At 41.4% G+C, this 144,179-nt stretch overlaps 3 protein-coding genes and 2 long non-coding RNA genes across 5 annotated transcripts; 4 read left to right on the top strand and 1 right to left on the bottom strand.

The window, feature by feature from the left end:
• Window positions 1-7,908: 7,908 nt before the first annotated feature.
• On the top strand, window positions 7,909-22,021 carry LOC125920125 (uncharacterized). The gene is made up of 3 exons (XR_007456952.1): window positions 7,909-8,145; window positions 20,753-20,859; window positions 21,640-22,021. It is a non-coding gene; the product is annotated as an uncharacterized LOC125920125 (long non-coding RNA).
• Window positions 22,022-26,461: 4,440 nt separating this feature from the next.
• Window positions 26,462-52,879, top strand: CREBL2 (cAMP responsive element binding protein like 2). The gene is made up of 4 exons (XM_049625078.1): window positions 26,462-26,795; window positions 46,261-46,458; window positions 47,872-48,016; window positions 50,368-52,879. The coding sequence occupies exons 1-4, from the start codon at window positions 26,781-26,783 to the stop codon at window positions 50,370-50,372; spliced, it is 363 nt and encodes a 120-aa protein (XP_049481035.1). The 5' UTR covers window positions 26,462-26,780; the 3' UTR covers window positions 50,373-52,879.
• Window positions 52,880-62,954: 10,075 nt separating this feature from the next.
• LOC125918840 (uncharacterized) lies at window positions 62,955-69,019 on the top strand. The gene is made up of 2 exons (XR_007456598.1): window positions 62,955-63,201; window positions 68,743-69,019. It is a non-coding gene; the product is annotated as an uncharacterized LOC125918840 (long non-coding RNA).
• Window positions 63,990-105,013, bottom strand: GPR19 (G protein-coupled receptor 19). Its single transcript, XM_049625079.1, has 4 exons — window positions 104,734-105,013; window positions 103,568-103,656; window positions 86,194-86,350; window positions 63,990-65,887 (listed from the first exon to the last, which is right to left on the bottom strand). The coding sequence occupies exon 4, from the start codon at window positions 65,863-65,865 to the stop codon at window positions 64,618-64,620; it is 1,248 nt and encodes a 415-aa protein (XP_049481036.1). The 5' UTR covers window positions 65,866-65,887; window positions 86,194-86,350; window positions 103,568-103,656; window positions 104,734-105,013; the 3' UTR covers window positions 63,990-64,617.
• A 16,933-nt stretch (window positions 105,014-121,946) lies between these two features.
• On the top strand, window positions 121,947-127,085 carry CDKN1B (cyclin dependent kinase inhibitor 1B). The gene is made up of 3 exons (XM_049625080.1): window positions 121,947-122,917; window positions 123,491-123,620; window positions 125,721-127,085. Exons 1-2 carry the CDS (start codon window positions 122,443-122,445, stop codon window positions 123,610-123,612), a joined length of 597 nt encoding a protein of 198 aa, XP_049481037.1. The 5' UTR covers window positions 121,947-122,442; the 3' UTR covers window positions 123,613-123,620; window positions 125,721-127,085.
• The last annotated feature ends 17,094 nt before the right edge of the window (window positions 127,086-144,179 follow it).

Genomic DNA, 144,179 nt, shown 5'->3' on the forward strand with positions numbered 1-144,179 from the left:
GAATTTACATTTTCAAAAACAAATCCATCAACACTCATTGTTGGGAATCTTGCTGTGCCGAATAGAGTTAAATTGTATCGAGAGGCTCCATAGGGGACACCAAAGACAGAGAGATGGTCTTCATTCTCAGGAAACTGAGCTGGGGGACACAACTCGTAAAGCAATGTTCAGAAGACAATGTGTAATGCAGGACTGAACTGTGTGGTCAAGACGGTAGGTAGTACAGGAGCCCAGAGATGGGAAGATCATCACAGGCTACAGGACAGAGAAGGCTCCGTGAGAACTAGGGCAAAGACCATGTTCTTTACCTTGCATCCTGCACTAGTCTTCCTTGGCCTTCTCTGTCATTGTGAAATGCTGGTATGAACCTTTCGCATAGTTCAAACATGCTCCGTTTTGGAGGCTGCAGTGATTCCCTTCATACCATGTCATCTGAATGTCGCCTCATCTTTATTGGCACATTTGGGAGGGGTAAAACCCCAATGGTATGCAAACACTGTCATGGATACTTGCTTCAAGCCATGGGAAGTTTCACGCAAAACCAGTTTCTCAATAGGGCAAGTGTTGTGTAAGGTGTAAGAAGCTTGAGAAACTAGTTAAAGGCAAAGCCTGTCACAGCAAGAACCAGATTTGAATGGGGACACTTTCCTTGTCTTAGTCACCTCTTAGTCTGCCTCTAGCCCCTTACCTGCTGAGATGCCATGCTTAGGTATTTCTTCAACACTTTGACCCCAGAGGCCATAGGACCTTGTCCCATGTAGTGGGAACTCCTTATCTCTATAACCATCTACCCCCAATCTGCCCACCCTCATGGGCACACTACTGATAAGTGACTCTAAGTCTGAAAAATTGGTTCAAAATTCTGGATCCTTCCTCACCCTTGGACAACAAAGTGTGTGTCCCTCTCTCCAAATTCTACCCTAAATATAATTAAAGAATGTGATCCCAAGAGGTGGGCTGAGTTGATACAGTAGTCTAGGAGATTAAATATTCACTATATTTACTGTGTCTTCTGAAACAATGCTGAAACAATACTGTGTATACTGAAACAATGCTAGAGGAATATTCTCCAAACTAGTTGAAGACACAAAATGAATATACAGGAAATAGTATCTAAGTGTACCAGATGCTAAATCAAGGGTAACTGGTTCAAAAGAGTGAGAAATTGGTTAAGTACAAAAATACTAAGAGGGATGCCTGGGTGGCTCAGTCAGTTAAGCGTCTGACTTTGGCTCAGGTCATGATCTCATGGTTTGTGAGTTCGAGCCTGGCATCGGGCTCTGTGCTGACAGCTCAGAGCCTGGAGCCTGCTTCAGATTCTGTGTCTCCCACTCTTCTGCCCCTCCTCCACTTGCACTCTGTCTCTTTCTGTCTCTTTCTCTCTCTGTCTCTCTGTCTCTGTCTCTCAAAAATAAACATTAAAAAAAATTTTTTTTAAAAGAAGTACTAAGAAAAAGATTTATGGAAGCAAGATTTAGAATAGACCTTAAAAAACAGGAAGAATTTAGATAGGCAGGGAAGAGAAATCATGACATTCTAGAAAAGAGAAATACTATAACCAAAGGCAAGAGAAGTGGAAGATGTATTCATGGAAAACCAAGATAGTCGGTCTGGAGGAAGGGTGACAAGAATGTGCATAGTAAGAATTAGTGGGAAATGAGATCATATAGATGTGATGAATTCATCAACAAAGTTAGCAAATATTTTTTAGGTGCCTGATTAGGTGTTCAGCACTGTACTAAATCTTTTGCACATAATCCTAATAGCTTACACCTATTAGAGTTTATAGTGTGCCAGGAACTGTGTTAAGCACTTTAATATATTGTCTCAATTTAATCATCACTATGGACTATGACATATACATTGTTAATATCTCCATTTTGCAAACAAAAAAGATGAAGCCCAGCGAGGTTAAGGAACTTTCTCCAGGTCACATAGTTATTGAGCGGAAACGCCTGAATTCAAACCTAGGGAGTCAACTTAAATGTGGGTTCTAAGCACAATGTTAATTTGCTTCCACACACATTATCTCATTAAATCCTCATAAAGTTCCCTATGACAGAACCATTATTATCCCCATTTTGCAAATGGGGATCCAAGGCTGCCAGAGTCAGTGAATTGCCCAAGGTGGTTCTGCTGAGTACAGAGCTGGGATTTGAAAGCAGGCCCACTAATTCCAAGTCCATTAAACTTTCCATTACAACATAGCTGCCTGGCAGAAAGATTGTCTAGAATGGGAGCAAATTAGAGGAAACCTGAATAGCTTGAAAAGGACAAGAAATCCGTATGATAGGACAAGTTAAGAACTTCAGGGTTTTGAACAGGCATGACTTGATTAATAAAGATAGGTCTAGGCCTGGCACGGGAAATTGAGTGGGGGAAAGAGTGGATGTGAGCACTAGATGATATGAGAGGTGGTAAGGACCTAAAAATGGGCATGGGGGGAGGCAGAGGAAGGACAGAAACAATGATCAATATTTGAAGGAAAATCTGAGTGTTCTTAAGGAATGAATGGCTGAGGGCAGTGAAGGGAGATTAAATCAGAGAGGATGTTGCTTCTGGTCTAAATGACTTAATGGACTATTGACAGAGAATGAGAGGTTATAAAAGCAGCTGGTTTGTGGCAAAAAAAAAAAAAAAAAAAAAATGAAGGTTGTGTTTAAACATGTTGCAATCTGGTTGGCAGAAGAATGACTGGCACATTCCAGAGGAAATGACCAGTGGGCAGTCAGAGGTGTGGGGCTGAAGCTCAGGTAGAGAGCAGAAGCTGTCAGTCACATCTGACAAATAAGCTATGCGAGACCACTGAAGGGGCAGACAAGTCAGATCCCAAGGAAAATAGGTTTTTCAGAGTCAGAATAAGCCAGGAGTCTGCAGAGAACAAAAATGCAGCATAACAAAAGAAAGCAGGCCCAAGGGCAAGCCACAGGTCTGGACAAGTTGTTAGGGCCAAGGCAGAGAGATAAAAAATTAAAGGGACACAGCAAGAAATGAGATCTCCCTCACATCAAGGAGAAATGACCCCTGAATGATTTCCTGTCACATTTCTGGTATTTTTGAGGATTTCCCTATTGCAGGAGCTAACTAACCCAGCTTAACTGAGGAGCCCCTGCGATCTGACCCTGAAGAAATTTGCTAGCAAAGGACTATACAGTCTACATCAGTATGGGGAGAGAACTGAAGTCATCAGAAAAGTCTTCTCCACTGGAATGTACCCTTAAAACCAATTACAATGGTAAAATTCAGGTTGTGTATCTTGTACCACAGTTTAAAAAAAAAAAAAAAAGGAAGGCCTTCCCCCGCCCCCGAAAACAATTGTCTGTGGATCCCACAAAAATTTCCAAAAGTCCATTTAATTTAGCATCTCTTGGACTTACCCTTTTTTGTCCAAGATCTCGATTTCCCAAGTTGGTGGCTGTGCAGCTGAGGGAATGAAGGTAACTGAAGAAGTCAGGGGTGCTATAGCAGTTCTTACCTCCCTTCCAATCTGGAAAGAGAATGGACTGTGGTCAATTTGCAGTGGAAACTCCTCTCCTGGACTTTCTGCTACCTCTGTCCTTTTTCCAGAACGTTGAGAACATGATCCATTGGCCATAGCCCCACCCTCTCTGACCTCTTCTGCCTGACAGAATTAAGAAAGTGAGACACAGAGCAACTCAGCCAATACCTGGGAGGGACTGATGTGAGACAAGAACCTGGGAGTCCTGTGATTTCAATTCTTGTGTATTGCTTTTCGGACACTTCTTTTTAAAGTTCTAGGGTGCTTTTTAATAGGCCTCACAGAGATCACCTCCAAGCCTACATACGTTTCCTTTCCTGCTCAGGATACAAGCTGGTCCTAGTTCGGGGGTCCTAGGCTCTTGGAAGTAGCTAGGTAAGGTTCCTCACCATTTACAAGTAAGGAAACAGGGCCCAAGGTTGTTGAGTGGCTTGCCCAAGGGCATGCACCTGCTTAATTGCAGGACTAGAAGGAGATTCAGGCTTTCTGATCCACTGTCTAAATCTCTCTTAGCTAGACAAAGAGCTCCCAGCTGAAATATTTGGAATTCTATTTTTATTAAAGCTTTGCTGTCCCCACAATTGGTCTTTTCTGCTGCCTTTTTCTCAAAAGATGTTTGAAATGCCTGAAAATGCCAGATGAGGGGTCCAGAAGAGAATGGTAGCAGCAGGGATGGAGTGGGGGAGCTCATTGGTAATCCATAGGTTACCTAGTATGTTGTGGCTAAAACTCAGATCCATACCCTCCCTCAGCCCTCATACAGCGGAGCCTAGTAAGGGGACCTTGGGTATGAGGGCTCTCTAGTCCTTTCTGCCGTTGCCCCATATTGACCTTGATCTCTGCCTCTGAAATCCTTGATTACCAAAGTCAGTAAGCAGCCGGTCGGCTTGGGAGGGGCCCTCTGAGGCTATGGCAAGATAGAAGGATGACAGTACAGCTCATCATAAACATATTTATCAGGCAAACTTCAGGAAAAACTGGTTGCTCAAGCTCGCCACCTCAAGAAAAATAGTTTTGTATAAAGCTTGACATGATGTGAACTAGATGTACACAAGTTTATTCCATTGCCACACTCATTTTGGGAGCTCTCTGTGGGTCTCTTCACACAAGAAGATTATTATTTTTTTTTCCTGGAGATAATTCAAACTGTAAAGTTAATCAGAGAAATGGATTATCTGTTTTCATCAAGCCTATAAATCTTTTCCATGTTCATTACCTGAAAATGTAGGAATTCAAGTTTAGAACTTGAAAGTCATAGTCATATACTAATAAAATAATAGAGCTGTATGGGACTTGGAAGCCATCTAATCCAGCCCTTAATTTTGCAGATGAGGAAACTGAAGATTTTCATTACTAAGGCATGCAGCCTAAGATTACACTCATTTCTTTATTTTATTTTATTATTTGTTTGTTTGTTTTTGAGAGAGAGAGAGAGCAAGTAAGGGAGAGGGGCAGAGAGAGAGAGAGAGAGAAAGAGAATCTTAAGTAGGTGCCATGCTCAGCACGGAGCCCAACATGGGGCTTGGTCACATGACCCTAGGATCGACCCAAGCCAAAATCAAGAGTCAGATGCTTAACCAACTGAGCCATCCAGATGCCCCTATACTCATTTCTTTTTAAGCCAAAATTGCACTGTTGGCTCCATGGAACTAGTGGTTAGTGTAAAGCCCATGGTATTTTTCATATAAACACTCCTCAGCTAGATTTTTCCCACCCCAGGTTTATACCATAAATTTTCTAAAATTTTGTTCAGGAGTTTACGTTTTCCTTTTCCATTCCTTTTTTTTTTTTTTTAATACTTTTAACTCCATATTTCAGTCTATGGTTTGAATTCTGGTTCTGTCTTGAGTTTCCTAAGGGTGTTTTGGAAAGGGGAGGATCATTTGCTAATACACACTTTGTAGTGTGCTTGGTGTCATATTTAATAGCTCAATTGTTATAAATAAAGCTCTATAAAAAGCACTCAGTTTGGAGGATCTTTTAGATCCTCAAGGAAGATGGATAATTTTTCTCCCTTGTTACACGAAAGAGCTTTAGAATGAGCCTTTCCTCCACAGGGCAAAAGAATATTCTCACAGCTAGTATTTTATGGGGAACTATGCCTGGGATAATGTAGAGAAGGGCCACCCTCTCAAGTCCAGAGTAAAGGAATCTTTTTTATGTCCATTTTGATGTATCATTTAGTGATTTATATTCCATTAGCCATGAAATCTGGAGGAGGCAAGAAATTTAGGAATATGGAGGAACAAGGTTTTCCTAATCTCTTTTGTACTCAAAAGGATTATCTGTTGTATGCAAAAGGAGAATTAACTTGAGAAAATACTATGATTAGTTAATATATTATAAATAGCCAGCAACCTAAGAATTACCCTGACTTCTTCCTCTCCTTCATCCCCCATCTCTGATAATAAGAATGGCTAATACTTAACAGGCACTTGCTATGTGCCAGATGTTGTGCTAAGTACTTTATAAGCCTGATTAATTTAGTTCTCACAGCAGTTATCATGATTTAATAGATGAGAAGACTGGTACTTTGATGAGATTGAATTATTCACTTGAACTCACGTATTTAGAAATGATACGACCAGGTTCATACCCAGGTTGTTGTGACTCTGGAGCCTCAAAGCTTATCCACCATAAGTTTGGTCCAGGTTCTCCGGTTGAGCATCAAACTATGATATAGGTTGGACCCTTATGAATCATGGAAGAAGCGAAGGAAGGAAGGAAGGAAGGAAGGAAGGAAGGAAGGAAGGAAAGAAGGAAAGAAGGAAGGAAGGGAGGGAGGGAGGAAGGGGACAGGGAGGGAGGAAGGGAGGAGGGAGAGAAGTATAGAAGATTGGTTGAGTGGAAAAATTGGTTAAGTGGAAGATTGGTTGAGTGGAAATTGGTTGAGTGGAAAAAACTGCAGTGCAGTTCTGTGAAAGTTCAGCAAAGCTGATGGAACATTTGGAGCTAAAACTGCTTATCAGACAAGCCCCACATCTCCCAGGAACGGGCCTGCCTTAGTATCCATCCATTACTCAGTAATAAAGCAGCCTGCTAGAAGCATGACCTAAGCAAGAAGCAGTGATGGGCTTCAGACCACAGAAGCTGGGCTTATCAATCAATTGTGATTCTTTCTGAGAGGTACAATTTCATTGCTGCCTTATTATGTTATTATGTTACACTAACTGTTCAAGCAAATCTGCTGATTTTGTCCTCAACAGATACCTCTACCTACTTTCCTAGTTCAAGCCTATGTCTTTGCTTACCTAGACAATTACAATAATGCTTTAAATTATTTCCCTACTTCCAATCTCAATTCCCTTAAAACGTTTTCCTGCAAGGCTACCAGGATGATCTTTCCAGTACGTAAATCCAACTATGTCAAAACCAGTTTAAGAAGCTAGGTAGAGACTTAATCTTAGAATAGGTGTGATGATCCTCTAACATATAAATGGCAAAAATCCCACCAGCTTTCATTAATAGGCTAATTTCAAAATTGTCTTGTATTTTTTTGGTAATGTCATCATTACGATATTTATATGGGGGCTATTCCAGTTACCATATATCATTCATCTGTTTAAAAACCTTCAGTCAGTCAAGCATCTGACTCTTGATTTCAGCTCAAGTCATGGTCTCATGGTCCGTGAGGTCGAGCCCCACATCAGACTCTGTGCTGACAGTGTGCAGCCTGCTTGGGATTCTCTCTCTCCCTCTCTCTCTGCCTCTCTTCCTGCTCACATGCTCTCTCTCAAAGTAAATAAATAAACATTAAAAACCCTTCAAACATCTGTAAGATAAAACCCAAGTTTTTGATCATGGCATACCAGGACCCTTAGGACCTAACTACCCCTTACTTCTCCAACATCATTCCAACCATATCTTACCAGGGATTCATTGCTCCAAAAATAAAGTACTGAAGTATTTGTAGTTCCTGCTATACTGTATCGCATGTCTATGCCTTTCTTTCTTTCTTTATTTTTTTTTTAATTTTTTTTTCAACGTTTTTTATTTATTTTTGGGACAGAGAGAGACAGAGCATGAACGGGCGAGGGGCAGAGAGAGAGGGAGACACAGAATCATCGGAAACAGGCTCCAGGCTCTGAGCCATCAGCCCAGAGCCTGACGCGGGGCTCGAACTCACGGACCGCGACATCGTGACCTGGCTGAAGTCGGACGCCTAACCGACTGCGCCACCCAGGCGCCCCATCTATGCCTTTCTTTATATTCTTCCCTCCATTTGGGATGCTAGTCTCTCTTCTTCCTCTCCCTTCCTTTTGTGCTTAGTTGAATCCCATTCTAGATTTGGCTCAGCTGCCATCTTCTTGGGGAAGCTTTCTATGAGCCATACACACCCCAACTCAAAGATCAGTTACTTCAGCTTCTGGCCCAATTCAGGAATTCTATCTAAGGAATCCAGGCGGAAGGCAATCAGAGGGAGAGCTCATGACTTCACAAGGCAACTGGCTTTGGCCTGCCCTCATGGTCGTGTGAAACAGTCAAAGCTACTTCTTACTCTGTTCCATGAGGGAATCTATCTGTTCCTGTTTCCCCAGCTCTTGTGTGGATAATGGTTACAATAGTACCCACCTGAAACTTCAAGATGAATGGGAGTTAGAAGTTGGAAGCCTAATGAAGAAATTCTCTTGGCCAATCCTGTAGAGGTAATATCTAGCTTTGAACTTCCAGATTTTGTTGAGGGGAGAGGGAAGAGGGGTGGTGGAAATGATGATGAGGAAAGACAAAGGTTGCCAAGAAGCTATTTGTCATTTCCTTCAGGTTGTAATTTCTGAACTTTTTGGTTTTGCATATCTGAACCTCCTAAGTGTAACTCAGAGCTGTTTCAAGAGACCTTCAGAATGTCTGTGGACTTCAAGAGGGAGGATGTAGCCTATAAACCACATAAGGGTTACAGTTTGGCCACAGTGACTGCAGTTTCTGAGATTTCAGATGGTGCTTTTGTGCTTTTTAGTAAAGCTGTCTTCTACCAAGGCTAAAAATCTGCATCTCTAACTAAATACACAGATGGGAGATACCTGGTATGGAGAAGATAGTGAACAAAAGCTGATTCTGGGACCCTACACTTACTGGGATTGTGGGGTAAGAAACATGAGGAACATGAGCTTTCTTTTTTTTTTTTTTTTTTTAATTTTTTATTTATTTTTGAGAGAGAGAGAGAGAGAGAGACTGAATGTGAGCAGGGGAGGGGCAGAGAGAGAGACACAGAATCTGAAGCAGGCTCCAGGCTCTGAGCTGTCAGCACAGAGGCCAACTGTCAGCACAGAGCCGAAGTCAGACACTTAACCCACTGAGCCACCCAGGCTCCCCAAGAACGTGAGCTTTTTTTATCCACATTCTAGCACAGATCTAGAGTTTCCAATTTTCAGTAGGCACTGTCTGCTTTCATGAATTTTAAAGGGTTCAGTATGGTGGTGGAATAAGCACTGGGATATCATCAAGGACTTTCAGCCAAAAGTTTATTTACACAAGAAGAAATTATAATACATACTGTCAAATCAGAAAAATAGATATGAATCAATGTTGTTTATACTGCAATATTGGAAATGAAAACAACATAAAAATCACATGGGCTATTAAGAATCATTAAATTACGGGGGCGCCTGGGTAGCTCAGTCAGTTAAGCATCCGACTTCAGCTCAGGTCATGATCTCACGGTTCGTGGATTTGAGCCCCACCTTGGGCTCTGTGCTGGCAGCTCAGAGCCTAGAGCCTGCTTTGGATTCTGCGTCTCCCTCTCTCTCTGCCCCTTCCCTGCTTGCTCTTTCTCTTTCTATCTCTGTCAAAAATAAATAAAAATTAAAAAAAAATTTTTTTAAAGAATCATTAAATTATCTCACCATCCATTGTTACTCAGTACAAACATATCATACAATTACATTTCTTTTTTTTTTTTTAATTTTTTTTTTTAACGTTTATTTATTTTTGAGACAGAGAGAGACAGAGCATGAACGGGGGAGGGTCAGAGAGAGAGGGAGACACAGAATCTGAAACAGGCTCCGGGTTCTGGGCTGTCAGCACAGAGCCCGACGCGGGGCTTGAACTCACGGACTGCGAGATCATGACCCGAGCCGAAGTCGGCCGCTTAACCGACTGAGCCACCCAGGCGCCCCCATACAATTTTGTTTCTTATTGGCATTTGAGTATAGATCATCTGGAAGTATAAACATGAAAATAAAGTGATGAAAGGGAATTAGTTCTGTTAGAATTTTTAAATTTTAATTTCATTTAGCTTTTTAAGACTTTATTTTTCCAGAGCAGTTTTAGGCTTACAACAAAACTGAGAGGAAGGTACAGAGAATTCCCATATACCCCTACCTCTCACACATGCATAGCCTCTCCCATTGTCATCGCGCACCAGAATAGTACATCTTTAAAGAAAATGTTTATTTATTTAAAAAAAAATCTGTACCCTACAGTATATTTAAAAAAATGTTTATTTATCTATTTTGAGAGAACAAGTGAGCAAGAGAGAAGCAGAGAGAGAGAAAGAGAGAGAGAATCCTAAGGAGGCTCTGCACTGTTAGTACAGAGCTCAAAGTAGGATTTGATCCCACGATCCTGGGATCACAACCTGAGCCGAAATCAAGTCAGATGCTTAACTGACGGAGCCACCCAGGCACCCCCAGGATAGTACTTTTTTTTTTTTTTTTTTTACCAAGGAAGAACCTACTTGACACATCATAATCACCCAATTGCCATACTTTACTTTAGGGTTCACTCTTGGTATTGTACAGTCTATGAGTTTTGACAAATGTATAATGACATATATCATTATAATATCATACAGGGTATTTGCATTGCCTTAGCCATTAGATTTTTTAAATGTACTATAAAGCTACACCAATTAAAATAGTTGATATCGTGCTGAAATAGATCAATGGAAAGAGGTAGACGGCCTGGAAATGGATCCAAGTGCAAACAAAATAAGTTTATGATAAGAGAAGCATTCCCAATAAATAGGAAAAATATTCAATAAATGGTGTTGGGATAAGTTGTTCATTTTTTAGGAAAAATAAAAGTAGATCTGTACTTTTCTCTGAACATCAAAAATAAATCCCAGGTGGACAAAAGACATATAAAAATGAAATCATAATAGTACTAGAATAAAACAGTGAATTTTTTAAATAATCTTGTCATGGAGAAGACTTTTTCTAAGTATGACATAAAATCCAGGAGTCATAAAGAAAAGATTAACAAATATGACTACTTAAAAATGGAATCTTCTGAATAAAAAAAAAAAAACAATCAACAAAGTCAACAATCTGGGCAAAAAAAAAAAAGGTTAATACATATAATATCAGTGTAATTCCTTTAGTATATAGACAGCTTTCAGAAATCTATAAGAAAAAGAGCAACCACCCATAGAAGAATGAGCAAAAACATGAACTGGTAGTCATTAGAAAAAGAAATATGAATGCCCCACCACACACACACAAAGAATATCTAACCTCACTGCTAATTCAATACATGCGAATTAAAATAGCACCAAGATACCATTTTTAATGTATCAAATTAGCAAAGCTTTAAAAGTTTGATAAAACGCATTGTCTGGCAAGTAGGGAGATATGTACGACTGGTAGAAGATTATATTTTGTTATCCTTTTGGAAGAAAACTTGGCAACATCTGCCAAAATTCAAGTGCACATATACTTGACCTAGAGACTCCTCTTCTAGAAATCTGTCCTACGGAAAAGTTCACACAAGAACAGAAAGATCTATATTTAAAGTTGCATATTTCTGCATTGTTTAGTAAAAATAGAAACTAGAACAAAAAGTAAATTCTGAAAGGAAAGAAAACAATGCTGAAGGAAGAAGATAGTGTCTCACAAACAGTGATAAGGAATAATATCCAATACATGTTGTTAATTGAAATATGCACAACAGTGTGTTTTATGTAACTCTATTTGTGGGGCACCATCTGTGGTTCAGTCGGTTAAGTGGCTGACTCTTGATTTTGGCTCAGGTCATGATCTCACAATGGTGAGATGGAACTCCACGTTGGGCTCTGTGCTGACATCATGGAATCTGCTTGGGATTCTCTCTCTCCCTCTCTCTCTGCCCCATCTCCCACTCACTCTCTTTCTCTCAAGATAAATAAATAAAACTGTTTTTAAATGTTAAAAAAAATTTAATGTTTTTTTTTTTAACGTTTATTTATTTTTGAGACAGAGAGAGACAAAGCATGAATGGGGGAGGGTCAGAGAGAGAGGGAGACACAGAATCTGAAACAGGCTCCAGGCTCTGAGCAGTCAGCCCAGAGCCCGACGCGGGGCTCGAACTCACTGACCATGAGATCGTGACCTGAGCCGAAGTCGGACGCTTAACCAACTGAGCCACCCAGGCGCCCCTTTAATGTTTATTTTTGAGAGAGAGAGAGACAGAGTGCAAATGGGGGAGGGGCAGAGAATGAGGGAAACACAGAATCCAAAGCAGGCTCCAGGCTCTGAGCTGTTAGCGCAGAGCCTCAGGCAGGGCTCGAACCCACAAACCGCAAGATCATGACCTGAGCCGAAGTCGGATGCTTAGCTGACTGAGCCACCCAGGTGCCCCAAAAGGTTTTAAATTAAAACCAAAAGGTTTTTTAAATTAAAAAAAAAAAAGTTTCTCTCCCTCTCCCTCTGCCCCTCTCCCACTCGTGTGCGCATGTGCACATATGCACACGTTTTCTCTCTCTCTCAAGTAAAAAAAAAAATTCCATTTGTATTAAAATGAAAGGGAGATACCTATACTTTTTGTAGTGTGTAGAAACTTTCTGGAAAGATATACAGTGGTTAACTCTGGCGAGTGAGTCAGAGAGATGGAGTAGAGGTGTTCACCATTGACCTTATAACTTTCTTGCTTGAATGTTTTATCAGGAGCACATGCTACTTTTGCAATAGAAAGCTAACTTTTTTTTTACTTTTACAAATGAAAAAGAGAAATTCCACCTGGTTAAGGAAAATTTGTGTAGAGAACATTGAGTTTTCTTTTATTTTGTCACCTTTCTTTAATATATTTTCAACTCTAATGAGTAAATGGAAGATTCTAAATTCAGTCTCTCTAATCTATCACTGCCTCCATCTGCTCATCCGTCACTTGTTGGTAGTACATGTTATAGGCATGGCGTGGGGAACTGAAGAGCATTGATAATGTTTAATCTGTCTTCTATATGGTCATTATAGGTATCATCCACCTTGCAAAATGGACATAGTTCAGTAAAGCTGGGAATAAAAGGCTTTTATGGAGTGAATTCCATGACTTACTAACATTTCCAAACTTTCTGTCCTTTCCCAGAGATATAACGTTAAGTTGAATTAAAATTCTGGGTGACAGGGGCTCCTGGGTGGCTCAGTCGGTTGGGCGTCCGACTTCGGCTCAGGTCATGATCTTGCAGTCCGTGAGTTCAAGCCCCGCGTCGGGCTCTGGGCTGACAGCTCAGAGCCTGGAGCCTGTTTCAGATTCTGTGTCTCCCTCTCTCTCTGACCCTCCCCCCTTCATGCTCTGTCTCTCTCTGTCTCAAAAATAAATAAACATTAAAAAAGAAAAAGTTTAAAAAAATAAAATAAAATTCTGGGTGACAGAGGGGTTAAAGTAATCTCTGGAACACACATTTGGCATGGTCGTGTAGCTGCGATGGAGACATCCCAACACTTCTGTGTCACCTGTTGCTTGTGCATGATAGAGCCTATCGAGTCAGGCGGTTTGGCTTACGGCTCTGCTAATACTACTCACATCTGACCAAGAGTGAGAGACTTATGTCAGACTCTTCATTCGGTCATCACATAGTAAGAGTATAGGCCAGGCCGTCATACTCGAATATTAAATTCCATATGCCATATACCATACCGTCATATAGCATATACTACGAGTATGGCATGACGTAGTATAAAAAATGTTTTAAAATAAATAAAAAGTACTAAGGAGGTGTCAATTGCATGTGGAAGAGCCACGTTCCCCCAGATTTAATTATTACTCTCCTGCTTAAACTCTTTTTTTAAGTTTATTTATATTTGAGAGAGAGAGAGAGAGAGAGAGCGCGCGAGCGCACGCGAGCGCGCCCAAGTGTGAGCGGGGGAGGGGCGGAGAGACAGATGGTGAGAGAATCCCCATCTGCGGTGTCAGCACAGAGCCCAAGGCAAGGCTCCATCTCACTAACCTCGAGATCATGACCTGAGCCGAAATGAAGAATCAGATGCTTCACTAAACTGACCCACCCAGGCGCCCCTCTCCTGCTTAAATTCTTGAGTGCTTCCCACACACCCTCAAATTAAGTACCCCCTCTTGACATTCTCTCCCGTCTACTTCTTTGGCCCTAGCTCTTTTTTTTTTTTTCAGCGTTTATTTATTTTTGAGGGACACAGAGAGAGACAGAGCACGTGCAGGGGAGGGGCAGAGAGAGAGGTGGACGCAGAATCTGAAGCAGGCTCCAGACTGTCAGCACAGAGCCTGAGTCCGTGCGGGAACCCACAAACTGCGAGATCATGACCTGAGCGGAAGTCAGATGCTTAATCGATTGAGCCACCCAGGCGCCCCTTTGGCCCTAGCTCTCGACACTACTCTTCCCGTTTCCTGAGATGCCTAAGTTACAAGGTAACCAAACTGTTTGCAGTCCCCCATTGTTATTTCACACCAGTATGCCTTTGCCAATGTTTCTTTGCTTGCCTGCTTGAAAAACGCGTACCCACCCTTTGAGACCTGGCTCAGAAATCAGCCCTTTCAGCAAAGACTTCCCCTAGATCCTCTTTATATTTTATATATACCTTTGTTACTACACTTAATGCGCTGTCATGCACTCATTCATTTACATACTTTAGAGAAGTATGCAAATGAACCCCCCTTTAGTGTGTAAGCTTCTAGAGGGCAGGTCTTTGTGTATCTAGCTTTTGGCACAATGCCTGGTGAGAAGGAGCTGCCCAGTACATTTCTAAATGAGTGGATGGATTAAAAAATGAATTAATCACACTCCAACTGAAGGATTTCTTGGTAGCATGACACTTCTTAATAGTATAGTGATAAATCTGATAAAGTCACATCTCTCTTGGATTCTGTCTTATCTCTACCTCAACCCCAGTGGAATAGGCACCACCGAAGTCATTATAGTGACGTTCTTGTAACAATTGCTTGAGTGTCAGCTGTTTGCGGGTGCAGTCTTGCATAGGGAAAGGTTAGCTTAAAAACACAAGTCACCAAGTATATATCATTTTAATCTTGACAGTGTACTTTTAAGCAGATGCCCAAGTTTTTCTTCCCTCACATAACTAGCATCTCTCCCAACAAGCTTAGATAGCAACCTGTTTTCTTTGGCAAATTGATTAATGGGGACATTACTCATATGCCTGGCTGTATGACATGTCCAATAACATTGTCATTTTGTTTATGGGGTGTTGGGTAAAAATATCCAGGAATTCACCTCCAGTGGAGTGACCACCTGTTTGCTGGAAACATTAAACAGGGAAATCTGGGGAGGCAGCTCCCTTGAAGAATGCCGAGGGGGCTCTAATTCCATCCCCAGCCAGCCTCCTCCCCCGCAACAAACTAACTGCCTCCTCCAAGCTTAGCAGTAGCACCTGTGGAAATAAGAGAAGCGCCGTGCTGGGTACCTTACTTAGCACTTTGGTTGGCTGGGAACTGAGCTGCCCTGCAGGCACCTGGGCAAACTGCTCAGGGACCTCTTCCCAAGCCTGAAGGATGGCAGAGCTGGGGGAGCGGCCAAGTGTGCTGCGTCCGTGGCAAGGAGAGAAGTGTTCTTGATTTAGGAGTGAAACAAGGGAGGAAAGCGTGAATGAGAGAAGACATTGGAAATGGGGAGGAAACACAGCTATAGGGCAGAACACTGGGCCAGCGATCCCTACTTCCTCCTTTCCTGAGGGATCCTACAGTGTAGGTGGGAGAGGGGGAGGGAGGAGAGGGGTTACCATGAAGAGGTGTGATCTTGTCCTCTGGAAGCCATGGCCAGGTTCAAGGGAGCAGGCATGTATTTGCACCTCACCTGAAGCCGCCAGAACTGACCAGGTCAACAGACAAATTCCATGCTGAGTGGGAAAGGAGGCTATCTAAGGGAAACAGAAAGCCTGAAGTTTTCTAGACAAAACATACTGGAGAAAATCTTACAGGATTAGGGAAAGGATAACCCTCTTCCAGAACCTGCTGTCTGAAAACACAAAAGGGCAAAAACAACACAGCACAAGAGCCATGTGGAAGAGGGGAGAGGGCCAAGCACAGAGGGGAGAGGGTAAGAGTCCAGGCTGACAATTGAGGTACAAACATGCAGCAAAAGATCAACGTTACTTGCACAATCCCTAGCTGCATGTGCGTCAGCCAGCACAAGGCCATCTTGAACTGGCACCGGGACAACTCAAAAAGCTTATTTGAGGGGCGCCTGGCTGGGTCAGTTGCAAGAGCTTGCGACTCTTGATCTTGGGGTCATGAGTTTGAGCCCCATGTTGGGTGCAGAGATTACTTAAAAAAATTTTTTTTAATAAAAAAAAAAAAAGGCAGCTTATTTGAGGAAGGCAGCATTACTTAAGACAAAATGACTTTCTATCCTAGTTTAGAAAGCTATCTAGAGGCCACAGCTTAGATGTAAAGCAAATCGTATAAAATTCACAATGACATGTATGTACTCCTGGTAAAAAGTGGGAGGAAGGTGTTGTTACTTTTGTGTTTTGAGTCTCATAAAGGCACCAGGAGGATCAGGAGAGGCTCTACCACCAAATTATTAAGACTTTTACATTCCTAAAATGAAGAACGAGATTTATGAAACGAGAATAGTTGTATGAACTCTCAGTTCTGATAATACTATCTGGTTGGAGACACAAGGTGGCTGTCTAAAGATCTAATTTAAGGGGAAAAAATGAAAGGGCGCATGAGTGGCTCAGTCAGTTAAGCATCTGACTTCAGCTCAGGTCATGATCTCCTGGTCTGTGAGTTCAAGCTCCGCGTCGGGCTCTGTGCTAACAGCTCAGAGCCTGGAGCCTGCTTGGGATTCTGTATCTCCTTCTCTCTCTGCTGTCTGCCCCCTCCCCCCAAAATAAATAAATAAACATTAAAAAAATTTAAAGGGGAAAAAGAGCTTAATATTTGCATTGAAAATATATAGATGCCTATGCAAAGTTCCTATAGATCACCCAGCTATGTGGTTATGTGCCCTAAAAGTTCCAGTAGAAGGCCCCAGAAAATGTAGGGCAGAATCAAGTCCAGAACAGAAATAAAAACAGAATAACTATTTCAATCAGATTAAAACACAAACAAACAAGAACAACTTTGGTTCCTCCACACATCCACACACAGGGGATATTATTGATGTCTTGATGTCCTGAAGAAGAGGTGATGGCATCAGAAACTGTTCTGAAAAGGCCACTGCAAAACTCTACAGGACTCGGGCATGGAGAAAGACTTTTGAAAACCATATGTTTCGGGGCGCCTGGGTGGCTCGGTCGGTTGGGCGGCTGACTTCGGCTCAGGTCATGATCTGGCGGTCCGTGAGTTCGAGCCCCGCGTCGGGCTCTGTGCTGACAGCTCGGAGCCTGGAGCCTGTTTCCGATTCTGTGTCTCCCTCTCTCTGACCCTCCCCCGTTCATGCTCTGTCTCTCTCTGTCTCAAAAATAAATAAACATTAAAAAAATTAAAAAAAAAAATAAAACCATATGTTTCATCTTGGATAGGTGAAGACCGAGAAATAGCATAGTGTGAATCTGTAAAAATCGTAAACAGTGAGGGTAGAATCAACATAGACTTATTTACAATACAAGGATCAAAGGGTGTCCTTTGAACCTTGATTGAGATAAATTTGGAATACTTATTTTAAAGTTTATTTATTTAAGTAATCTCTACACCCAATGTGGGACTCAAACTCACGACCCTGAGATCAAGAGTTGCATGCTCTTCGGACTGAGCCAGCCAGGCACCTCTGGAATACACATTTATTTTTTTAATTTTTAAGATACTTTTTAGGGGCGCCTGGGTGGCTCAGTCTATTGGGCGTCCGACTTCGGCTCAGGTCATGATCTCACAGTCCGTGAGTTCCAGCCCCGCGTCAGGCTCTGGGCTGACAGCTCAGAACCTGGAGCCAGCTTCAGATTCTGTGTCTCCCTCTCTCTCTGCCCCTCCCCTGCTCATGCTCTGTCTCTCTCTGTCTCAAAAATAAGTAAAAACATTAAAAACATTAAAAAAATATATAAAATGCTTTTTAAATGTTTATTTATTTATTTTGAGAGAGAGAGAGGCAGAGAGAGAAGGAGAGACAGAATCCCAAGCAGGCTCTGCACTGTCAGCGCGGAGCCCAACACAGCCTCAAACCCATGAACTGTGAGATTCTCACCTGAGCCCAAATCAAGAGTCAGACACTTAACTGACTGAGCCACCCAGGTGTCCCTGGAACGCACTTTTTAAAAGGACTATCTCACATAGCATGGAAAGAAATCTTTTACTGATTTGGACATGTTTTTGAATGACAGAGACCGAAAGGGCTACCCAGCAGAACCCTGCTGTCTAACTGTGAAGGATAACCTTAGCTAGAACAAATATGCCATTCTCCCAAAGGACTGCTGTTGGTGGGAGAAATACTGTTAGCACAACTGGTTGGATTCCATGTAGTAAGACTTTCATTCTTATCAGATAATATCCGCACAGACCTTTTTGGAAACTGTCAGGTGACACTACCACTACGAGTATTATATGTTATCACACAAAATGTTAGGTGCTATGCTGTTCAGGTAACATCGTCTTGACCCAAGAAATTGACATTAGCCACCTTCAGACTGAAATGTTTTTGGAAACAACTCTAGGTATAAGCAAGAAAAGTTTAAAGCTATATCCTGGAATGGAAGTCTTACACAGATGAGAGAACCCTTAAAGTCAAAGGAATTGAAAATATGCTTCACAAAAATTCTTAACCTAAATATGTAAATGATCAAAAAATAAATGAAGATCTATGATACCAAACAGAAAACTCAAAATATCCATAATATTAAAAGATAATACCAGAAAGAAAGAATCAAAAGTATTTACATCTAGAGGCACCTGGGTGGCTCAGTCGGTTGAGCGTCCGACTTTGGCTCGGGTCATGATCTCAAGGTTCGTGAGTTCAAGCCCCGCATTAGGCCCTGTGCTGACCGCTCAGAGCCTGGAGCCTGTTTCAGATTCTGTGTCTCCCTCTCTCTCTGCCCCTCCCCTGTTCATGCTCTATCTCTCTCTGTCTCAAAAATAAATAAACGTTAAAAAAAAAAAATTAAAAAAAAAAAAAAAGAAATGGAGAAGATTGGGGAGCCTGGGTGGCTCAGTCAATTAAGTGTCCAACTCTTGATTTCGGCTCAAGTCACGATCTCACGGTTCTTGAGTTCAAACCCCATGTCAGCCTCTGCGCTGACAGTGTGGAGGCTGTTTGGGACTCTCTCTTTCTCTCTCTCTCTTTCTCCCTCTCTCTCTCCCCTCCCCCTTCCTCTCAAAATAAATAAATAAACTTAAAAAAAAAAAGAAATGGAGAAGATTGAAGCAAAATTTGGTGCAGTTAAGGCTATTCATAAAACAAGAGGTAGTTCCCCGGCTGCTCTCCTGGAATCTCCAGGTATCAAAGCCATGCTTCCTCCTGGATAACCCAGGAGTCATTGTTCCTTAAGAATGCAAGATCCAGAAAAGGAGCCCTGTCAAATTTCCATTCAGCAAACAACTCTAGGTTTACCAAAATTTATGCCAGAAACAGTAACATCAAAAATGAACTTTGATGGAAGAAAGCCGTTTAAAAAAAAAAAAAAAAAAAAAGACATTGAGCTTTCAATGCAGGTTGAGTTTTTTTATTTACTCCATTACATGTGTCATGGTAAGTTTACACTTCTACGGGTCTGAGTCAATAGAGTAAAATGTGCCTGTCTTATGTGTGTCTGTTGGGTAAGCCCTCAGGAGAATTGTGAAAGAAGGTACCTTGGTCAGTTCTTCATTCTTTATCGCTCTCCTATCTCCACTGCCCTAACCCTCATTAGCCATTTGCTGCTTTTTAAATGCTCAAACCGGTGCCATGGCAATCAGATCTACCCAGATCTCTTCCCCTCTTACGACACCTATCCTTCAAAAGCACATATTCCTCTTTTCCCCCCACACCTCAATCCCATGTGAAACTAATCTTTAGGTAGCAAATAAGAGGGAAAATAAAGAGGTACATTCACACTAAAGTGTAAGGGACTAATAGTGATGCTTAGCAAGCCATCTCTTACAAAGAGTAGTTCAGCTTTAAACAGTTGCTTGCTGGCCAAATAATTATCATATTTCTTCAAATAAGGACACACTTGATTTGTTCCTGCTGGGTAAGGTATACTTTTGGCTTAGGAATAGCAACGGTATTTAAGTAGAAATGGAGGGTAGGACATATTAAGAAAAGCTGTTGTTTTGAGAGAAGTTCTCTATGTTGGTGAAGGGGAAGAGGTAAGGGAAAGTTTGAACATGGAAGGTTTTGGTTCCGTGAGCTCTGATTTCTCTTCCTTATTTTTATGCTGATTAGGCCTTTTTTTCCTTCCTTTTCAGCAGACTGTTTTAGTCCTTCTTGGCCTTATTTATTTATTTTGCTCCTGCTGACAAGCTGCAGGCTGAATTATGCTCTCACTCTTAAAATGTTCCTTTAGGTTCTTGCCTCTGAGCTTTCTAGCCAATGTGAAGAGTAAATAGGTACTGTCCTGTATGCAAATGTAGACATATTTGTCCGTGTAGGCCAAAGGAGGGGAGGCATTTTGCAAAATGCCTTAAGAACAGAAACCAACTTCTGAGTTGGAATACTTTATAGCCTCATGAAAATAAGCTCAACTTTTCAGAAGCAAAAAGTACAGAGGAATACTTATCTATAAAATAAATTGGAAAAAAAACCACACACAAAACAAAACATGACTAATACTTCGGCAGTGAGTTCACCTCAAGCATTTCATGAATTTCACATGACCCACCCACTTTTTCTCTGTACCTCTGAAGATTACCATATCAGCAGCAATAATACTCTGTTGTTCAAGTGCCAGATTTACATATCAACGTAGCCATGGCATTCCTGAATGTAGAATATTGTACTGTTCCCGTTGTTTGTGGTTTCTATAATAAGGTTAATTTTTGTTCCCTTGCCCTCCTCACTTAATCTCATGCCACCCCCTACCTCTCTTCAATCAGTGGTTTGTTTTTTCCTTTGAATGAATAGTGATCCTCCTGTCCTCTCTCAGCCCGTGTCATAATTGGAGCTACCCACAAATTCACTGTACAACCACGCTGCATTTTAAAATCTTTATCATTCGGCCACAGATGATCAACTCTTTGAAAAGACAAGCCAGGGACAGAGAAGTCACAATGGGTCACTTCTGGGCTGACTCTGGGATACCTTCTTCCCCACACGTATGGTGTGTGTTAAGGTGGGTCAGAAGTTACCATGGTAGATTTCATGGCCACCTTCGTTTCTTTCTTGATAGCCTTTGTTTTTAATTATTGCTATTTCTAGATTGGAGATGGGTCCAGCAAAAATCGCCATGCCAGAAGTGAATCAAACAATTTTCATTCCCAATGAAACTTTGGAAAGGGCTGGATAATTTTTAAATTCTTAGACTCGTGTGTCAAACTTAGTGGGAAGCCAGCTGGAGCCTAACAAGTTATTTTAATGAGCTTCCTTTCTCTCTGATGTTCCCCAGGGGATATGTGCCAAGCAGACCCATGTGGCTCAGGGAGTAACTTGATCATCTTGGCTCTGTTTAGACACCTGTGCTCTTTTAGCCTAGTGGTAAGGGGAACAGGGGAGAGAGAGATGAGGGCATGGAAGGCATGCACGCTTAGTGGCAGTGGGTGTGTGCCATGCTGCTTAGGAACTCACTGCAAGAAACTCCACAGTAGCAGAGGCTTGATGCATCATAGGCCAACAGTGCCTCTATGTGGGGTGTCTGGGAGTGTATGAAATGTGCTTGTGTGTGTGCTGGGGAGGGAGGAGTGTGGAGGGGAGGGAAGAGAAAATTATATGCATTTTTAGAAGGAACTGCATGCCTCAGAAGTTCCTTCTGAGAAGGCAAGATAGGAAGAAAAGATTGAAAACCACGAATACAAAGCAGGCCCAGCACCCTGAGAAAAGATTCTTCCTCTAAGCTTCGTTGTGCTCCTTCAAAAATAAAAAAATGCATTTGCTGTGTTCACTTTACTTTTTCCAGGGATCAGTCTGATGCTCGGGGCTCCCTACCCCCTCCGAACAATTGAGCACCTGGATATTAAACTTGGTCTGTATGATTTTCACTGGATGCCTTGTTTGGTGATTGTTCAAAGTCCCTTATACGTGTGAATTTCTCCTTCTTGGATTATAAAGTCCTTGAGGATTTATACTTAGAAAAACTAATACTCTCTTGTTCTTCCTCCCCTCTTCATTACCAATTCTGGGTACTTTCAGCAAATGTTTAACATATGACTACACAATACTTCTCCTTGAGAATTTCTTTCCTTTACAAAGTCTTATTTTATGATGTGATTAAGATTTATTTTTATAAATCAAATTAAAAAAAATTAAAGTAGTTCCACACCTTCTAAAGTGAGCCTATTTATAATTCTTAAACTTAAATTTCTACTTTAATTGTATAATATTTCAAATGTACAGAAATATAAAGACAAAAATACAACACACACTCCACTTCCAGAGTTAACACATTTGCTTCATCTCTTTAAAAGTTAAATATAGGGGCGCCTGGGTGGCTCAGTCGGTTGAGCATCTGACTTCGGCTCAGGTCATGATCTCACGGTCTGTGAGTTCAAGCCCCGCATCAGGCTCTGTGCTGACAGCTCGGAGCCTGGAGCCTGCCTCAGATTCTGTGTCTCCCTCTCTCTCTGCCCCTCCCCTGCTCATGCTCTGTCTCAAAAATAAATAAAAATATTTAGAAATAAATAAATAAATAAATAAATAAATAAAAGTTAAATATAGGGGCTCCTGGGTGGCTCAGTCAGTTGCGCGTCCAACTTCAGCTCAGAAGTCATGATCTTGCCGTGCGTGAGTTTGAGCCCCACAATCGGGCTCACTGCTATCAGCCTGTCAGCTCAGAACCCGCTTCAGATCCTCTGTCCCCCTCTCTCTGCCCCTACCCCGCTTGTTTCTCCCCAAAATAAACATTTTTTTAAAAAAGTTAAATATACAACTAACCACTCCCCATCCCAAACCCTTCTCTCCCCCTTCCTAGAGAAAATCACTCTCCCGAAGCTGGTGTACAGACTTCCCTGTATGTTTATAGATTTCCACTGCATGGTTCAAAAGGTCCTAGTCTTCCTTCCTGAGGGGCTGCCAATGGGATCTGCAAACCACTCATACACAGCCTCTCTGTAAGGACAGGGTGGATAAGTGCCATTACAGAGGACTGGACGCACTTTTGTCAGCCAGGATGCAGGAAGAGAGAGTGGTGGAGGATTAACCCAGGGAAAAGCAGTTTCACCTCAAAGAAGAGGACTTAGTGACAAGGGCAGAGCTAGGGAAGCAGAACTGAGGCCAGGCTGGGCACAGTAGAAGGAAGCTAGCAAGGGGTAGAAAGCAGCCCGTGGAGCAGAACAGAAGGGGTATTAGGTGAGGCAGAGGAAGAGAGCCTGTATGAGCACAGACTTTTGCTCCCATGATCATCAGAAAGCAAGTGGCTAGATGTCTCTGAGACCTCCAGGAATGCAGCTTGGGGGTTACAGGTGCAACCGGTGAAACCTGGGGGCCCTACTCGTGAAACCCCAGCATGACAGACCCATTACCAACGGCATGACCTGGCTCTGTGGTTTTTATTTGGAGGAACTGACCTGCTTTAGTTCCTCTGAAGCGTTATATAGATCAGTCAGAGATGACTCAACTTTCCTGTTACAGGCATACCTCAGAGATAGTGTGGGTTCAGTTCTCAGACCACTACAATAAAGCGAGTCAAATGAATTTGTTGGGCTCCCAGTGCTTGTGAAAGTTATGTTTACACTATATTGCAGTCTATGAAGTGTGCAATAACATGGGGTCTAAAAAAAAGTGTACATACCTTAATGAAAAGGTACTTTATTGCTAAAAAATGCTAACCATCATCTGAGCTTTCAAGCAAGTTGTAATCACTAATCACATTGCCATGACAAACACAATAATAAGGAAAAAGCTTGAAATATTATGAGAAGTACTAAAATGTGACACAGAGACACAAAGGGAGAAAGTGCTGTGGGGAAAATGGCATCAACAGAGTTGCTCAAGGAGCATTGCCATAAACATTCAATTTGTAAAAAGCGCACTAAAATGAAGTGCAGTAAAACAAGGGATGCCTATATTATTCTTCCTCAACTTGGAGTTAAAAAATAAAACAGGGGTGCCTTGGTGGCTCCATCGGTTGAGCGTCCCACTTCAGCTCAGGTCATGACCTTGCAGTATGAGTTTGAGCCCCATGTCAGACTCTGCATGGACAGGGTGGAGTCGGCTTGGGATTCTTGCTCCCTCTCTGCCCCTCCCCACCTCTGCACACGCTTTCTCTCTCTCAATAAACTTTAAAAAAGGAAGATAAAATAGAAGTCACTCAGTTAAATTTGATTTTCAGATAAACAATAAATACTTTTTTTTAAGTAAAAGTGTGTCTTAAATATTTTATGGGACATACTTATACTAAAAAGGTACTTGTTTATCCTAAAATCAAGTGTGAGTGTTCTGTATATTTATTGCTAAATCTAGGAACTCTACCTCAGTTGAATTTTGGGATTTAAAGGTCTTTGAAAAGGACTCGGTCAATGAGTTCTCCAGAATAACGTTAATGAACGTTAATGAATTTGTGAGGTTCTCAATGGTTTAAGCTAAAACAACAAAAAGCTCACTAACTTTATTAAATCAGAAGGATACAAAGACATTCTTATTTTTTGATGGTTTTATTGAGCTATACCTCACATACTTTAAAATTCACTCATTTAAGGGGCGCCTGGGTGGCTCAGTCGGTTAAGCAGCCAACTTCGGCTCAGGTCATGATCTCGCGGTCCGGGAGTTCGAGCCCCGCATCGGGCTCTGGGCTGACAGCTCAGAGCCTGGAGCCTGTTTCAGATTCTGTGTCTCTCTGACCCTCCCCTGTTCATGCTCTGTCTCTCCCTGTCTCAAAAATAAATAAAACGTTAAAAAAAATTTTTCACTCATTTAAAATGTACAATTCAGGGGCGCCTGGGTGGCTCAGTCGGTTAAGCCACCGACTTCGGCTCAGGTCATGATCTCGCGGCCGTGAGTTCAAGCCCCACGTTGGGCTCTGTGCTGACAGCTCAGAGCCTGGAGCCTGTTTCAGATTCTGTGTCTCCCTCTCTCTGACCCTCCCCCATTCATGCTCTGTCTCTCTCTGTCTCAAAAATAAATAAACGTTAAAAAAAATTAAAAAAAAATAAAATGTACAATTCAGTGGGTTTTTTTTTGTTTGTTCTGTTTTGTTTTGTTTTTTAAGTAAGCTCTATGCCCAACATGGGGCTTGAACTGAAGCCCCTGAGATCAGATGTAGCATGCTCCATGGACTGAGTCAGCCAAGGGCACCACAATTCATTGGTTTTTAGTATACTCACAGAGTTGTGCAGACATCACCAAATCAATTTTAGAACATTTTCTTTCCGGCGTGCCTGGGTGGCTCAGTCAGTTAAGCATCCAACTCAATTTCGGCTCAGGTCATTATCTCACAGTTCATTGTGTCAGGCTCTGCGCTGAGAGCACAGGGCCTTTGGATTCTTTCTCTCCTTCTGTCTCCACCCCTCCCCTGCTCTCTCTCTCTCACTCTGAAAATAAATAAATAAACTTAAAAAAAAAGAACATTTTCTTTTTTTAAAAAAGATTTTATTTAAAAAAATTTTTTTTTTTTTAACATTTATTTATTTTTGAGACAGAGAGAGACAGAGCATGAACTGGGAAGGGTCAGAGAGAGGGAGACACAGCATCCGAAACAGGCTCCAGGCTCTGAGCTGTCAGCACAGAGCCCGACGCAGGGCTTGAACTCACTGACCGCGAGATCATGACCTGAGCGGAAGTCGGACGCTTAACCGACTGAGCCACCCAGGCGTCCCAAAAAGATTTTATTTTTAAGCAATCTCTACAACCAACATGGGGCTCAAACTCAGAACCTGGTATCAAGAGTCCCATGCTCTACCAACTAAGCCAGCCAGGCACCCTTAATTTTAGAACATTGCCATCACCTCAAAAAAGAAAACCAGTGCCCATTAACAATCTCCCCCCATACATGCCCCCACCTCCCTGCTGTTCCTAACCCTGCCCGGTCAACTGCTTGCTTTGTTTCCTTTAACGTACCTACTCTAGACCTTCCATTAGAAATGGAATCTACAATATGTAGGCTTTCACTTAGCCTATTTTCAAGGCTCATGCACACTGCAGCATGTATCAGTCCTTCATTCCTTTTTATGGCCTTCTAACATTCCTTTGAACATGTATACCACAGTCAGTTGTCCTATCCATTCATACAATGATGGGACATTTGGGCTGTTTCCACTTGTTCGCTATTATGAATAATGCTTGTAGGATACAACATTGGTGTACACGTTTTCACGCAGAGGTATGTTTTCATTTGTCTGGAATTGTTGGCCATATGGTAACTCTATGTCTAATATTATGAGGAACTGCAAATTGTTTCCCAAAGCAGCAGCAGCACCGTGTCTTACTAGTTTTTCTGTTTTTGTTTTAATAAAGAACCTTGAGGGTTTCCTCGGTATCCCTAAAGAGGGCCCGCTCCCAATGCTCCTCCTTCAGGGGCGCCTCTGCAGGGCCTCAAACTCGCGCCACCAGCGCCCAGAGCTCTGGAAGTCCAAAAGAGCACACTGTTGGAAACGTAGTCTGATCTCCTGGCTAGCCCCTCCTCCGCCGCGTTCAGAAGCAAGAGGAAAACAGACGCCTTGCTGAGGCTATGTGGACATTGTAGTTTTCTTCCTAGTCAGCCTTGCAGACGGTGCGTTAGGGAAAACTACAATCCCCAGAATGCCGCCGACTACGGCAACTGACGAGGCCATTCCGCGTGCAGTACTCCCGCCCACCCTCCCGTCCGGGCGGCTCTCCAGGGAGTCTGTAAACACACCCAGAGACTGTCATGGAGGGGGAGGAGGAGGCGGCGGCGGCAAAGGGAGGCGTTTTGGGCCGCCTCCAGGGTCCGCTCTGTCATTCCTGAACTGGTCCCTCGTCCCCGTGACTGTGGCCTCAGGGAAGCGAACTGTTAGGCGAGAGGAGGAGACAGTCAGAACCATATCCCCTTCTTCCCCCGGGGCGGGGGCCGGGCCCGGCCAGGCCGGCTGAGCCGGGAGAGGGGAGGGGGAGGGAGCGCCTGGCCAGGCCGGCCTGTCCGCCGAGATGGATGACAGTAAGGTAAGTCCTGTGGTTTGCACGCGCAGCTGCTGCCGCCGCCGCCGCCGCCGCCTGCTTGTCGCTAAGTGCTAGACTCGCCGCTGAACCTCAGCTTGGTAGCCTCGCCAACACCCGGGAAACACCTGCCTTAGACATCCCTGCGCCTCCAGTTGTTACCCCCTGTACCCAGCCAGAAATTCAGGGAACAGGGGGCTGTGTTTTTCCAGAAAGGGCCTTCTCCTCTGGAAATTTTTCACTCCCCGGACAAGCCTGTTTGTCAGCTTTTCCAGGTAGCGCAAACCCTAGTCCTTGACTTGCCTAGCGAGATAAGTGAAGAAACTACCGTGTTTTCTCTTTTTGCCTTCCCCGGCCCTCTCCCACACTTTCTCCGGTGTGGAGACCTTAATTAGGGCACCCTGAACCAGCCCTATTCCCCTTGAAGGTTCCCCTTTCTTCTCTCAGGCTCCCTTACTCAATGCCCCATTCATATAATCAGTTCACTCCCCCTATGAGCTATTTTCCTGTGGTTGGTTGGAACACTCTGCGAAGCTCCTGTTGCTATTCGTCCAGAATCTAACCTCCTCTAGAAAGCCTTCTCTAGGAAAAGTAGTGAATTCCTTCTTGGTAATGTATCTTAATATCCCACTTCCATCCGTCTTTTGCCATTAAAAAAAAAAAAATCACTTATCCCTATGATTCTAGCAGGCATTATTCATAATTGGGTAATTCACATAGTTTATGTATACCCTGTCTTTCTGTCTATCCACATTAGTGTTGTCCAGTTTTATTTCATGAAGATATAGGGATGGTCAGCTCATTACTCATCAGCTTACTGATGTTCTGGCATGTTTAAGAAATTGGACTTTTTTTTTTTTTTTTTTAAGGACTCAGACTGCTAGACTTTGCCAGTCTTTGAAGTAGAAGTTACTCCTTCTCTTTGCCTTTCAGGGGTCCTACTTTCCACAGGCTCTGGCATACTGCTCGTGCTAGCTTTTTCCTTTGTTTGGGTGCTCTTGTCCCCCTCCACTTAACCAGTAACACTTTGCTGCGGTCACATTTTTGTTTCACCCATCCTTAGAATGAAAACACTTCTCCCTTCTCTGTGCTGTTTGTGGTAGTCTACATTATCGCCTCTTCCCGTTCTTGCAGAAGGCTCTGAGAAAAGTGATAAATGAAGGGAAAGCCCACTGCAGTACTCTGAAATTGAGACTCACCTAGAGAAACAGTTTGCTTGTGAAGTAGCAAACCCTAATAGGAAGTGATATTTCCAAGACAGAAAGAGGGAGTTCTGAAAGTTTTCCAGGAACATTAGAAAATGATTTTCCATAAAAGTCTTGCTAGCTTGACTGTTCAGTATTGATTTTGAAAGTAAATCTGAATACCGTATCCCTTCTCTTTTGTAGAAAATAATGTTACAGCTCTTTAAGGATGCTAAAATAACATCGTTCTTTAATTTCCTTAATTTGAGGCTCTCACAGTATATTCTACATAATTTTTAGTTTACTTTTCAGACCTTTGAAACATTTGATAACTTTCTCAAAGTCGTTGGTAATCTCAAATTAAGTCCCAAGAAAAATACATTGGATTTTGAGTTATTTGACTTGCCTATAGAATCACATAGGAGTTATTTCTAAAACTAGCAAACTGTGGTGGAGGGTATAAAATTGTATTGTTTTCCCTAAAAGAGTGAAGTTAAATTTGGGGGGTAGACTATCCATAATTTATTTCCTATAGGGTTCACAGGGAAGCAAAACGAACTCAGTTCTCATTCTTTTTAATTGATTGTTTTTATGAGAGTATTTAGAAACCAGCAGTTTCTTAAATCTTTAATGATCATGCAGAAGGAAATCCCTTCAGAGGTCTCTGGATGGATAGTGCCTCTGTAAATACACTACTTTCACTTTGAGTACATATCGTAGTTGTGGATGAGTAATATTTAAATGCCATGTACAGCAAGACTGGACCGCTCTTCCAGCAGTCAGGCAGTATGAAACAGCCCTTAAACAAGTCTTTGGCAGCTCCCAGGCCTGCCTTTCTCTGTGCTCTAGTTGTTACAGTCCTGCAAAATTGTATTTTCCTCCTAGCATATACGTGTACTTACACACAAAACACATTTCCCCTCACATTATGTTTAAGTGATGGAGTCTCAGGTTCCCTTTTTTCCTGTATAAGGGAAGGTGAGAGTTGGGGCCTGGAATTGTGGTGACAGGAGGGCAGAAAGGATGACAGACTGGCCAACAGCAAGGCCAGGGGAACGGGAAGAGGATGAAGTGGGCAGGAGCTGCAGTTCTAGAGAGACAGTACTTGAATGAGCAGGTCAGGAGAAGACGATGATGATGTGAGGACCTCCCTTTAAAAAGATTCTGTATTCTGAGTTGTTTTCATCAGTGGCAACGAGTGAGTGTGCCAGGAGCTCTCCACATTCTGCCGTCCAGCTTTCTGGAGTCAGAGTAGGACAGATTTGAATGGGAGTGCAGCTTTGCCTTTCAACCGACTAGCGGTGTGCCTGATACAGCATAGAGTACTTGTTAATAGTGACTGAAGGAAGTGGGGACAGAGTGTCATTAAGGAGATTGCCCTGACGTACCTGGGCTTTGTTAATCCATGTGCTCTATTGAGCCAACCACCCAGAGTATACAGACAATGGCAAATAGCAAAAAGAAAGCAAGAGATAGATTGGGCATCTAAAAGTGGGGGCTTGGGAAAGTGTTAAGTAGCAGAGATTGAACACTGACTGAGTAGATCTCTACTAAGCTAGTTGGGAAGGAAAAATCTTGGCTAATTAACCTTTCTGAGCTTCCATTTTATCTGTTAAATGGCCAATACCTTTTTCACAGGCTTTGCTGAGGATTAGAGGTACTACATTATCATAAAGCATTGAATAGAGAGTCTGACATATAGTAAGCACAAAAAATGTTATCATTACCAAGGAGTGACTTCCTTGGTAGTTGACACAGTGCAGTAGGTACCTGAGATGCTCATTTTAGCAATTCTTAATTGCACGCTGTTGCATAACATTTGGAGCCATGTTTATATTTATACCTACACTATCCTTTGCTCCTAACTATGCCCCCAATGGGACAGGGCAATGGGATGGGGCTTGAAATGAACTTAAACTCTGCATTTAACTGTCAGATTGTGTGAGAAAGATAGTCTCCTGAGCCCACCTGCATGTCTACTAGTAAAAAGTGCTTGTTTTTATGAAAGCTTCCTCCTGATCTGCTGCATTCAATTACAAAGAAAATTAACGTATGTTATTTTCAGAGGCTTTGATCATAGAAGGTTCTTACTTTTTATTTTACATTTGACTTCTATGTTTATTGAATGAATGACTAATATAAATTGAAATATCCTAGACTAGATATGTCCCTGCCTCAGACTAAGCTGGTAATAGATTACCATATTATATTGCCTGACAGTTTAGGGCACCAAGCTTCAGTTGAGTGACTGACAAGAGAGTGGGTCAGACACTGGCCACAATATGCTAATATGGATACTGTTCTCCTTCGTTCTTCCTCTACCTGTATTACACACGATTTTCTAAAAATGAGTTTTCTTACACCTTCCTTACCTCTTAGGTAAGAAGACAAGGTCTTCTGTTCCATTCAGTTCTGAGTAGTGTTGGTTCTCACAAAAATTTTAACTTGGCCAAAGAATCTCTTTGACATTCCTGGACCTGTCCTTTGGCCCCTGAAGTCCCTCCTGTTGATCCTTTATCCATCTTTTGCTACAGTTGGAACCACCTTCCTTGAGCAGTGCCACAAAACTCAGACATTCTCTGCTTTTTCTTCCCTCCTCTTCATCAGTGCTTTCCACGAGACTAAAACAGAAGAGCCAGCTCATCTACTAAACAAATCTCTGACAGATTTAATGTACCTTCCTTTCCTCTCTAGGCTGTCTGCATATATTTTTTTAAGATTAAAAAAAAATGTTTAAGTTTATTTATTTTGAGAGACAGAGGCAGAGAGAGAGTGCACGAGCAGGGGAGGGACAGAGAGGGAGAGAGAGAGAATCCCAAGCAGGCTCTGCACTGTCAGCACAGAGCCCCATGTGGGGCTCAAATTCAGGAACCATGAGATCACGACCTGAGCTGAAATCAAGAGTCGGATGCTTAAACAAATGAGCCACCCAGGCACCCCTATACTGCCTGCATATTTTAACTAAGGTACCTCAAAAGATGGTTTAACCCTAAGGAGTAATTTTAATACTACAGAAACCAGCTGAAATCTAAGTTTACATATCCTTATTTAGAACAATTCACTCTCCTAAGGTTTTCAGAAAAGTCTGTTTATTCATTAATTCATTAAATATTTGTTGGACGCATAATATGTAAAGGCATTGTGCTAGACAGAGACACAAAGGTGATAACATTTATAACTATTCTTGGAAACTTACATTTCAGTGGGCTAAGCAGACATAAAGAAAAATAATTACAATATAGTGAGGCAAAAAATAAGGGCAATAGAGGTAAAGTGCTTTTGGAGCGGTAAGAGTAGATGCCTGTACTAAATAAAGCATATTGCACTGAATAAGTACTATGGTAGAAGTTAGAGCAGGAATTAAAAAATTTTCAGTAAAAGGTCAGATAGTAATTATTTGCTGGCCATGTGGTCTCTGGTGCAATTATTCAGCTCTGCCATTTTAGCACAGAAGTAACCATAGGCAGATTTAATGACTGGGTGTGGCTGTGTTCTAATAAAACTTTATTTACCAAAACAGTCAATCGGCTGGGCTTTGCTTTCCATCAGGGCTGTCGTTTGCTGACTCCCAAGCTAGAGCATAAAGCATAAGTAAAGGTGTAGGCAGAGATAAGATTGGAAAAATAATCTGGGGCCAGATCATGATTATGCCTGGCAAATTAAGCTAACACATTTTGGTCAGTATTTTTTCAAAATGTGGAATAAAGAAACACCTGCTGACCCAGGATATTGGGAATAGGGCGTGGGAATCTGAATTTTAATTAGGCTCGCCAGTTGACTGGCTCATATGCTTGCCGCAGTTTGAAAACCAAGGCTATAGATGTTGGGGAGCCATCAAAGGATTTTAAAGCGGAGGCGACAATATCAGATTTGTGTTTTTAAAGGAAAAAATGCTAATGGCTATATGGAGAATGGATTAGGGTAAAGATGTAGGAACCAGCATAAGACTAGAGGCAGAGGGTCCGATTAGGGAAGAACATGGATTTTGGCATATAACCAAAGATCAGATCTCATTTCTACCACTTTCAAGCTGTTATGATTTTGAACAGATTATTTAATCTGTTCCAAACTGAATTTCTTCACTGGATGGATTAATAAAACTTTAATGAATTATTGTGAGAATTAAATGTAATAACAGTTGACCTTTGGGGCACCTGGCTAGCTCAGTTGGTAGAGTATGTGACTCTTGATCTTGGGGCTGTGAGTTGAAGCCCCACCATTGGGCATAAAGCTTACTTAAAAAATGAACAGTTGACCCTTAAGCAACATAGGTTTAAACTGCCCAGATCTACTTACACGTGGATTTTTAGAAAATAAATATAGTACTGTAAATATATTTTCTCTTCCTTATGATTTTCTTAACATTTTCTTTTCTCTAGCTTTATTGTAAGATTACAATATGTAATACATATAACATACAAAATGTGTGTTAATTGACTGTGTTATTGAGAAGGATTCCAGTCAACAGTAGTCTAGTAATAGTTAAGTTTTGCAGGGGAGTGAAAAGTTACAGATGGTTTTTTGACTGTTTGGAAGTTGGCACCCATCACCCTTGCATTGTTGAAGAGTCAGCTGTATATATGTGAGTCCATATCAGAAGAACTTAGTACATCACGGGTTCTCAGTAAATGCTAGTCCTTTCTGGCCCCTCATCAGTTTAGATTGCTCGTAAGAAAGGCCTGAGCTGAAGACCATATTGAGGCTATTGTAATTTGGGTTGTGGTTGATGTAGCATGCATAAAATCCTTCAAGGATGAAGAATGTGGACAGAAGAGAGAGTTAAAAAGACAGAACTCTGGACTAGAATGATCAGAAGAGGCTGAGGAACAGAACTCCACAAAATAAAGAGGGTTAGTGATCCAGGAGAACCAGAAAAAAAAGGGGGAAGGCAGTTCTGCCATGTATCTAAGGGAAGAGAAAATTTTAAAGAGGGAACTTTAATATGAGATGCCACAAAAAAAGTCAAGTAAACAGCAAAGGGGGCGTTGGGGAGGAGTATCCGTTCTATTTGGAAAATAGGGGATTATTTATGATCCTAGCAAGAGAATTTTCCCTGGAGTGATAGGGTAGAAGCGAAAATGTAGCGGTTGAGAAAGAGGTGGGCGGGGAAGCAAAGACAGTTAGGTATAGACCAGCTCCTAGTGAGTCAGTTTGTAACAGTTTCAGGCATTGCTGAAATCTATGTAGTATTATATTTAGCTTCAAACAGGCATAGGTGTTGGGAGAGGAGAGGCAGGAGTTAACTCTCAGTTCAGAGAGGCCTACTTTATCTTCTTTCTCCTTCCGTTGACTAGAAAAACTGGCAGAAAGGTTAGCAGCAGGAAGATGTGATTAGACTTTTGTTTCTGAAGATCTGGTAAATAAAAGGCCTAACCCACAGCTGTGAAGGAAGTTACGGGAGTCTTAACACCAAATGAAAATGCAGCTACCTGTTTTTTCTTTAAAGTGGTAAAGAGCAGTAGCTGGGTACATTCCTATCTTATTTTTCTTTAATCAGTTGGAGATAACTTTTCACTTTATGTTTTAAAAAGAGTGAAGTGAACCCCCTTGCTATTTTTTGTCTTTAGCTGGGGCTGTTGCTGCCACTTCATGTACATGCAATAATCCTCTTAGACTTACTTAACAGCTTGAACTTTTATGAGTTGCCTTAAGAATTAGAGCATTAGGAAGTAAATAAGTGCAAAAAGGGTGGTAAAATAGTTAAGAGTTCTTCATTGGTTTTTCAGATTTTATATCCCTTATGAGGGAGCTTTTTTTTCTTTTTCTTTTTCTTTTATAGCTTCTATAAGTTGGCAGTCCTGATAATGACATCAATTTAAGTCAGTTTTGAATAGTCCTAATTTTTCTTTGCATTTATTCATTCAATTATCAGTCTTTTAATAAATGCCTCTTAAATTTAGCCTGTCTCAGGGCTGGATACAGTGGAGATTGGGAAAGCAGAAAACACAGCTTTTGTGCCCGAGCAGCTCACGTTACCTGGAGGAGATAGAACTTAAATCTGTGAGGCCACTAAAAAACAAACAAACAAAAAGCAATATAACATATAAATTCAGTGTGTTCAGTATATGTTCCAGACATTTGGAGAAAAAAAATGACATATGGGAAGACGGTGATTGTCAGGGAGAGCTTCAGAGAAAGAAGGCTAGAGCTGATCCCCTAACCAAAGAAAGCATAACATTTGCCATTCTGGATGGTAGAGAGGTGGAGGGAACATTTAGAGAAATGGTGATATTGAATAGATGGGAATGGAGGGGATGAGGCAAGGTCCTAAGGAGGCATGACTAGATATGATTCCCCTTTGGGGAATAATGAAAGAGAAGATTGCCTTGGTTAGCAGGAGCCTGGATATAGTGGGCTGACTAGTGGCCCCTGAAAAGAAATATCTGTGTCCTAATCCCTGGAGCCTGTGAATATCACCTTATATGGTAAAAATGAATATTACCTTATGGGGTGGGGGGGGGGAGTGTGATTAAATTAATGGTTTTGAGAGGAAGAATTTATCCTGGATTATCTGTGTGGGGCCTAAATCCAATGACAGGTGTCCTCATAAGAGTAAGGCTGAGAGAGATTTGGCAGACAGATATGGAGGCGGTGTGACCACAGAGGCAGAGATTGGATTGACGTGGCCACAAATGAGGGCATGCTGATAGTTCCTAGAAGCTGGAAGAGGCAAGGATGGATTCTCCCCTGTGCTCTCCAGAAGTAGTGCCATCCTTCCAGACTCTGGCCTGCAGAACAAACAGAAAGAATACATTTCTATTGCTTTCATCACCACCAAGTTTGCGGTAATTGTTAGAGCAGCCACAGGAAAGTGATATACTGGATGTAGTGACCTAGTAAGCAGTGTTGAGTCAGAGGTCTTCTCTTGAGCTGGAGAGTGACATGGCCAAAGGGAGTTTGTTCTTTCTGTAATGATCAGATAACTGCGTTTTTACAATGAAGGAAAATACACCAACGTTATTTTAATAAACTGAAAAGAAAGGTTAATTTGGTAGCTCTTTGCAGGATGGATTAACTAGGAAGGTGGGAGTGGAAAAGGAGAGATGGTAGGGAGCCCTACTGAGAACTTATTGTGATAATCTGTGAGTAGAGCTCTGACTAATATAGGCAGTAGGAGGAGAGAAGAAGAGCTAACTCAGATTTTATAAAGGAATAGATTGGCATGACTTCAGTTGGTGGGTATGGAGAGCCACAATAGTAGAGGGAGATTTCAAGGAAGCATAAAATGAGAAAGTTAGTTAACCTCCTCACCACCACCCTCCATCAAGTGCCTAATGCCACAGTGAGCTGGAGTAAATGAGAGATATATGGCATTAATAGAGCAGTGCCTATAAAGCGCCTGTCAGTTTTCGAGCCTTTGCAGGGCATGATGTGATCAAGTTAATGAGTCCTACCATGAAATCTGGAGGGGAATAGTTATGCTTATGATAGTGAGTTACCTTGTGACAAGTTGCTATGATGCAAATCAGGGGTCTTAGGTCCTAGACCCTGCTCTGACACTGAAATTCTCTGAACTAAAATGTTGCCATCTATAAAACAAAAGAGATCACTGTGCATATCTGTGTGTGGGTATGTGTGTGTATACATGTATCCTTCTACCACCATCACTCCTGTATATCCTGATATCCTGTCTTTTATTATGTTATTGCTTTTTTCATGTCTTCTGTGTCTTATGAGTCTATATACATTACAGTTTAGGACCCTGTGTTCTTATATCAATATTCCTGGAGTTTCACAGAATTTGGGGACATGGCAGGTGTTCAGTAAATGGTTGTTGAATAGAGGAATTAATTTTCCCCTCTTTACCTGAAGAAGATGGCTTTTCCCTCCCTGAAATGGTGTGAAATAACATGAGGTAACAGGTAGAGTGCCTCACTCAAGGCCTTGTCCATGGTGAGTGCTCTCTTCCTGCATACTCCAGTTTGGCCTTGAGTTTAAGTGTTTGTTGTTAGCTCCTAAAAAGCTAGAAGTAAAATGATCCAAGAATCTTTGGAATAGGGTTTAATCTGGACACTGGAGCCTTCCTAATAAGAACCCCTGGAGAGCATGCAGCTCCTCTTTCTACAAAAGTTAAACCTGTTGACTGGGAAGCCTGTGCCATCCACACTCAGGCCTTTGCAGGCTAAGTTCTATTTTTTCTCTGTAATGGTTAAATTTAGAATTATCAGGAACTCCTTCTTGGCTAGATCCAGTCTTGTGTGTTAATTCTCAGCCTTTTTAAGCTCCAAAATTAGAACCCTTATGCTTGACCCCTCCCCTCTGTAATATTCTTTCTCCTCATAAGCTTGTGTCTCTATGCCACATTGATTCTTCCTTTTCTATTATTCTTTCCGCTTTTTAAGGTTCACGTATTTTTTTAATAACAGCTGTCTTTTTAAGATAATGCATTTATTGAAAAATAATTCACATACCGTAAAATTCATCCTTTTAAAGTGTACAATTCTGTGATTTTTATTAGTACAGTTGATGCTTGAACAACATGGGTTTGAACATGTGGGCTCACTTACATACAGATTTGTTTTTTATAAATACAGTGCCATGCTATAAATATATTTTCCTTATGATTTTCTTTTTTTTAATTAAAAAAAATGTTTAATGTTTATTTATTTTTTGAGAGAAAGAGAGACCGAGCATGAGTGGGGGAGGGGGAGAGAGAGAGGGAGACACAGAATCTGAAGCAGGCTCCAGGCATTGAGCTGTCAGCACAGAGCCTGATGCGGGGCTCGAACCTATGAACCTTGAGATCGTGACCTGAGCTGAAGTCAGATGCTTAACCGACTAAGCCATGCAGGCACCCCATCCTCGTGATTTTGTTAATAATATTTTCTTTTCTTTAGCTTACTTTATTGTAATAATACAGTATATGATACATATAATATACAAAATATGTATTAACTATGTTATTAGTAAGGCTTCCAGTTAACAGTAGGCTATTAAGAGTTAGGTTTTGTGTGGAATTGTGACTGCTTGGGGATCAGTGCTCCTAACCCTTGCATTGTTCAAGGGCCAACCGTACATTCACAGTTGTGCAATGGTTACTGCTATCTTCCCAGAACATTTTCATTACCTTAAAAAGAAACCCTTGTAAACAAACTGTGGTATATCCATGTAATGTAATATTGTTTTTTTTTAATTTTTTTTTTAATGTTTATTTTTGAGAAGAGAGAGACAGAGCATGAGCGGGGGAGGAGAGAGAAAGAGGGAGACACAGAATCAGAAACAGGCTCCAGCCTCTGAGCTGTCAGCACAGAGCCCAACGCGGGGCTCAAACTCACAGATTGTGAGATCATGACCTGAGCCGAAGTTGGACACCCCACCGACTGAGCCACCCAGGCACCCCAGTAATGTTATTAAGCAATAAAAAGAACTGAACTATTAAACCACAAAAAGGCATGGCGGAACTTCCTTGCATATTGCTAAGTGAAAGAGGCCAGTTTAAAAAGGCTGTCTACCATGTGATTCCAACTATATGACATTATGGAAAACGCAAAACTATAAAGGTAGTAAAAAGATAAATGGTTGCCAGCATTTTGGAGGAAGGAAGAAGGGGTGGGACATGGGATTTTTAGGGCAGTGAAAATATTCTGTATGATACTTTATTGCAGATACATGATATGTGCATTTGTCAAATCCAGAGAGCCATACAACACAGAGTGATGTAGACTATGGATTTATTAATAACATATCAACGTTAGTTCATGAGTTATAGTGAAGGTACTACACTAATGCAAGATTTTTTTTTAAATTTAATGTTTATTTTTGAGAGAGGGAGAGGGAGTGGGGGAAGGGTGGGGGAGTACTGAGGATCTGAAGCAGGCTCTGTGCTGACAGCAGAGATCCATCCCAATATGGGACTTGAACTCACAAACCACGAGATCATGAGCTGAGCCAAAGTTGGACACTCAACCAACTGAGCCACCCAGGCACCCCTACGAGATGTTAATAATAGGGGACGCTGGGGGATGCCTGGATGGCTGAGTCGGTTAAGCGTCTGGCTTTGGCTCAGGTCATGATTTCACAGTTCATGGTTCGAGCCCCACATAGGGATCTGTGCTGACAGCTCTGAGCCTGGAGCCTGCTTCAGATTCTGTGTCTCCTTCTCTCTCTGCCCTTCCCCTGCTCATGCCCTGTCTCTGTCTGTCTCTCTGTCTCTCTCAAAAAAATAACGATGGGGGGGGCGCCTGGGTGGCGCAGTCGGTTGAGCGTCCGACTTCAGCCAGGTCACGATCTCGCGGTCCGTGAGTTCGAGTCCCGCATCAGGCTCTGGGCTGATGGCTCGGAGCCTGGAGCCTGTTTCCGATTCTGTGTCTCCCTCTCTCTCTGACCCTCCCCCGATCATGCTCTGTCTCTCTCTGTCCCAAAAATAAATAAAAAAACGTTGAAAAAAAAAATTAAAAAAATAAAAATAAATAATGATAGGGGACACTGGGAGAGTGGAGAAAGAGGAGATATGTGAGAACTCTCTACTTTCTGCTTAATTTTTTGTAAACCTAAAACAGCTCTGAAAAGCAAACTATGTTAATTTTAAAAAAGAACAAAAGAAACACTTTAGCAGTCGTTGCTCATTCTCTCCTCCCCTGCCCTAAGCAATTACTAATCTACTTTTTATCTCTTACCGATTTGCCTTTTGTGGACATTTTAGCTCCATGGAATCACACAGTATGAGGCCATTTGTGTTTGGTTTCTTTCACTTGGCATAATGTTTCCAGTGTTCATCTGTGTTGAACCATGTACTTCATTCCTTTTTGTGTCTGAATAATGAATGTTCCATTGTATGGACACACCACATTTTGTTATACACCCATCAGTTGATGGACATTTGGGTTGTTCCCACTTTTTAAAAAGCTATCATGAAAAACGTTACTATGAACATGCATTGTACAAATTCTTATGTGGTCATATGTTTTCATCTTTTGGGGGGATATACCTAGGAGCAGAACTGCTGGGTCGTATGGTAATTCTAGGTTTAATATTTTGGGGAACATGCAAATGGTTTTCCAAGGTGGCCACTATTTTATATTCCCACCAGCAATGTATAAGGGTTCCATTTCTCCACATCTCCACATGTTATTGGCTGTTTTTTATCATATAACCATTCTTGTGGGTATAAAGAGGTATCTCTTGGCCTTGATTCACATTTCCCAAATGACTAATGATGTTGAATGTTTTTCATATGTTTATTAGTCATTTATATGTCTTCTTTGGAGAAATGTCTATTCAAATACTTTGCCTACACTTTAATTGGACAGTTTATCTTTTTGTTGAATTGTAGGTGTTCTTTGTATATTCTGGATACAAATTTATCATACGTATGACTTAACAATTATTTTCTCCCATTCTATGTGTTGACATTAATGGTGTTCTTTGAAGCATAAAAAAATTTTTTTTTAATGTTTATTTATTTTTGAGAGACAGAGAGCATAAGTGGGTGAGGGGCAGAGAGAGGGAGACACAGAATCTGAAGCAGGCTCCAGGCTCTGAGCTAACAGCACAGAGCCTGACGTGGGGCATGAACATGCCAACTGTGAAATCATGACCTGAACCAAAGTCGGATGCTTAACCCACTGAGCCACCCAGGCGCCCCTGAAGCACAAAATTTTTAATTTTGAAGTCCAATTTTTTTCTTTTGTTGAGTATGCTTGTGGTGTCATATCTAAGAAACTGTGGCCTAATCCAAGGTCACAAGATTTATCTCTATGTTTTCCTTTAAGAGTTATTGTGGCTCTTACATTTAGGCCTTTGTTCTATTTTGAGTTAATTTTTGTATATGGCATGTTGTAGGAGTCCAACTTAATTCTTTTTGCTTGCAGATATTCAGTTGTCCCAGCACCATTTATTGAAAAGACTGTTCTTTTCCCGTTTCTCTATTGTTGTGGCACCTTACTGAAAATCATTTGACCATAAATCTAAGGTTTATTTCCAGATTCTCAATTCTTTTTCATTTGATATGTGTCTACCCTTGTGCCAGTACCACATTATCTTGATTATTGTAGCTTTCTAATAAATTTTGAAATCAGCAAGTCAAGCCCTCCACCTTTTTGTTTTTTAAAATTGTTTGGCTATTTGGGGTCCCTCTATTACCATATAATTTTTTATTTTTATTTTTTTTTAAAAATTTTTTTAACGTTTATTTATTGTTGAGACAGAGACAGAGCATTTTTTTTAAATTTTTTTTAACATTTATTTATTTTTGAGACAGAGACAGAGCATTTTTTAAAAATTTTTTTTTAACGTTTATTTATTTTTGAGACCATATAATTTTTTAAATTATCTTGTCAGTTTATGCAAAAAGGCAGCTGGTATTTTTTTAAGTGATCTCTACACCCAGTATGGGGATCAAACTCATGACCCCAAGATCAAGAGTCAAATGTTCTACCAACTGAACCAGCCAGGCAACCCCAGCTGGGATTTTGTTGAATTTGCAGATCAATTTGGGGGAATATTGTCATCTTAACAATATTAAGTCTTTCAATCCATGAATATGGAATGTCTTTCTTTTTATTAGATATTTAGTTTCTTATAATGATGTTTTGTGGTTTTCAGTGCATAAGGTTTGCAGGGTTTTTTTTGTTAAATATTGCTAAGTCATTCTATGAGGCCAATATTGTAGCATGTATCAAAACCAGAGATACCGTAAGAAAACTATAGACCAATATGTTCTCTGAATATAGATGCAAATACCCTCAATAAAATGCTGTTCCTTTTTTAAATGTTTATTTAGAGAGCAAGCAGGGGAGGGGCAGAGAGAGAAGGAGAGATAATCTCAAGTAGACTCCTCACTGTTTGTACAGAGCCCGACTCAACCTGGGGCTTGATCTCATGAACCGTGAGATCATGACCTGAGCCGAAATCAAGAGTCAGATGCTTAACTGACTGAGCCACTCAGGTGCCCCTAAAATGTTGTTCTAAATGGTATGTTTTTATGCTATTCTCAATGAATGTCTTTATGATTTCATTTCAGATTGTTCATTGTTCAGAGCTAATTTTTGTTTATAGATCTTGTCTCTTGCAACCTTGCTCAACTCATTTATCAGCACTAATAGTTTTTTGTGGATTCCTTAGGATTTTCTACATACAAGATCATACCATCCTCAAGTAAAAGTAGTTTTATTTTTTCCCTTCCAGTATGAATGACTTTTCTTTCTTTTTCTTGCCTAATTGCTGTGGCTAGATCCTCTAATATAATACAGTGTTGAATAGAAGTAATGAGAGAAGGCAAGGTCCTTGTCTTTTTCCTGATCTTTGCGGGGAAAGCTTTCAATATTTTACCTTTAAGTGTGATATTAGCTGTGGGTGTTTCATAGATACCCTTTATCAGGTTGAAGAAGTTCCCTTTATTCAGTTTGTTGAGTGTTGTTTTTTTTTTTTTTTTTTTTTCATATGAAGGTGTTAGATTTTGTCAGGTGCTTTTTCTGAGTCTTTTGAAAAGAAAATGTAACTTTGGCCCTTTTTTTCTTTTGAGATGATCTGTTATTACAGTATTTGATTTTTGGGTTGTTACACCTATCATTATTCCTGTGATAAGTTGCACATAGCTATGGTGTAAATCCTCTTTATATGCTGTTAGATTCAATCTGCTAGCATTTTGTTGAGGATATTTGCATCTATATTCGGAAAACATATTGGTCTGTAGTTTTCTTATGGTATCTTTGGTTTTGATATCAAGCTAATAATGGCTTCGTAGAATGAATTGGGACATGTTGTTTTCTCTTCTGTTTTTTGGAAGAGTTTATGCAAACTTAGTGTTAATTCTTTAAATGTTTAGTAGAATTCACCAGTGAAGTGACTTGGACTTTTCTTTGTGGGAATTTGTTGTTGTTGTTGTTACTAATTCAATCTCTTTTTTTGTTATAGGTCTATTCAGATTTTCTATTTTATCTTGAGTCAGTTTTGCTACTTTGTGTCTTTCTAGAAATTTGTCCATTTCTTCTAGGTTATCTTGTTTTTGGCATATAATTTTTCATAGTATCTCATGTAACCATTACTATTTCTGTAAAGTTGATAGGGATGATGTCTCTTTCAGTCTTTTTTTTTTTTAACCCAGTCTTTTTAAGTTTATTTATTTTGAGAGAAAGAGTATAAGCACAAGCAGCGGAGGGGAGGAGAAAGGGGGAGAGAAAGAATCCCAAGCAAGCTCCACACTAACAGCACGGAGCCCAACACAGGGCTTGAATCCCACGACCCCAAGATCATGACCCGAGCCGAAATCGAGTCGGATGCCTGAGCCACCACCCAGGCGCCCCTCATCTTGACTTTAGTATTTTGAATGTTTTCTCTTGGCCAGTCTAGCCAAAGGTTTGTTGATTTTGTTGGTTTTTTTGAAACTTTTGGTTTCATTGATTTTCTCTATTGTTTTACCATCCTCTATTTTATTTATGTCTGCTTTGATACTTGTTATTTCCTTCCATCAGCTTGCTTGGAATTTAATTTGTCCTTCATTTTCGAGTTTCTTAAGGTGGAAAATTAGGTTATTGATTTCAAATCTTCTTTTTAGTTTAAGCATTTACAGCTCCCTCTGAGCACTGCTTTAGCTGCATCTCATAAAGTTTTGGTATGTTGTGTTTTCTTTTCATTTCCAAGCAGTTTTCTAATTTCCCTTGTGATCTCTTCTTTGACCCATTATTTACTTAGGAATGTCTTTTGTCTTTTTATCTGCCATATTTATTAGATAGTTATTGCTGTGTGCTAAGAATTATATGACAGTCCCTGGTGCTTACTTTCTAAAAATCAGAACATCCAGTTTTAGCTTGTCTCAATGGAGAAAGTGTTTATAAAAAAACAGGTAGTTAACATAAAAGTAGGACCTTCACTCTTACTTGCTTATAATAAACAGACTTGAACATTTTAAACGTAATAACGAAGACAGATGTGGTATTGCAAAAGCCCTAGTGAAATCTAGCATCTCTACTGTTTTACCTTCGTGTAATAAATTCTTTGGAGAGTAAGAAAAAAATCAATGGCTGGCAAGTTTCTTTATATGAGAGCTAGGGAGACAGACTTTCTGAGTGTTTCCCTTGGGGCTTCCTATTTCCAGCTCACAAATGTGTTTGGGGGAGGAAAAAGAAGTAAAATGGGTAATGGATAAAGAGGTTCCACTGTTTTAAAGACAGCTATTTATATTTTCATGTGGCTCTATGTCAATAGAAATAAGACTAGAATAGAAAAAGCTAAATCTTATATCATTTTCATAGTTTTCTTTGGAGTTTGTGTTGGTGCATAAAAATCAGTACTTTTACTTAGCAACATTAATGTGCTTCCTCACAGAAGAAATAGGAGAGCAAAGGGACAATATGGTTGTCACTGAGTTTGTGAAATTTTAATGAAAATTGGTAAGAATGATTTTTGGCCAGAGCTATTTAAGGAATTTGTGAGACTGATTTCAGTTTTAGTTTCTGGTTCCTTTCACTAACTTCTCCTAAGTTTCCCCTAATCATTATGGCTTATGAATATATGAAGTTCAGTTGTTAAGGCAAGTAGTCTACTAACCCACATTTGTATAATACCTTTTTCTTTACCTGGTGCTTTTATACTTAAGACTTACAGTAATCCTGCAATCTACCTCTCTTGAAAACCGGTATACTAATCAGATTTTAGCTGACACCAAAAGCTAAAAATTCAGTCTACCATTGAGGAAAAATTAAACATACGGTTTTAACGTAATTTTACAGGAGGTGACATAAAATACAGGAAACCTAGATTCATTTACTCTGCTTTCTAATTTAAAAAAAGGTAGTGAAATAATTTTACTATCATGAAAACTAAACAAAAGGATATAACTTTTGTTTGATTTTTATGACTGTGCTCAGTTTGTTTCAAAAATCATTGAAGTCTCTTAAGTACACTGTGTCCTCTTGCTGGCTTCTCAAAGGCAGCCTCTCCTGAATTAATTAAAAACAGCAATATTCGAGGTATTAGATTACAGTGTTGTATGATTGACGATTCACTTTACTACATAAAGAATAGATATGATTATCATTTATGTCTCTGTAGACTCGAGTTTATGCTGTAAATATATTGCTTTTTAAAAACTGTAGCAATAGCAAATATACTTTGGTTTAATGTAGGATGATTTCAAAATATTTTATTAAAATTGTGCAGTTTCCTGAGGTGTATATTATTATGTTGGAATAAAAACATGGTGTATAATATAAAAAGCTTAAAAGATCTGTTTTTGAAAAGTTGAAACTAATTTGGGAGTACTGAAGCAGCTAGCTTTACAAGAGTGGTGGAAAAGAAAGTTTTTTCCCCAGAGTCTTGGAGAATTCAGTCTCATTTCAGAGCTGCCTTATAAAATGCTTGATGCAGTGGTTGGCCATCATGTTACATGACACAGGGTCTGGTCAATGTGGTTCATTCATATTTACAGTTTGGTTTTCAACCTAACCATTATACTTAGTAATGATCTGATCTTTATAGGGTATTGGGCATTGTTCATGTGTGATATTAATAGTGATCGCAACAAACAAGCAAATGAGAGTTTTTATACCCACATGAATATTGCGTTTGAGTTTTGTTACTGGGAATGCTTCTACTTTTTTTTTTAAGAGCTTTTTTTTTCTTAAGTTTATTTATTTTGAGAGAGAGAGAGAGAGAGAGAGAGAGAGAGAGAGAGAGAAAACGAGCAGGGGAGGGGCAGAGAGAGGGAGACAGAATCCAAAGCAGGTTCTAGGCTCCATGCTGTCAGCACAGAGCCCAACGCGGGGCTTGAACTCATGAACTGTGAGATCATGACCCAAACCGAAGTCAGATGCTTAACCAACTGAGCCACCCAGGTGCCCCTACTTTATTCCAATGATTTTTCAGTATTTGAGTTTTGCATCTTCTCTTTTATAATTGCCTTTAAAGCCTCAGCAGTATTCCTCAGCAGTATTCCTTTCAGAATACTGAAGTTATGTCATTTTTATTTTCTGAGGGTAGTTTTCAGAAAGAACTGGACCATAATTCAGAATTTTGTCAGATAAAGTAGATAATCTGAGGCCAACTCGACTGTATTGTAGCTTGTAAGAAACTAGCTCTAAAAGCACTTTCCCAAAAAGCTTGTTCTTTGGAATAAATGTAACCCCTTTCAAGGTAATTGCTTTAAAGAAAATTTATTTGATGTACAAGTTCAGGTTCGTGTATTTAAAAAATCATCACATTTACCTCATAGTTACATCTTGTGTAAGAACTTGGGGAGGTTCCAAAGCTAAACAGTGAAGAAGATTAAATTATTTTGCTAGTCACCAAAAAATTGTGCCTGTGCAGGTAAATGAATAGCAGAGATATTGAAAAGATGTCTTATGACCAGTGGGAGCAAGTTGAAATCTCTTGAGACAGTCTAAGGTTATAATTATAGGCTTCTAAAATCAGGAGAGAATTATCCTGAAGATGTCAGGGACTTCTGTGTGTTCCTTTGGGCTCATCAATGTTGAAGAGGGAATTCATAGCCAAATTTCTTAGGATACATTTATATATATATGTGTGTGTGTGTGTGTATATATACACACATACACACAATTTTTGTACAAATTTTATGTTGTTTTCTAACTATAAACATTTAGAAATAATAAAAAATATAGATGAGAGAAAGCTGTCAAAGAAATCCTCATTGAATTTTTAATAAACATCCTTTCTTCTATGTGTTGTTTTATAAGGTTGAGATTACACTGAACTTAAAATTTTTAAATCTTTTTTTTTAATGTTTATTTATTTTTGAGAGAGAGAGAGACAGAGCATGAATGGGGGAGGAGCAGGAAGAGAGAGAGAGAGAGAGAGAGAGAGAGAGAGAGAACCTGAAGCAGGCTCCAGGCTCTGAGCTGTCAGCACAGAGCCCGACATGGGGCTCGAACTCTCAAACTGTGAGATCATGACCCAAGCCAAAGTCGGATGCTTAACCGACTGAGCCATCCAGGCACCCCTACAATTTTAAATATTGGTTTTTCTACCTATTATTTTCACAAGTCAGAAATTCTTTGTGAACACAATATTCAGCGGCCATCTTTTAGATTGTAGCATCTAGTCATACATGGTTCATAAAATTTACTGTTAAATGACTTAAAGTTTATCATTGAAGAAATAATGAAAACTTACAGAATTTCTTCTCTCACACTCATAGTATTAGAAGTATCAGAAAGAAAACAATAACATGAAGCAAAGACTCATGAGGCATGTCATGGGATTATGCTTTCTTAGTTTCATTGGCTTCATGTATTATTTGTAAATGTTTTCCTTGCTAATGTGCAGCCATAGTCACTTTCCTAGAAACAGAACTGAGAGAAAAAAACCATTTCTTCTCTCTCTTGCCGAAGGTGGTTGGAGGTAAAGTTAAGAAGCCCGGCAAACGTGGTCGGAAGCCAGCCAAAATCGACTTGAAGGCAAAACTTGAGAGGAGCCGGCAGAGTGCAAGAGAATGCCGGGCCAGGAAAAAACTAAGATACCAGTATTTGGAAGAGTTGGTATCCAGTCGGGAAAGAGCCATATGTGCCCTCAGAGAGGAACTGGAAATGGTAAGAAAGTCTGCCAGTAAACACCTGAAAAAATCAACCTAAGCTTAGTAGTCAAAGAAATATATATTAAAATATGAAGGTACCAATTTTCACGTATGTGTTTCACAAATACAGGAAAGAATATTAGTCTGTTAGCCAAGACGTAAGCAAGGAAGCAGTTTTGCATAGTAGCTGGTGGGAGCAGAATGTGCCTGACTATTTCACTGAGGGATTGTTTTTGAAGGAAAAAAATGGAAAATAACACAAATGTACAATAATAGGGGATTAGTTAAATTATACTGCATTCATAAATTGGACTACTTTGCAGGCAGTAAAAATCACAATGCACATGTATATTTACTAATGTAGAAAGGCATTTACAATATATTGCTAAGTGGAAAAAGCAATATAACAAATGTAACAATATGCATAGTATATATACCATTTGTGTTTCAACATATTGATTTATTTATTTGTCATGTTTTGGTCATTTATTCATCCAGACTTTGGGTGGTGGCTGTAGAAATGTAAAAGAGAATAGAAATCTCACTATAAGCTCAGGGGAGGAGGTGACAGGTTGGAGACGAGAGAGAATACTACTATGATCATCACAAAACTAGGACCTCAGCATTTTAAATGGTAAGAAAATAAGGTTGGGGTCTGAAGAGAGTCCAGATAAACACTATTGAATAGATTTAAAAATATATATATTGAATTTGACTCCTGCTGCAAGTTATTTCTTACCTTCTGCAGTGTAAGCTACTTGAGGGCATGATCTTTGAACTAACTGATCTTTGTATACGTCAAAGTCCATACTACACAGTCTGGCAGAAAGCAGATGTTTAGTGAATGTTTATGAAAGAGAAGGGAAATTATAAAATTATTTATTTTAGGAGTAGAAATGATAATGTGACAGCAAAAAGAGATGAATTCTAATTAGTGGCACACTGGGAAGAGAGAATCTTTTAACCAGAGGAGCCTTCTTTTTTTTTTTAAGTTTATTTACTTTGAGAGCAAGAGAGTGTAAGCAGCGGAGGGGCAGAGAGAGCAGAATTCCAAGGCTTCACACACAGCACAGAGCCCAATGCGGGGCTTAAACCCACAAAACAGCCAGATCATGACTTGAGCCGAAATCAAGAGTTGGATGCTCAACCGACTGAGCCACTCAAGCACCTCCCCAGAAGGGCCTTCTTAATCTGAGCACTACCCACAGTTTATCACTAGAAGATTCAACAGCAGTTTCCTACCCTCTTCTGAAAGATGGCAGGCCTCATACATGTCCTAGGTTACAAACAGAAAATACAGTGGAGGGATAGGATTCCCACCAGCCAGTGTGACCTCTAGTTATGGGAGTTCTTCTGTCTGGGATTTCTACCCCTGGTTCCTGAACTCTGGCTAGTAAAATTTTACTTAAATATATTTTACATATTTCAGTACAAGCAGTGGTGCCTGGCAATGGACCAAGGAAAAATCCCTTCTGAAATAAAGGCCCTACTCACTGGAGAAGAGCAGAGCAAATCTCAGCAGAACTCAAGCAGGCACATGAAAGCTGGGAAGACGGATGCTAACAGCAATTCCTGTGAGTACCATGAGTGGGAGAGTTTATATTTAGAGGAGCGTTTTAAGGTAGGGTTTCCATTGACCACTTTCCTTATGTCATTAAATAAAATGTTGATGTCATTTGTAATATACTAATAAGCAAGTGAAATGGTGCTAGATTCTAAATATTGAGATGAATTTTACATGGGCTCGATGAACAGCAACTGAAAAATGTATGGAAAATTCTTAAAGTAAACTTAGTCCATAAATGGGAGTACATTCTAGTTATTGTTAATAAGAATTTTATTTGTATTTTGATTTACAGCCTAAAGAATCCTTTCACTTATATTTATCTTATGTTTTTCCTCCAATAATTGTGTTAAGGAATTACACTTTTTATTTTGTAGATGAAGAAATAGCAGAAGGGTTGGTTAAGATGCCCAGGGTCACACAGCTATAATGGGAAAAACCTGTCTTCACCTAGTCCAGGCTGTATCTAGTACAGGAGCCCATCATTGCAGGGTTTTTTTTTTTCATTATGGTGAAATTCATATGAAATTCATAAAATTAACCATTTTAAAGTAATAATTCAGAGGCATTTAGTACAATCAATGTTGTACAACCACCACTTCTATCTAGTTATAAAACATTTTATCACCCCAGAAGAAAGCCCTGAACTCATTAGGTAGTTACTTGTTCTTCCTCCCTCCAGCCCTTGGCAACTTGTCTCTATGGATTTACCTATTCTGGATATTTCATACAAATGGAAACATACAATATGTGACTTTTTGTGTCTGGCTGTTTTCACCTAGTGTATTTTCAAGGTTCATCCACACTGTAGCCTATATTAGTACTTTATTCCATGTTATGGCTGTATAATGTTCTGCTAGGTATGTGTACCACAATTTATTTGTTCATTCATCTGTTGATGCTTGTTTCTCCCGAACAGTATGATATGAAACATGAGTGTACAAGTATGTGTTTGAGTACTTGTTTTCAGTTCTTTTGCTTATATACCTAGAAGTGGAATTGCTGAGTCTTCTGGTAATTTTATATTTAACTTTTAAGGGAACCACAAATTGTTCTCCACAGTGGCTGATATATTTTGCATTCCCACCAGCAGCATATGAAGCTTCCCGTTTCTGTACATCTTGCTAACTCTTTTTATTTTCCCTTATTTAAAAAAAATTTATTTTTAAGTAATCTCTACACCCAAATGGGGCTTGAACTCACAACCCCGAGATCAAAAGTCGCATGCTCCACTGACTGAGCCAGCTAGGTGCCCCTCTATTTTTAAAAACTATAGCCTTCCATCCTAGGATGTGAAGTAGTATCTGATTGTGTTTTTGATTGGCATTTCCCCAAAGACTAATGATGTTGAGCATCTCGTCATATGCTTATTGGCCATTTGTATATCTTCTTTGAAGGAATGTCTAAGTCCCTTGCCCAAGTTTTAATTGAGTTGTTTTTCATTTTGTTGTTGAGTTGTAGGAGTTTATATTTTTCCCAGATTCTAGACCTTATCCCATTCTGTAGGTTGTTTTTTTCACATTCTTTTTTTTTTTTTTTTTTAAAGTTTATTTATGTTGAGAGAGAGAATCCCAAGCAGGCTCTGCACTGTCAGCACAGAGCCTGATGCAGGGCTCACTCTCACGAACCATGAGATCATGACCTGAGCCAAAATTAAAAGTCAGACGCTTAACTGACTGAGCCACCAGGCGCCCCTTCTCACATTCTTGATAGTGTCCTTTGGTGCACAAAACATTTAAATTTTGATGAAGTCCAGTTTATCTATTTTTTTCTTTTGTTGTTCAGGCTTTGGGTGTCATATGTTAACAATCCATTGCCAAATTCAAGGTCATGAAGAACCTTACCCCTATGTTTTCTTCTAAGAGTTTTATGGTTTTAGCTCTTATATTTTAGGTCACTGATCCATTTTGAGTTAATTTTTCTATATGGTATGAGTTAGAGGTCCAACTTAATTCTTTTGCATGTGAATATCCAATTGTTCCAGGACCATTTGTTGAAGACACTGTAAAGATTTTATAATGAAGATGTCATGGATTGGTTTCTTTATCATTGTGATTGCTTTGGGAGCACTTGAAACAGTTATAAGAAAATGCTGTAAATTTTTTATCTTTTAAAATATTTTTGTAAAAGCGAACGGTTTGGTTTTTGATAGCTTTTATTACATGAGGTAACATTTGTTTTAATCTAAATTGAATTAATGAAAAAAAGCCAAATCAGCTCAATTTTCTTGCAATCTGTATTTTTAAAAAGCCTTTCTGTAGATCCTAAACAAACAAAAAATTCATACATTTTAAAACAGATTAAACAAACTTCATTGACTTACAAACATTCTTACATTGGTAACTATGATTTATTTTTTAGGGTGAAGATTATATAAAATGATGAGTAGCTGATTGAAGCCAATATTCTGATTCCTATGGAGGATGAATGGGCAAGATTGTACTTCTTGGCTCCATTTACTACCTACTGCTCAGTAGTCATCTCTGTAAATCTGCAGTTTCTACCAAAATGTGTGATCATAGATCCCAAAGGATTTTGCTTTAACTTTCAACACTTAGAAAATTTATAAACATTCAGACCTGTTCTGGTTGGTATTGCCACCGGTGGCAGTTAACATGTTGTAATGCTTGAAAACACAGGAGTAGAGAGAAGTGGGTGAAGATTGTATTTTTGCACCTTAACTCCACATTGCTTTATTGGTTAATTTATATTCTTTCCATGTATTTCATGTCATTGTATGTGTATGTATGTTTAGGTGTCACCTTCTTTTATGTTTTTGACTGCCCTACAAAGAGAAACCAAATGGGCTGATTATTAAGTTCTCAGCCTTAATGGACCTAATCTTATTTGTTTATATTTACTTGAGTAATGTTTATTTTCTGCATGAACCATGATTTCTCCTGTGAGCCATTCCAGCATAAGCTGTGAATATGTATTAACAAATATATACAGTTCTATTTTTATAATCCATAATGATATGCCTGTTTTGAATAATGTACGTGTTAACAAAATCCATCAGGAAAGCCCTCAAGACAGCCTCTATTTAAAACTTTCGTTGCTGTCTTCTCGAACTATATTTATAAAAGTTTGCTAGGGCCTAATCCATACTTGGAGAATAATTAGTCAAATTTTCTTTTTAAGCAAGAAGTAACCCTTTAGGCATTTCATCAGCATACACCATCTTGACAACTTAGAGAATGTATGTATGTGTTTCTATTGTATGTCTATATATGTATGTGGGGAGGGTAGGAGTGAATGTTCACACACATTTCCTTGTGTAGTCAACTAACTCGGACACTTTTTCTAAAGAAAATAGGATGAAATTAGCTGCTGAGATCGAGTTTCTGCCTCAAGAGATCTGGAACAAAATGAGGGAGAAATTGCTGGTAGATCTAATGGCTGTAGGCATAACCAGAACACTTAGTTTCTCCCCTGACATGAGCTTCGTGATGAATGTGTTCTGAGCCAGGAAGAAACACACTGTGGGTGTGCCTCTGGTTTGGCCCTGACCGTGTCTACACTCTGGAATGAAGCACTGAGCTAGAGTTGTCACAGCACCACGGCCAGATGGCCTGGTGGGAGCACAGAACGGCAGAGTAGTTCTTTTCAGCTCCGGTTACAGCTACATTGACCTTCTTCCTGACTACCCAACAGAGCAATGGCTGAGGAATCAAGCTCATAATATTTTACATGCAAATAGACTAGGTATCTTTCAGTTTCCCCAGTGAGACACCCTATCACTCTTTCTTCTCTGTCCCATAGTTAAATCAGGAATTGTGTTCTCTGTTGCTGCTAAATTATAATTGTTCTTTGCTCTACTGAGGCAAATATTTGGCTTCTACACAGTATGTTTTGTTACGAAATGGCAGTTTAAGAGGAGGCATCACACTCTAGACTGAGGTGGAACAAGAGATGGACCACATAGTTTTAGATTACAAGGTACTCTCCCCTCTTCTCTTAGGCCATGTTTCAATAAAGTGCTTCCCCTTAGCCTAAGTTCCTGAAGATCTCTTGTGTGTAGGTTGCAAACTCAGATCTAGTCTAGTCCTGTGTGACTACTGATATACCACTAGCCCAACCTGTTGGGTCTCTCTGTGTTTTGGAGGACTGGGGGTTTAAGAGTATTTAATGTCTTTTTAGGATCACAAATATAGATAGATTGAGGATTGTTAATATCCAGACCTTCAGAGTTTAAGTGTTTTAAATACAGTGTTCAGATTGTAATGGGTATGGTTTTGCCATCTGGTCTACTCAAATGTATATTTTTATTTTGCAAAACAACCCAAGATTTACTACGTGTTGCTTTTTGTTCAGTACCTTTTGAATTCCCCAGAAGAGTTGTTTTCAAAGCAAACATTCCAAAATGAATGTGGCTCTTCAATGGAATGTCTCCATTGTGCTTGAAGTATTTCTTCTCTGGTTGTAATTTTAAAGTACAGCTCATTTGAGCTACCCTCTGTCCCCACCCCCAGTATCTTTACAAGAGCAGTGACTTTGTCCTCAGGTAGAGGATGTGTAATTTTGGATGAAAGTAAATTACAACTTATATAAAGTTTATTCCTAAACCTATCTTTTTGGTATTTTAAAGTAGATCATACCAAGACAAAGTTTCTTGGTCTTAAAAAGGAATGTTTTGATTGCTTTGGGTGTTGTGCTGGCTGCACGCTTTGGCCACTTGAAGCATGTTAATAAATGTCACTGATTAAAACAGCTGGAGCATTTCTTTTCCCATTCCAGTTAAAAAGCAGCAATACTGAAATCCTAGCATCTCTCACTTTCTGTAATGACAACATACAGGCTGAGAGAGAACAGAAGAGGGGGAGAGAATCACTGAGCTCGGTCCCTCTGGATCAGCGCTGTTCTCTTTGCTCCCTGAGTAAAAAGAGTAATGTTGTTGTTGTTGTTCCCAAAGAAAGGAAGGTAAGGGGAAAGTATATATTTGTGTATTTAGACCAGTCATATTCTGTCATTAACTTAGCATAGACCTGCCATATATTAGAGCAACTGAATATAAGATGGAATAAGTTTGGCCAGGTCACGTTTTAGGAGATAGTTGATGTTCTTAAATTTTTTTTTCTATTTCGTCTAAAACCTGTCTGTTGTATCTAAATCAGAATCTGTCTTACTGCAGCAAATTCATATCACTGTTTTTCAGCTACTTGACAGTATTTATCAGCATCACCATTTAGCATTTTATTTCATCATCTTTGAATTATGATAGAGTTGATTTGGCTCATTACAAAAAGCATAGGTTTAAACTGGATTTACTTTTAGTTCAAACAAAGGCAAAGAAATTTAAAACATCAATGCTATATTTCACAAGAAATCAGTTGCATATTATCAATTACATATTTAGTTTTGAAAGAGAGGAAGATTATTAATCCATGTGGTATTGGGGGGCATTGAGGGTATTTTCTTTCTCTGAAGAGCATTGTACAATTATATTTTTATGAAAAATAAAATATCTTCACCAGAGAAATCTCAAGTGGTCTGTTTTGCAGTACTGAAATATGTTTGTGTGAGCACAGAACAGTAAAAAGAGTGAGATTTAGGCAGAAGCACTGGTCTTGGATTCATTTTTCGAGTCACCTTGAATTCTTTGATCTCTCGGCCTGTTTTCCTCATCTATAAAACGGGGGGAGGGTAACTTTCACAGAGTAACTGGCAGGGTAAATAGGAGATATGAGAAACTGCTTCTTAAGTAGTAAAGAACTATATTAAATTTAAAATATTAGCATATGCCTGCATTTGACTATTGTAAGGATTTAAATCATGGAAGATAAATATATTTAATGAGCTGGAATTTAAACATGTAGGGTTGTAGGTATCACATTTCTGAAGTCTTTTAAGCTTTATCACTATGTCTATCCCTGGAATGGTGTAGTTGGAAGGCATTTTTAGCAATAATAGCCTTCGATTAAACTAATTTTAAGAACAATTAGTGTTCCAACTAGTAATAATCCTATAATCTACATAAAGCAGGTTTTCAGACTGCTAGGTAACTTGGTTCTCTTTTCCCTTATTCCATCCATTTTACTTAACTATAGAGTAGTCCTGAGTCAGAGCCAAGACTGCCATGTAAGGTTGGGCTGATTGTGCACTGCACAAAGGCACCCAGTTGAGGAGGTGAATGGATCTAAAATCTAGCTCACATTTCCTACAACAGGCCATGTGCAGAGGAAAGGGCACCTGCTATCTGCTCACCAGGGCACCTTTTGCATTGGTCTGCCCAGAGAGGTGCTTTTTTCTTTTTTTTTTTTTTTTTAATTTTTTTTTTAACGTTTTTTATTTATTTTTGGGACAGAGAGAGACAGAGCATGAACGGGGGAGGGGCAGAGAGAGAGGGAGACACAGAATCGGAAACAGGCTCCAGGCTCCGAGCCATCAGCCCAGAGCCTGACGCGGGGCTCGAACTCACAGACCGCGAGATCGTGACCTGGCTGAAGTCGGACGCTTAACCGACTGCGCCACCCAGGCGCCCCGAGAGGTGCTTTTTTCTAATTTGACCTCACGGGGTTGGGGGGTGGGGGTACCTTTCTTAATTCCTCCACCCAGAGGGTGCATTTTTAAAAATGCAAAACAGTGCTGTGCTGCAGCTGGCTTATGGCAGGCTCCCCAGAGGAAAGCCAATTGTGTGCATCTCTTCTCAACTCCACATTGAGTGACATCAACTTCGTAGCTTTTAATTGGCAATGATTGGAGTATTGACCCATAGAAATCAGTAAATGCTACAAATCAGCGATCCCCGCCCCCCGCCAGACTTGGTTTCCAGCACACCACTGAAAAAGGCCTAGTATAAGCTAGAATGGCCCAACCAGGCATATTGGAGGCCTGGAAAATAGATGGCTAGAAGTCCTGTGGAGCTGGAAGGGCTCTTTTTGTAAGTCTGTAGGCAGCTTGGAGATGTCCATATCAAATTCAGATTTGTGTTGACCCTTGAACAATACAGGTTTGAACTGTTCAGGTCACACCTTTTTCAATACAGCACAGCACGCACTTTTCTTCTGATTTTCTTAACATTTTCTTATAGCTTACTTTATTGCAAGAATAGAGAATATAATATGCAAAACATGTGTTGACTTTATGTGATCAGTGGTAAGGTTTCCAGTCAACAGTAGGCTATTAGCAGTTAAGTTTTGGGGGAGTCCAAAGTTGTATGTGGATTTTTGACTTTGTGGAATGTTGGCACCCCATCCCTTGCATTATTCAAAGATCAACTGTACTTCACGAGACAGATGATAGTTGTGACTTAGAAACTTAAGGATTGCAGAGAGATACCCAGCCCAACTCTAAAAATGACTAAGAGGTAAATCAGCTGGATTCTTAAGCCAAGCCCTGGGGTCAAAGTGGACAAACTAATTTCACCTATTGTGCTGTGACAGGTCCCCCAAACACTCCTTGGCTGGGGGTTGGGCTGGAGTTGGACAGTGAGCTTTGGCTTGCAGGCCATTTTGATTCTGTAAGATACATATTTGAGCAGGAAAATTCTCCTGTGGTCCAACAGAACCGATTCCGAACCTGCCATGCCTCAGTGCCCCTTTGCTGAGAAGGAAAGCAATGCCTGATTAGCGCTTCACAGCCCCAAACCCAACATGGAATCAAGTTAGCAGGCTGAAAATGACAACTATGTGTACACGGGGCAGACTTGGATAGTCCAGAACCAAACAGGCTAAATGGCCATTCCAGGCCCACATTGACTTTTGGATCGTACCGCTTCAACGGAATGAAGACCATGCCTCCCAGCACCACAAGACAAGAAAGTATAGGATTTATGGCTAATAATAATAATAATACCCCTCAAACCTCAGGTCAGGACAGCCCTGAGCCCCAAGTGCCACAAAAAGGGAAGAAAGAGCATTGAAAAAGGAAGGAAGAAAGGCAAAAAAAAACGATGGCCAAGCCTTCTCCCAGAAGAAGGCATTCTCATTGACGTCAAGTACAAAATGAAAGCTGGCAGTGCCTCTTCCCTTGTGAGAGTAGCCCCGTGTTCTTCCCACTCCAGACAGAAAAAGGAAAACCCATGTGCCCTGGAGCCTTTTTTTTTTTTTTTTTTTTTTTTTTTTAGGGAGGCAGAGTAGGAACTCTACCTAGCAGCAGCCAGTGCAGTGTCTTTAAACAGAGCTACACTAGCATCACTCTTCCTGGAGTAGAGAGGGCCAGCCCTGGTGGGGAAAGGAGTCTTCAGTACAAATCAGAAGCACACAAACACAACACATCTGGGCTCCGGAGATGCTGACTCATTTAGAGGACAATGCAGTACCCAGCCAGAGCTGCTGGAAGCATGAGATGAGAGGTTCTTTTTCAAATACAAAGGACTCATCATGGAGTTCCTTTACATTAGCACTCCTTTGGTGAGATAAATGTTTCATAGATCATTAACCACATCATTCTATACCTGGGGGTGACAGAAAAACATCAAACTGAAATGTGCTCATTCATTTGTTATCAGATAAAATGAAAATAGAATATCTCTACAAGTGTAATATGTACAATCGCATTCTGAGTAAGATGGCTTTTTAGGAACATTTTTGTTGAGTAAAAAGAAGTAGCCAGTTGTGTGCTGGTAGATGTTTAACAACTGACTCTTGGCTGGGGGAGGTCCGATTTGTAGTATTTACCCATTTCTGGGGTGGAAATATTCCCACCATGATTGATTTCATGCTACTATGTTGTCAGTCGGCAACCAACATTTTTGAAAATTTAAAAATTGACTCTTGCAACATGTATGAGCCACCTTCACACCACTGGATAATCTATATAGAACGAGAATAGGGAATCTGTTAGGACTCTTTCAGGTACAAGTAAATACCCGACTGAAGTTGGTATAAACAATAAGGAGACTGAAAGCTATAGTGGCTTGATAGTGTCAGTAAAGACATTTAAAGTCATTAAAGACACAGTATTTCCTTCTGCTCTAGGTTCTTGTCAGTAGGTTGGCTTTCACCATTGGTTTAATCCTCTCATAAACATCCCCAACAGTAAACCCATATATCTTTTCTTTAAAAAAAAATTTTAAGCCATAAACCATTCTGTTAAATTTTTCTTCAAAATAAACTTAAATGTTGCTTACAATGTTTGTGTTCATAAGTTTGAGTCTATGGCTTTTCCCTGTGTTTCTTTCCCCTTCAACTCCCCAGTTACCAAGAAGCTTTTTTTCAATACCTTCATTTCGCTTTCATTTGATTTCACTGAAATTTGATTTCAATGAAATTTCATTGATTTCTAGTTATAGTATAATTCATATGGTTTAACCAAAAATGTACAACTGTTACATGTTTTAGCTACACAGTTGCATATGATTAACTATGACCAAGAGTGACCTGGGTCCGTTTCACTGGTTTTTCATATTCTACTAGAATGATAGTTAAACTAACAGGCAAAACTGATTCCCCTCCACCCCCATCAGTTTTCTCTTCTGTATAAAGTGGAAATCCCAACAGAAGGGTGACAATAAAAGTCTACATCCTCAAGTATTTTGTGTATCCTGTTTTGGACCATTCCTCCTTTTTAAAATTCTTTTTTAAATTTTATTAATTTATTTTGAGAGTAAGAGAGTATGCAGGCGGGGGAGGGGCAGAGAGCAAGGGAGAGAGGGAATCCCAAGCAGGCTCTGTGCTGCCAGTGCAGAGCCAGACCCTGGGCTTGATCTCAGGAACCGTGAGCTCATGACCTGAGCTGAAATCAAGAGTCAGTTGCTTAAGTGACTGAGCCACCCAGGTACCCCCTGGACCATTCTTTCTTAAGAAATATTTTCAGGGGGAAAAGTTTCCTTTGGGGTGAGTAGTGAAGTAGCCCTACCACCTATGTCCCTTCCATTCAAGTTCCTGCTTCCAATTGTTCCTTCCACCTTGAGTCTGTAAAATCTTAACTTAAAAAAAAGAAAAAAAAAAAAAGCTACAGAAGGAAAACAATGCCACAATTTGATAGTAACATTAAAAACCCATTTCTACTAATGTTAACACATGGCAATAGGTGCCAAGTAACTTGAAAAATGGGAAAATTCACCGGGTTAGCAGTGACTAAAGTAAAATAGCATTAGAAAACCTTTATTAAGGGCTTCACATGTGTTCAGTAATACACTGATGATTTACATGAGTTTGGGCTCATTTTATTACTGCAACAATTCTGTAAGGTGGTGTGATGGTTAGTCTCCCATGTCAATTTAGCTAGCTATAGTACCTAGTCATTTAATCAAACACTAATCTAGATGTTGTGAAGGTATTTTGTAGACGTGGTTGACATCTACAATCAGTTGACTTTAAATAAAGATTATCCTTGATAATCTGGGTGGGCCTTATTGAATCAGTTAAAGGCCTTATGAACAAAAAATGAGGTTTCCCAGAGAAGAAGCAATTCTGCCTCAAGACTACAACATCAAATGCTGCCTGCTGGCCCGGCCCATAGATTTCATAAACTGCAACCCCAGCCTGCCTGCCTGCCCTACACATTTCAAGCTTGTCAGTCCCCTCAATGGCCTGAGCCACTTCCTCCAAATATTATCATCTAGCTAGCTAGCTATCATCTAACTACATCCTATTAGTTCTGTCATTAGGGTTCTAGAGAAGTCTAGTACAGGTAGATACCGCTACATTCCCCATTTTAAAAATGGAAAAGCTGGGGTTTGAGAATAATTTTCTGGGTAAACGGGTGGTAAGCAGAATCCAAACTTCAACCCAGAAGTTGACTTCCGAGCCCTTGAAAGCAACATAATACTATTTATGACTAAGGAAAACTTTGCTGGCTGGATGTATCGCTGGAATGTTGTGCCTAATTTTCAAAGCGTCGTTCAAGTAGAATACATCTTCCTGGACAATCAGATAGCCCAGAAGTGTACATGAATCTAGACTGATGGACAGAGTATGTATCTTTTCTTCTCAGCTAGTGTGCTGCCCGTTGTCTCTACCATACAAATCCTGCATCTACTTTTCTGTTGTCCAGGTGTCTCTGCCATGTCCTCATCCAGCACGCTCAGGGTCCTATTAGCAGAACGCTAATAGACCTAAGACCTCAGAAGACCTAAGACTACTCGGTCTTCTTTTTCATTTTTTGAAAAATTTTTAATGTTTTATTTTATCTTTGAGAGAGAGGCAGAGACAGAGCATGAGCAGAGGAGGGGCAGAGAGAGAGGGAGACACAGAATCCAAAGCAAGCTCTAGGCTACAAGCTGGCAGCACAGAGCCCGACACGGGGCTTGAACTCATGAACCACGAGATCATGACCTGAGCCAAAGTCAGATGTTTAACCAACTGAGCCACCCAGGTGCCCTGGGAATATAGTCTTCTTAGACTGTTCTTTGGAAGACCTGTCAGGGAAGGAGAGTAGAGAAGATTCATTCAAAATTCCCTTAGAGGAACTCTTGGGTGGCTCAACTGATTAAGTATCTGACTCTTGGTTTCGGCTCAGGTCATGGTCCCATGGTTCATGAGTTTGAGCCCCGCATCGGGTTCTGTACTGATGATGTGGATCCTGCTCGAGATTCTCTCTCTCCCTCTCTCTCTCAAAATAAATAAATAAAACTTAAAAAAAAATTTCAGGCTGCCAGAACCAGAATCCTCAAACACTTAAAGGGGAATCAGGGAATGTTACAGCTACAGTTTAGATTGCAGACTTAAAAAAAAAAAAAAAAAAATTCCCTTAGAGGAGTGTTAATCTGTATTTAGCTATTGTGGGCAAATACCCGGGACTACTTTATTGCTGCCTGCTGAAAACCAGATTATATTTGCAAGCTTCCAGACCTACATTATAATCCTGGAACCAGAGATACATATACCCCTCATTGCAGAGGCCAGGATTTTTTGGGAGTCATTTTCCTGCAGAAGTGAAATCGCACATTCTTCAAATTATAGGTGAATCCTAATTGTATAGCCCTAATTGTATAACTCAGGGTTGATGGGGAGTTTTAAAAGGCAATCTTTTAAAGAGGCTTCTTCTGGAAAAGAATACAGAGCTTTGTTCGGTTGAGCAAAAAGTGCAGAATGGCCCAGATTATAGGGGATCAAAAAATTAAAGACGGTCTGAGGGAAATGAGAGGGCCCTAAAATAAATTCAACCTAAAATAAACTTAACTGCCTAGGAGCATAGGGACATTTACTTTTAGGAAAAGTCTAGATTGCACTTCTATGAAAAGGGCCATGAATTCTCAGAGTCAAATGGTAAAGGGAACAGAAAAGACAGAGGCCTTGGTAAGTGTGGGTGGCACTCCCACCAGTTTGGTGTCTGATGGGGTTTTGCGAAAGTGATACCATTTGCAAAATGGATTTAGAATAATATTTTGACAAGTGATTTCATGTCTGTAAAGAGTATTAATTATTTTGGAATTTCCTCCAAATGTTTAGATGCTCTGTCTTTTGAACACACTGATTGATCAGTTAATCTACAGCTGCTTCTTGTGCTCAGCAATTTTCCCTGACTTGTTGCTAGGAGACCAGGACCTCTCAGAAATTGCCCATGTGACAGGCATCAGGAAGAGGTGGTGGGCTCTACCTACTAGCCACAGTGCCGCCAAGTGGTCATTCTGCAAAACACTTAGACAAAGTCCGTTTGTCTCCCCTGTTCTCTAGAGTACGCCGAGGTAGTCTCTGTTCCAGATGAATTAGCAGGTTAACTGAACAGTGGGGAATTGTTTATTCTCTTCATAGACTTCTGCACACAGGGAGGATTTTTTTTCCAATAAATGAATCATGCCACGGCAAGCAGAATGGTGAAGTTAAAAGAATGTTGGACTGGGGGGCGCCTTGGTGGCTCAGTCAGTTGAGCGTCTGACTCGATTTCAGCTCAGGTCATGAGTTCACGGTTCCTGAGATCGAGCCCTGCGTCGGGCTCTGCACTGACAGCACGGAGCCTGCTTGGATTCTCCCTCTCCCTCTCTCTCTGCCCCTTCCCCACTAGTGTGCATTCTTCTCTCTCTCAAAACAAACAAACAAACAAACAAACAAACTTTATATGTATAAAAGGATGTTGGACTGGTTGGTAGAAGGCATTTTAGTTTACCCCTAATTTGACCTCCCTTGGTTGTAATTTCCTCTCCTAAACAATAAGGGGCATCGGCTAGGTCTCTCAATGTCCCTTCTAATCCAAAAATCTGTAATTCTTCATTGCTTTTACATGCAGTTCTTCCAGAGGAGCTCATCCTCGAAGCTGATCCTGGTCCAGTAGCTCCAATAGATCTCAGTTATGTTGTTTCACAGTGAGTTTGAGCAGGGGGCAGCAAGACTGGAAGGGAAAAGGGAAAGACTGTGCCCACCCCAAGACACAAAACTGCCCACCTTATCTGGCAAATGACTACTCCCACATATTTGGTTGAGGCCCCCCTGGGTAAAATTGTCCTTCCTGAGCAAGGAATTCTGGCCCAGGGAATCAGCTCCAGCCATCTTGGGTTAAAACCTGGCATGTCAGGTCAACTGAGAAGCACATATGAGCAGGATGTGCTTGTGGACTTTCAGCAGCAGGCTGATTTAATGCTTTCACTGAAGATTAGAAGAAAAGGAACAACTTGAATTCCACCTTAAAGGATGAGTCCCTGTCCCTTCCTCTGACAGTCTCTGGGAGCCAGGTATGAGCATCACCTCTACTATGAACCCTGTTCCCCACTATCATTTTTCTTGAACTCCGCTTTGGAGGCTACGTGAATCCAGATTCATGGCGCGCCTCATATGTACCTGGTAAGGAGACTGGGGTGATGTTTTTACTGTCTCCAATAGGCTGCCTCCCTGTGATTTAACTGATTCTTGCTAGGCAGATATGAGTTATGGAGAATGTTGTTCTTGTACTGTTGGGACTTATACAAAGCCTCATCAATCTGTGAATTATATCCAGTTTCCTCTATTTCAGGATCAAGTGAGACAACAGGAATCCTGAATATTAAATAAGACTAGGGGCGCCTGGGTGGCTCAGTTTGTAAAGTGTCCAACTTCAGCTAGGTCATGATCTCATGGTTCATGGGCTTGAGCCCTGCATTGGGCTCTGTGCTGAGAGCTCAGAGCCCAGAGCCTGCTTTGGATTCTGTTCTCTCTCTCTCTCTCTCTCTCTCTGCCCCTTCCCTCAAGCTGTCTCCCTCTGTCTCTCAAAAACAAATAAACATTGAAAAAATTTTTTTAAAAATTTTATGGATTATAGGTCATGAGACTATGATTTGGTTGACACTTTTAATTTGTCATTATTTGGGAGATTCTTTAAAAAAAAAAAAAACCTTGAAGTGTCAACCAAGTCAGTCTCATGACCTATAATAATTCAGCTATGAAATTGTCTCACTGAATTTCCACCGACTAGGATAAACTCACAGAACATTATAGATAGAATGGAGCTTAGAACTCCTTTAGTTTAAACTAAAACCTAAAAATATAAACAAAATTGAGATGAATTAAATTTAACTTTTTACAATCTTTTAAAAATATTCCTTTTAAATGGACCAACAGTATGGACCAAAAAATGGACAAAAATGCAAGGGTTTTCTCTGTTTTTTAACAAGTCTGAACCATAGAATTCGAGGGCTGAGAGAAATGTCTAGCTTCTTTTGTCATTTTAGAGTGCCATCTGCTGATGGGATAAGGAAGAAGAAGATGAGGAGGAAAAAGAAAAAGGAAAATATGAGATGTTCTTTTTGCCTTTTGAACTTGACTGAAGGAAGCAGCTCCATTTAAAAACACCGGCTCTGTAGATGTTTCGTAGATGAAACGCTTTCTTGTTCTTGTTCCTTGTCCTAATTATTGAACCCAGTCTTGTCTCGTTTCCCTTTGTCTGTATCTCTGACATTCAGCGCAAGTCCAACAACCTATCCACAGCCAAAGAAAAGGTGAGGGCCAGCTCATTAAATCCCACCTAGACTCTCCTTTTAAGAATGGGCGGATTCTCTTAGACCTTAGATTTCTACCAAAGCAGCAGCCAGAAGACCCCCGGAGGCCTGGACGGGTTTGGCCACTCGTGTGTTCCTTAGAGAGACATCTGTAGTGTCAAGGAAAGAGTGATATACACGCAGTTAGAGGCCCTGAGTGTGAATACCAGCTCTGTCACACTCCAATGTGGGCAAGTCACAAAACATAGTATTCCAGATTCTCATCTATGAGGCGCAGATGACAAGAAGTACATCACAGAATTCCCAAGAGGATAAAATAAGATAATGCGGGTAAAATTGCTGAAGAACTGGAATTATTATTTGCAGCTCTTAACTGGGATGTGAAAATGCATACTGTCTTGTCTGTAAGCTCTTTATTGTTTATTTATTTTTAACATTTATTCATTTTTGAGAGACAGAGAGAGAGCATGAGTGGGGGAAGGGCAGAGAGAGGGAGACAGAATCTGAAGCAGACTCCAGGCTCTGAGCTGTCAGCACGGAGCCTGATGCGGAGCTCAAACCCACAGACTGCAAGATCATGACCTGAACTGAAAGTCGGACGCTTAACGACTGAGCCACCCAGGTGCCCCATGTAGGCCCTTTACTGTTTAAATAGGAACATTTTTAAAATGTGCTGGACCTAGATTTGAAACAACAGAAAGCTGACAAGCAGAGAAGAAAACCTAGAGATAGCACAGGCAAAGAAGAGTCTGAATTTGGCCAGGCTATGAAGATGTATCCTGGAGAGAGATGAGGGGGAAAAGGCGCTGGTTGGACGTATGGCCTCAGGTCAGAGTATCAAGGAGGATGAAGCAGGTGCTTCTCGTCCTTGCTATATCTATTTATAGAGGTCGGGCCAGGCAGCCAAAGCCCTCTGCCTGAAGCGCAGAGCACAGAGAAACGCCATGTGTCATTTCTCCCACTGGCATTTTCTAAAGGGCTTGCCTAGCAAGGACACCTACTCATTTGCTTGAGTTTAACTCATAGAAGGGAAGTAAACATCCTAGACACAGCCCAGATGGGACACAGATGTGAGAAAAACATATTGACCTCAGAATTTTCAAGACCTCATCAACTGCTTAGGTTAAGGGAGAATGAAAATGAGAGATGGGGAGAGAGAGAGAGAAAGAGAGAGGGAGAGAGATATTAGGCAATTTTATAAGTTTTCTTTCTCTAAGAATCCTGAGTCAAATTTAATCACAGAAGACTTCCCAGAAAGTTCCAGTGTATTCCATCATACAGGGTGCTTTCCACAGGAGATCCGGACAGCAATTACTTGGAAGAAAGTAATGTAAAAACATATACAATATTAACACTCCCTTAATGTTACTTAGTCGCAGAAATACAAGTCTCTGAAATGTGTGTGACAGAAGATTTCATTTGGAACAGAAGCCCATAGTTATAAAATTTCAGTAGGGAGGAGAAAAAGGAGACAGAATAGAACAAATTTGAGTCATTAATCAAAGGCTGTGTGTATGGTTTATGCTTTTTGGACCTAATGGTAACTAAAAAGTAGGAACGCATTCTCTCTTTTATGCACGTAACTAATAGAGTAAAAGAACTCTTAACTATAGCTCAAGGTGAAAGCTTCCCCTAAAAGAAAAGGCAACCAAAAGAAAACCACAGAAATTCCAATCAATAGTTAAATGCATTTTACAAAATAAAACATTTCCCTCAGAAAGTTGACAGAAAAAAAAAATGCATATAAATAGCTTCTGTTTTTAGAGTTAAAGCTTTTTAATCTCTGGCAACATAACAATAATTGAAAGAACTCTGCGAAATTAGACAAAAGTATTTGGTGGATTTGAATTAATGGGCCAAGCAAGCTTTTTTTCCTTGGCTTCTCTGTCAAATGAATCATAGATTGAGTCTTTGGTTATAGTTTTGGCCGTGGGAGGAATTTCTGAAATGCCAACGTAGTTTTTTTTGGCCATCCTTGAACTGGTTGTGATAGTATAGGCATTGCTTCGGTAACACTTCATTGAGGACATGCAAAAAGTTTCTTTCATTCCTCTCCTAAAATTGGCATTATAAATGGAATAGAGCGTAGGTTTAGAGGCTGAAGAACTAAAAGATATCCATGTGATAGCTGTGAAAACAAGGGAACTTTTCTTAGAGTCCCGTTCGGGGGGGTGCCACAGCTGAGCCACATGAAAAGGTAGCCAGGAGAGCAGGAACAATAGATTTAAAATGAGGAACATCTTGATAGTTTTCACTTTTGTCCTCGGGACAATGTTCATCGTCCTCCGCACTGTCCGACCATCGGTGCCTATTCTCCAGATATACTTCACGACCTTCTGGTAAAATAAGATGATGAGGACAGAAGGAATCACAAAGCTCACCAAGAAATGGATGACAGTGTAGGCAGTTCCTTCCCAAGAGGCAGGGAGGAAGTAATTGCAATGACTGTCCCAGTGGGAGCCATAGAAAAAGAACAGGGGGGTCACGAAGGCTGCATTGAAGACCCACGACGCGGCAATCATTTTCTTGGCTTTTTCTCTGGACACCTTGAAACTCAGGGGATAGACAATGGTGTAGAACCGGTCTATGCAGATGGAGAGGAGGACGTAGATCTGGACGCCCGGGGTGAGATACTGAAAATACCGCACCAGCTTACACATCACACTGCCAAGTGTCCACCTCCCCGTGGCGAACTGAAGCAGGACGAACGGCGTACTGGCGACGCTGATGAGAAGATCAGCACATGCCATGGAGACCACAAAGTAGTTGGTGGTGGACTGTGTCCTCCTACTCCGGTGGATGACCAGACAAACCAGGGAGTTGCCAAATACAGAGAACAGCCACAGGGCCCCGAAGAAAATGCTGGCTGTGGCCACTTCCCCGGGTCTCAGTCCGTACTGCAGGTCCGTTCTGTTGCTCATCCAGCTGTGCTCCCCATGTAAGTCTGTCAGGTCACGGCTTGGCAGAGGTGTGGCTGTTTCGGTGCAGCTGTGGTTTTGGAGGGGCACCAGGAGCGTGGCGATGACCAAAGGCGGCTTGCTGTTATCCATTCTGTGAGCAAAAACCATATTCACTTTTTTCCTCTTAGTTCTGGATAAGAAAAGAAGAATGAGGCCTCCTGTTAAAATGGTGTTATAAAGAGCGACTCCTAAGGCTAACAGTCTTATCGGACACTGAGACTGTTGTCGTCTGTCAGTGAGTAGGACCCGTAGACTGGCAGGAACCCTGGACTACCATCCAGAAAGAGCTCTGGTTCCACTTCTCTTTTGTTTTAGGAGCTGTTTTGGCTGATCCCAGCTCAGGCTGTCCCTGGCCTCTCCCTTTCTCAACCCTTACTCAAGTGAGGTAGAACTCCTGCCCAGCCCCACCCCTAGACATATCCTTGTTGCCTTCACCCGCTGGGGACCACAAAGGGTTAAGGCACTCAAATCTGGCTCATGGTAAGGGTGCTACTCCCAAGTGGAATGCATGGCAAACAGGTGAGAAGTTCCTAAATGTCAGGACACTAAAGCAGTGAGGCTGCGACGAGAAGACTCGGACAGATGGAAACACACGGATTTCAACTATGGAAACAGCTAACAGGAATCTGTGCAGACAGCCTGGCTGGTTCCCAGAGATGGCCCCGTTCTTACTTATGCAGAATTTCCAGTACAGAAGCATTATGAAAGGCACGGAGCAACTGTATGTAACGCTTTCACAGGAGCCAGAAGTAGCTTCTAATTTAATGACATCTGAAAATAGCTTGCTTCTTCCAAAAGATGACATGATCCCTGTTCTAATAGCTTGCTACTTACAAATGATGTAACTTGAGGCTATTCTGCTGTTACTGTTTCATAGAATAACATATTGACTAAAGAACATACAAGATGTTCTCTATAGAATGTAACCAGATTACTAGAAAGTTTGTGGCAAATGGATGATTAAAACCAGCCAACTGTAACTGTTACTCAGCTGGGTAAATAAACATTTATTTATTTTTGAGAGACAGAGTGAGACAGAGCATGAGCAGGGGAGGGGCAGAGAGAGAGGGAGACACAGAATCCTAAGTAGGCTCCAGGCTCCAAGCTATCAGCACAGAGCCTGATGTGGGGCTTGAACTCACAAACCGCGAGATCATGACCTGAGCCGAAGTCGGACACTTAATTGACAGAGCCACTCAGTGCCCCTCAGCTGGTTTTTTAAAAGCTTATGATCCTTGGGGCGCCGGGATGGCTCAGTCAGTTAAGTGTCCGACTCTTGGTTTCACCTCAGATGATCTCATGGTTTGTGAGTTTGAGCCCCACATAAGGCTCTGTGCTGACTGCGTGGAGCCTACTTGGGATTATCTTTCTCCTCTTCTTTGCCCCTCCCCCATTCATGCTGTCTCTCTCAAAACAAATTTAAAAAAATAAGTAAGTAAAAGCTTATGATCCTTAGATATAGAAGATTATTATAAATTTAGCCTTTAACTTTTTAGGGTACTATTTAGTGACAATAAAAGTTATACTTTTTAATAGGTAAAACAATTATATAATTGTGGGCTATTCAATTAAAATTGGCGTGACTTTGGTTGTAGTTGGATTATTAAGGTCTAATTTGGTCTGAATCTATTAAGCAGAAAGAGAAAACACAGCATCTACGTCCAAAATAACCAGAGCAGTCCCATGTAGCCTGTGGCACAGCAGGGGGGCCCTCCGGCAGCTCCCGCGGGGCCCCGTGTCCCTGTTGGTGGGCTCCTGTTGACCAGCCTCACACAGAAGCATTTCTGAAGTTTAGAGGTGGGATTAAAGAGCAGTTTTCGTTATTGTTTTTCTTTTAAAGATATCATTTTTTAAGTAATCTCCACACCCAATGTGGGGTTCAAACTCACAACCCTAAGATCAAGAGCCACATGCTCCTCCAACTGAGCCATTCAGGTCCCTACCAAGAACAGTTCTTAATGAAAGAACAGTTTTTCTTTTTCTTTTTTTTTTTTTTTTTAATTTTTTTAACCTTTATTTTTGAGACAGAGAGAGCAAGCATGAGTGGGGGAGGGGCAGAGAGAGAGGGAGACACAGAATCCGAAGCGCGCTCCAGGCTCTGAGCTGTCAGCACAGAGCCCGACACGGGGCTCGAACCCACGGACCTCGAGATCGTGACCTGAGCCGAAGTCGGACCCCCAACCGACTGAGCCACCCAGGTGCCCCGAAAGAACAGTTTTTAATGGCAGAACAGTTCTTAATGGCCCACTTTTCCTTGAAGGACTTTTGCACTAATTTGTGGTAGGGAGATGAGTGTTAATATATACTGTTCTCACCCTGAAACCACATTCAACAAAAATCTGGAGCTCAGTGTGATGTAGTAAATGCCAGTCCCATATTACCTTCAGGCTTTTTTGTCCATAAAGCAGCCTTACGTGATTTCTCAAAAGAAATGTAAGATAATTAGAAATTTGACTACTAGAAGGCTTGTAAGCATGGCTGGCTGGGTGATATTATAAGAATACCAACCACACTCTCCATCTAAAAAAAAATCAGGATATGCAGTCGGAAAACAGAATATAAGATCTAAAATTAGCACTGCCCTAGAAAATCTGGAATGCATAACCCTTGTACTTATAAAGTTGAAATGATCTCTTCACCTTTATATGTGTAAAACCTACGAAATGCCAAAAAAAATTATTTTTTTAAAGATTTAAACTTTAGGGGCACCTGGCTGGCTCAGTCGGTAGAGTGTGTGACTTGATCTCGGGGTTGGGAGTTTGAGCCTCACACTGGGTGTGGGGATTACCTACAAATAAAATAAAATATAATAAAGATTTAAAGTTTAAAAGTAAAACAGACGAGGAATCTTCCCAGGCTGTGCTCAACTTTTGGGGGATGCCTGCAGCGTAAATAAAACAGGACTTGGTGGCACAGCCTCTTCTCCGTAGTCAACACACACACTTTGAACCTGTGAACTTACTTTTGTTTGTCTCTCCCTTGTAGCAAAATTCTGGAGATGAAACTCAAGTTCACCACCACAACTAAAGCACCAGGAGGCCTTCCATCACTTCCTCCAGCTGTATTACACCAGCGAGTGTGTCTGCCCACTTCTCTAGCCCCACCACTCGGAAGCAGAGGCTCCTAAAGCTCAGAAATCGGACGAGGGAGCCTTGAGGAGGTCCTGAGTCCAGGTCTCCCCAACGATGGCACGACTTTTTGGACATTACGTACAACGGCTACGGCTCTGTTTTTTCATTCAATAAACCAAGACAAGACACTATGCTAGGTACTAGGGAAACAGATAAGTAAAGCCTGTAAGAGGGAAAATGGATAAACAGCTGCCTGACATAACTAAATTCTGTAATAATTATAATTGATGCTAAAAAGGCAAGCAGCTAAGTGGCAGAGAAAAACAAGGACCCAATTTTGCATGGGATATGAAAAAGAAAGGAGACACTTCACAAAGGAGGTGATGTTTGAGTTGGGGATTTAGAGACTAGGACTTCTTTAGGAAGACAGGGAGTGAAAAAAACATTCCAAAGAAGAGAGAGAGCACGTGGAATGAATTTGGGGGTCATCTTTTTTTGGGTCCCCTTTCCCTTAGGGGACATAGTTTCCTACAAACCACACCTCCTAGAGTATACACAGTTTCTAAATGTCCTACAATCAAACTGACCTAAAATTTCCCCAAGGTTACAGTGAGAGGTTACATTTTCTGCATTCATGGGCTGAAATGTGGTCAACAGTGGATGAGAGTATGAACAAAGCCAGAATGGCTGTGGTATCCTTGTTCACACAGCACTTTGTTAGTCCTTTATTGCAGCATTTTCCAAGTGTACTTTCCTTTAGAACAATGGTTCTCTAGCTTAGCAACGCATTGGACTCTCTCAGGGAGCTTTTAAAAAATACCGATGTCCTGGTCCTCCCCCAGAGATTCTAATTGAATTGGCCTGGAGTGCAACCCCCCAGGTGATCCTAACGTGCAGCCAAGATCAGGAGTCCCTGCTTCAGAATTGCTTTCATGTTTCTGACTTCCCTCATCAAACTGTGGGCTCCCAGGTGAATAATGCTATTCTTTGTCTTTACATTAACAATTGCCCATTAAATATTTACTGAATCAAATCCATAGGGACAGAGAACTGAAATGTAGGACTCCTACCATAGGGGGCTCTGCTAGGAGAATTAAACCCAGAGATAGAAAGTCATTGTGTCTTCTCATGGAGGTGAAACACTGGTGACCATGGAGACAGGGAAAACAGACTGTGAAACTAAAGTCACCTCCATCGACTGCTACATGCAGTAGAATTCTCATTTAAGGGAGAGTGAAGGTAGTTGAGACGTCTGTCCTCAGACAGGCTTCTGCAATCCCCACCCCCCAAAAAATAGTCTGCCATGTTATAACTAAATTCTAGGGTTCCAAAGTAAAATTTCAGGTTCCAAAGTAAAATTTCGCCTACCCCATTAATTTGGAAATAAATCCTTCTTCAGGGGAGTGTTTCTGAAATACAAGGGTTGTTTAATTAGTTATTATGTCTGGGTTATCCATATGCAGTAATTTTAACAAAACAGGAAAAACTTATTCACCTCTTTCCTGCTCCACCTCTCTCTTCCCCTTCAGTTCTGAGACTGCCACATGATACACTCCACTGAGTTGAGTACTGAAGGCCCTTATTAGAATATATCTCTATACACTATCATTCATCTATCAGGCTCTAGGAGAGCTATTGCAATATACAGGTGGGGAAATGGTGGATGGGTTGACATGGTATAGAGCTAGGGACTGGGTGGACCTCCATCCCCCCCTCAGGAGCCTGGGGTAAATGCCTGTCACTGTATATTGCAATTTTTATTTTGTTTTGTTTTTTGTTTTTGTTTTTTCCAAGTTTATTTATTTTGAGAAGGGGAGAAGGCGAGAGAGAATCCCAGACAGTCTCTGACCTGCCAGCACAGAGCCCGATGTGGAGCTCAAACTCATGAACCATGAGATCATGACCTGAGCGGAAGTCAGATGCTCAACCAACTGAGCCACCCAGGCACCCTGCAACTTTTATTTTGAATGTTGCTCTGCTTCATAAGGTTATGAGTTCCTTAGGGCAAGGACTGTGTTTTTATCTCTGCATCCCTGGGCCATATAGATACTAAAAGTTTACTGAATAAATAAATGGATAAATGTGTTAATAAAAAGTATCCAATACTTGAAAATAAAGCAAAGAGAGTATAGCATATCTTTTTAATGTCATGCTAAGACACTGTTAAAGGGGGTTCCCCCAAAGAATTATTTAATTCTCTGGGAGAATGTATCTGTGCTTGATTTTGCTATTTACTATATGACTAAATCCCAGACATTGTGAAAGTACATGTTAACTTGCAGATTTCTGTCTAGCAGAAAAAATAACTCCAAGAGTTATGAACTTATTGCTCTGTAGGACATCAGTTTTGTGTCTAGCAATCTTATGTCCATCTTCTTTAAAAAAACAAACAATAACAATAACAAAACCCTATAAATATCCATCTATTCAAATGCTCTTAGAACCAGCCCTATTACCTCATTGGTTTCTTCAGTAGCAAGTTGATAAATCTTTGACCTACGTTCATCCCCTATTTGTGTAAGAGTGAGTCATGATTTTAGCTTTTTGAAAATCACACTGATAGGTGGATGAATGCATGAAAGATGAGAAACAAACAAAAGGACCAAAAGAGGAACAGAGGCACACAGCTGACAAACTTGGTTTACTTCAGGGTTGTACCAGGGGCCATTCCTTTGCCAAGCATATCAACTGCTGCTTCGGCTTCTAGATTCAAAGAACCCTAACAACTGATCTCTTTTCCCTCATGGAATTATAAAGATTCACAGGCATTCTTACAATATAGAAAGACCATTTTTATTTCTGAAATCTGTTTAAACATTTAATGTCAAACTAGAATTTTTATAATGTTGAATGTTTTTTTTTTACATGATTTGGTTGGGAAAAAAAAAAACCCAACCTGAAACATTTTCTTGTACCATGGTAAGCTTCTGCTGGACCAAAGCAGATAAATAAGATAAGGTTGTTTACTACTGAGCAGTAAGACTAATTACAATTATGACAGTAGTTACAGCATTAACACCACTGAGAATTGATATCTATTTTGTGCTTACTATATGTCAGGTACTTCATATACATAGCCCTTTGAGGTAGGTAATAGCCGTGTTTCACAAATGGAAAAAACTGAAGTTCTTCCCCAAGATCATATAGTTATAAAGTAGTCACCCCAGGACTGCCTCACTCCAAAGCCCATGCTCTTAACCACCACTGGGGCTTCATGCCTAAGGAGGCCACAAAAGGCTGGATCTGAATTCAGAGGTTCACACTGGCTGTACATGGATAGGTCTTTCTTGACTCCTCAAACACAGGAATGTAAAATTATTCCGCCACAGCCTCTTGCCTACCCACAGATACATCTGTTCAATATGCTAGCTCAGAAATATGTGACACAGTGAACATTTGGGGGAAAAAAAAATCACTCCCACCATATACTGCACAGAGGCTTGGCATCAAAAGTACAGTAAGACATGTTGGTCTGGAAATACAGCCTTTCTTCAGAATGAAAAATGTGAGACGATTGGAAATTCATTATAACACATGATTAACCGTTATTGGCTTTTAAACACAGGATGAAAGCAGAACTCTAAACCCGTTTGAACTGAAAGTGAGGAAAAGTTTGATCAATGGTAGTGCCCCAAGTAGGGAAATGTCTCCTTTAAATTTTAATTTTTGTAACTTAGAAAATACCATGGTGGTAGATATTTTCTCTTAAACCTTGCATTGTTAGTAGGCTGTATATGTGAAAATAAGAAATACCCAAAACAGTAGTGGGTGACTGGCTTGCATGAGCTCCCCAGAGCCAGCTGTGCACATTTCTTCGCAACTCCAAGTTCAATGACATCATGCTGGTATAAATCAGCCTTGGCAGGAATATTCACACCATGGAAACTGACAAACACCACAAATCAGGTTTTGTTTTTTTTTTCTTCTCCTGCTCAACTAGATGTTAAACATTTACCAGCCTACTGCCTCCAGTAGGGCAGGATTTACAGGGCAACATACCCTGAAGCCCTGAATTTACATCCCTGAATTTACAAATGGCTAAGGAGGCCACACAGGCTCTTCAGAAGCTTCCTGAATGGTTATCTTGCTTTCTGGCTCTGAGCTATGGCTTTGGTGTGGACACTGAGCTCAGTGCTTTATGGAACTACATAAGGCCCAGGTAGCCACCAGCAAGACTGTGGTGGGGGAACAAAAAAACCAGAGAGGATAAGACACGTTCTCACAATGTGCCACCCAGATATGCCTGCCAGATGAAATACAGGATCCCCAGTAAAAGATGAATTTCAGACAAAGGACAATATTTTAGCATAGATATATCCCATATAATATTTAACTAGTATCCTATATTTTTATTAGCTAAATCTGGCAAACCTACACCCAGAACATAATCCTGTGCTGAAAATCTTCTCATCTCACAACATAGGAATATTGCAAAGTGTACATGTATGAAGGCTTTGAAGTCAGAAAGCTCAAGTGTAAATTCCACCTTTGTTGCTAAGTTGTTGTGTGACCCGGGACAAATGATCTAACCCTTCTTGAACTCCAGTTTTCTTATCTGTAAAATAAGGATAATTATTCCTATCGTATTTGATTATTATGAAGATAAAATGAGATAATATATGCACAGGAGTTAAATGAGCTAATACCAACCAATCTGCCTAGTATGAGGAAAATTGTCAATAAGCCTTATCCTTGTGCAGGTCTATACATGATCTAATGCAGTGTCTAGCACATAGCAAGTGCTTAAAAAATTAGCACTCTTACGGAGGTTCTTAAAAAAGTTAAAAATAGAACTAGTACAATCCAGCAATTGCACTACGAGGCATTTACCTAAAGAATACAAAAATACTAATTTGAAGGGATACATGCACCCCAAATGTTTATAGCAGTATTATCACAATAGCCAAATTAAGGAAACAGCCCAAGTGTCCACTGATAGGTGAACGGATAAAGAAAATGTGATGTGTATATATATACGATGGAATATTACTCAGCCATAAAAAAGAATGAAATCTTGCCACTTGCAACAACAAGGATGGAGCTAGAGAGCATTACGCTAAGTGAAGTAAATCAGTCAGAGAAAGACAGGCACCATATGATTTCACAATATATAGAATTTAAGAAACAAATGAGCGAAGAGGAAAAAAGGAGAGGCAAACCAAGAAAGACTCAACTATAGAAAACAAACTGATGGTTACCAGAGGGGAGCCAGAGCGACAGGTGACCTAGGTGATGGGGATTAAAGAGTGCACTTCTGATCAGCACTTTGTGATGAATGGAAGTGTTGAATCACTATCCTGTACACCTAAAACTAACATTATACTGTATGTTAACTAAATGGAATTTAAATATCAACTTTTTAAAACTTTAAAAAAAATTAGCACTCTTACTACTGTTAGCCCATGGAAGTCTCAAAAGCCATATGACAAGCAAATTTTAGTAACCACATCTCATACTGTAGTGATAATACTAACATCAGTCACATAATTTAACTGTGTTAAGAGTGAATGGCTTTTGCAGAGGGGCCTTGGCACCTAATCATTATTCACATTGTTGATTCTAAGGGAAAAATCATTGAGATCCAAATAAATCAACACAACCTTTCTCCAAGTTGGGCATGATTTTTTTTAGTGACAGATTAGCCAAATAAAACCTTTTTCTATACTTTAAACCAAAATATGTAATACAATGACTTGAATGTCTTTCTCAAAAACATGTGAAATCCACTCCACTTAAATTATTTCCATTAAGTAATTGTGAATAATTGCAAAAGAACCTCATATTTCCAGTGAAACAGTTTCTCCTCCACCATCGGAGACCCCTAGTATCACATGCTTACTAACCTGGAATTTTCTCTACTGCCCTTTCCCCCTTTTCTATTGTATGTCATATAACATATAAATATTCCTCCATAATAGTTCCAGCTCTGTGTCTTTCAATCTGTTTCCGGCCTGGGATCGAGCAGTGTCCTAAGAGCAGCCTGGGCACACCATCTTTGTGTCTGGATACTGGTTGTCCATGGACCTGTATTACTCTTCTACCACCTTTACCTTTCTTTGTCCTTCACATGAATTCTAAAATATCAGAAATAAACAGAGTCAGCATCCTTGGAGTGATTTCTGGGAATGAGGAAAGCTTCTTTCTCAACTTCTCTTACCATTAGAGCATCATTCTTTTAAAGTCAAGGTCCCTATTAAAATGTAAATACTTCTTAAAGAGTAAATATTTTTACTATTATAAGCAGAAGAGACCCCTTTTATCTCTGAGATCAATGATCTTAGTGGGAAGGAAAAAAGAAGAGGTGCCAAAACAAAAGTCTTGAGGACAGTCACACCTGAGAGAATAAAGATGGGGTGCCATTATGGGAGGGAGTGGGTGAAGGGTGAAAGGCTGAAGGTGAAGAAGCACCTACTTGACAGTTTTGTGTAGGGATGGCTAGCACTGGAATAAATGTCACACCCAAAAGAATATAACAGAAAGGAACCCAAGCTCTACCCCACATGAACGTTTCTGTTGGTCATGAGCTGCAGTCCTCCCCAAATTCTTTACAAACAATGTTGCAGGAGAAAATGTTAGGTTACCCTGGCATCTCACTATAGGTGCATATAAAGGACACTAGCCAATCTCTCTCACCCCACTGCCATTTAGTAAAGTTCTGTGCAGGAGGGATGTAGCTCCAGGGTTAATAATACTGAACTTCTCCCTCTCTCTACTGTTCACACAAAATCTATAAAATCAGACAAAATGGGGGGGGGGGAAGAAATATCAAGAAACATCACCCTAAGAAATGACTATTTTCTTACAATGGTATATGCAAAATAGTCTTCAATTATACAATTACCCAATATTTTTTATCACTCAATGTGAACCAGGATTGTGCTAATTGCTAAAAATATGGAAGTCAGCTAGACAGACAAGGTCCCTGTTTTTGTGGAGCTTACCTCTAGTAAGGAAAACAAATAACAGCTAAACAAATACATAAAGAGTAAAGTAATGGCTAGTGCTAGGGAGGAAAATAAAGCAAAATGAGGGACCAAGGATCCATGAAAAATGGGATGGCACATGACTGGTTGGTTACCCAATGGCCATTCCCAACTTCTCCCTTGTCTTCCTCTCTCAAGAGGCTGAAAAGGCAAGATAACAACTTTCTGCCATCCCTTGCAGCTAGGGATGGTCACAACATCATTGCTTCTGGCACTGAGACAAGAGGAAATCTCTAGGTGGATGTTGGGAAGCTCTTGAGAAAATGTTTCTCTCCTGGTAAGAGGAAAGAAGCATGTGGAAAGTGTTCTATCTTGTGGGCCTGGCTGCCCCTTACTTCTTAACCTTTGTAAACTGTCATGTGAAGAGGTCAGGGCACTGGGTGGTATCTTATCACCCAGTAATAAGGGCAGGGCAAGTCCTGAGACTCAAAAAGATATTACCCAGTGTCCTGACACTGAGGTAATGTTAGAACAGCCACCACTAGGCTTCTCAAATAAGCAATGTTTCTGTATGGCTTTAATCCCCTTTGAGTTTTCTATTACTTGCCTCTAAAATCATCATAACATAGGGTCTTATTTTAGATGGAGTGGCCAGAGAACAGTTCTCTGAAGAAGTGATACTACAGCTGAAACTCCAGTGATGGCAAGCCAGCCACAGGAAAGTCAGAATAACATTCTAGGCAGAAGCAATGTGTGCAAAGACCCTGGGGCAGTAATAAGCCTGTTATGTAGCTGGAGCATATGAATGTGGAATAAAATGGTACCTGATATAATCAGAAAGGTAGGCAGTGGATTAAATCACATATGGCATTGTAGGGCACAGATATTATTCTTATTGCAATGAGACTCACTGCAGGCTTTAAGCAAAAGAGTGATAGGAGTATGACCTGATTTATGTTTTAAAAATACAACTTTAATTGCTGTGTAGGTGGCTGAGAGAAGTGGGGGCACCAGTTAAGAAACTATTACAATAAGCTAAGTAAGTAATAATGATGGCTTAGACCTAGTAGCAATGTAGGTGGAGAAAAGTAGATGGCTACTGAAAATATTTTGGAGACAGAGCCAAGAATATCTGCTGGTGTGTGATGGGGTTAGGGGAACAGGGATGACTCCCAGGTTTGAGGGTCTGCGATGCGGGGGGGGGGAGGAAGAAAAAGTTTGGGGAGATGGAAATCAGTAATTCTATTTTGGGTGAGTTACATTCTTAGCAGATACCCAAGTAGAGACATCCAGTTGTCAGATAAATAGATTAAGTTTGGAGAAATGTCTATTGAGATTCTTTGCCCATTTTCATTAAGTCATTCATCATTCCATAAATCCATTTTAAGATCATACTATGTGCCAGAATGTACTGTGCTAAGAACTATGTATACAATGATCAATAAAACCATGTCCCTACCTTCAGGAAGTTCACAGTCTAATTATGACTATGCTGTGGAGGGATGGAGAGAAGAGGAATAAATAAGTACAAATAAAACCAGTAAGTTGTAGTGAGTTCTGTGAAAGAAAAGAGCAGAGCATGGTAGGAGGACCTTCTTTAGGGCTGGGTGGTTGGGGAACCAAAGGAAGCAGTAGCAGCCATGACAGAGAAGAGCAAGCCATTGCGAGTAGACTCCCTAGGACTCCTGCTGCAGACAGATGACAAGACAAGAAAACCCAGTCCCTAAGCTGCCCTGGATTCCCAGCTACCTTCCAGATCTTGAACAATGTTTCAGGCTCCTTAAGGCCTGGACTTAGTACTTGTGATAGGCTGTTTTCCTTGAGGCAACTCAGACTTCTCTGCAGTCAAAAGAACCTATCTCACAGGGGGAGGGGGACAAGAAAGAGAGAAAAAGGGGTAAGCGGGGCCTAGAGGGCCTAAGTGCCTCCGGGAACTTCCTTTGACTCTGTACCAGATTGGTTCCCCTATTCGCCTATCCCACTCCACAATATGTCCCCACCCGGTCATTTAAGCAGGGAGCAAAGAATGCCTTCATTTCTGCCTAGAGGAGGGGGAAAAGAGGAGGCCTGATTCACTCACATGCAGGTCACTGTTCCACAGAGTCAGTGTTGCCCATTGATAATTGCAACTGGAAGACTCCACCACATTGTACGGAGGCAAGATAATAAGTCACTCAAGAATTGATCTGTGCTGTGCTCTTTGCTGAGATTTTTTTTTTTTCTGTCCCCTTCTGAGAATGACCCCAGACCCTAAGTTCTGCCTTATTTTGCAGGAGAGTTGTATTACCGGGCTTGAGACAACACTGTTTCCTTGGCTTTTGTTTTCTGGAGGCTGAGTTCTCTGAGGGGATTTCTATAGAGGGTAGGAGAGAAAAACAAGGATGGCTGAACCAGGATGTGGCTGTGGCCCCTGGAGTCATGTGAAAGGCAGGCCTAGATGGCCACAAAAGATCTTTTGGGAATGATGAAAAGGTTCTGAAATTTGATTATGGTGATGGTTGTGCAATGCTGTAAATATAACAAAAATCACTGTCTTATACACTTAATATGAGGGAATGTTTTGGTATATGAATAAAGTTGTTAAAAAACAAAAAACAATGTTGGCCTGGAACCCTTGCCTCACTTCCCCACTGCACTCACTTCCCTACTGCTCCCCACTGACAAGTGGTAATAGAGGAGTGCAGCTAGCAGGGTGGACTCAAGGCATAGAGTTCCTAGCTGGGAAGAAAGTCCACTGCCCCAGGGGTGGTACCAACACAGATCTACCAGTTTCCAAGGACACGTGGTGGCCCAGATCATAATTACATTTCTGCTATAATCAGAAGGGATCCAAGGCTAGAGCGACCATCCCATACATTTTGCTGTAAGAACCCCATGACGTAGGAAGAGAAAGAGACTCCCACTCCCAGTCCCAGTAAAGTTTGTCACTGACTTTTCCACTTAGCCTGGTAGGATGGAGCCCTGACGTTATTTAAAGGAAATAATATATGTAGGAGGCAAAATGCCCCCCCCCCCCCTCACCAAAGATGTCCATGCCACACAGAAAAAGAGACTCATAAATGAATGAGCCCTTAAAAACAGAGAATCCTCTCTGGTTAGAAACAGACAGATGAGGGGCACCTGGGTGGCTCAGTTGGTTAAGCGTCTGACTTCAGCTCAGGCCATGATCTCGCGGTTTGTCAGTTCGAGCCCAGCGTCGGGCTCTGTGCTGACAGCTCAGAGCCTGAAGCCTGTTTCGGATGCTGTGTCTCGCTCTCTCTCCGCCCCTCCCCTGCTTATGCTCTGTCTCTCTCTGTCTCAAAAATAAATAAAACATTAAAAAAAAAAAAAAAAAGACAGACAGATGAGGCAAAAGAAGTTAGAGAATGATTCCAAGCATGACAAGGAAGCAGATATGCTGTTGCTGGCTCTGAGATACAGGGGCTCACGTGCAACAACCAGAGAGGCCACTAGGAGTGATGGATGGTCCCCAACTGATAGCCATGAAGAAAATGTGACCTTAGTCCTACAACCACAAGAACTGGATTCTGCCAATCACTGAGAAGAGCTTGGAAGGGGAATCATCCTCTAAAAAGAAACACAGTCCTGCCCACACCTTGATTTCAGCCTTGTGAGACTCTAAGCAAAGAAACCAGCCAACCCACCCAGACCTCTGACCTGCAGAACTGTGACATAATAAATAGCTATTATCTTAAGCTACTAAATTTGTGTTAATTTGTTAAGCAGTAATAGGAACTAATTCAATATGGCATTTCTTAGATAACTGGGTGTGAACACTATCACTTTCCACTACCCCACCAGCATCTAGATTAGTAGAAACCTTGAAAAGCTTAAAGAGTGTATTTTACCTTAAAGATTGGACCAGGGACTAAAACCAGGGCTCTGATTCTGATCACAAGCACTGAACAGAAAGTCATGAGAAACAGGTCTTATTTTTAGATCCCTGTAAGGACCTTAAGTAAATCAATCTCTCTGACTCTCCATTTCCATGTCTGCAATATCAATGAATTGGCCTAGATGATTTCTAAGTTCCTTTTAGTGTAATGAACTAAAACTGATAGATGTTTCAAGGAACAACACACATTCATTTAATATATAACCCACTACTTTCACCCGGCAGAGAGCTCATCCCAAGAGGGCATTTTGATGGGAGGAGAGGGAAGTTGGTTAGGGCTGCTGAGGCTTCTGTGAGCTTCTGATAACCAAGAACAGTATGGGTCTCCAAAGAAGAGATGAATTTCCCCTATGGGCCAGCTAAGCACCCTACCCCTGCCACCCCCAGGTGCCCCAATAATTATCCTGGAAGAGCCAGCAACCTCTTGAAGATTCCCTGCAAGAAGTGATGGGTCAGGGAGGACCTGCCACATGTGTTTGCCTTCCATTCTATCTAAACCAAGCTTCTCAGAGGGGAGAAGAACTTACTAGCATCCTCTACCAATTTCCCACACCTCTCTTCCCAGTATGGAGTCTTTCGAATTCTGAAGGAAACAATTTGGCCAAGGGATTTGCACCTCCCCAAATTCAATGTAATTCATTGCAGCAAATGGTTTTTGAATAGCTGCTGTGTGCTCACTGAGTTAAAGTAGAGGCGAGCAGTTGTTCTGGAGGTAAGCGTTCAGTTTCATTTCCAAGCTTGGATTTCAGTATCAAAATCTCTAGTGAAACTCAGGAAAGAAGGAGGAGGCAAAGACCAGACACATTACACTCAAAGCACAGAACGATACAGTAGATGCGATTTACAGTCATTTGAAAAGAAGATGGTTTTCCTTAAGAACTGAGTGCAAACACTGAACAGAGTTACTAAGAACTCTGTTTTTCAGAAGCATTTATATTCTGTCTCACATCAAAGTAATGTCAACACTCTGGGTAAATTTTGTCCTCAATCAGGGTTTTTCCAAGAAAGCAAACCTGTAAGTTCATGGAGCAGAACTTAGATTTGAATTTGCATTAATGTGCATTCTTCATGGACAAATTATGCAACTATATGTAGCCAGCTGTCACTGAAAATACGTTTGACATGTATTTGCTTTTTTTCACATGGTTAATATATATTTTAGTACCATATATTTTTAGACATTTTATAAGTTAAAACGATGCTATCATTTCTCATTGGTTCATACTTTAATCCTCTCTGTACATCAGCCATGGTTGACCCAAGTCACCTACACCAATCATTTTTAGCTTTTCTTCCTCAGAGACAGATGTGACAAATGTGTTTTTACATGTGACACACCCCTACAGATGTATCCAGAATTATGTGCAACTCTACGAGCCTGACCTATAACTCCAAAACTGAGTCTTCAACTAAGAAATCATGTGGAAAAGAAAATAATTGTGTAGATATCCTTAAATTTATTCTAATTAATTTAAAAAATTAATCACTGGCAAATCTTGGTATTTGATACATTAGCAAGCAATTATTTGCAACTGATATCCTTTGCTTGGCATATATTTTGACACCATAGTTGATAAGAGCATGCTATATACTGTAAATGTACACCTGAAATCTGAATTCTTTTATTCTTTTTTTCCTTAAATGTTTTACTTACTTTTGAGAGAAAAAGAGACAGGGAGCATGTGCAGGGAGGGGCAGAGAGAAAGGGAGACAGAGGATCCCAAGCAGGCTCTATGCTGTCAGCACAGATGCGGGGCTCGAACTCACGAACTGCAAGATCATGACCAGAACAGAAGTCGGACACTTAACCAACTGAGCCAACGAAGTGCCCCTGAAATCTGAATTCTTGAAGGCTAAGGGTGCCTGTCACAGAGAACCAGAGAAAAGACTATAAGGAAGAAAAACATAGTTATTCTCCCAACGGGGCAATGGTGGGGATATGATAAACCTGTTATAAAAGTCTACCAATGAGCATTTTTCTGGAAGTAACTAATCTCCTACCCATGATCTATAAAGCCACTGACATTCTAAAAGGTTTCATAGGCTATGCCCAAACTTGGAAGTTGTGTTACATTCCTTAGATGTGGAAGAAAATGACTCTTCACACATTTCAAATATGAAGAGGCTGTATAATGTGGTGATTGGGAGCATGGGCTCTTAGAGCTGTGGTTCACAGTTAATTCTGCCTCCCAGGGGACATTTAGCAATGTCTGAAGACATTCTTGATGTCACAATTGGGGGAGGAGGGTGTTACTGACATCTGGTAGGTAGAGGCCAGGTATGCTGCTAAACATTCTAAAATAATGTAGGAAAGCCCTCCACAAACACAGAGTTAGCTGGCCCCAAAAACCAATAGTGCTGAGGTTGAGAAACCCTGCTATAAAGCAACCTGCCTGGGTTTCAGATCACTCAATACCTATGTAGCCTCTACCAAGTTACTTAACATTTTTGTCCTTACTGAGTGCTTTTTACCAATAAAATTAGGATAATAATGGTACCCACCTTATTGATTTGTTGTGAGAATAAAATAAATGATGCAGGAAAGGAGCTAAGAACAATGTTTGGAACAAAGCAAGTGTTCAACAAACACTGACTTCTGTTATCACTGTATGTATTGAGAAAGACTGAGAAGAAATATAACAAAATTGTAACAAGGGTTGTTTCCAGGTGGCAAGGTCATGACTGATTTTTATTTTCATTACAGTTCTACAGTTTTCATGTTTTCCAAATTTCCTAGAACTGTATTTATATTAACCTAATATCCAAAAACATATACTATATTTTTAAAGAATGCAGAGGAAAGAACTTTACTTGTGATATGGCGGAAAGAGGACAGAATTCAGATCCTGGCTCTATCTGCTGCGTGGGACTTTGGGCAGGTTAGTCCATCTCTATGAGCTTCAATTTCCTGATCAGAAATTGGGGCTAATAACCTATGTCACAGAGTCTGTATCAGGATTACACATGACAGACATCCAGTGCCTAGGAAAGTATGCTGAATGAGAGGTTCCATGAGATGACTGCTTTAAAAGTTTAGCCAGGGAAAAATGACTCCATAAACAGGAAAATATATTCATCATGCTAACGCCTCTTTTGCTTTTTAAACTGTCCTCTTAGAGAGACGACCTCCCATCTCGTGTCATTTTTGGCCTTGGTTCATAAAGGAGACGCTGCATCCACATTCTGGTTCGTCCTTCTATTCCTTCCCCTTCCCTATATACACATATGCTAGGAAAGGATTCAGTAATTTGGCTGGCAGGGCCTGACTCATTTGGCAGGGTTTACGAGCAGTGGGCAAGTTACTGTGACTGAAAGGCAGGGCCCCGGTCTCACTTTCTCATATCCTTCACCCAGGCTCAGTGTCCCTCCTCCTATTTCCTCTTCCATTCCTAGCCTCCAGGTTGGCAAGGCCTCTCCCTAAGGGGAAGCCTCTCTGCTTTGTCTCTCTGTTCCACCTTCTCCTGTTCAGCTGGGAGAGTAGAGCTGGTAGACTTGAGAGGGATGAGTAGGAAGCCCAGCTAGGTTTCCAAACCTAAGCCTCTCGAGCACACCAGCCCTGCCTACCTGAGAAGCCCTGCATGAGTGTGGTGGGCATGCTGCACTTGCCTGGCTGTACAGTGCTTCCAGCACAGCTTTTCTTCTGCACAACTCACTCAGCAGGTAACACCGGAGGTAAGGCGGTAAGGAGGAGAAGTTTATCCACAAACCCTTTTCTTCCTCTCCTTAATGACTGAATTAGATGGGAACAATAGGATATGTCTCTGAATATTATAAAGAGGGGTGACTATTTTATTTATTTTATTTTTATTTTTTAATGTAATCTCCACTCCCTACATGAGGCTCAAACTCATGACCCTGAGATCAAGAGTTCCATTCTCTACCAACTGAGCCAGGCAGGTACTCCAAGAGGGATGACTGTTTAAACCCTAGTTATCCTGCTAACTTGAAATCAAATCCTAAGCAAACTTTCAAGATAACCTGAGACAATCTTTTGCACTCAAGTCCTAACTGCCATGGTTTGGGAAAAGTACTGTGGCTCCAATCTACTCTGACACTAAAGATCCCAGGGTTCTCTGGGGGAGGAGTCCTATAGTCGTGTGAGCTCTTGGCTAAGTGTTCTGGGGACAGGGAGCCACAGCTGATTAGGAGAGGCCTGCCTGGGGCAGGAACTGACCTTCTCATCACATTCAGCCTCAACCCAAGATAAACTATTTCAGTGTTGGGAGATGATGCCAGGCAAAGCATCAGAGTAAAATGAGACCATTAGGGTGCCTCTATATCTAGACACAAATAAAAATATCAGGAGAACCTCATTCTAAAGATAAATAAAATGTCAGGGGGATTGGATATCCCCAGGTAGGAATTTATGAATACTTCTTGAACTCTAGTGTGCTACTGCTTCAGGGTCAGCCTGACTAGCGTATATAAATTTCAGGCATAGTTTTGACTATATGTAGTTGCTAAGTTCTCTCCCACTACACATTCACCTCTTCACTGTCCTCTCTACAAGCACATGCAGCATAAAATAGACGTGGGCCCCTAAACCGGCTCCAGCAGAAAGCTTCCAGAGCTTTCGCAAATATATAGTGTGAGCTTACCATAAACCAGGCCTGGTGCTAAGTGCCAGAAACCCAGTGATGGAAGATACGGTCCCTTCACTCAAGGAGCTCATTTTAGATGACTATAATAGTGTAAAAGTGGTATTTGTCCCAGGGAAACATAGATTTTAGCAGGGATCCAAGGCTTAATATAAAGGACTAAAGTTCAGTATCGTTAGGAGACACAATCACTCTTCAAAGTATTCTTCGATGAAACCCTGAAGGGGAATACCTCATTTAGTGAAGAATTTTACAAATTTTAGATTTCTATCCCTTCTCTTCCTCTTCGTATCTTTGACCTAGTAACTGCTCGTAGTTTTTCCATAGCACAGAAGTATGAGATCAGTCATCATTTACTGTCAAGAGCCAAAAGGGAAACTACACAGACAAAAAGAGGAAATCTTTATATTTCAGAAATTTCTAAGAGTTAAGGGAAAAACTTATTTTTCCCTTAAAAACCTAAAATAATTTGTAAAGAGAGTGATCTGTTATTACCTTGAAGTATGATAATATTATTTTAAAGCAATAAATCTAGTCTGTTTGATACCGTAGTTTGTGGTCATAATTTCTAAAGTTTTTAATCTCTTTGTTTTATTTTGAAAACCAAGTTAAGTCCTTTTAAAGATAACATGTTTAGACTGGTCTTATTACTAGGTTCAGAGGATGAAAATATGTTCAGTTCGATTAAAAAAAAAAAATCAACCATGAGGTAATTCTAGATTTTTTTTGCCTTTAGACATCATTTGGTCACCATAGTAACACAGTACTTTACTACCAAATATCTATACAGCAAAAAGGGAAGAGAAGAACAGGCAATTACTTACTGGTTATTTGGGAGTATAGAATATGACTATTGGGATAATTCAAGATTAAATATAGATTCCACCGGGGATCTATTTTAGCCAGGCAAGCTAATTTGATCTTCTAGTAGCATCAGCTGAACAAAATTTGTAGCCAAATCAACTGTTGACATCATTTGAAATAACACAAGCAGGAAAGAAGCATAGTTTAGTAGTTAAAAATCATGGACTCTGGGGTCAATTTCCTTGGTTCCAAACCCTATTTCTAGGGTTTGCTAGCTGTATGATCTTGGGAATATTCCCTGATTTCTCTGTGCCTTAGTTTCTTCATTACCAAAATGTGGGTACTAATAATACCTCCCTCAGAGGGTTATTATAAAGATTAAATGACTGATTATTTGTGCTTAGAATGATGTCTTGCACATAGCAATAACTTTGTAAGTATTTTTTAAAAGATGAAATAAAATTTAAATTTGCTAACTTCCCTCTTTGTGCTAGGTAGAAATGGTCAAAGATACCAAGATTTAAGTACATAGCAGATTATTTTAGCCTGTAACTTTAGAAGATTCCTTTGAGAACTTCCTGGGAGCCTTATTGATGGCTATTCTGTAAGATTTGGAAGTCAGTAGCACTCTACTATCTAAAACCAGAGCTGGAAATAATCATAAGCTCTCCTTGTATCAGGAACATCAGAAGGAAGACAATTGCACAGCACAAAGAAACAGCACGCCTGCCCGCTCAGGCTCCCTAAGCCACTGCCAATAACCTCTGGGAACATGGGCACAGAATAAGCAAGGGAGGAAACAAGATTTTATTGCCATGACAATGAAATCTAGTTGATTTCAGTAATATTATTTTTTTCTTCTTTCCAGGACTCAAAGAAAAAATCGTTTTCATCAATTAGTACTTTGTTTTACTAATTATCATTGTACAAAATTTCCATCAATTTTTCTTCAACAGGCACTTACTCTGGTAAATTGTTCCTTTTACAGAACTATCTAGGCATCTTTTCTAAACCTGCAACAAATCTAAAGCCCCTAACCAACATCTAAGCCATGACAAAAATCTCTAAATTGCCTGGAAAAAAGAAGGTATTATGTTCTCTAAGCCAAATTTCAGCCGCGATACCACAGGATCCCTAGCGCATACCTTCATCTGGACTTGATTTCAGGGATGGTCTCCTTTGGTCTTCTCCGTCAGGCATAACCCTTGCATAGGAGTTTGGAGAATTCCATAAACCACCAGGAAAGCTTGGGAACACATTCATTTCTGTCCTCTGCCTTCCCCTTGGCTCGTAGCCTGCTTCCTGGTAAGAAGACAAGATGACGCTGTACTGGGTTGACGGTTAAACCATCTTCCCGCCCCCAGCCCCACTCTCTTGGTGCCCCTCCCTTATCCTTTCCAAGGCTCTGGAATGTGTCACATGGGAAATGGATCATGTGGTTCAAGGGGGGAATGTGGCCATCTTCTATCTCCCTTCCCCCACTTTTCCTTTCAGGAGCAAAGCAGCAGAAATCTCTGACCTGATTGGCTCTGACCAAAAATCTCCATATGAAAAGGAAAAGACTCAACCAAACCTCCAGCCTTCTCCACTTTCTTTTTTTGTTTTATTTCTCATCTGAACGTTTTATTATGGACATTCAGAGTTGCTTGGTAGTGAGGGAAATGATGCTTTCTTCCCAGCCCCTTTCTTTCTTATTATCAATACCCTAATGTGACAAGGTGTTCCCTAACCTCCGTCTGGAACCCACTTAGCATAACTGAGACAACTGAGTGTTCAGCACCAAGGACAGCATTGCACCCCCTTTGGCGTTCATTAAAGCCATTTGTCTACTTCACTCTCAGGTAAATAAAAATATTTTAAAAATATTTCCCTGAGGTCTTGTGTCTAAATATAAGTCAGACCACATATTTAGGGTCCTGATGTTTCCTACTATCAATTTATTGCTACTTTATAAATACAATTTTTACATATCATTACAAAGACCATCCCATGCGTACCTACCTCCCTGTTGCCATCCCATCACCCATCCTCACCCTTTAGATATGCTCCATGTTTTAGGGGAAGGGGAAATTCTCATAACATAGTTTACTATACACCCATATATCTATGCTCATGAACAAGACAAAATAAAACACAGAAACACACAGGATTTCTTAAGTGTGTATATCAAGATGTCCTTAGCCCCATTCCTAGGCCTCAGGCAGGGTTGAATTAGAGAAGCAGGGAGGAAGCCTAGTAGAAACTGTTTTTGTGCAGGGTCTATCCTGCTTTGCTGACGTCCCTGTTGCCATGGTGCTAGGTAACAGCTGAAGGGGATGATTTCTTTCAGAACCGGTCACCATGGGACCCTGCTGACTAAAGAAAGGAAGAGGAAAAAGGACTGAATTGCTGAGGAGGACTTTCAATTAGCATTTTCAGAGCCAAATTTACCTAATGGGCCCTTTCCTTATTAAATTGTTGCTGACCCTAAATCCTAAAAGGATTCTAGAAATTAGTATGGACACTGTGATGCTAACTCCCTCCATACTCCTCTGCTTTTTTCCCTAAAAATCTATTTAGGTGCAACTGAATGAAAATGCCAGCTTCACAGGGTTACTGTGGAGTGCCATCACAGAGTTGGGCGAAGGACACAGGAATCTATATTTTTCTCAGGTTGGGACTTCTGATTTTTACGAAGCCATTCATCTTAAGTCCTAACAGCCTTAACTTTACAACCACACCTGATTGTTGACACAAGGAACAATTTGTGAATGTTTTACAATGTTATAGGAGAAAGCACAAATATTTTTGAATGTGAGTTGCTGAATGATATTAAATAAAAATAAATTTGATTAAAGTCAATCCTTTGGATAGAATTTGGGCTACCTCCACCAGGAATTTAAGCAAGCTCTACGTTTATGTCATTAGGCTGGCATATAACTGATTGTTTCTAACTCAGAGTCCTTACCATGGCAATTCTAGATATTTATCTTGGGGGGCAGAAATACTTTCAAAAATTTTCTTAATGTTTATTTTTGAAAGAGAGACAGAGTGTGAGCGGGGAGGGGCAGAGAGAGAGGGAGAAACAGAATCTGAACCAGGTTCCAGGTTCCAAGCTGTCAGTGCAGAGCCTGATGCAGGGCTCAAACCCACAAACTGTGAGACCATGACCCAAGCCGAAGCCAGATGCTTAACCGACTGAGCCACCAAGGCACCCTGGCAGAAATACTTCTAATGTGCAGGAATGCAAACTCTGTTAAAAAAAAAAAAAAAAAAAAAAAAAAGAGGCTGCACAAGGAAGCTGGAGTATAATTTCAAGAAATCAAAATTCCTTCCTGGCTCAACATTCACAGCTTAAGATGTATTTACTTCTTTTATTTTAGGAGAAGAGCCAGGTTAATTCCAGTTTTTCTAAATAAGACGGAGAATTTCAACTTGGCTAATTCTAATGCTTGTAAGCTTTCAGAAAATTCATTTATCAGGAAAGCCGATAGGTGTTTGAAGAAATTCTTAGAAAGCCAGCAGGACGGTGACTTAGATATCATCTATCTTTTCTTAGTCAATAACAATAATGAGAACAACAAGAAAAACAGCTAATGTTTAACATGTCCCAGTTATTTAGTACATGTCATTTAATCCTCCTCCCAAACCATGAGACAGGTACTCTTTTTTTTTTTTTAATTTTTTTTTCAACGTTTTTTATTTATTTTTGGGACAGAGAGAGACAGAGCATGAACAGGGGAGGGGCAGAGAGAGAGGGAGACACAGAATCGGAAACAGGCTCCAGGCTCCGAGCCATCAGCCCAGAGCCTGACGCGGGGCTCGAACTCACGGACCGCGAGATCGTGACCTGGCTGAAGTCGGACGCTTAACCGACTGCGCCACCCAGGTGCCCCAGAGACAGGTACTCTTATAGACTTTCTTGTTTTATAGAAGTGACTGAGGCTTAAAGAGGATAAGTAATGTGCTCCAAACTACACAGCTACTTAGCGTGGGAATAAGGATTTGGAACTATTTAATCTGACTCCAGAGCAGGCACACTATACTATACTATTCTGCATCATGAATAATGGACTAGACTAAAATTACTTGTCAATTGATTGCAAGGTGATTCACTACTAAGGGCCTCTGACAGGAGAAATTAAAAAGATTGCTTTAAATTATTTGAGACCAGGGCACCTGGTTCAGTCAGTTAAGCATCAAACAATTGATTTTGGCTCAGGTTATGATCTCATGGTTTGTGGGATCAAGCCCTGCATTGGGCTCTGTGCTGATGGCACAGGGCCTGCTTGGGATTCTCTCTCTCCCTTTCTCTGCCTCTCCCCTGCTTGCATGCTCTCTCTCTTTCAAAATAAATAAAAATAAACTTAAAAAAAATCATGAACTTTCTGATTGCTTTAAACCAAATCGAAAGCAAACTACTGTCCAACTGTCTGAGAGATTTATTAAAATAGTTTTCTTAAGGGGCACCTGGGTAGCTCCGTCAGTTAAGCATCCAACTTCAGCTCAGGTCATGATCTCGCGGTTTGTGAGTTTGAGCCCTGGGTCAGGCTCTGTGCTGACAGCTCAGAGCCTGGAGCCTGCTTCCAATTCTGTGTGTGTGTGTCTCTCTCTGCCCCTCCCCTGCTTTCGCTCTCTCTCTCTCCCTAGCAAAAATAAACATTAAAAAAAATTTTAAAAATAGTTTTCTTAAAACAAAGCTCTTTTTACAAAAGAATGCCAGCTAATGAATGCAAAGTATAATAGTTAGGAGCAGCCCTCAATGAAATAACCTATTCAGTAAAGGACCAAAATGGGTATTCAAACTATTAAATGAGGACAGATTGTTTGTAGATGATTTGCAAACTGCAAAGGCAAATGTATTCTGGAAGGGGGGGGGGTTGGTCACCATCTTGACTATGCCACCAAACAACTTGCAATTATGTGCCAACATGAAGCAATGTGAACTACCCAATATTACTAATGAAGTACTCTTTCATAAAATGTTCAACCTGAATCTAAACAAACTTCTATTCATAGTGTCTAGTTTTTTTTAAAGGGCAGGCGTTGGAGAACAAGTCATAAGATGTTATGAGGAAATAATCAGCCAAATCAAGAATACAGACTATTCTACAAGGGAACTTATCTAGACTTATCAAAAGTCAATGTCATGAAATGAAAATAAAACAGGGGCACCTGGGTGGCACAGTCGGTTAAGCATCTAACTTTTGATCTTGGTTCAGGTCATGATCTCATAGTTCATGAGTTCCATCCCCATATCGGGCTCAGTACAGAGTCTGCTTGGGATTTTGTCTTTCTTTCTCTCTGCCCCTTCCCTGCTTGTGCACACACGCTCTCTCTCAAAAGAAATACAAACAAAAACAAAAACAAAACAGGTGTGCTGCTTGAAGGGTGTGCTGTTACAGATTAAAAGAGACTAAAGACCACAGTTGCAAAGGATATGATTTGCTGACGTGCTGACTGGGGAGGGAGAGAGAATGGAAATAAGTAGCTATAAAATATTTTTGGGAGGCATCTGGGTGGCTCAGTCAGCTTGAGCATCTGACTTTTGATATCAGCTCAGGTCATGATTGCTTAGTGTGGAGACTGCTTGAGTTTCTTTCTCTCTCTCTACCTCTGCCCTTCTTCTCCATTCCCATTCTCTTCCTCTAATAAAAATTAATTAATTAATTAAAAATATTTTGGGGACAATTGGTGAAATTTCCATTGTGAAATGGATATTAGATGACATCACAGAATTGTTATTTATATTAGGTGTAGGAAATGGTTTATAGGAGAATTTTTTTATTCTTAGGAAATGCTTAAGTATTCAGGATAAAGTGTCAAGACGAATGCAAGTTACCTTCAAATAGTTCAACAACAAGAAAATATATGTATGTATATATACAGAAAGTGTGAGAAAATATGGCAAAACAATACAATTGGTGAATCTAGGGGAAGAGTGTATGGGTGTTTATTGTACTTAAACTTTGTCATCTGAATGAAAAAGTAATAAATACTGTTCTATGCTAGAACAAGGACATGCCACATGGAGTCTGTCCCTTTCCAGGTCAGGTTTAGTGAGAAAGAAAGTGAGATAAAGGAGAATAAAGCAGTCAGAAAACTGGACTTGACCTCTTTCTAGGACGAAGTTGGATATGAGTGTACTCATTTTCTACTGTGGCTATAACAAATTATCACAAACTTAGTGGCTTAAAACAACACAAATATTAAAGTTTTATAGCTTAGAAATCTGACATGGGTCTTACTGGACTAAAATCATGGTGATGGCAGGGCTGCATTCCTTTCTGGAGGCTACAGAGACAGAATCTATTTCCTTACCTTTTCCAGCCCCCCACATTCCTTGGCTCGTAGCCCTCTCACTCCATCTTTAAAACCAACAACTTTGTACCTCTCTAACCATTATTCCACAGTCACATCTCCCTTTGATTCTGACCTCAGACTGAAAAGGTTCTTTTAAGGACCAATGTCATTAGATTGGGCCCACTCAGATAATCTCCCCTTTCAAGGTCCTTAACCTAATTGTATCTACAAAGTCCCTTTTGCTTTGTAAGGTAACATATTCACAGGTTCCAGGGGTTGGGACATGGACATCATTAGGGAGCCCTTATTCTGCATACCACAGTGAATTGCCTCCATGTTGAGAGGATCTCTACCGTTGCTCCTCTTTGGGGACCACTGCCCAGGTCCCTCATACCACACTCTGCACTTTCCATAGCTATTTGGGCCAATGGCAAGTCTCCAACAGTGTAGTCAGACAGAGATAGAGCAGTCAACTATCGCAAGCTGTTCCTATTCCCTTGAAGCATGGATGCTGAACTAACAGCCAGGGGGCTACCATGGACAGATGAGGTGATTCCATAGCATGGGCCAAGAAGAAGCTTGGGGAGGTAGCCAGTACTCCCTGGGAACTTTGCCTGAAGCCAAAAATGGGCCATGAATTCACCAGCTCCAGGTTTCAGCATCACAGGCCAGCAGATTCCCCGGTGATCAGGCCAACAAGGGACATCATGCCAGAAAACTGCCAGTACATACTCTAGATCCAGAATGAAGCCAGGGGATTCCATCTCTCATCAATTCCACAAGAATGTGTACGTTACCTTTCCCCACCCCCCATACAAATGGATGTTATCTTCAGAGAAGATGCAGGACCTCCTTGGAAGGCATTGTGAAACATGAAACATTCTATCCAAAGGAGACTTATACTACTTAAAAGAATTGTTCAATGAAATTGAACTATATCTGAGACTGAATTAGACACTTAGGGTTTTTTTTTCCCTGTAACCTAACAATGGTTTTAAAATATGATAGGACTCCCTTCAAATGGTGATACCTAATACTACTCCCCTTGAATGTGGACCTGACTTAGTAGCCTATTTCCAATGAAAAGAATGTGGCAGAAGGGATTCTATGTACCTTCTAAAGCCGGGTCATAATAAGGATAGTTTCTGCCTGGCTCGCTAACTTCTTGGACTGTTCATTCTGGAGGAAGCCAGCTACCATGTCAGGACATTCAAGCTATCTTATGAAGGGGCCCACATATGGAAAACAGGCCTCTCACCAACCAGCACCAAGAAGCAACCATGAGTGAGTTGCCATGGCAGCAGATCCTCCAGCCCTAGTCAGGTGACTGCAGTTCTCATCAATATTAGGACTGCAACCATGTTTGACACCCGAAGCCAGAACTGCTCAGCTGAGTTGCTCCCAAATTCCTGACCCACGGAAATTATGAGATGTTTATTATTGTTTCAAGTTACTATGTTTTGAGGTATTTTGTTATATAGTAATAGATAACTAATACACAAGTGAAAACTCTGGAAAAAACAAGATACCTATTCTTTCTTGGCATAGCTGAGTTAATAAGTTAAATTAAGTGTCCCTACTACATATGTGTATGTTCCTTATACAGAAGTTATGTGGTTTCATTAAGTCAAGACACTAGGAAGGGGAGAAACAATTAGCCACTTAACAGTGTTGTCTGGGGGAAGAAAAGCTAAGTCGATGGAAGTAGGTTATAAAGACTCAGAAGAACTGTAGGGAATTCTAGAACAGGAAGACAGACCTAAGACGGGACTGAAACAAGTGACCAGAAAGCTGTCAGAGCCAAGACTGGCACTGACTCTACCTCTTTCTCTATGAGGCTACAATGCCTATCATCTCTTACTTTCTCATCATCAGCTATGTTCACCTGCTTCTCTCTTTTTTAAAATTCCTATTTATGTATTTATTTTGAGAGAAAGAGAGAGTGTGCACGTGTGTGAGGGAGAGAAAATTCCAAGCAGGCACCATGCTATTAGCACAGAGCTCAATGTGGGGCTTAATCTCACGAACTGTGAGATCATGACCTGAGCTGAAATCAAGAGTTGGATGTTTAATTGCCTGAGCCACCCAGGTGCCCCACACCTGCTTCTCTTTTGGTATCAGTTCATCCTGCTTTACATTGCATTACTGGCCCCCAAATGGCTGGTCCCAACAGGCCCAGCTGGCTCTGAAATGTACACAACCTTACCAGTTCAATGTTCCTATCTAAGTAACCCAATTTCAGTTAAAAACAAACTACCATATAATCTAGCAATCCCATTTCTGGGAATATCTCTATCTCTAAAGGAAATAAAATCAGTATCTTAAAAAGATAACTGCATTCCAGGTTCACAAAGCATCATTCACAGTAGTCAAGATATGGAAACAATCTCAGTGTCTGTCAATAAATGAATGGGTAAAGAAAATATGATACAGACTTCAGAAGATGACAGAGAAGTAGGCGGACTGGGATTTCCCTCGTCCCTCAAACACAGCTGTATTGAGGCCAGAACACTTGAAACACCCAGGAAATCTATCTGCAGAGTGACAGAAAAATCTCCACAGGTGGAGGGAGACAGCTTGCCCAGACAGAGGTGCGTGTAGGTGAATTGGGGGACATATAACAGAGTGAGCACGGAGGGGAGGGATCCCCTTATGTGGAGAGACAAAGGGGAGAGAAAGAGAAGCTGTATATTGTGGTTGTGTGTTAGGACGAGAGAAAAACATCTCCAGATCACAGACTGAGGAACAAGAAATACAGAGTACCAGTCTTTACTTTGTAAACAGCCTTAGGAGCTGAAGATCCTAATTTTCAAAAGTGTGCGATTTTCTCCAAACAACACCTAGGGGTGGGGAGCCAGCCCCAGAGCTTGGTAGCAATCTCAGGGGCACACTGGGAGAGAATAATCCCCTTCCTGGAGTATTGTGGGAAGAGGGGTTATTGCCCCGCCAAGGACCAAAGAGTCTGCAGGCGCCCAACATGTTGGGAGAGTGGAGTAGCGCTACCCCAGAACAGGGTTGCATGGTGCAGGATCCTTTAAAAACAGGTGCTGAATCCCAGCCCACTGCCTAGGAGGTGTGGGAGACTGTGGAGCAGGATAGGCTGACCACTGGGACTACTCTGTGAGGACCGCCTAAACTGTGTGGTTTGAGACACTGGTGAGGGGAGGAGAGATTGGGGTGTTACCATTTTTATCTCCATTACCAACATGGTGGGGCTTCAGAGAACAGGACAGCAGCCCCCAGTGGAGGCGGGACCTGCTTCCTAGAGAGATTGACACTGACCCAAACCAAGCAGCATCTCATCCAGACCAGCACAGCCGCAGGTCTCAGGCACCAACAGACAACTGTCCTGTGGTTTTGTATGTTAGTCTGTTGCTCTTTTTTTTCCCCTCTTTTCTTTCTTTCCTTCTCTTCTTTTTCTTTTTACCCTCTTCTTCTTTTTTTTTTTTTTCCTTTAGAATCAGGCTCATAGTTTCTGATTTGATTTTTGGTCAATTCTTATTATATATATTTTTTCTTTATTTTTTTTCTTTCTCTTTGTTGGTTTTTTTAATCAGGCATTTTTACTCTATTCCTTTATACCTCTTCTATACCTCCTTCTTTATTTTCCTTTCTCTGGATTAAGCCTTAAAGTTTCTTTGATTCTCTGCTTGGTCTTCTTTTTTTTTTTTTTTTTTTTTTTTTTTGCCCCTTTCATTTTTCTCCTCGTATGAGATCAGGTCCCCTGCCCGTTCCTTTTTTCCAGAGTTACTTCAACAAAAAATTAAAGCATACCTGGTGGAAAGTCTAAACAATCCACTACTACGAGTAAGGAGGAGCTTTGTAGAAGACTGACCAGTGGGATAGAGCAGGCAATACACAACAACAGAGAGCACTGACACACTCCAAAAATACTTCCTGAAGTTCCAAGCCCTGGACAGTGTATGACCCCTTTTTAATATAGTATTACTTGCAGGTGCAGGACATATAACAAGCTATTAAAGCATGTAAAAGACAGAAAACTAGCCAAAATGATGAAACAGAAGAATTCTCCTCAAAAGAAATTCCAGGAAGAAATGACAGTCAGAGAATTGCTTAAAACATATAAAATATATATCTGAACAAGAATTTAGAATAACAGTCATAAGACTAATAGCTGGGCTTGGAAAAATCATAGAAGACAGCAGAGAATCTATTGCTGCAGAGATCAAAGACCTAAGAAATAGTCATGATGAATTAAAAAATGCTATAAATGAGATGCAAAATAAACTAGGTGCAGTGACAGTGAGGACAGAAGAAGCAGAGGAGAGAACAGGTGAAATAGAAAATAAAATTATGGAAAATGATGAAGCTGAAAAAAAGAGGGAAAGGAAGTTACTACACCACAAGGGGAGAATTAGAGACCTAAGCAATTCAATGAAATGAAATAATATCCATATCATAGGAGTTCTAGAAGAAGAGAGAAAGGGGCAAAAGGTTTATTTGAACAAATTATAGCTGAGAACTTTCCTAATCTGGGGAAGGAAACAGGCATCCAAGTATAAGAGACACAGAGAACTCCCTTCGAAAACAACAAAAAAAGGTCAACACCATGACATATCATACTGAAACTGGCAAAATACAAAGATAACAAGAGAATTCTGAAAGCAGCTAGGGACAAATGGGCCTTAACCTACAAGGATAGATACATAAGGGTAGTAGCAAACCTGTCCACTGAAATTTGGCAGGCCAGAAGGGAGTGGCAGGAAATATTCAACATACTTAATCCTTTATCCAGCAAGGCTGTCATTCAAAATAGAAGGAAAGATAAAGACTTTCCCAAACAAAAACTGAAGGAGTTCACGACCACTAAACCAGCCCTGCAGGAGATCCTAAGGGGGACTCTGTGAGTGGAATGCTGCAAAGGACCAGAGATATCACCACAAGCACAAAACCTACAGATAACACAATGACACTAAATCCATGTATTTCAATAATCACCCTGAATGTAAATGGACCAAATGCCCCAATCAAAAGACATAGGGTATCAGAATGGATAAAAAAACAAGATCCATCTATATTCTGCCTATAAGAGACTCATTTTACACCTGAGGACACCTGCAGATTGAAAGTGAGGAGATGGAGAACTATCATGCTACTAGACAGCAAAAGAAAGCCAGAATAGCCATACTTATATCAGACAAACTAGACTTTAAAACAAAGATTGTAACAAGAGATGAAGAAGGGCATTATATCATAATTAAGGGGTCTATCCATTTAGAAGATCTAACCATTGTTAGATTGTTGTAAATTGTAAATGTTTACATCCCCAACATGGAGGCACCCAAATATATATATATCAGTTAATTACAAACATAAATAAATGTATAGATAATAATAGTGATTGTAGGGGACTTCAATATTCCACTTACAACAATGGACGGATCACGTAGGCAGAAAAATAAATAAGGAAACAACAGTCCTGAACGACACATTAGACCAGATGGACTTAACAGATACATTCACAACTTTCCATCCAAAAGCAGCAGAATACACATTCTTCTCAAGTGACATGGAACATTCTCCAAAATAGATCACATACTGGGTCACAAAACAGCCCTCAACAAATATAAAAGGATTGAGATCATACTATATATATTTTCAGATCACAACTTGAAACCAACCACAAGAAAAAATTTGGAAAGCCCCTAAATACATGGAGGTTAAAGAATATCCTACTAAAGAATGAATGGGTCAACCAGGAAATTAAAGAATAATTTTAAAAATATATGGAAACAAATGAAAATGAAAACACAACAGTCCAAACCCTTTGGGATGCAGCACAGGCAGGCCTAAGATACACTGCAATCCAAGAAGTAAGAGAGGTTCTGGGGCACCTGGGTGGTTCAGTTGGTTAAGTGTCCGACTTTAGTTCAGGTCACGATCTCACGGTGTGTGAGTCTGAGCCCTACATCGGGCTCTGTGCTGACAGTTCAGAGCCTGGAGCCTGCTTTGGATTTTGTGTCTCCCTCTCTCATTGCCCCTCCCCCACTCGCATTCTCGGTCTCTCAAAAATGAATGTTAAAAAAAAAAAAGTAACAAAGGTCCCAAATACAGAACCTAATTTCACACCTAAAGGAGGAAGCAGAAAAGAAAGCCCAAAGCCAGCAGAAGAGAAATAATAAAGATCAGAACAGAAATAAACAACAACATAGAATCCAAAAACAAAACAAAACAGATCAATGAATCTAAGAGCTGGTTTTTTGAAAGAATAAACAAAATTGATAAACCCCTAGCCAAACTTCTCAAAAAGAAAAGAGAGAGGACCCAAATAGATAAAATCATGAATGAAACAGGAGAGATTACAACGAACACCTCAGAAATACAAACAATTAGTAGAAAATACAATGCAAAATTATATGCCAAAAAACTGGACAACCTGGAAGAAATGGACAAATTCCTAGACACTCACACACTACCAAAACTCAAACAGGAAGAAATAGAAAATTTGAATAGACCCATAACCAGCGAAGAAATTGAATAGGTTATCAAAAATCTGCCAACAAATAAAAGTCCTGGGCCAGATGGCTTCACAGGGGAACTCTACCAGACATTTAGAGCAGAATTAATACCTATTCTTCTCAAGCTGTTCCAAAAAGTAGAAACGGAAGGAACGCTTCCAGATTGATTCTATGAAGCCAGCATTACCTTGATTTCCAAACCAGACAAGACCCCACTAAAAAGGAGAATTACAGCCAATATCCCTGATGAACACAGATGCAAAAATTCTCAACACGATACTGGCAAATCAAATTCAACAGTATATTAAAAAAATTATTCACCAAGATCAAGTAGGATTCATTCCTGGGCTGCAGAGCTGGTTCAATATTCGCAAATCAATCAACGTGACACATCACATTAATAGAAGGATAAGAACCATATGATCCTGTCAATAGATGCAGAAAGAGCATTTGACAAAATACAGCATCGTTTCTTAATAAAAACCCTCAAGAAAGTCAGGATAGAAAGTACATAACTTAACATCATAAAAGCCATATATGAAAGTCCCACAGCTAATAACATCCTGAGAGCTTCCCCCTGAGATCGGTAACATGACAGAGATGTCTACTCTCACCACTATTGTTTAACATAGTGTTGGAAGTCCTAGCCTCAGCAATCAGACAACAAAACAAAATAAAAGGCATCCAAATTGGCAAAGAAGTCAAACTTTCACTCCTCACAGATGACATGATACTCTACATGGAAAACCTGAAAGATTTCACAAAAAAACTGCTAGAACCGATACATGAATTCAGCAAAGTCACAGGATATAAAATCATTGTAAAGATATTGGTTGCATTTCTATACACTAATAGTGAAGCAACAGAAAGAGATATCAAGGAATCAATCCCATTTACAATGGCACCAAGAACCATAAAATACCTAGGAATAAACCTAACCAAAGAGGTAAAAGATGTGTATGCTGAAAACTATAGAAAGCTTATGAAAGAAACTGAAGAACACACAAAGAAATGGAAAAACATTCCATGCTCATGGACTGGAGAAACAAATATTGTTAAAATGTCTATACTGCACATTCAATGGAAACCCTATCAAAAAAGCACAAGAATTCTTCACAGAGCTAAAACAAATAATCCTAAAATTTGTACGGAACCACAAAAGAGCCCGAATAGCCAAAGTAATGTTGAAAAAGAAAAACAAAGCTGAAGGCAAAACAATTCCAGACTTCAAACAGGCAACAACCTCTTTGAACTCAGCCACAGCATCTTCTTACTAGACATGTCTTTGGAGGCAAGGGAAACAAAAGCAAAATGAACTATCTGGGACCTCATGAAGATAAAAAAGCTTCTGCACAGAGAAGGAAACAATCAACAAAACTTAAAGGCAATTGATGGAATGGGAGAAGATACTTGCAAATGACATGGCAGACAAACAATTAGTATCCAAAATCTATAAAGAACTTATCAAACTCATTGGGGCGCCTGGGTGGCTCAGTCGGTTAAGCGCCCGACTTCAGCTCAGGTCATGATCTCGTGGTCCATGAGTTCGAGCCCCGCGTCAGGCTCTCTGCTGACTGCTCAGAGCCTGGAGCCTGTTTCAGATTCTGTGTCTCCCTCTCTCTCTGACCCTCCCCTGTTCATGCTCTGTGTCTCTCTGTCTCAAAAATAAATAAACGTTAAAAAAAATTTTTTTAAAAGAACTTATCAAACTCAATACCCAAAAAACAAATAATCCAGTGAAGAAATGGGCAAAAGGCATGAACAGACACTTTTCCAAAGAAGACATCCAGATGGCTAACAGACACATGAAAAGATGCTCAACATCACTCATCATCAGGAAAATATAAATCAAAACCACAATGAGTTACCACCCCACACCTGTCAGAATGGCTAAAATTAACAACTCAGGAAACAACAGACGTTGGTGACAATGTGGAGAAAAGGAAACACTTTTGCACTGCTGGTGGGAATGCAAACTGGTGCAGCCACTCTAGAAAACAGTATGGAGATTCCTCAAAATATTGAAAACAGAGCTACCCTATGACCTAGCAATTGCCCTACAGGGTATTTATCCAAAGGATATAAAAATGCAGATCTGAAGGGGCACACCCCCCCCGCAGTGTTTATAGCAGCACTATTGACAATAGCTAAAGTATGGAAAGAGACCAAATGTCCACTGACTGATGAGTGGATAAAGAAGATGTGGTATATATACAATGGAATATTACTTGGCGACCAAAGAGAATGAAATCATACCATTTCATGGATGGTATTGGAACATATTATGCTAAGCAAAATAAGTTGGTCAGAGAAAGACAAATATATGATTTCACTCATATGTGGAATTTAAGAAACAAAACAGATGAACATAGGGGAAGGGAAGGAAAAATAAGATAAAAACAGAGAGGGAGGCAAACCATAAGAGACTCTTAAATACAGAGAACAAACTGAGGGTTGCTGGAGGGGTGTTGAGTGGGGGGAATGGGCTAAATGAGTGATGGGTATTAAGGAGGGCACTTGTTGGGATGAGCACTGGGTGTTATATGTAGGTGATAAATCACTAAATTCTATTCCTCAAACCATTATTACACTGTATGTTAACTGACTTGGATTTAAATAAAATTAAAAAAATAAAAATCTAAAAGCAAAGTAGGTGCTCAACAATAATGTTCCAGCACATTGAACAAACATGACTTTTGGGGACTGACTTAAGACAACTTAATTTTTATTCTCCACTGTCCGTCTAAAAACACTCTGCAGGGGTTGGGTCTTCTCCCATCCCCAAAAGAAAACCTGGGCAGTCCCATCCTTTTTCTGCTCACTTTTAGGTAAAAATAGCAATTAAAATATCCAGTCCTGTATATTAGTCACGATTTGCCCCTTAACTTAAAGTCCAGGCTTTCCCCCTCCCTCCTGTTTGTGCCTGCTACAGATAGGGAAGCTTACATTTTGGGTAAGAGTGTGCCACCTCTCTCTCCCTGATTTGTTTGTCTAGCGGCATTCCAAGAACTTCACTCAAATATCCTTTTTGAGACCCCTTTCCCAGTCACCACCTTGCCTTTTTATGCCCTTGATAATAGTGAGCATTCCAGAGTACTCTAATCCATTCTCACCCCCGTATAAATTGCGGAAGCCCTACCGAGTGGTCTGTCTGTGGTATTTCTTGTCATAGAATCTCAGGTAGGTAGCACTCCTATTTTCATATATTTAAAAAAACTTTTTTTAATGTTTATTTATTTTTGAGAGACAGAGACAGAGCATGAGTGGGGGAGGGACAGAGAGAGGGAGACACAGGATCCAAAGCAGGCTCCAGGCTCTGAGCTGTCAGCACAGAGCCCAACGCAGGGCTCAAACCCACGAACCATGAGATCATGACCTGAGCCAAAGTTGGACGCTTAACCGACTGAGCCACCCAGGTGCCCCTTCACATATTTTTATAACAGTTGGACTAAACTGTCACTGCTTGGGATTTTTCTATTTCTAACTTTCAACATACTTCCCTCCTTAACCAGAGTTCCCTATCCTCCTACCCCATTCCACTCCTCGCTTCTGCTTCATAACCTCTATTGACCCCTGGAGAGTCTCTGACTCCCTTCTCTCCTTACCTAGCCAATAATGTTGAGCCATTTCCCCAATGCTCTTGCAAATGACTAGACAAACGAATGTGCTTCTCAAGAAAAGGGACCCGATTAAAGACAGGTTACCTTATGTGGCGGAAGATATTTCTGGCCATTACTGCTACATTTGGAGTTAGCCATCCAAAGACTGAAGTAATAAGGTGGTTTCAACTTCTGAATCACTTATATCCCTAGAAGCAAGAGTTGTCCTACTAAAAAGTCACTTATCTCTTAGAAGCTCAAATTCTTGACCCAGACATGCCATCCCTCCTGTTCCAAGTGATTTTCTATTCACTAAAAGGCTACAAAAATAGGCTTACATCTCACCTTTGTCATCTGTTACTACCAACAAAACTACTTGTGTAGTCAAAGCAGCCACAACCCTGATAGGATTCATGGCCAATGGCCTGCTGCATACTTCCCCACATGCACCTTCACATCATACACTTCAGTGAGGCCATGATGCCCCCCCGACCCCGAACTAATGGAGCAGAGTCAGGAAGGTAACCCCACCCCACTACAGACATCAGCCCAAGATTTACCACATGGTAAAGCAATAAAGACATCATCATCTGCGTTGCCTGTCCTAGATCAAAAAATCAACTTGGGAGGCTCGAAGTCCTCTCTCTCTACAGCAAGACCCATTTATTCCTGGGGCCTATATTATTGACCTCATCACTTTCCTCTCCCCAAATCAAGATGCTTACCACACTCTTCTCATAGTGTCCTCTTTCCTGAATATAGCTCACTATGCCCTACTCATTTGCCCATCTCAAGCACTAGCCTTTATTCCTCTAGAAATTTTTCAAATATATAGCTATACAGATGGGTAGTCTTAAACCACAAGTCTAATTTTCTTCTTCTTCTAGAGAGAACTCTTAAAGCAGCGGTTCTTTTCTTTTTTAATGTTTATTTATTTTTTGAGAGAGACAGAGACAGAGTGCAAGTGGGGGAGGGACAGAGAGAGAGGGAGACACAGACTCTGAAACAGGCTCCAGGCTCCAAACCATTAGCACAGAGCCCAACGTGGGGCTCAAAACCACAAATCACAAGACCATGACCTGAACCAAAGTGAGACGCCCAACTGACGGAGCCACCCAGGTGCCCCTTAAAGCAGTGGTTCTTAACTTTAGTAGCAAAATGAAGAGCTTTAAAAAGTACTGATGTCCAGACCCCACTACCAGAGATTCTGATTTATAATTGGTCTAGAATGAAGCCTCGGGATTTTTTTAAACCTCCCCAGATGATTCTAATGTGAAAGCAACATAGAGAACCTCTCTTAAATACAGATGGCCCAATGCTACATAGGGCTTCCATATTTGAGGGGTAGATGGCATGCATAAATGTGGGAGGCTCAGGGAAGAAATTCTCATTTGATGATCATAAATTACATATGTTCTATATAGTAATTCATGCAGCCATCTCAACAGTACCTCATTTCATCTTTACAATCATCCTATGAGGTAGGCACTGTTATTCTTATTTTACAAATAGGGAAACTGAGGCACAGGGAGGTTGCATAACCGACTAAGGCAAACCCCAGGTCCGATTTCCAATTCCACACACTTTCTGTGACACCATACTGAGATGTCAATGCCTCCTACAGCTGGATGATCCCACTCCCTAAAATAAGACACCCAGGCTTTATCCCAGAAATACTATTCTATTGCATCCATGAATTTTTCTTGGAACATTTTTCCATGAATTGCATACATATAGCCCAGCTACTAGGCTATACTTTAAGCTGCCAAAATGAAGTGAAGTGCTCCAAGGGAGAGCTCCTTGACAGGGGTCTACTTCTTTTTTTTTGTTTTTTTTTTAATTTAATGTTTTTTATTTATTTTTGAGACAAAGCATGAGCGGGGGAGGGGCAGAGAAAGAGGGAGACACAGAATCTGAAGCAGGCTCCAGGCTCTGAGCTGTCAACCCAGAGCTTGACACGGGGCTCGAACCCACGAACCGTGAGATCATGACCTGAGCTGAAGTTGGACGCTCAACCAACTGAGCCACCCAGGCGCCCCAACAGGGGTCTACTTCTTTATTGAAGTACTTCCATTCCACCGTGTCACTCCACGAAATCCACATTGCATCCCGGCTGACATACAGGGTGGGTGGGAGGTGGCAGGGACCAGGGGACTTACTGGGAGAGAGAGTCCTGCAGGTGTCTGCGTGGTAGCTTTCAGACGTTGCAGGACAAAAATCCAATGCTTGTGCAGGTGTCCCATGTATCCTGAGAAAGAGGTAAGATTAGTCAGTTCTCTCAAGACAGTTCCCAAATTCCTGACTCCTGTTACTTTAACTGTTCTTTCTAAGCCTAACCTCAGCCCTTGTTCACAGCTACGCGTTTCAGAATCCTCCTTGTTCCACCCATTTAGGGACTTCCCAATTTTCACCTTACGAATCACGGCCTCATCATTTCTGCCTGTTTACAAACATGCACAGGTTCACACTATTTTCGGGAAAACTTCTTCTCCTTCCCAATTGTCCTGTCTTTCTAGTCTCACCTCTCGCGTGTGCTGTATAGTTACTGCCTTCATTTACCTCTCAAATTTTCCCGTCTCCTTCCCACTGCATTACCTCAGTTCAGCAGTCTCCCATGGGTTCCAGTAAAGAAAAAAAAAAAAAAATCTTAGCCCCCTCAGATTTATTCCTTTAAGTCGCTCCCCGGGTTATCTTTCCAAACACATAAAAGTCATCCTTATTTTAAAACCTTGATCCGCTCTCTCACGCCCACTCCTTTATTATTGGATTCGCTGAAACCCTCCTCTCACACAGAATTCACACCCAATATACAAGGGAAAGAAGGGACGACTACGCAGTCATACATTGTTATGACTGCAAAATCTTGAAGAACATAGCGGTGTGTGCTTGACTCCCTCGGACCTTTCTGGAGGGCCAAATTTGGTTTACTACTAACCCACAGAAAGTTTCAAAGTTTCAAACCTTGTTCCCGCGAAAAAGGATTTAGTCAGGCGCATGCGCAATCGTGCCCTTGGAAGTGCCGCTTTACTCTCGGGCAGATCTCGCGTTGTTTGGGGAAGCGCCCAAGAATAGCAAATTTTGTGCGGCGTTGTGAGGCCTTTTTTTTTTTTTTTAAACCCTCCCAAGCCGGGTGGATTAGTGTTGTGTACAGAAGATCAAAACTGCGGCGAGAACAAATGAAGCCGGTATAACTAGCTGACACACTAGCGGCAGTTCTCGGGGGTCGAGGTATTCTACGGAATTCTCTGCAAGGCCCCAAGGCTGCGACACTCAGGAACCAAAGCCAGAAATAAATAAAAGTAGAAAAAGCCAACCTGTTTATCACCTCAAGAAGCAGCGTTTTGTTTTGCTTCTCCTCTTTTCGCTATACGAAAAATCCCCCATTGGCTACCAGGCCACCGCTTTACCCTCCTGCTGTCAGTGCGCCTGCGCGGCGTTTGTTTACCAACTCCGGCGACCGCTCTGTCCCGCTTCCTGGGCGCCGGCGTTTAGTCTTGATCTGTAATTCATACTGAAAATCATGTTTTCAGTCAGGAAGGCGGACTGGAAGTTAAGAACAGGCCATCTTAAGTGTAATTCCGAAACTAGCGAAAATACGAACGGTAATGAAAGCCCTGAAAGTTAGAAATCTTTGCCTTGTCAGACCTGTCGTGGAAGAGCTTTAGAATGAACGTGACGAAGGTGACAGCAGCACTCTCTCCATTACTGAGAAGTGACAGGCAGCAACAGTAAATCCAAAAGCTCAGGTAGTATTTAGGTACATATTTAAAATATGGGCTCTGTTATGGAAAAGATGCAAATAAACCTAGCCCCAAGGCCGTCTTGCTCGAGCAATGCCTCAGGATTAAGACTGACTTTTGAAGCAAAGTCAAAAGGCAGCCATGCAAATTTAGAAACCAAAAAGAGAGGTAACTCTAGAAGCAATAGCCATCAAAAGCACAAACCAATAAGCAAATGTTAAAAGGTGGTTTTAAGTTCCCTTCGGAATCCGTTTCAGATGGTTTAGAAGTCTGTGATACTAAGAAAAAAATGAGAAGACCTGGTGGAACTTAATGTTATGACTGGATCTGTTTGGGGAGAAAAAAAAAAAAAAAAAAAAGGCAGGCAAGCTGATTTTTTTTTTTTTTAAAGTATCTTTATGGAAGAATTTCTAACGATGCATTTTAATGTGCTCAGATGCAAACTTACATAACTGGTAGATTGAGCTAAACCCGAATCTTAGAACTGTTATAAAAACATAGATGTTAGTAATTTGGCAACTTTATTGCGCTCTATTTGTTAAGTTTTAAATGATGAATTTGAAGACTTGGATTTGGGACAGAAGAAAATTTCTAGAAAGGAAAGTGTGATTTTTAGGTAGCATGAAATTAAGTAGAGAAAAACGTATGGATGTGTGCAGGTGCGGCCAAATTTTGAAGGCTTTGGACAGTTTCCAGCAAGGTTCACATAGAACCTCCATTTTAAAAAGCTAGCCCCTGGATTTTTCTATGTTCAAAATGATAGTAAAATTTAGTAAATCTTGTTAGTTTGGATACTCTACCTTTTAAAGCAAATTTGTGCCAAAGTCAGAAGTGACTTCAAAATCCTGCTCTGTTATCTAAAAGTACACTTATTTGGTTGAGGAAGGTGATAACCAGTTTTCGAAGCCAGGATTGAATTGACATTTTCTTCATGAAGGAAAAGAAATGTAGATAAGGTGAATTGATTCTTTGTTCACCTTAATGATTAAGACTGAGTCATAAAGACGGCTCGCTTACTTTGTCAAGGCAATCAACAACTGTAAAACAAACTGAATACTTTTATTGCACTAGATGAGATGGCTCTAATGAAAATTAAGTATGGGAATTGGGTGAAGAGTTGATAAAGAACTGTGAATCCTTTGAGGCTCCTCGTTCATTTATATGTGATAAAAATGTTAGTGTAACACTGGTAAGTGGTCACATAAAGTTTCATCTTTGTTCCCGGAAAAAAATCCTTTGATGAGTAAAAGAAAGTCATTAGTGGGTTGGTTATCCATTCAGTCTGTCACATGACTCAGGAAATAGACTTACCAAAATTTCCACAATCGGCAGCTGAAAAAGCTACCCATACAATTTAAAACAAAAAAAGTTTTTTAGCAGTATTCTGGGCAGTGTGTCCTGTAACTACCCTGACACTATAAAGCAGTGAAAACCTGTTGTCATTTTTTATCCACGTATTTTTGTGAATCTGGGTTCTTGAATTATTGTGACCTCAAGACACATAAGAAATTGATGAACAATGAATCTGATATGCATTACCAATTACTCAAAATTGGTTGAATCAAAAGAATATGATCTTATTAACTGAGTGATGGAAATCTTTTTCAGGATAGAAAACTGTAAGAATTTTTTTTAAGTGTTAAATACTTATATAACAGCCAAATTGCAGTGTTTGTGCATGAAACCTTAATGATAAAATAAGGGACTTCAAGGAAATTTTGCTTCTGCTTCTAACTCTCCACTCTTCAGTGTTGGGAGTGATTTTAGCACTCTTGTCATACCTACAAGAATGTTCTCATCAGAAGGAACTGATTAGCAAGGGAGGGGGGTGGAAATGGAAGAAAAAAGGGTGAACTTCAGTTGTGAATATTAAGCAATGCCCATTGAGGATATCTTCTCTGCTGAAGCACCCTTCTGCTAGGTGACTCTGCTCTGACCTCCCTCCCACCCCCGTATTTGCATGGCTAGCTGCTTCATTGCATTTTAATCTCCGATAAGGAAAGATGCCTTTCTGTTCTGCCATCCTCAACATATTAAAGATTCGTCTATCATAGTCACAAGATGGCTGCCATAGCGTCAAACATCATGTTCTTCTATCAAATGTTCCAAACAAAAAGAAAGGGATATGGCGGGATGGGGTGGGGGTTGGGGTGGGAGGGGGGTGCTAGGTAAGCTTTCTCCTTGTGGCCTCTCTCTTATCAGGGTGAAACATTTTCCCATGTGACTTAACAGACTTCCCTTTACATTGCTCAGAACTGTATCATATGACTACCCATAGCTGAGAGGAAGGCTAAGAAACCATGTACAGGGAAAACAAGGTTCTTCAAAGTGATGTACTAGAAAATAACAGGACTTAGAGAAAATATAGGTTTAGGAGCAGACCCTCAAAATTACGCAACTTTGTTACTTGAGGACAATAAAAGTTACTATGCTAATAAAAAATAATACCAATTAAATCTCCACTGGCCTTTGTATTCAACCTCACAGTCATCTTTTAAAGCTATACTGCCCAATATGGTATCCATTAGCCATGTGTGGCTCTTGGGCATTTAAATGTGTGAATCCAAAAAAAAATTAAAATAAAAATAAATGTGCTAATCCAAATTGTGATGTGCTTGCTGTAAATGTAAAATATACAGCAGATTTCAAAGACTTAGTATGAAAAAAAGAATGTAAAATATCTCATTAATAGTTTTCATGTTGATTATATGTTGAAATATTTCACCTGTTTCTTTCTACTCTGCTTTTTAAAAATGTGGCTACTAGAAAACTTAAAATTGTATGTGTGTCTCATATTTCTATTATATAGCATTTCTTTAGAACCTTTAACCCTGGGACATGGGCTTCCCTCTTGTAACATGTAGGTCCTAGAGGACGCTGCTTCCAACTAAAAGCAGTTTCATCAAAATTAAAAATACGATTCAAGGGGTGCCTGGGTGTCTCAGTCGGTTAAACGTTCGACTCTTGATTTCAGCTCAGGTCATGATCTCACGATTCATGGGATCGAACCCCACATTGGGTTCCTTGCTGAGTGTGGAGCCTGCTTGGGATTCTCTCTCCCTCTCTGTCTGCCCCTCCCCCTCTCTAAAAATAAATAAACATTAAAAAATATATGTGATCCAAGATTTAGCCTTCTCAATCAGCACCCCCCCCCCCACACACACACACACACAGGAGAAAATGCTTTTATACTTTCATTTACACTGGGCAGTTTCACCATATAAGTTACTATTGTGAAAAACTGAAAGACTCTTGAAGCTACCAAACCTCTATTTATCCTAAGGAAAGGCATTCTCGAGAAATTGTCTGCTTTTTTCTTTTCTTTTTTTAATAATTCTTTTTTCTAAGTTTATTTATTTATTTTGAGAGAGAGAGGGAGAGAGAATTTCAGGCAGCAGCATGGAGCCCAATTTGGGGCTTCAACTCATGAACCGTGAGATCATGACCTGAGCAGAATCCAAGAGTCAGATGCTTAACTGAATGAATCACCCAGGTGCCCCCATGAACCAACGTGATTTCTGAGTTATATTGACATTATTTCCCTATTTACCAATTGCAATGTGCTAATAATGACTATATCTAGCATATAAAGCTTTTATGGTAGGAGATAAGATTGTCAGTAGGCAAAACGAAGACAGAATTTCCTATATTTTTAAAGGATTGGTAAATTTGTGAGCTATCTTGGACAGTGACAATAAACAATAATGGGGGAATAAAATGACTCTTCAAGTTACCAAGTTAACATTTAATACACTGTACCATTTGATTAATTCAGTTACTCCCCCCCCTCTAGTTAAAACCCATTGAGTTTTCAAGACCCATTTCAAAAGCAACCTCTGAAGCCTTCCCTGATCTCCTCTAAAAACTTCGTTAACACTTTGCTTGTACTATCTTTTTAAAGCACACATATTTGGCTTTGCATTAATGTTATTGTCTCTTTGTTTGTATATATAGAATAAAACTCCCCCCATTGAAGGTAGTGATTGTATTTTGTTCACTTTTCAAAATTCCTCTAGTAATTATGGTTCACAAAATTACACACACTTAAATATTTGTTGAATTTTTTTTAAGTTTATTTTGAGAGAGAGAGAGAGAGTGTGTGTGTGTGTGCGCGAGAAGTCTAGGGGCAAGAGAGAGGGAGAGAGAACTCCAAGCAGGCCCCACACTGTCAGCACAGAGCCCAACACAGAGCTCGAACCCACAAACTGTGAGGTCATGGCCTGAGCAGATGGTGAACACTTAACCAACTGAACTACCCAGGTGCCCCAAGGGTTGTCTAACTCTTAAATCTAAAACATCAAACCACATTTAAACTCCTGAGAAGCCAGCACTCATGTTAAATAATGGTCATGATGAAATTAGTAATTATTAACCGTGTCCATCTAATTACACCATTCTACATCCCAATGAGCAAAGCACTCAAGAATGATGATTTAATTCTGTTCTCAACTATTCACTTGGGTGTACAATATGCTGACACAAATCTGTGTTAACTGATAAACTGGACTTGGATAGAAGAGCCCTATCAGGATGATGAACAAGCAAAAGAGAATCTACCACTTAGGCAATCGGTATACAATTTTTCCAAATTTTGTATAATTTGTTTCTTGTATAATCTTCCTATGTCTTTCCTGCTGAGCTTGGAGCCCCTCAAGTAGAGACCTTGCCTTATTTGTCTCTGTTGTTTATTTCTCTCTGTAACTCCAGCACTCATATAATGCCTGACATGTCATAAGTAATCAATAGATACTGAGTGAATGAAGTACAGCTTTGATCATATAAGCATATGTTCTATGTGACCCTGGTTGGGATTAAATGTGGGTTTATATTGATTATGAAGAATATCTGTGGGTGATGGTATATAGTCTTTTGGTTGTGAGGAACAGTCCCGTTTGTTACCTTGAATGTGTGGGATATGTGTGCATGTGTGTTCACATGTTCTTAGCCATACTGCCAAGTCCTTAGAAAATACAAAGCCAAAACTGTGGGGCCTTGAAAGGGTCCCAGGTAAACAGGAATCAAAAGTTCATTTGGGATGTTGGGAATTCTAAACACGTATGCCTAGGAAGTCCATGGCCTGTCATTCTAGCACATAGTGACTACAGGGTCCCTACATGTCTTCTCTCTGCATCTGTCTGTTCTCTTTTCACCATGACCTTATGGTTCTTGCTATACTTCCTTGTTCTAAATCTTGAGTGAAAGTATAAGATTGACTTAGCTAATTACCATCTTGTTTCTTTCAGGCAGAGCTCTCTGTATCAGGCCCCATTATAAACCATAGCTCTTGGTCAGGAGCCCATGCCATAACCTTTGGTGGGGCTATAGACTTGATGGGTTCCATAACTACCGTATCTAGGACCCCTACTAGAATGCAGTGGGAGGTATCTCTTTGAGCTATACTGGAATCATGCATATTGGTCACTAATACCTATTGGGTGCTATCTACTTTGCATTTATTTTGTTTAGAGCATAAGAATTGGCCTCACTGGAGACACAAAAAAGGCTGTCAATTTATATCTGAATTCAAGGTGAATATGTCATGGAGCCAGTACATGCGTTTTTATATGTTGGAGAGGCTGACTTTCTGAAAGAGCTAAGTTTAGTAGAAAAGAATCAGATTTAAGTTGTTACATTGACCTTATGCCTAATTGTGTGTGACCATAGATAAGTCACCTTTTATCTTTATTGTACTTCCTCACTTGTTAAGGGTTATAATACTTACCTTGATTGCATAGCTATTAAAACACTCTGCTTTGATAAAAGTTAAATTCAGATCACTGTGTGAGTAATGTATCTATTATTAATACATAAAATAATCTGAAAACATTTAATAAGATCTATGTAAATTTATAGTTCAATTAAATTTAGTGGGGATTGAAACTCTTGTGTATGCATTTTAAGAAGTAAATTACAGTGGCACCTGGGAGGCTCAGTCAGTTAAGCCTCTGACTTGATTTTGACTCAGGTCATGATCTCACGGTTCATGAGATGGATCCCGGAGTTGGGTTTTTTTGCACGGACAGCACAGAGCCTGCTTGGGATACTCTCTTTCCCTCTCTCTATGCCCTTCCCTGCTCATGCGCTCGGTCTCTCTCTCTCTCCCCCAGAATAAATAAATAAACATTAAAAAAAAAAGTAGATTACAAATATGGTTGTGGTTTGGCATAGTTGCAGGATTAGGGCTGACAGTTCTGGCCTTGTGCTGCCCTCCTGTGCTGTTTAAATAGCGCAGCAGGTCAATTACATTCCTGCCTGATGAATGCTGTGGGGGGGGGGGGGGGGGGGAATTCTATCTTATTACTTACCCTCTTCTGTCCTCATGTGGCCACAGAGGGCCTAACTATTCTGGATGTTTCTGTTTCTTCAATAAAGGAAGAGATGGAAAACTACTCTGAAACATTCTAGGTCAGAAAATCTAATCCTGAGTTAAGGAAAAAGGTAACAAATTGCATTTGACACTGGAGATCTAATTACTCCACTGACACAGGAATATCCTAAGCAGATTATTGAGGTTTGTAGAATACCATTATGACAGAGTAAGGAAAGGCTTTTTGTCAAAAATAAATAAAAATGCAACTCATTGCCCTTTTGATACGCCAAGAATTTATACTAGAGCCTTACATTGTTTATTTGGTAAATAAGACAGTCTATTATGATGGGAACAGAAGATGCTGTTGTACAATGAATTTCTATGCAGAACACTAGCTAGTTGAAATATGAGACTCCCAAGCAAAGCTAATTCCATACTAATTCTCTTAGCACAGGCTCCCAAAGCTATTCCTTTCAAAGAGGTTTAAGGAAGTTTGTTGACGTGATAATTTTTAGGAAAGTTAAGAAAAGATATTGAAGGAAGCCTTGTGAAACCATACAAAGAAATAAGTAGGGCAGGTAAGCAATGGGAGGCACCCTTATAATGTGTTTACTTCCCATCTGCCAATGCTCAGACCCCACCCCTGGCCTGCTTCCAGACTGATGCCTGATATTAGAACCTAGCTACCCTCTGCTTAGACTAGGTACATGTGTGCATATTTTATTCATGTGGATAGATAGCAGTCAGGCTTTCATATCTTCCAGTCTAGCAAAACTACTCTTGTCCAGATTACCAGTGACCTCCATGGCTAAATCTAGTGGTAGGTCTTCAGTCCTATTTCTCGTCCTATTTCAGCAATTGAACCATTTGAACCAGTAATTCTCTCTTCCTTGAGACACATTCTTTAACTTGCTCTCTGGGTCACTTCTCCCTAGGCTCTCTTCTACTCCATCAGTGTCTCCTTTCCAGTCTCTTTTGCCTAGATCCTCCCCGTCTCCTTGATTTCTTACTGTTCAGGCCTCTTCTCTTCTCTGTCTAAACTCCCTTGGTGATCTTATCTGGTCCTGTGGCTTCTAGTCCCATCATCTAAATGCTGAAAATTTCCAAATTTGTATCTCCAGCACAAACCTCTCTCCCCTGAATTCCAGACTCATGTATACATCTACTTACTCAGCCTCTCCATTTGGATGTCTATGGATATCTCAGACTTAACACAAAGCAAAATTCGTCCATCCTTCAGCCCACCCCGTTTCAGTAAATAGCCAAACTTTTCTTCAGTTGCTTAGGCCAAAAAGCCTTGGCATCATTATGGACTCCTCTCGCTCATGCACACGCTCTATTTCCAATCCTTCAGCAAATCCCATTGGCTGTGTCTTTAAAAACACATCTATCAAGTCTATCCTTTTTCTCCTTACACTGCCACCATTCTGGTCTCAAATGACATGACCTCCTTTTTGGATTACTGCAATGGTCTGCTCACTGGTCTTTCTGCTTCTCTCTTGCTTCTTTGTAGTGCTTCCCACTCAGCAAAGTGATTAAAGTTAGCCAAAGTCCAATCAAAACTCTCAGCTCAAAGATGGCTTATCTTGACTGGAATAAAATCTAAAATCTTTAATCTGGGCTCCTACTTACTGTCTGATTTCATTTCCTACCTCCCAGGCCCTACTTTATTTCTGGCTTACCGTTCCCTTATTGTTCTTCAGCCATTCCAGGCACATTCCTACCTCAGGGCCCTTGGATTTGCTATTTCCTCTGCCTGGAACATAGAAAATTACATAGTCCATGCCCTCATTTCATTCAGGTCTCTATTCAAATGTCACTTTATCAAAGAATCCTTTCCTCTTGGGGCGCCTGGGTGGCGCAGTCGGTTAAGCGTCCGACTTCAGCCAGGTCACGATCTCGCGGTCTGTGTGTTCGAGCCCCGCGTCGGGCTCTGGGTTGATGGCTCAGAGCCTGGAGCCTGCTTCCGATTCTGTGTCTCCCTCTCTCTCTGCCCCTCCCCCGTTCATGCTCTGTCTCTCTCTGTCCCAAAAATAAATAAAAAATGTTGAAAAAAAATTAAAAAAAAAAAAAAAAGAATCCTTTCCTCTTAATATTGCATCTGCCGTCATTACTCTCTGTACCCTAAAGTAGTTTGTTTCCTTTTAGCACTTGTAACAACATGACACACTATGCTTATTTGTTTGTGTATTGTCTGCCTTTCACACTTGAGTGTAAGCTCAATTCCATGAAAGCAGGACTTTGGCTATCTTTGTTTTCCACTGTGTCCCCAGAAAGGCTGGCATCTGGTAAGGGCTCATTAAAAATTTAATGAATGAAGGAATGAACAAATATTCATGTGAATAATTATTCAGAGAGTGATCAGGAGTAGAAAAAGAGCACTCCCCTCCCTTTTTAGGTGTAATTTTGCATAAATTAAATACAGATCATAATCGAAGGAGGTTTTCCCCATCATGTTTTCTCAATTTAAAGAATAGAATGTAATTGAAAACAGTGAATTGGTGGTGAACATATTTATTGTCCCAAATTCCATATTCTACTCACAGAAGTTGGCCACTTATGTTCCAGTCTTGGAAGCTGAATAAATCAGGTAAATAAATCATGTAAATCAGGTATGTGGTTATGACTCCAGGTTTTTCTATTTATTTCCCATTCTTTTGAAACCAGCAATACTAGTAAATCTGCCCTCGCTTACCATATTTTACTTGAAAATGAAGATTTTTCTCTAAGTAGAAATGCTTGATGCACTTTTTTCTTTAAAGAATGACCCCACCATATCAGTTTGATACCCTTCTTGCAACCCAATTTCTTTCAAAGATGTTATTTTTCTTTCCAGGAATTTAACTTTCATTTCCCCCAGAGATGGGGGGAAGTGTAGTGCATTGTAGGTAAATTAAGGCAATGATGCCTTAGTCATAAAATTTATGGAGTCCTTGCATCTTCTTCAAGTATCGTCACCATGGACTCTGGACTCTGCTTCATGAGAACAGGTATGCTCCTTCTAGTACCTTCCTCACTCTCTTCCTTAGCTTTGGAACACTCAGCCTTCCATCTTAGGACTTCATCTGAAAGACAACATGATAGCATTGGCCTCGTAACGGTTGTCTTATAAGGGCCAAATGTGGTAACACCAGAGAAGCTGCTTTCAAATATGTAAACCATTGAGTTCATCAGGAACATCTCAGGTTCAACAGAAACCCATAACAAACTAGCTTGGAAAAGAAGGGGGAAATTGTTTTATAAACATAGGGATGTCCCACAAAACTTAAGTCCAGGGAGAGGAACCTCATGAGTTGCAGGATCCAGAACCTGGGGAGTCTTTGGTTGCTAAGGGTTATCTGTCTTTCTAAATCCCATGGTCTCTTCACTGCCTCTCTTTGCATGTCCGTTTCTTTCTTCTGGAACTCTACAGAAGATCATTATCTGCATCTCCATCACATGTGGGCTGAAGATATCTTTCTCTCTTTTTTTTTATAACAATGCTCTTTTTAAAAAATTTTTATTGGGCACCTGGATGGCTCAGTTGGTTGAGCGACCGACTTCGGCTCAGGTCATGATCTCACGGTTTGTGAGTTCGAGCCCCACGTCGGGCTCTGTGCTGACAGCTCAGAGCCTGGAGCCTGCTTTGGATTCTGTGTCTCCCTCTCTCTGCCCCTCCCCCACTCATGCTCTGTCTCTCTCTGTCTCAGAAATAAATAAACATAAAAATTTATTTAAAAAAAATTTTTTTTTTTAACATTTATTTTTGAGACAGAGAGAGACATAGCATGAATGGGGGAGGGTCAGAGAGAGGGAGACACAGAATCTGAAACAGGCTCCAGGCTCTGAGCTGTCAGCACAGAGCCCGACGCGGGGCTCGAACTCACGGACCGCGAGATCATGACCTGAGCCGAAGTCGGCCGCTTAACCGACTGAGCCACCCAGGCGTCCCCATAAAATTTTTTTTAAATAAAAAAATAATAATTTTTTTATTTATTTACGGGGGGGGGCACACAGTGGGGGAGGGGCAGAGAGAGAATCCCAAGCAGGCTCTGTGGGGTCAGTGCAGAACCTGAGGAGGGGCTGGATCTCATGAACTGTGAGACCATGTCATGAGCTGAAATCAAGAGTCAGATATTCAGGTGCCTCCTGAATATACCTTTTTTTAAAAAAAATTTTTTTTAAACTTATTCATTTTTGGGAGACAGAGAGAGACAGAGTGTGAGTGGGGGAGGGGCAGAGAGAAAAGGAGACACAGAATCTGAAGCAGGTTCTAGGCTCTGAGCTGTCAGTACACAACCCAATGCAGGGCTCGAACTTACAGACTGTGAGATTGTGACCTGAGCTGAAGTCAGACACTTAACCGACTGAGCCACCCAGGCACCCCTGAAGATTCCTTTCTTAAAACAACTCTTTCAACTCTGAATCTGCATCACTTTATTAATCTCTGACTGACAATTTACTAACCGGTTTCTGAGACCTGATTCCAAATTTTCATTAGAGGAATTTGGCCAAGTTTAGGTCAGATAGGACACCTGCTTTCCCCTCATCTGGTCAACTTCAGGATCAGAATGGGAACAGTGTCATATAATCTGCTGTCCCTCAGCAGAAGAGGTTAAGTAAGAGGACAGACTCTCTGAGAAGAGAGCCTGGGGCAGTGAAGAAACAGTGTTGCACACCTCAAGTGCGACATAGACATCAAGGGATCGAGAAGCTACATGCATCCTTATTCCCATACCTTTGTAACAAAGTATCTGATGTGGCCATATGGTTAATGGCATATTTGTAAATATGGACGGGTCTTACAGAGCCCCACCAACCATGACACCCCTTCACATTATGGTTCAGATTTGTGTTTCTAATACCATCTCTGTTGCCCTCTTTTTTTTTTTTTAAGTTTATTATTTATTTCTGAGAGAGAGAGAGAAGGGAGGGGCAGAGAGAGAGAGAAAGAGGGAGACACAGAATCCAAAGGAGGCTCCAGGCTCTGAGCCATCAGCACAGAGCCCGGCGCGGGGCTCGAACCCACGAACCACGAGATCATGACCTGAGCCAAAGTCAGATGCTCAACCGACTGAGTCACCTAGGCGCCCCTCTGTTGCCCTCTTAAGGAACACAGCCTCTCTTTCTTTTCTCGGGGGATCCAGTTTCAATGCACACACTGACTGTATCAAATTCTGAATCTTCCCTATTCCTTATTCCCTGATTTCCCCCTCTACGTTAATTAGAATTGACTACAAAATGCTATAGCAAATAGACCCAAAATTTCAACGAAATAGAAATCTATCTATCTATCTATCTATCTATCTATTTATTTATTTCTCAAGTCAGGCCAGGGACCCAGGCTGATGTAGTTCTATGTTCTTCAACATGTGGCTGCCAGGGGTGCTCAGTTGGTAGAGCATGTGACTTGATCTTGGGGTCATGAGTTCAAGCCTCACATTGGGTGCAGAGCTTTACGTAAAAAAAATGTGGCTTCCAAAATTGCGGTAGTATTCACCTTCATAGCCCATAGGAAAGGAAAGAGAGAGAGGCAGAAGTAGGAGGTTGATGTGACAGGTTTTATGTGCTAGGCCGGGAAGACACATATCCCTTTTTCTTACATTCTGTTGGGAAATACCTAATCCACAAGGCCACATCTATTTGCACAGGGGCTGGGAAATTTACTGTGGCTGGGCAGCTGTCAGCCCAGTTATAATTCTGATACTAAGGGAGAAAGAATGGGTTTTGGTGGACAGCTAGCAGTCTGTGTCACATTGACCCCCTGTGTTACTGTTCTTCGTTAATGACAGTATTTCTGAAATACCCAAGCTTGAGTCCTTAAAGTTGTCCTCCATTTCTCCATCTTTCTCTAATCTCCTTATCCCTTCTAACTACCGAGGCAATCCTACATTCGTTCTGTACATTTCATTTCCTCCTCCACAGCCCTGCTTAATGCTGTTGTGTCTCTTGCTTGAACAACTGCAATCAGGCTCCAAAATTACCTCACTGAGTCAGCCTCTCCAGGTTCATCGGACCCATGTTTTACTCTTGTCAGATGCCACTTCCTAATACAGAGATCTGATTGTTCAAGACAGTTTGGGCCCCTTAACACTTACGTCTCCACTTACTCTGGGGGCTGTAATCACCACATACAAAGCATCTAGAGCTATGCCTCTGTAGCTCAGGTGATCATGCCAGATTGCCTCCCACCTTCTGTTCCAAATACTCTCATCCTGGTCTCATGGTCCATGCTTCTACCCTCCTGCCTCACATTACACTTTGCCCAACAACCAGCTTCCTTAGGATTAACACCATAATGGGGCTGTCTACCCAGCTTTCCATTTAGCTCTGTCCCTGGACACTGTCTCTCAGGGCCCAGGCTTGCTCTTGTTCAAGAGACAAGCCTGGACAGTGATCACATTATTTACTGCACCAAAAGCTCCATCAGTTCCCATTGCTTGTTGAATAAACAGATTTTTTTTCAGCATGCCATCCATGGCCTGCCAACTGTCTGATCCCATCCCCCAACTACCAGCCCCACCAATACATCCTTATAATCTTGACATTTTTCTCATTTTATCAAGAACTGACTTGAACACTTCCTTGAAGACTTCCTCTTTCTGTTCTTCCATGTATTGCCTTCTACCTCTGTAGCTTTTTGTGCACCTGGTGGCCTCCCACACCTATGAAGTATACTCCCTAAAGGCAGGCTTTGTGACTTAAGTCATCCTTTTACCCCCACTGCTGCTGAGAATAATGCCATGGGGAATACCTTAAACACGGTAAGATCACATCATTCCCCTGCTCAGAACTTCCTAGTGTCCCAGTGGCTTCCCATGATAAAAACTCCACACAGGCCTACATGGTCTTGTACGACCTGATCTGCTACCACTCTCCCCTTGCTCCTTGCTGTTCCTGGAAGACATCGGACAAAGATCTCACATCAGGGGTTTTGCATTTGCTGTTCCTTTTACTGGGATACCCTTTCCCCAGCTACCCGCACGGCTTGCTTTCTCAAGCCTTCTGAGCTTCTCCAAGGCCAATTTCTCTATGAGGCATTTCTCTGCCACTCTGTTCGCACAGGGACTTCACAAACCCTTTGTTTTCTTTTCCTCTGCTTAGGGTTTCTCCATAGCATGTATCACTTCCCTTACATAGTATGTATTTTAGTCATGTATTTTGGGGTTTATTTTCTGTCTCCCCTCCCCCTACTTAGAAGTAAGCTTCATCCTAGTCTAAATCTGTTTGTTTACTTCTCTATCCCCATAGCCTAGGATAAGGCCTGGCATATCCAAGGCAGTCTGTAACTATTTGTTGAAAGAAAAAAAGAATAAGCAAATTAATGGAAGGGGCCTAATAAATATTTGTTAAGTTGAATGCAAACGTCAGAAACAGATGACCGTGAAATCTTCAAACTGTAAAAGTATGTGGGTTTAGGAGGATAGTGAAATTGAGTGAAAGCTGCCTTATTATCAACATCGTCCAGGAAGGATTAAAAGCTCGTACTTGTGGTGGGAGGGGCAACTGGGCCAGGAAACTCGGACTTTCGCAGAAACATTCGGGGCTGCCCAAGTACCCACCCCCCATCCTTGCCCCTAGGACTGCATCTGGGAGGCGAGCTGGCCCTACCACCCCGTTTGGACCCTTGTCTACTACGCAGGTGTTTAAAGTTATTTTGGTGTCTGCTTCTGTGTCAGTTTGTGAAGGACACAGAAATCTTGGCTGGTTTACGCGACACTTCTCAGCTCTAAGTAGGAAACCGTCAGGGGTGAAAACGACAAAAACACGGCTCAGGACTAGATTCTGGGTCTTGGGGAAGCAGAGCCCATTTTAGAGCAGTGCGAGGGGAACTTTCTGTCTTCTACCCAAGCTCCGCCTTCGCAGTGTTTTTCTGAAATTTTTCACCCTGGCTTACTCTTTTGCAGCCGCCCACTTTCCGCAAGGAGGATGGCGCTCGCTCGGATCTCCGCGTTCCCTCTTCCCTTGGGGACTCCATAGTATTTTTTTTCACGCTTCGTCGCTACTACTCATTATTTGCCTTACCGATCTCCGGTGCCTTGCCTGTAACCAAAACGCTTTCAGATCGCAGCAAGGTCGATTTAAGCACAGCCTTTCTTAAGGTGGCGTGACTGTGACTCATTTACTCTTCCAGAGTAACAAAGCAACAAAATGGTGCTCCCACATATTAATTGAAGAAAGATTCAGGGTGTGTAGGGGAGAGAAATATTAATTTTCTACTTTTATGTAAGATATTAATTCCATGAATAAAATCAAACTCTTGTGGTATGTTGTAATACTCTAGAATATCTCCTTTTACATCTATGTGGTAGTTTGTGTATTTATACATGTGGATTTATGCTTATGTATAATACAGAATTCCTGGGTAGTCTAGCAATTATGTTAAAATGTCAACAGTGATATAATTCCGGGAATAGTGTATAAAATATGGTTTTGAGGCCTACCCTAATTTTCCTGTCCCTCTCCCCCCTTCTCTAACCCAGGAAATTAAGTATAGCTCCTTAGGTGTACAAAAATAAAGGTGAGACCTCTCACGTGGATCGCAGGTGAAATATTTTCTGTCAATCAGGTGGAAAGTCCTGACTTTGAAACTAGTTTTGGGCACTGCCTCTCTCACTGCTCTCTTGGGTATCATCACCCTTGGCCTTTTGGAATCTGCGTTTTAGTTGAACTAGTGCATAGTGATACCAAAGGCCAGTGACAGCTGCATATAAATATCAGTGACCACAGGCCACATCTAGGAAACATCTGCAGGCAGCCCAGGGAATGAGCAGAAGCCATTTTGAATCCCTTGTAAGAGAGGAGGATCTGCAGACTACAGCACAGGCGAATCCAGGCAAAACCTGAACCATTAGGAAGGAAAGAAAGAGAAAATGAACCAGCCTGGGGGTTAGGGGACCTGGCTCTGCCGTCTACTGGATGTGTGTCCCTGGACAGGAAACCTCTCCTGCTCTCAATTTCCTCAGTGGTGGAAAGAAAGGGTTTGAGCCACAGGGTTCTGAAGGTCCCTGCCAGCTCTTACATTCTGGAGTGCCGAGGTGAGGCAGGCACACAAAGTGGAACACACTTTGGAACAATACGTGGTTAAGAAAAGTTAAAAATCAAACTCATCTGTAGCATAGATGCGTAAGAAAACATTGCTGCTGTGTACTATTAGAAGTGAAGGAGATTAGTTTCCAGTAAAATGTATCCACTTTGACCCAAACCAAGATTATATGTATGGGTGGGTGGTGGAGTCCGTGTCTCAGAAACCACAGCCCTCCCCATACATCTTTAACTCTCACCATCCTGCTCAGGATCATGTTGATAGATAATTGCAAGTTGTAACGGGGAGCAGAGAAACGCCCAAATAATAGTATCAGAAGTGAGGACAGGGTTGCTGTGGTTTTATGAATCATTTCATAATCTGGACTTTCAGATTACTTTCACCCTTCAACGATTTGTAGCTATGTAAAGGCATTCACTTGCATCTAAATTTTGCTCTGGGTGGGTTGTAGCAGTGAATCTAGTGGGAGGGAAAGGTGGAGGAAGGAAGGAGCTGTTGTATTTGGCGGCGGGACTCAGGTAGAGGAAACTGCTACAACCCGGGAAAGAAGTGAAAAATACAAAGAGGAGACTAGTTCCCACACGCAGCCCATGTCAGTGGCCTTAAATGTGCTCGGGAAGCAAGAACCTGGGTCAGGGGTGTGACCTCGCTTTTGAAACCTGTGTCTGAGACAGCTACAGGTTTTATTAGGGACCTGGGAGACCAGTCGAGTTTTTGATCTTGAAATCCTTATTTTTATTGAGGGAGAGAGCTTGGGTTCAGACTAGATTACAAATGCTGCGCCCACGTTCGCTTTGGCCTCTTCCCCAACCTCCCGCCACCCCCCAGAAGAGCAGAGACTTCTAGGTTAAGGGTGAGCTAACCACTGCTCACCCACAGCCGAGGCACCCAGGCAGGGGGGCTCCCAGGCCCTCGGCGAAGGCTCCCCCGCCCCCAGCCCCGCAGGGCCAGAGGTTGGTGCCACCGGCGAGAGCCCAGCTGGGGGCAGAACTCCCACTGTCCGCCTCCGCCCCCAGTGGCCCGCACCCGCGGCCCGGCGAGTGCCGGGAAAACACGATCGCCACCGAGGCGTAAAACGAGCCGCCAGCCACCTTGGAGATCATCTGATCCAGCCCCTCGGTTTCCCGGGCGCGGAGTGGGCGCGCCAGCCAGCGCAGCGCGGTGACCTGAACCCGAGGTCCCGCCGCCCCCGCCCCTCCCCGGCTCCCCGGCCGTTTGGCTAGTTTGTTTGTCTCGTTTTTAATTTCTCCGAGGCCAGCCGGAGCAGGTTTGCTGGCAGCGGCGCACCTCCGGCAGTCACGCGACCAGCCAATCTCCGGGCGGCGCTGTCGGAGTCGGCGCGCGCGCGCGCGCGGGCGGGGACGCGCCGGGCCACCTTAAGGCCGGGCTTGCCAGCCGCGGCGGGGCGGCTCCCGGCGCCGCAACCAATGGATCTCCTCCTCTGTTTAAATAGACTTGCGGTGTCAATCATTTTCTTCTTCGTCAGCCTCCCTTCCACCGCCATATTGGGCAACTAAAAAAAGGGGGCTCGTCTTTTCGGGGTGTTTTTCTCCCCCTCCCCTGTCCCCAGAGCCTCGCCGCTCCGCGACTCCGACGCCGCCAAGGTTTGGAGAGCCGCTCGGTTGGCGGGACCCACGGGCTCGCAGCAGCCCGGGACCTGGACTGGCTTTGCCACCCCCCTCCTCTCTCCTCTCCCCTCCCCTCCCCGCCCTCCCGCTCGCCGGTACACTTGATCGGCGGCGGCTCTCGGCTGCCTGGCCGGGGCTTCCCCTCACCCCTCCCCCAGAGCCAGCGCGCCCCTGACGCTCGGGCAGTTACTTGTCCGTGTTTGTTTCTCTTGGCTCGGAGCGCAGTCGCAGGGCTTATAAGAGGGGTTCGGGCTGGGTCGGGGCGTTTTGTTTTGTTCAGTTTTGTTTTCGGAGAGCGCGCGCGAGGCGGTCGTAGAGACCCGGGAGGAAGATGTCAAACGTGCGAGTGTCTAACGGGAGCCCGAGCCTGGAGCGGATGGACGCCAGACAGGCGGAGTACCCCAAGCCCTCCGCCTGCAGGAACCTCTTCGGCCCGGTCAACCACGAAGAGTTGACCCGGGACTTGGAGAAGCACTGCAGAGACATGGAAGAGGCAAGCCAGCGCAAGTGGAATTTTGATTTCCAGAATCACAAGCCCCTGGAGGGCAAATACGAGTGGCAAGAGGTGGAAAAGGGCAGCTTGCCCGAGTTCTACTACAGACCCCCGCGGCCACCCAAAGGCGCCTGCAAGGTGCCGGCGCAGGAGAGCCAGGATGTCAGCGGGAACCGCCAGGCGGTGCCTTTAATTGGGTCTCAGGCAAACACAGAGGACACACATTTGGTAGACCAAAAGACTGATACATCGGACAACCAGACGGGGTTAGCGGAGCAGTGCCCTGGGATAAGGAAGCGACCTGCTACAGATGGTAATGACCCTTCCCCAAGTAGAAAATGTCTGTCTGTCTGTCCGTCCGGGGCACCGCTTTGCCTGCTTGAGGGTCTTAACCTAAGCTTTTTATTTATTTGTTTGTTTGTTTGTTTGTTTATTCATTTATTTACTTACTTTTGTAGCATATTCTGATTTAGCTTGTGGGGAGCGAAGTGGCCTAATCTTGGGTTTTAAATGCTATCCGGCTGACTGCTTGCCTGTTTATTATTTTTAAGTCAGGAGCCTGAGATGGTATTATCTGATAATTTCTCTAACCGAAAACATGGCAGTTCCTCCCCGCTAGCCCGCGGTGGGTCTGTGACAACGTTGGGATGTGTATCCACGGCCTCCGTCTTCGCAATGGACAGAGAGCTTTGGGGCGTAGAATACACTTTCTGTTATGTGAAAACAACCTCATTCTGTGCCCTTAAAGGCCACTGGGAATGACGGATCCAGGATTGTGGGTGGAGGTGTGGGTTTTTCATCCCCTACCTATTGTGCCAACTTCTGTCAGCCATTGTTTTTCTAATAAAGATTGTGTGTTCTTTTTAAAATTCCCTCCTGCCCTTAGATTCCTCTCCTCAAAACAAAAGAGCCAACAGAACAGAAGAAAATGTCTCAGACGGTTCCCCGAACGCGGGTTCAGTGGAGCAGACACCCAAGAAGCCTGGCCTGAGAAGACGTCAAACGTAAACTCATCGGTGGGTTGATGGCTAGGCGCAAGTAACTTACATCCCGAATTGGGCTTTCAAACCCCAAGATAACCTGATCTTAGTGGTTGCTGGCAGATTATAGAGTTTGTGGGTTTTTGTTTTTGTTTATATTTTGTGAGGTCAAAAAATAGGAACGGGAAAAGCTGGGGCATCACTGGATTCCGGGGTACTGTGCTGCTTCACGCTTTCCATGTCCTGACATAATTTTCCCTTGAAACATGGAATGACTAGACCAAGTGTCCTCGGCAAGTACTTGTGACCAAGGCCCAATGGATAGAAGGCCAATTCCCTGTGAATCCCACCAAAACATGTTGGGGAACAGTAGGTTCTTAACTTCTTCTGAACAAGAACTGGGGTATGCCCCAGTCTCACTTCATGAGAATTCATTTCCCAGGGATTCAAGTTGAGTCTGTAACAGATTTCGAGCCATACGTGGGGAAAATGGCAAGTAAATGATTAAAATTTGAGGGAAAAGTTAGGTACAAATGGTTCCTATTTGGTTAACCCAATGGTTACATGCTTTTATTTTTGTCATTTTCATAAACTGCCGCTTTCCCTGTTTTCTTACAAGTTTTGGGAACAAGAAAGGAACCCTGTGTATTTAAAAAAACCAAACTGGAAACCTCAAAAATACTAAGGTTCCTACAGAATTTCTGATGATAACTTCCGAAGTCACAAAGCAGAAGTTAAATTAACTCTGCTGGAGTAAGCAATCCAGGAACACGTCAGCATGTGTATGCTAATTGTGCTATAACAGGATGATTTGGATATTTTAGGGGAAACCGTGAATAGTCATAAGGGCCGGCAAGGGCAGGTCTACCCCACAGAAGAGAAGTGGAGACTTTTTCCATATACTAAAATCTGGTCAATATGGACAGCTAATTTGAATAATTCAGCCCTCAATTTACCATGGATTGGCTATCTATAATGATCAAAGTGAATATGTTAATAGTTTGTAAACTTCTTACTGATAAGAACCGTGACCTCTCCCCCCCCCCCCTCCCCAATGCACTCGTAGCTTAGCACATAAAGAGATTTTAGTACATGTTGATCCTGGCTTTTAAAAATCCTCATTTATAAAAAAAAATAAAGGAACCTAGAGATTAAGGTGAGATTCAAGTTTGTTGTGTTTTTAAATCATAGTGTCATATATATGACTTCTTCACACACATCTGGCATTTTTCAAAGGTTATACAAAACATCACTATAGGACTTCTATATTACAGCTGTATACAAAGTGGGAAAAGTGGATGAAAAAAATTTTCTGAAGCCACCTGCAGCTTGGGACTTGTGGTTTGTGACCTGAAGCTTAGCTCATCAGATGAGCCACAGTGAATCACACCTATTGGATTTTGATCTGGTCCCATTCTGACATAGAGAGAGGCATTTGTTAGTAAACATTGCCAGTTCAGAGAATACTAGAAATAGTGGTAAGGACCTCCTCAAAAGCATTCTTGTGTATATTTTGCATATGACTGAGAAACAAGAATATTTTGAAAAAAAAAAAAAGTTAATAGAATTTTCTTTGGAGAGCATTTATAAGTTACAGTTCCACTTATTTTTCAAATTTAGAAAACTTTGATACTCTTAAGTGTTACAGTTTCTTAATTCTCCTTTCTTTCTCACTGTCTTTGACCCCGATTCTCTAGACCAGGGTTTCTCAACCTCTGCACTATTGACATTTTGGGCTGAATAATTCTTTGTTGTGGGAGGCTGTCCTGTACATTAGTAGAATGTTTGGCAGCAGCCCTGGCCTTTCCCAACAGATGCCAGTAGCAACCTCCCACCCCCAGTGTGACAACCTAAAATGTCTCCAAACATTGCCACACGTCCCCTGGGGGACAAATCTCCCCACTGTTGAGATCCCACTCCTCTAAACAAAAATAAACAACACGGAGAAAAGTAAAAAATCCAGTGAAGGAAACGTTGGATGGAGAGGACTATGGTCATCAGCTTTTAGTACACACTTTCTTTTCCATTGCTCAGGTATTTCACAACTAAGACAGTGACGAAATAATTCCTGTACTTTATTGGTAATGCTATTCTAGTGCTTTTTCTCCTAATTCTTTCTTCTTGTTTCTTTTGCAGAATTAAGAGCACGTTTCCTTGTTTATCAGATACATCACTGCTTGATGAAGCAAGGAAGATATAAATTAAAAATTTTAAATACATATCTCTGACTCCATGGAGTGGACATCCTGTATAAGCACTGAAAAGCAACAACACAATAACACTAAAATTTTAGGCACTCTTAAATGATCTGCCTCTAAAAGCATTGGATGTAGCATTGTGCAATTAGGTTTTTCCTTATTTGCTTCATTGTACTACCTGTGTATATAGTTTTTACCTTTTATGTAGCACATAAACTTTGGGGGGAGGGACGGCAGGGTGGGGCTGAGGAATTGGCGTGGGGGGGGTTCTGAAGAGCTTGCTTCCATTTAGAGCAAGGAGAAAAATATTTGACTTGCATGAAGAGAAGCAGTTTTGGGGAAGGGTTTGAATTGTTTTCTTTAAAGATGTAATGTCTCTTTCAGTGAAAACTGATAATTCATTTTTAAAAAATCCAAATTTGAACACTGGTTGCAAATAATTGCTAATTTTTTTGTACATGAAGCTTTTTCTCATTTGGGAGCTCTGATGATTCCGTTATGTAGTGGCAAATGGCTTTTTTTTTTTTTTTTAAAAAAAAAAATTATCCTTTTTTCCCCCCCCCCCCCCCCCCCCTTCAGTTTCTCTTAAAATTGGAATTTACCATTTAATTATTCAGCAGTTAGGTAATCCTTTCAGGTAATTCTGGGCAAATATCTGGGGTGTATGGGGGAGTTCTAAATGCTCAGATTTAACTATCTAATTTTTATCAGGTTTGCTGAGAAGATTTCTTAATTTTCTTTGGACTTTGAGCTGTGTAGACACAGTCAAAATAATTCTAATACCTTGGATATTTTTTAAACATCTTTCAGTAACTTCACATAAAAATAATGAAATAATTTTAATTTAAAGGTTCTCATTTTATTTGTTAATTTGCCCCAAGGAAATGGTGTTTTTAAAGGAAAGTGCATATAGAGAAAAGCATACGTGGAATTACTGAAATGGATACTACATCTTTAAACAGTATTTTTACATTGCCTGTGTATGTGTATGAAACAAAACCATTTGAAGTGTACCTGTGTACATAACTCTGTAAAGACACTGAAAAATTATACTAACTTATTTATGTTAAAAAGAGATTTTTTTTTTTAATCTAGACCATATACAAGCCAAAGTGGCATGTTTTGTGCATTTGTAAATGCTGTATTGGGTAGAATAGATTTTTTCCCTTCTTCTGTTAAATAATATGGCTATGCTTAAAAGGTTGCATACTGAGCCAAGTATAATTTTTTGTAATGTGTGAAAAAGATGCCAATTATTGTTACACATCAAGCAATCAATAAAGAAAACTTCCATAGCTATCGAGTTGAACTGTAATGTGCTTTACTAAGCTTTGAGGTATTTGACCTGGCATTATGGGTGTATTTACACAAATATAATATGAAGTGGCAAATATCTTGATAATTTAGGCCCACATCTCAGATGATGTTTGTGTGGTTCTGAATGTGATAGTATTTTCCACTTAGTTCTGTATGAGTGAACAAAGCTTTAGACGTGGAAAGTGGAAAAGCCACATTTTCATATAAATAAGATTGTCAAATCTCCATTAGTTCCAATATTTATATCTTCTAGGATATGTGTCCGACTCAAACATTTTTACATGTGTAGACTGTTCATACATTTGCAGGACTGAAAATGAAAGTAACATGGTGACTTCTCTAAATTCTGTATTTACACATGCAAGTGTTGTGGGAAATTAGAGCGATTGTTCAGACCACCTAATCTACACCTCTTGTCAAAAATATTTAGATATATATAGGTCCTTTAGAAATTGGAATTCCACACTAATTTAGATGGAACAGGTATTCTTCAAACTGGTCATAACAAATCCTTCAATCCTGAAATTTCCTGGTTATAATCTACACAACCCAAGACTGGTTAATCTAAATACCAAATCTGAGGGTTTGGGGCCCATGTTGACGTGGCAGAGGTAGATATTTTTTACTTTAATAAGAAAAACTTAAACAAGGTATTTTAAAGTCAAATTTACTAAAAATGATTCCTGTTATTACACATTCTCTTAAAAATGTGGCTAAGGTGTAAATTTTTTTTTCTAGGATTCTGCAAATGGTTAAATCGCAAACATTTGAACTTGGGTTAAATTGTTTACCTGAAATACTAGCATTTACATTATTGCACCCCAAAGGGGGCTCTACACAAGACAGTTTTAAAACTTATTTTGACCTGAAGCTGTTAAAGAAAAAAAAAAAAAGAAGAAAGCAAACCAAAAAAAAAAAGAGCAGAGTTGACTCTCTTCGGCTGCCGGGAAGGAGAAAAGAAGGTCCTTTGGTGGCGGAGCTACATCTTCCAAGTAGGTATTATTTTAATTAAAGGCTAAAGGTGTTTTTGTGATTCTATTCAAAACACGCATACAGGGTGTTTTTCAGGAAGACACTGAGAAAGCAAGAAAAACAATTCAAAATGGGGAGGAAGGAATGGAGAGTCAGGAAATAATGAAATAAAAGTAGTTTCTCTGAACCAAAAAGAGTCTCTAACAGAGGAAAAAAAGTGTCTCTAACAGAGGAAAAAAATCCTCTTAATTGCTGCCTGCACCCTATTTTCCTTCCCTCAAGCGGCATCCTTAATGTGAATTTTTAGAGACTGCGTTTTAGGAGTGTAGGGCCAGGAAGAAGTGGATGCTGGCCGCGCCAGGCACGTTCACAGGAACGCAGCCCCCAAGTCACCGGGTGGATCCTTTACACGTCTGTGTCAACTCTCCAAGTGCGTCCCCGAGATTCGGAGCGTCCCTTCCCTGGCCCCGGACCGCTGGGCCCGCCGCGGGCGTCCCTCTGAGGGGTCGCGGCAGCCGGCGCCAGCCAAACCCTGCTCCGCTACCCCGGCCACTGCGCCGTCGTCTCCCCAAACTGCCCCGAAGCCCCGCTCCCGCCTGCCGCGGCAGTTGCGGCGTCGGGCTGGCTGGCGCCCCGCGACGAAAAGGCCATCAAGTCTCGCTGCATTTCTGCCACTTGCAGCGCCCGCGCCGCCGGGGTGGCTGCGCGCAGTTCCCGCGCTCGGGGCGCCCCGCAGGCCGTGGAGGGCGGCTGCTCCCCGGCCCGCGCAGCGGCGCGGGGCGGTTTCTCGGAAACTTTCCTCCCTCATCATCTCTCCTCTGGGTTGAGAAAGAAGCGGAAGCCCCTACTTCTCTCCACAGTCAGACCCTCTACACCAAGCACCCTGCCATATTCCAGATCGGTGGGGGGATCTGAGCGAAGGGGAGAACCTTTCCGAATCTGCGGACCCTCCGGGGCAGCAGCCCGCTCCCACCCCCACCCTGGGCTCCAATGATCCGCAGCCCCGCGCATTTCGAAAGGCTTCCCGGCTCGCCGGCGGCCAAGGAGGACCGCAGCGACGCGCAGGAGGGGCCGAGCGCCACAGCCGCTTGCGGGGTCGCTTCCTCCTTTACAGCCGTTTTGCAAAATCCAGCTCCCCCCCAAACCCCACCCCCCATCGCATCCCCAGCTGTCCAACGCGTCGGACTGGGGCAGGGAAGAAATAGGAAAACGTGGGGCCAGGGGCATGACTGGGGGACAGAAGGGACCGTGCAAATCCACAGGATGGGAGCGGGGCGCGCGGCCTTTCAGGCCCCGGTGCGCCCACCGCCCCGGCCGCGCCAGGCGACCTTTCCCGGCGGCCGGGAAACGCCGTCTTCGCCATTTCATCTTCATCATTGTGAGCGTAACACTTGCTCTTCATAAGCTTTTTAGGACTGAAAAAGGTGTTTTAAAAGCCTATCTGGATCTCCAATCTGTTTTTCAGAGTGCGAATTTCTTTTTTAAATTTGCCATCTCTTTTACCTGAGCCACACCCTACGCCCGCTCCCCTCCCTCCCGGGCAACAGTAAGGTAAAAATCCTGTAAGCGAAACTGGGGAGGGGGGCGGCGGCAGAGAAGAAGCGCCCACAGTCAGGCTAGATCCCCCCCACCCCCGCCTCATCCACGGCGGGGTAAGGGGGAGGAAACCTCCCGGATCTTGGCTCGCGTGGGGGTGGGGTGGAGTGGGGTGGGGTCAGCCTCAGTCAGACCCTGCAGAAGCGAAAGTATTTACACAGACACTCAAGTCCCAAGCCTGTCTCGCGTGGGGACACACAGTAGGCAGGAATCAGAAAGCACAAAATACAACAAGAAATCGATGCGTGTTGGGCGCGAAGCGTCGACGCGCCTCAAAGGAACGCTAAGAAAAGGCAGGGAGAAGGGCGCGCAGCCGGGACGCGGGGCCGGGGGATTGCATCATTGCAGCTCCCCCTCCAGAAAATGGGCTCCGAACCGCGGCGACCATCATGGCGCTCGGGTCGGGCCGCGCTTCCCGCGCGCCTTCCCCGAGCGCTCGGGCCGCGGGCACCGAGCCCCAAACGAGCGTTTTGCAAACATTTACCCCCACCCTCCTCCCTCGGGCGCCTGTTCCACCCCCCCTCCCACCCCCGCTTCCTTTTGTGTGCCCGCGTATGTGAGTGCGTGCGTCCGTCCGAGTGTGTATAGGACTAGGGAACTTGAAGATTATTTTTTTCCTCTCTTTTTTCCCTCCCGGGCTGGTGGTTGTAAACTTGATTGGCATTGGCTGCGCCCACTGACCCCTGCGCCGAGTCCACTGAAAATTTAAGGTGGATCCGAAAGCCTCCAGCTTCTCGCGCTTTAGCTGGTTTGGGAGGAAAGGGAAGAAAAAAAAAAAAAAAAAAAAGCCCCAAACCTTGCGCCCGGCGCGTTTTCACGAATCCCCTGCGGTACCAGCCCCCGCGCCCGCCCCGCCCGCCCGCTGCGCTCTTCCTCCGCCCACCTCCCGCTCCTTCCCCATTGGCCCGACGGTGCAGTTTGAATTTTTTTTTTGGATGCTTGTTTGCTTGTAAAAAATACGGTACCCCACATCGTGTGACGAAACCTATTTCGGCGCCCCGAACTGGGGAGCTTCAGCTGGTTCTGGGGAGGAGGGTGGGCGGAGCATCTGTCTGTTCCAAAATTTTGCCCCAAAGTGCCGTTGACAGGGTGCAGGCGGGTGGGGGAGCGTGGGGCCGCGGTAAAGAAACCCGAGCAGCTTTGGCGGGGGCAGAGATGTAGTATAAAACGTTAATGGATGTCCGGGGCACGCCGTTTCGCCGGCTGCTGGCCAGAGGTGCTAGGGAGGCGCTGACGGAAGCCCAAGAGAAGATGCACCTTCCCCTGCCTTGGAAAGGTAGACTTGGGGAGGGAGGGGGCTGGGGATGAAGGTGGCCCGGAAAAGAGCACCTTACAACCTAGAGGGGAAAATAAAAAAAAAAAAAGGAAAGAAAAGAAACCGGGGAGATGTAAAGACAGATCAGGTCTATTATTTCAAGTGCTACCCAGCCAGATTCCATCATAATTCAGCCAAGTCGCTGTCATTTTTATTGAAAAAATTTAAAGGAAGTTTTCTCTCTTTGATTTCCAGAGTGCTTTTGAGTAAGGAAAATGTTAAAATAAAATTGAGAAAAAAATTAAGAAAGGAAATATGACTTTTCAAGTGCCTTTTGATTTCTGGGTCTGGAAATTAATTCTTTTGATAAAGTACTTTAAGATTTAGGAGAATGTTGGTTGTATTACGGGTCTAATTGAAACGATATCCTGCATTAATTGTAACTCACTTATGTTTTACTTTGCTGTGAAAATTTCAAAAGTTTATAGTAATTCAAATTACTCTCTAAATCACTCTATTTTCACATTAGTGAAACTAGCATATATGCCTACATTTTGGGAGTCTCTTACTCTTGTGGCAGTGTAACTAATGATTTTAACCTGACGTCCAGCCCCAGCCTTCAGTCTTAACAGTTCTTAACTCCACTTAACTCCCCAGCCATTTTTTAGTTCTTACCTCCTCCAGTCCTTCCTAACCCAATCAATCCTTTACTTACACAACCTAACTTGGACCACCGTAAACTAACCTGCCTGTGCCCTTAGTAAGGAATTTGTTTGAGTTAAGAAAGGCCCCAGATGGACTGGCTAGCCTCAGGAAGTAGTGAGCTCATCATCCCTGGAAGTGTGAGTCAGGCACTAGTCTGGATGACCCCTTGATAAGGACATTGTAGACAGGGGAAAAATATCAAGTGAGTATGAGGACTAGTTACTTCCAAAGTCTGTTCTAGACCCTTGAGATATGGTATTTCCAATCTTGGACTTTATGGATATTCAATAAATTAAGCAATTTTCCTTGAGTTGCACTCAAGGAAGATTTCTTCTAGAGTTGTACCTTCCAATATGGTAGCCAGAAGCCATATGTAGCTATCGAGCATTTGAATGTGGCTCGTCCAAATTGAGATGTAACTGTGAAATATACACCAGGTTTCCAAGAATTAGTATGAAAAAGAATGTTAAATATCTCAATAATTTTTGTATTGATTACATGTTGAAGTGATATTTTTGATATATTGGATCAAATAAAAATATGAAATTTAATTTTATCTGTTTCTTTTCCCGTTTTTTTTTTGGTGTGGTTACTAGACCATTTTAATTTGCATATATGACTCCCATTATATTTCCGTTAGACATTGCTGTTCTAGACCAACACCTATGATCACTTGAAGCACTATCTTTGAGAGTAGCTGGTAACTTCCAATTGCCGTCCTAACTTCCCAACTGAAAGCAAGGCCCAAACTCAGCCTCTGGAAACTTTAAAAAGAATTCTGCCAACACCGAACACCTACTGTTTCATCTTTAACACTTAGTATTGGGTTTGGGCCCAGACTGTGGACCTATGGTACAGATATGTCTGATTAAATCTGACTTGATAACAGCTTTCCACATTATGTGAATAGAGAGAGACACTGGGGAATCCAATATGTTAGGAATGATGCTGGGAAGCAATTTAGACCCCAAACAAAGCCTCCACAGGTAACTTTTCACTACTTGTCACTCTTTAGTGGAGAGGAAGGCAGGGGGCAGATGGAGGAAGGTTCTCATTCTGTGGATGTATCTCTAACGGAAGACTTCAACAAATGAAAGGGTGTCCCATATTCTTGGATAGAAATACTCAAGATGATAAAGGGGATAATTAAATTTATGCTTTTATATTAAATTCTGTTAAGTTCTGATTATCCTATTCCATTCCATTGTTCTATTTGTTTATGCACTCAGGACTATATTATTTTAATTACTGTAATTTTACTTCTGGTAACACTAATATTCTACATCCAACCAGTCCCTTTAATCTGCTTTTTTCCCAGAATTTTCCCAGAATTTGGCTGCTTTTGCTTGACTTTTTTCCTATTTGGTTTTAAAATGAATTTGTCTAGCTGGAAATGTAATTCCTACTAGCATTTAAAAAAAATGGAGTGGGATCCTTATCTCATACTTTATACTAGGATCGATTCCTGAAGGATTAAAGAAGTGTAAAAACTTACACTTTTTTTCTGAAGTGTAAAAAAATGAAATTAGAGACACACTAGAAGAAACTTCAGGGGACTTTTCAAAAATATAATCTCAGAGCGGGGAAGGTCTTTCTAGGTATGAAACAAAGCAGAATCTATTAAATATAGTATTGTTAAATTCAATGACATAAGAGTAAAAATGTTCTGTATGGCAAAGGCTTTCAGAGCAAAGTCAGAGACAATGGCTTGGGGTAATAGTTGCACAACAACATGAATATACTTAATTCCACTGAGCTATGCATTTAAAAAATGGTTAGGGGCGCCTGGGTGGCACAGTTGGTTTAGCGACTGACTCTCGATCTCTGCTCAGGTCATGATCTCACGGGTCGGTTCGTGAGATCGAACCCCCACATTGGTCTCTGTGCTGACAGCACAGAGCCTGCTTGGGATTCTTAATCTCCCTCTCTTTCTACCCCTCTCCTGCTTGCACTCTCTGTCTCAAAATAAATAAATAAACTTAAAAATAAATAAAAAATGGTTAAAGTGGCAAATTATATGCGTATTTAAATACATACATACATGCATATATACTTACGTACACTTCTACAGGCACACACACATACATACGCACACAACTACTGGAAACATTTTAAAGTCTGTCCATGTTCTGTCTAAAAGAATCTCCTACACAGTGTTCTGTGAATCCTTTGTGAGACATGGGTATGGTGGTTGCACTTCAGGCTCTGAAATCAGACTGCTTGGGTTTGAGTCCCAGTTACCTAACTCATTGCCTATAAGACCTTTTGCAAGTTACTTCACCTTTTAAAGTTTCTATTTCTTTGGCTATATCATGAGGATGCATTTACCTCTCTCACAGGATTATTAATCTATTCAGTGGGATAATGTATGGGCAGTACTTACCACAGTACCAGTTATATAATAAATACTAATCATTCCATATATTTATAAACGATATAATTAACAGAGACATCCAGTTCTTATCTTGGATTCTCAAGTAACCATCCACAATCTGCTATATTAACCTTGTAAATATGTTTCTCAGTTAAAAAAAAAAATGTTTATTTTCAACAGAGACAGAGAGTGCGCGTGTGAATGGGGGGAGGGGCAGAGAGAGAGAGAGGGAGAGAGTGAGGATCCAAAGCAGACTCAGCACTGTCAGTGTGAGCCCCATGCTGCGCTTGCTCATGAGCCATGAGATCATGACCTGAGTCAAAACCAAGAGTCAGATGCTTAACGGACTAAGCCCCCCGGGCGCTCCTATTTCTCAGTTTTAATTCTCACTTTTTTTTTTTTTAAGGTTTTAAATTTATTTGGAGAGAGAGAGTGCACGCACGCACAAGCTGGGGAGGGACAGAGAGAGGGAGAGAGAGAATTCTAAGCAGGCTGGGCACTACCAATGCCAAGCCTGAGCCTGTCATGGGGCTCAATCCTACAAACCATGATGTCATGACCTGAACCAAGATCAACTCAGATGCTCACCTGACTGAGCCACTCAGGCACCCTGCTGCTGTTACCACTCTTAAGAACAATTTTTTTTATGGAGTATTTAATAAACAGAATTAATATATTGCAAAAATAGTTAAAATGGTCAAATTTTTGTTATGTATACTTAACACAATTTTTAAAAAAGCTTAAAAAGTAAGGCATTTGTTCAGTTTAGGGCCATCTCTAATTATCTCAAAAAGGACCTGGTATAGATTTGTTTGTGGTACTAAGTCAATAACATACACACACACTCACACAAATACAATGGCAAACTGGGAAAATGTTCACAACCCATATACTGAAGGGCTAATTTCCCTGATAAATATAAAGTTCCTACAAATCAATGAGAAAAAGCAAACCAACAGAAAAGTAAGAAAGGATATAAACACAGTTTTCAGAAAGAGAACAAAAGGCTCTTAAAATATGAGAACATACTCAACTGTAGCTTAAAACTATTGGGATATAAATTACATATAGAATACATAAGTTTAGGCAACTATATTCACAATTAGCATCACTCAGATACAAAGATCACCATCATCCTTTCTTGATAGTTTAACCCTTGCTTCCCTCCTTTCTATCCAAGGCTGAGTGATTTTTTTTTTTTTTTTTTTTTTTTTTTTCTGGCTTCATTGGTGACCAGAGAAGCAAAGAGTTTGCATGTGTGGAAGCCATGACCACCTTTCAAATTCAGTGTAAGATTCCTCTCAATCCAAACCTGCTAGTCTTTGGCTTAGTGCCATCACCTTTTTTTGCCCATAGACATTCCCCTGAATCAGCCTCCTTTTTTTTTTTTTTTTTTAACACTATGGCCAGGTGGATTTATTTTATGTTTGCAAGTTTGGTTCAACATTTGAAAATCAATATAACCTACCACACTAACAGTCTAAAGAAAAATCATAAATCATATCAGTTGATGCAGCAAAAGTACTTGGAAAAATCCAACATCCTTCATGATAAAAACTCAGCAAAAAAAGGAATAGAAAACTTCCTAAATTGGATAATGAACATCTCCAAAAATTACCTAGGGCTAACATGATACCTACTGATGACAAACTGGATGCTTTACTACTAAAGCTGAGAGACAGCAAAAATATTATCTCTTAACACTCCTATTCAACATCATACTAGAAGTTCTAGCTGAGTCAGCCTCTTAAAATGAATACAACCACCTTTTTGACACATTTCATCCATTTCTGCTTTAAAAATTTTTTTAAATGTTAATTTATTTTTGAAAGAGAGAGAGACAGTATGAGCAAGGGAGGGGCAGAGAAAGAGGGAGACACAGAATCCGAAGCAGGCTCCAGGCTCTGAGCTGTCAGCACAGAGCCTGACTCGGGGCTTGAACTCACGAGTTGTGAGATGAACTGAGCTGAAGTCAGACACCCAACTGACTGAGCCACCCAGCTGCCCCCATCCATTCCTGCTTTTAATTTCTATATATCAGCTGGTAATCTGAGCTGATAAGTCATCACCTTAACTGGCTTTTGCTTCAACTTCTCTATTCTCTGAAAAGCTTCAAGCAGAATTTATTATATGATAAAACGCAAAATGTCAAATCAGTAGAGAGAGACTATATTATGGAATAAATGGTGTTAGGTTATAGGGTTATAGCCAACCACATGGGAAAAATGTTAAATCTCTCCCCTGCCCCTCCCCACGCACACACACACACACACACACACACACACACACATTATATTTTACATTATATACTGTGGGTTTACTTTTTGATTTAACAATTCATCTTCTACAAGTTTACTTTTGGGAAATAATGACTAAAGATATATTTACCAGAATGACCATTGTGAAGTTATATATTTGATTATAAAAAGAAACAAAAAAGTAAACAACTGAACAACTCCTTAGATATAGGAACGTGGGATTGATTATTTGAATATGGTAGATCGCAGTCATTAAAATGCATGACTTAGATCGCAGTCATTAAAACACCCCAGGTAGCTTTATCTGCGTTAATACGGAGAGTTTTCAATAATATTAAAGCAGGCACAGAGCAATATTTATGGTATGACCTCATTTTTGTAAACAGTTTTTAACAAGAAACAACTATAAACATGTTTCGAATTTGAAAAATAATTATCCTTACAGTTCTTTAATGCAGAATAAGTTTCTCTTTGTGTCTTAGTCTCTTTTCTCAGACATTGGCGGAGAACAAGCATTTCTATAATGCCTATCCCCTCCTTTTCTGTCTATTTCTGTCTAGTTTCAGATATCAGTAAATCCATATATGAATTATGAGGAGCGTGTGTCTTTGGGTATATGGTTTTCTTTCCAGGGCACACAAACGAGGTATAAATATCATTCCCATTAAGTCGGGAATATCTTAACAAACCATGGAAAATTGAGCCAATTCCATCTTTTTTGGCACAAGGGATCCTGTGGGTAACATTATCCCAAACCTCACATTCCTAGATCTTTGGGATTTGGCACACCCAGGGATTCTGCCCGGAATTCAACAGATTAACTAACTCCCTGTCTTAGTTTTGTTATGTCGGACGTAGTGCTCAGGAGATTGTTTTAAATTTCTAGTTTGCTAACCAGACCAACCTTGAGCTGTCACTCTCCATGGGACTGGTTTGAGGCAATCTTAGGATCTCAGAATACCAGGTATGGAAGATCACTGCATCCAGTGTTCATTTTACAGACGAAAATATTCTAATCCTTGATTTCCTATAAAGCGGGGAAGTTAAACAAGTTGATTTATAGGTTCCTTCTGGCGCACAATTCTGTGATTTCTGTTTCCTAGTCAGGATCACGTAGTCTATCCCTGCGGATCAGGTTATTTTCCAGGGAAGCTAGAATCCTGATTTTTGGCTGAAAACCACATATTCGCAGGAGTCAAAGGAAGATGCTAGTACAACAGTACAGGCTGAACGGTGGACATTTATTATCTTGCTTCAAAAAAAAGCATGTGATAACTTCATGGTTGCTTAGTGATGCCAAACACTGCTTCATTGTTGCGTGCTAAGGGCCAGGCTCTGTTTTCAGCGTAACAAATGGGAGCATTGCCCTCTTCAGGCTGTTGGAGGAGATGGACAGGGCATCACAGCCATGATTATTACATGCAATTTAGGTGAGTGTTCTGAAGGATAAGTGTTGTGAAGGGATCTCAAAGATTCTGTCTTAGGCTCCCATGGTTTGGGCCCCATACAAAGGTGTCTAGCTGAGAGAGCAAAGGGGGACTGAAATCCAAATTCTTTCCCCTAGCCAGCCTGTGTTCACCAAAAAGAAACAAGTCTTGAAAAACCTGTCTCTCCACGAGGGGCTTTCTGTCGTTGGCCAGAAGTCCCCTGTGTTGTAGTCGTTGCCATGTAGGATGCTGTAAGCGTTAGAAACAGGGGGCCTAACCTAGTGGTGGCGGCTATCAAGTCTCTCCTAAGGAAATGACCTTCAGCTGAGATCTGGAGGCTGAGCGGGAGTTAACCAGTCTAAGGAAGGAGGGGAGGAAGAGAGACCCAGGCTGAGCCAGTCCAAAGCTCCAAGGCAGGGAAGGACTTTGAGGAAGTGAAGAAAGGTGCTTGTGGCTGGGAGTGAGTGCTGTGGGGGACCTGTGGGCAAGTCCAGATGGGCTTTTGAAGGAAGCCACATTAGGAATTCTGGACTTGACTTTAAGAGCAATGGGAAGCCATTGGATACTTGAAGAGACTTGTGCAGCTTCAGTTAAACTTATTTCCTCATTTTATCTAATTCTGGTCAAAGCCCTTAGTCTTGATCAGGATTATTTCCATAAGAGGTGGGGGGCACCTGGGTGGTTCAGTCGGTTAAGTGGCCAACTTTGGCTCAGGTCATGACCTCCCAGTCCATGGGTTCAAGCCCCACGTCAGGCTCTGTGCTGACAGCTCAGCCTGGAGCCTGCTTCAAATTCTGTGTCTCCCTCTCTGTGCCCCTCCCCTGCTCACACTCTGTCTCTCTCTCAAAAATAAATAAACATTAAAAAATTTTAAAAAATTTCCATAAGAGGTGGGAAAGAATGTTTAGGCTTGCACCTTTTTATTTTTTATTTTATTTTTTGGGGGGAGAGAGCCAAGTGGGGAAGGGACAGAGAGAGGGAGACAGGATCCGAAGGAGGCTTCATGCTGACAGGCTGACAGCAGCAAGCCCCGTGTGGGGCTGGAACCCACGAACTGTGAGATCATGACCTGTAGGCTTGCACCTTTATGTTTCTCTGTGATGCTGTTTAAACATACACCATATAAAACACATTTTAAAACTGGCTTCAGGGGCACCTGGGGACTCCCCTGCTCGCGCTCTGTGTCTCTCTCTTTCTCAAAAACAATAAACATTAAAAACAAAAAAACAAAAAAAACCCTGGCTTTGGGGCGCCTGGGTGGCTCAGTCAGTTAGGCGTCAGACTTCGGTTCAAGTCATGATCTCACGGTTTGTGCGTTGGAGTCCCGTGTCAGGCTCTGTGCTGACAGCTCAGACCCTGGAACCTGCTTTGGATTCTGTGTCTCCCTCTCTCTCTGCCCATCCCCCACTTGCTCTCTCTTTCTCTCTGCCTCAAAAATAAATAAATATTAAAAGAAAAATCCTGGCTTCAGTAAATGAAGGGGACACGAAGTCCTGGGACCATCAGGGGGGATACTGGCCACAACTAATATATTGCAGCTTCAATGCAGGACTCCTCCCCTCCTCCTGGAAAATACTATGGCCTGCTATGGGTCTTTAAATGATGGAGCTGAAGAAGTGAATCTCCCCACTTTGCCTACACCCACTAGCTGCTGGTTCACCTTGCCTCCTCACGGAAGCTGGTTGCCTGACTTGTTTTGGGTGCCGGCCCGTGTTTTGCCCTTTGCCGGTACAGGTGGTGTGAATCTTCTAAGCAGGTGAACAGTTTAGGAGTGGATACTGAATCCCTTTCTTCAAATAGCTCAACAGTTTTTGTCTTCCATTTTTACTGGGCGACTGGATTGAATGTTTACAAATAATTTGGCCGAAGGAGTCACTATTTATTTGGTTTTGGAAAGAGACTTCAGAGGAGGGATGATAAAAATGGACAGCCCATGGAGTTGGGTTGTTGTTTTTTTTTTTAACTGAAGCTTAGGAAAAGAGAGACCTCTGCTGGCTAAGCCGATAGAACCACCTGCATTCATTCGGTCTGCGACCCAGCAAGAAGCTGTCCCTTAGGCTTGTGCGAGGGGGGTTCGCAAATTCACTGCTCCCGGTTCATTTCCTCAGCTGTCAACTCAGGTGTTTTTGGAGTGAATCTAAGTGACCTGTAATTCCCAGCCCCAGTCATGGTTGTTTCGGTTTCAGTCTCTAGGAAGAGGGTCGGTCTTCCATACTGCTCGAAAACAAAAGCTCTAAATAGCAGCACCAGGGAGCACTCGGGTCTGAAATCACTCCTACACCTTCTCTTTGTTTCCTTTCTCTTCTCTGCCCTTCACCTCCCCGCCTCCCCTCTGCCAGGAAAACAAATCTTCACTGAAAAGGGAGCAGGCGTGATGGAGAGAGAGGAGGAAGTAACCGCTTATCTGTAGCATATCCTCCGCTGAAGATTGTGGCTGGGGGCCCAGAGGTGGGGTTATATATATACCTGAGCAGCGCTGGGAACCCCGTGGATAGTGGAGTGGAGCTCCATCATCAGTGGGACACCCTTTACTCCGCTGCAGAAGATAGAGGGTGGTTATATGGGAGAAGGAAGTGGGGGGGGAATCGTCTCCTTGAGCCCCTGGTTTGTCAGCAACAACAACGATGATGAGTGCCTATCACGTGCCAGGCCCTGGGCCAAGCATGTTACATACCTTAATTCTGCTTCTTGCTTTGCCTCTCTGTTTACGATTTAAAAAAAAAAAATTTTTTTTAACATTTATTTATTTTTGAGATAGAGACAGACAGAGCATGAACGGGGGAGGGGCAGAGAGAGAGGGAGACACAGAATCCGAAGCAGGCTCCAGGCTCTGAGCTGTCAGCCCAGAGCCCGACTCGGGGCTCGAACGCACAGACCATGAGATCGTGACCTAAGCTGAAGTCGGACGCTCAACCGACTGAGCCACCCAGGTGCCCCTCTCTCTTTACCATTTAAAAGCCCTCTTTCTCTAGGAAAAAAATTAAAAATAGGTAAAGAATTTAGGACAAAGCCCGCATAAAAATAATAGCTATGTGTGTGTTTGCCATTTTATTAGTATTTTTTCGACTCTGGAGTATCCACCTTCCCCCCCCCCCCCCCCCCAGCCCCCGCATAGGAGAAGAGGCCTTCCCTGTGCTGACTGGGCTAAGTCCTAAGCTCACATCCAAGATGACACCTCGGGCCTGTGGTACAGAGCAGCAAAAGGGCCTCTTTGGTCTGGTGCTTTGTTTCCAACGTTGGTTCCACGTCCCGTCTTCCCACACGTCCTGTCTTCCCCTGTCTAACCTGCTCTTGCTCCTTAAACACTCATTCTCGTAGATTTCAACAGCCTTTTCCGGATGGGCTGAAGTAGGAGCTCTTACTATCACCTAACGTTCACTTTAACGCTGTTGGGGGGACCTTGAATCATCTGGTTCAAGCCCCTCTTTGGGGAAAATTGAGGCCCAGAGAGGTTGTCGGCTGCCCAAAGTTACCCAGCTGGGGGGGGGGGGTGGCTGAGGCAGGACTGGAACCCAGAGCTGGGGTCTTGATGCGGCACTCGTTTTATGACACCCACGCCGTCCTTGCTGTCCATCGTGCAAGAGATGGTTTCTGACTTTACTTTCTGCTTCTCCTCTCTGGTCGCCTGTCAGCCACCCCCTTTTCTAAGGGGTCCACTCCTTCATACTGCACAGGGGCAACCCGGGGCCAATTAGTACAGCCACCTGTCGCCCGCTCCAAGCAGCCCCCGGGCAGTTTCCCTCCCTCCCCTAAACTAACCTCTTCTGTTTGTACCTTGTTAGTGCAGTAACAAATCACTTGACTCACATTTACCAAGTGACATTCATGGACCTTTTACCCTGCTCTGAAATGCCTATTGATTTTGGCATTCCTGTGCTGCTAGGTAGTCTCGAGTTATATTTCATGCGTGCTTTAAGTTTGTGTGTGTCAGAAGCTGCCTTTACTTATTCTAACGCTCTCTGATTCCTCAGCATAACACAGTGCCTTTGACTGGAAACATAGTCTCTTAACCCAACAGAGTAAATCTCTTAACTCTGGGAATTTTAGTACTGTGGAAAGCCAATTATGCAGCTATTTTAAAGCGGGGTGTCCTCTCTTAAGAGTTTCAATCTGTGCCTTATAGTTTCTAATATGGTGCCCTGGGTCTACTTGTTAACATTTGCCAAAGTTTTCTAAGTGATAAATCGCCCTACTTGAGTACTGCCGCAGAATTTGTTCATTCATGGGGCTGGCAGTTATTTAAAGAGTGTTCCTGAAGTATGCTGGACTGCGTTAGGCCCCTGAAGGCATTTGAAAAAAAGTTTTCGACATCTGCGGCATTTGAGGAAAAGTTTGACATCTGCCCGTCCATCCCCTTCTGGCTGCCTGGAGGGTGGATAAGATGGATGCAACTTGAGGAGGCATCCTTTGTTTCTGAGGATAGAAGGTGCATTGTGGAGCACAAAGATACAGGAACTGTAGGCGATGCCACACCAGCTCTGTACCGCTTATCTCCCGAATTCCTCTAAGTAAAAGAAAAATACACTTTTATCTTGTTTAAGCCACTATTATTTCTGGTCTCTGTTACTAGCTGCCAAATGCAAATCTTAACTGATATAGAAGTCCTTGAGGATTTTTGAGCAAGGGATTGATTCTGATTGGTAGCTATGCAAGAGCTAGATTTGGGGGTGTTGTTCCGGGCCATACAGAGAGATAAAGTTGGCTTGGCAGGTGGGGACGGATAGTTGGGGAGGCTTTGAATGAGGAGAATACAGATCTTGCACAGGGTCATTGATTTCGTTTTTTTTCCCCCAGGACACCTCTGCTGAACTCCTGTTCTATAGCGGTTATTTAAATATGTAGTTACTGAGTGATTTGCATTGTGCTATCGTCAGGTGGCCTGAAAGCTAGGGAGATTGAGAAGATGGGTATTCTTTGTGTTCTAAAAAGGAGCAGGCAAAAGCTGGCACAGGAAAAGAGTATCAGTGTTACAGTAAAGTGAAGTTACTATGTTTTCTGAACTCCTGCAGACTTTTTCAAGGAAAGGAACTTTTGTTACACGGGACTGTCTAATCAAGATACATTTGAAATGTATCCTTTCCTGGGGAGCAACTGTAAGTAATATTTAAAAAATATGTCTTGGAGTAACTTGCAGGGTAGAGATACATTTCATATGCTAAAAATTTCTAAAAGGGGAAAATCTATTAACTTACTCTAAGCTTCACATCACATTTTCCTAGTGAACTTTTCATCTTCAGGTTGGGCAGATAATTTCACATCTTTTAGAAGCCATTTCATTCTTGTTTAAAAGGCTTATAAAAATATAATAGTATAGCTATAATAGAGCATAGCGTTCCTGTCAACTAGATGTGCTAACTTAGTATCTAGGTCTCTGTTTCCTTGAAAATGGGTTGGCCGTTCCAAAGTTCCTTCCCAACCCGGCTCAAACAGGTAATTGGAAGCTTACTACAAATCTCAAGGTCCCTTAGGCACTTACCTTCAGTCTTTCTCTCCCTGCACATAGAAAGGCAGATGTGCCCAATGTTACCTGAAAATCCTTGTTCATTAATTATGTCTCCCTGCTCTTTCCTTCATTTGGAAAAAATACATTAGAATGCAAGTAACTGAACAGTAGGTTGTACCTGAACTATCTGTTGCAAACTTCATGCCAGCTCAATTTTAATAGTATCTATGATTGTCCCTCGTTCATAGTGGGAAAAAATAGGGGAAAAAATGATTGCAAATATTAGGTTTTGATTTATACCTCCCTGAAGTGCCTAGGTTGAATTTTGCACATAGGCAAAACAATCCCCAATAGTCTGATAAGCAGATGTTCTCTCCCTACAGATAGATAATAACAGGAACCAACTTTTATGGAGCACTCAATGTGTGCTAAGCCACTTATCTACATTTTTTCCTTTTAACCCTGACAAAAATTCTGAGAAATAGCTATATCAATGAGGAAACTGAGTTTTTGGAACTAACTCTTGCTCACCGTCACATTAAGCAGCTGAACGGGGGCTCAGATCTAGGTCTCGCTGACTCTTCTGACTCTCGCCTGGGTTTAGAGGCTGTCCTGTTATTCTTGTAAATAATCTCAATGAGAACAAGGCCAGCTGGCTCAGTGTGACACTCGATCCCAAGTCATTCTCTTTCACTTTCTGCCAGATTGGAAGACTGTATAGTGATTAAATATTTCTGGCCAGCAATGTCTTGCCATTTATGGAAAAATGATACCCCCTAATCTTTAATAATTGTTTCATTAAGAACAAAAACAAAGCTCCTGCTAAACTTTGGAATGACTATAGGAAAATCTTAGTACTTCTTCCACCTTAGTCTCCCTCTCTCCTCGGCAAGGAAAGAATAGTATCATTTTCCAAAGTTGCTTTAGGAAGAAGACAGAGGATGCTACTTAGTTTTGATCAGTAGACTTTTTTTTTTTTTTTTTTTGTGGCAGGCTACAACTACCATGGGGCATTTTAAGGTTAGGAAACCCCTTCTTAGGGGATAAGGC

The sequence above is a fragment of the Panthera uncia genome, chromosome B4, assembly GCF_023721935.1.
Source record: "Panthera uncia isolate 11264 chromosome B4, Puncia_PCG_1.0, whole genome shotgun sequence".
NCBI lineage: Eukaryota > Metazoa > Chordata > Mammalia > Carnivora > Felidae > Panthera > Panthera uncia.

Coding starts and splice junctions, on each gene's coding strand:
- CREBL2 (XM_049625078.1), top strand. Junction 46,459..47,871: donor TCAGAGAGGAACTGGAAATG/GTAAGAAAGTCT, acceptor TACATATTTCAG/TACAAGCAGTGGTGCCTGGC.
- GPR19 (XM_049625079.1), bottom strand. CDS start 65,865: ATGGTTTTTGCTCACAGAATGGATAACAGCAAGCCGCCTTTGGTCATC.
- CDKN1B (XM_049625080.1), top strand. CDS start 122,443: ATGTCAAACGTGCGAGTGTCTAACGGGAGCCCGAGCCTGGAGCGGATG. Junction 122,918..123,490: donor GAAGCGACCTGCTACAGATG/GTAATGACCCTT, acceptor TCCTGCCCTTAG/ATTCCTCTCCTCAAAACAAA.